This window comes from Peromyscus californicus, unplaced genomic scaffold (genome assembly GCF_007827085.1).
Source record: "Peromyscus californicus insignis strain IS unplaced genomic scaffold, ASM782708v3 Scaffold_7__1_contigs__length_154581171, whole genome shotgun sequence".
Taxonomy (NCBI): Eukaryota; Metazoa; Chordata; class Mammalia; order Rodentia; family Cricetidae; genus Peromyscus; species Peromyscus californicus.
Window position 1 is genome coordinate 61,709,267 of NW_026294595.1, and position 140,533 is coordinate 61,849,799.

Consider the following 140,533-nt stretch of genomic DNA (forward strand, 5'->3'; position numbering starts at 1 on the left):
ATCTGTGGTGATGGGAGGGAAGAGCAGAGGGAGGACATTTCAGTTCTGTTGGAACCTGGGAAGCCACCACCCTAGGCTGGGAGGGAAAACCATCCTGGGGGCCTTAGCTCAAGTTTGTTTCTGCCTAACGACGTGTGCTCTTCCAATCGCTTGCTTGCAACAGGAAAACTTCAAATGCAAGAGAAAACAACAGACTTTCTCATTATCTAAAACCTTAAGCCAAAGTCGATGAGAATTATCAATCTTCATATTCATTTTTGTGTGTGTGTGTCATGTTTGTTTCTCCAGCAGTCAATGTGGAAAATCCAAATGCACAGAAATGTCAATGCTTACGGGGAGGGCTCTTGATTTTCCCCGAGGTGGAGAGGAGTGAGCCTGTTCTCACGTCCTCGGGCCAGGTATCCTTGAGAGCTAGACAGCCTCTTGGTACATCCGTTTCTTTGCTTGAGAATGGGGGTTATCATTTCTACTCAGAGAAGAGTGAGGATCAGTGGGGCTCCCTATGAATATGCTGGTCCCGTCACACAGTAGGTCTACAATTAATGACACCTATCCCTTTTTTTTTTTAATTAAAGATGCAAAATCACTTCCCAAGTTGTCTTTGTTAGGGTTTCTATTGCTGTGAAGAGACACCATGACCATGGCAACTCTTACAAAGAAAACATTCAATTGGGGTGGCTTATTTACAGTTCAGAGTTTCAGTCCATTATCATCTTTGTGGGGAGCATGGCAATGTGCAGGCAGATATGGTACTGGTGAAGCAGTTGAGTCCTATATCTTGCAGGCAACAGGAAATGGTCTGAAAGTCACACTAAGGGAAGCTTGAGCAAAAGAGATTTCAAAGTCCACCCCCACAGTGACATACTTCCTCCAACAAGGCTACCCCTGCTTCAACAAGGCCACATCTCCTAATAGTGCCATTCTCTATGAGCTTACGGGGGCCGGTTACATTCAAACTACCACACAAGTCTATGCACCATTTACGTGTGACATGGTTTGTTTTGATTAAGTTCTACCCTGTCCATAGTTATCTCCTGCAGTTCTTTCACCTCTTGGCTCCAATTCCTTCATCTTTTCCAATCTGTTACCTACTCTGAGTTTTCACAGTAGGAGGAACAATCATAACTCTGAGCTTGCAGCTAGGAAGAGCAGAATTCCGATTCTAAGTGTGTATCAGTCAGTCTCAGTGGAAGAAACTGACTTGATCCACAAAGCAATCAACATGCATGTAAAAGATACCCAGGCTGGGTGGGAATGGTGGCACAGGACTGTAACCCTAGCCCTCAAGAGGTGAAGGTAGAAGGGTCACAAGTCTGAGGTTGTCTTGAGCTACGTAGTGTAGCAAACACCTCCAACACACACAAGCAAAACACCTGAAACTCTCCTTGTGAATGACAGCTGAGTTAGAGTTCTTTTCTAGGCTCTGCCATTTGCAAACAGTTGGAACGAGAATCACAACTTCAACCTTTCTAACCTTCACTTTCTAGCCTCCCTGTTCCTGAAATGGGCGTGCTATTTCCCATTGTTAGTGGAGGGCCTGGAGACCTTCCCAGCCTTACCCGGGCTATTGCAACACTCCCTTCTCAGTTACACCTACTCAGCCTACTTAGGTGAGGATCAGTGGAGATCCCCATGAGAATGCCTGGCCCTGGCCCACAGTAGGTCCGTAATTAATGGCACCATGTTTGTTTCTGCAGCAGTCCCAGGAGGTAGTCACCTGTAACTCACCGATGGGCGGAAGGTGGCTAGGAGACAAGGGCGCCGCTAGTGTGGTCTAGTTTGTGAGCGTCAGAGCCAGGAATCTGAAGATCATGTTTAGTGCGTCTCATACCTGCTGCCACCACCTCACACTAGAGAATCGACCAGAGAGCTTTTGCTCTTCGATGCCATGAAGATGAGTCCGAGCTCTGGACGCAAAGCCAGCTCTAAGACTTAGATGCCGAGCCTTGTTCATTTGTCTGTGACGTAGAGATAACAATGTTCCTTGCCTCTTAGAGTTGTTTAGAATACGGAATGCTAAGGATCACTTAAAATAGCACACTGAATGTACTTCCTCAGTGATAGTTGCTATCGTCATCCTTAAAATTCCTGCCTCAGATTTCAGAGAGGTCTGCCTAACTCTAGTTGTGTCAAACTTAGACAACAAGTGTTTCTCAGAACTTATTTACTTATTCAGTGTGATGGTTAAGCTTCATGTCATCTTGACTAGGGTTTGGATCTCCATGGGAATACACCTCTGTGCTGGACTATCGTGGTGTTTCCAAACCCATATGAATGTGTATGGTGAGGGTCCATGAGAAATCCCACAAAAGACCACCAAACAGGCGTGCAATCAACAAGAATGTTTAATTTCTTGAGAATAAAAATTTCAGCATGTCGGGGTCAAACAATCTGACAAAGTGGCAAAATGGCGACCCCGAGAGAAGCCCACAGGCTCCTTTTCAGCAGGACTAGGGGGATTCCAGCTGTGGTTAAATTGTACTTTGAAGTTATTGGGTATAGACTCTTACTTACAATCATTTTATGATTGGCTCATGACATCTGGTCAGCAACTGTGGTTGCTGTGTCAGGGGTCTGTCTGTCTGCAGTGTCAAGGGTCTGTCTGCTGTGTCAGGGGTCTGTCTGTCTGCAGTGTCAGGGGTCTGTCTGCTATGTCAGGGGTCTGTCTGTCTGCAGTGTCAGGGGTCTGTCTGTCTGCAGTGTCAGGGGTCTGTCTGTCTGCTGTGTCAGGGGTCTGTCTGCAGTGTCAGGGGTCTGTCTGTCTGCAGTGTCAGGGGACTGTCTGCTGTGTCAGAGGTCTGTCTGTCTGCAGTGTCAGAGGTCTGTCTGTCTGCAGTGTCAGGGGTCTGTCTGCTGTGTCAGGAGTCTGTCTGCAGTGTCAGGGGACTGTCTGTCTGCTGTGTCAGGGGACTGTTTGACTGAAAATAGCAAGAACAGCTTCTGCTTGTGGCCGGGTAGGACCCTGATTGGCTACCAGACTGGATACACTTCCTGAGGGTCTGAATGAAGCCAGACATGAGTCAACATAGGATGGTGAGGTAATATGGGGCAGAGGTCTTAGCAAACTAGCCCCTGGAAAACAACAACAACAACAAAAAAAACCAACTGGCCCTGTTAGGGTCAGCCCTGTTATGAAAGGGGACGACCACTTCAGATGGCACTGTGGGCTCAGGTCCTGTATTGAATTAAAAGGAGAAAGTGGATGGAACATTAGCAGTCACCTCTTTCTACTCCTTGACTGTGGAGGCAATGTCATCAGCCACCTCAAGCTCCTGCCATCATGCCTTTCCACCATGATGGATGTATCCCTACAAACTGTAAGCCTAAATAAATCTTCTCTCCTTAAGTTGCTTCTTGTGCATTTGGCCACAGAAATAAGAAAATAAAGAAAATTGGTGCTGAGAATTCAGGCTGTTGATGTGATAAGCCTGACCACTTGGTTTTTGAGCCTTTGGAACTCTTATAGGAGGAATGTGGGAAAATGTTGAGTTCTGGGCTAGAGACTCATAGAATGCCAAGTAAATAAAGCTTAATGGGCCATTGTGAAGGGAGTACAGAGGGCCAGAATGCTGAGAGAGATGTGTGCAGTGGGGTCCTGGCTTATGAGGTTTCAGAGGGGAGTAAGACTCTGTTAGGGAGCCATGCTAGAGACCATTTAATGTACTCTGGCAAAGAATCTGAATTTTTGCCATGTCCTGAAAATGTGAGTGAGGCTGAATTAAAAAATGAGCTAAACACTGGGGACATAACTCAATTAGTAGAGTACTTGCTTACCATGCACAAAGCTTTGGGTTTGATCCCTAGCACTGCATAAACTATGCATGGTTGTACACGCCTTTAATCCCAGCACTTGGGAGGCAGAGCCAGGAGGATCTCTGTGAGTTCGAGGCCAGCCTGGTCTACAGAGCAAGATCCAGGACAGGCACCAAAGCTACACAGAGAAACCTTGTCTTGAAAACAAAACAAAACAAACCAAACAAACAAATAAATAAAATAAAAAAAAGTAAAGGCATCACAATATAAAACATACTACAAACTCTAGTGATGAAGGATGGAAGGTTATGATTTAAAGTGATGTATTTGGTGCCAAGTTGACAAACAATAGATTTGTAAGTAATTTCATTGTCAACTTGATTGGATTCACAATTACCTTGGTAATCCACCTGTGATTGTGTCTGTGAGGATACTTCTAGAAAGGCTTAACTGAGAAGGAAAAGCCCATTCTGAATGTGGGTAACACCATCCCCTGGCCTGGAGTCCCAGACTGAATAAAAAGGAGAAAGTGGTAAGCATGAGAATTCCCCTCACTGTGCTTCTTGACTGTGAGAAATGTGACCAGCCACCTCATACTCATGCCAGCATACCTTCCCACCAGGACAGACTGTATTGCCTCAAACTGTAAGCCCAAACAAATCCTTCCTTCCTTACGTTTTGTTGTCAGGCATTTGGTTACAACAATGGGAAAGGAAACTAACATACCCAGCAAGCATGAATGAACCCCCTACTGTGTTTTTCAGAGGTATGTTAGCAGGGATGCAGAGGTGAGTAATGTAAGGCTCAGAGAAGCATCAGGAAAACAGCTGTGTGGGACATGGGATGGAACAGAGAAAGGCTTTGAAGGTGTAGATTATCGCCTATGAGGGAAAGAGCAGGGTGTTCACCATGATTGGAATGCTTTCTCCCCTCCCCTGTGTTCTGTGATGGTATCGAGATTGCAGAACGTGACAACCAGGCATGATGTTGGCCCCCAAAGAACATTTGGGGATGTCTGAACACATTTCTGATTGCCATAACTTGGGAGGAGAAGTTACCCCCAGCATTCTTTTTAATAGAGGATAAAGATGATGTTAAACACCCAGCCATGCCCAGAATGCCTCACAGTAAAGAAGTACTTAGTCCAAATGTCACCTGTCCAAAAGCTGTCATGAGTAGGGACTCAAATGAACATTAAGGAGGCTATTTGCTTAAGAACAAGAAGACTAACTGAGAAGAGCTGAAGTGATTGGCTCTGGGTTTTAGAAGATTAAGGAGGTAAAATCTGAGAGTGCTTCAAAAATAGGGGTCGATGGTAAGACTGGAGCCTACAAAATAGTTAGGGAGCCTTTGAACCTATGTGAGTGAAAAACAGCCAGTAGTCAGGATTGTGGCAGAGGGAGAGGGGATGGGTGGGTGATAGGATGCTAAAGAAAGTGCTGTGACTTATGGATGTGTGAACAGTGGAACAGCAGGGGTGAAGGATGATCTTTTCAATCTTAGCTTGGGGATCTGAGTGGAAGATCATGAGTTCTTTCACAGAAGAGGAACAGGTGCATGCGTGTGTGTGTGTGTGTGTGTGTGTGTGTGTGTGTGTGTGTGTGTGTGTGTGCTGAGTTCAGTCTGAGACGCATTGAATTTACAAGGAGAATTTACAAGGAGAAACACACACAGAGGCACTCATTGGTGATTTTCTAGATGAGTCTGCTGATCCCAGCAGACAACCACTGGGGAAGGACCAACATATATATATATATATATATATATATATATATATATATATATATATATATGTCATTAGCTTGAGTCTTGAGCATAGATGACTTAACCCACATACAGTGTGTGGAGTTGGAGAGGGGGTACCAAGGAACCACATGGTTCCCAACATTTAACTTTGCAGAAGAGAAGCCTGTCATTAGGAACTTGGAGGGAATGGCTACAAGGTTTCTAATGATGGAGGCAGTTTTTTAAGAAGGTAGAAGTGAAGAGGGGCCATGTACCACAGAAACCAAGGAGAGTAGGAGCTGAAGATGGTCTGTTGGGTTTGGCAATTGGGCTGACAGTGAGGGCTTTGACAGAGGAAGGGATCTTTTGGTGGAGCAAACGGAGAGGACAGGAACAAGGGGACTGTTTGGCTCATATTTTAGCAGAACCAGGTCCCACTCAGTTCTCTCCTTCTACCATGTGGGGTCCAGGAATCTCTAACCATGTTTGGTGGCAGGTACCCACTGAGACATGTGGCTGGCTTCATGTCCTTTAAGTTCTTCTCAGCCTGTCTGACCCTGTCTGTCAGTCATCCAGAGCCCAGGCTAATTGCCACTTCCTAAAGGAGGCTCTCCACTACCTTTGGCTGCTGTTTGATCTTTGAGGTATTGAAAATTTGGGTTATCAGTTCAGATATGTTCTGTGCTTCTAAGTACCCATCAGTGCAGTGCAGCAGTTTACTGGCAGGCTTATTCTATTTGCCACACTTATTTGCTACATTAAACCTCCTAGAAAGTAGAGGTCACTTCTGAGTAGTTTTTTGGAGCATAGTTACCCTTTATTTTACAGCTAATATCCACTTATGAGTGAGTACATACCATATTTGTCTTTCCCAGTCTGGATTACCTCACTCAGGATGATTTTTTTCTAGTTCCATCCATTTGCCTTCAAATTTCCTGTGTCCTTGTTTTTAACAGCTGAGTAATATTCCACTGGGTAAATGTACCACATTTTCTTTATCCATTCCCTCAGTTGACAGGACACCAATAGCACAGCACTAAGATCAACACTTAGTAAATGGGACCTCATGAAACTGAAAAGTTTCTGTAAGGCAAAGGACATTTCAGTTCTTAACATCTGTGCCCCAAATGCAGGGGCACCCACATTTGTAAAAGAAACATTAATAAAGCTTGACTCACACATCCACCTTCCCACAATGATAGTGGGAGACTTCAACACCCCACTCTCACCAACGGACAAGTCATCCAGATAAGAACTAAACAGAGAAATAATGGAGCTAATAGATGTTATGAACCGAAATGGATCCAACAGTTATCTACAGAACATTTCACCCAAACACAAAATAATATACCTTCTTCTTAGCACCTCACAGAACAAAATTGACCACATACTCTGTCACAAAGCAAGTCTCAACAGATATAAGAAAACTGAAATAATCCCCTGTATCCTATCAGACCACCACGGATTAAAGCTGTATTTCAATAACAACAGAAACAACAGAATGCCTACAAACTCATGGAAACTGAACAACTCTCTACTGAATGACTACTGGCAGAAACAAAGAAAGAAATTAAAGACTTCCTAGAATTCAATTTAAATGAATGCACAACATACCCAAACTTGTGGGGCACAATGAAAGTGGTGCTAAGAGGAAAGTTCATAGCACTAAGTGCCTTCATAAAGAATTTGGAGAGACCTCATACTAGCAACTTAATGGCACACCTGCAAGCTCTAGAAAAATAGGAAGTAAGTACATTCAAGAGGAGTGAATGGCAGGAAATAACCAAACCGAAGTCTGACATCAATAAAACAGAACAAAAGAGAACAATACAAAGAATAAATGAAACAAAGAATTGGTTCTTAGAGAAAATCAACAAGATAGACAAGCCCTTATCCAAAGTAATTAAAAGATGGAGAGAGACCATCTGAATGTACAAAATCAGAAATGAAAAGGGGGACATAACCAAGGAAATCCAAAGAATCATTAGGTCATACTTTAAAAATCTGTACCTCACAAAACTGTAAAAATCTAAAAGAAATGGGTAATTTTCTCAGTAGATACCACTTACAAAAGTTAAATCAAGATCAGATAAACAATTTAAATAGACATATAACTCCTAAGGAAATGAAAACAGTCGTTAAAAGTCTCTCAACCAAAAAAAGCCCAGGGCCAGACAGTTTTAGTGCAGAGTTTTACCAGACTTTTGAAAAAGAGCTAGTACTAATACTCCCCAAATTATGCCACAAAATAGAAACAGAAGGAGCATTGCCAAATTCATTTTATGAGGCCACAGTCACTCTAATACCCAAACCACACAAAGATTCAACAAAGAAAAAAAGTCAGACCAATTTGCCTCATGAACATAAATGCAAAAATAATAAAATACTCACAAACTGAGTCCAAGAACATCAAAAAGATTATCCATCATGATCAAGTAGGGTTCATCCCAGAGATTCAGGGATGGTTCAATACATGAAAATCAGTCAATGTAATCCACAATATAAATAAATTGAAAAACACATGATCATATCATTAGATGTTGAAAAGCCTTTGACAAAATCCCACGCCCTTTCATGATAAAAATCTTGGAGAGAGTAGGGATATAAGGGACATACCTAAACATAATAAAGGCAATTTGCAGCAAGCCTATAGCTAACATCAAATTAAATGGAAAGAAACTCAAAGCAATTCCACTAAAATCAGGAATAAGACAAGGCTGTCCCCTCTCTCCATATCTATTCAATATAGATAGTACTTGAAGTTCTAGCGAGAGCAACAAGACAACTGAAGGAGATAAAGTGGATACAAGTTGGAAAGGAAGAAGGCAAAGTATTGCTATTTTTAGATGATGTGATAAATGACCCCAAAAATTCTACCAGGGAACTTCTACAGCTGTTAAACACCTTCAGAGAAGTGGCTAAATACAAGATTAAAAAAAAAAAATCAGTAGCTCTCCTGTATACAAATGACAAACAGGCTAAGAAAGAAATTAGGGAAACAACACCTTTCACAGTAGCTACAAATAATATAAAACATCTCAGGGTAACTCTAATCAAGCAAGTGAAAGACTTGTTTGACAAAAACTTCAAGTCTTTGAAGAAAGAAATTGAATACAATATCGTAAGATAGAAAAATCTTCCATGCTTGTGGATCGGTAGGATTAACATAGTAAAAATGGCCACCTTACCCAAAGCAATCTACAGATTCAATGCAATCCTCATTAAAATCCCAACACAATTCTTTACAGACCTTGAAAGAACAATACTCAGCATCATATGGAAAAACAAAAATCTCAGGATAGCTAAAACAATCCTGTACAATAAAAGAACTTGTGGAGGTATCACCATCCCTGATTTCAAGCTGTACTACAGAGTTATAGTAATAAAAACCACATAGTATTGGCATAAAAACAGACAGGTTGATCAATGGAATCAAATCAAAGACCCAGACATAAATCCACACACTTACGGATACCTGATTTTTGAAAAAGAAGCCAGAAATACACAATGGAAAAAAGAAAGCATCTTCAATAAATGATGCTAGTCTAATTGGGCGTCTACATGTAGAAGAATGCAAACAGATCTGTATCTGCCACCCTGCACAAAACTCAAGTCCAAGTGGATCAAAGACCTCAAAATAAATCCAGATACACTGAACCTGAATGAAGAGAAAGTGGGGAATAGCCTTGAATGAATTGGCACAGGAGACAACTTCCTGAACAGAGAACACCAATAACTTAGGTACTAAGATCAATAGTTAATAAATAGGACCTTATGAAACCGAAAAGTTTCCATAAGGCAAAGTCAATAGGATAAAACAGCAGCCTAAGAATTAGAAAAGATTTTCACCAACCCCCCATCTGACAAAGGGTGTCTTAGGGTTTTTATTGCTGTGAAGAGACACCATTGCCACGTCAACTCTTTTTTTGTTTTTTTTGAGAGAGGGTTTCTCTGTGTGGTTTTGGTTCCTGTCCTGGATCTTGTTCTGTAGACCAGGTTGGCCTGAACTCACAGAGATCCTCCTGGCTCTGCCTCCCAAGTGCTAGGATTAAAGGCATGCGCCACTGCCACCTGGCTGCCACGTCAACTCTTATAAAGGAAAATATTTAATTGAGGGTGGCTTGCTTACAGTTTCAGAGGTTCAGTCCATTATTACCATGGTGGGGAGCATGGAGGCATGCAGACAGACATGGTGCTGGAGCTGAGAGTCCTACATCACGTAGGCAACAGGAAGTCGAACTGAGACATTACATGGTATTCTGAGCATAGGAAACCTCAAAGCCCACCCCTACAGTGACACACTTCCTCCAACAAGACCATGTTTCCTAATATTTTCACTCCCTATGAGATTATGGGGGCCAATTACATTACAACTACCACAGAGTGCTAAAATCCAAAATATATAAAGAACTCAAGAAACCATACATCAACAAACCAAATAATCCAATTAAAAATGGGTTACAGATATAAACAGAGAATGAAAATTTGAGAAATCTCAGATGGTTGAGAAACAGTTAAAGAATTGTTCAACATCTTTGACCATCAGGGAAACAAAAATCAAAACTACTTTGAGATTCCCATCTTACCTGTCAGAATGGCTGAGACAAAAACACATGCTGGTAAGGATATGGAACAAGGGGAACACTCCTCCATTGCTGGTGGAAGTGCAAACTTGAACAGCCACTATGGAAATCAATATGGCAGATTCTCAGGAAATTGGGAATAGTTCTAATTCAGGATCCTGCTTTACTACTCTTGGGCATATATCCAAAGAATGCTCCATTTTACCACAAGGACACTTGCTCAACTATGTTCATAGCAGCTTTATTCATAATAGCCAGAACCTGGAAACAACCTAGATGCCCTTCAACCAAAGAATGGATAAAGAAAATGTGGTGCATTTACACAATGGAGCATTACTCAACTGTTAAAAAAAATGACATCATGAGCTGGACAGTGTTGGTGCACATCTTTAACCCCAGTACTCAGGAGGCAGAGGCAGGTGGATCTCTAAGTTCAATGCCAGCTTGGTCTACAAAGTGAGTTTCAGGACAGCCAAAGTACACAGAGAAATCCTGTCTTGAAAAAACCCAAAACCAAAAAGACGTCATGAAATTTGCAGGTAAATTGATGGAACTAGGAAAAAAGTCATCCCAAATGAGATAACCCAGACCCAGAAAGACAAACATAGCACACACTCACTTATAAGTGGATATTAGCTGTTAATTAAAGGATAACTATGCTACAATCCACAGACCCAGAGAGGCTAAGTAACAAGGAGGGCCTAAGGGGGGAATGTATGGATCTCCTTGGGAAGGGGAAATAGAATAGAATAGATGGAGGGAGAGAGTAGTGGGAGAAATGATGGAAACTGGGGGGTATTTGGAGGATGGTATGGAAACCCAGTGCTGTGGAACTCCCTGTAATCTATGAGGCTGACCCTAGAGAAGAAGATTTCTAGTGCTGGGGAATATGGAACCTGAACTTGCCATCTTCTGTAACCAGGCAAGGCTTCCAGTGGTGGGACTGGGATATCAACCCAGTCACAAAACCTACCATCTACAATTTGTCCTACCTGCAATATGTGCTGGGATAATGTTGTCACAGAACTTATGGGAGTGGTCAACTAGTGATTGGTCCAACTTGAGGCCCTCACCATGAGAGGGAGCCCACATCTGACATTGCCTAGATGACCAGGAACCAGAGGCTGGATAGCCCAGAGACCTAGGATATAACCAAACACAACTGGCCAAAAAAGAAAAAGAAAAGTCAATGAAATGATTCTTAATGATATTCTGCTATACTCAATCATCTTCATGCAGCAACTGAGGGGAGCAGATGCAAAGACCACAGCCAAACATTAGGTGGAGCTCAGGGAATCCCTCAGAAGAGGGGGAGGAAGGATTGTAGGAGCCAGAGGATTTGAGGACACCAGGAGAACACAGCCCACAGAATCAACTAAGCAGGGCTCATAGGAGCTCACAGAGGCTGAAGCAATAATCACGGAGGCTATATGGGTCTGAGCTAGGTCCTCTGCAAATATGTTATGGTTGTTTAGCTTGGTGTTGTTGTGGAATTCCTAACAGTGGGAGTGGGGGTGTCTCTGACTCTTTTGCCTGCTCCTGGGACACTTTCCCCCCACTGGGCTGCCTCCTCCAGCTTTGATATGAGGGTTTGTGCTTAGTCTTATTGTAACTTGTTATGCCATTGTCTTACTATTGCTGTGAGGAGACACCATGACCACGGCAACTTTTATAAAGAAAACATTTAATGGAGGGGGCTCACTTACAGTTTAGAGGTTCAGTGCATCATGGCAGGGAACATGGCAGCATGCAGGCAGGCATGTTGCTGGAGAAATAGCCTAGTGTCCTACATCTTGCAGGCAACAGGAAGTTGACTGACATGCTGGGCAGTATCCTGAGTATATGAAACCTCAAAGCCCACCCCCACAGTGATACACTTCCTCCAAGAAGGCCATACCCACTCCAACAAAGCCACACCTTCTAATAGTCTCTATGAGATTATGAGATTATGGGATTATGGGATTATGGGGTCCAGTTACATTTGAACTACCACAGCCATGTTTGGTTGCTATCCCTGGGAGGCCTGCTCTTTTCTGAAGGGAAATGGAGAAGGAGTGAATCTGGGGAAGAGGGGATGTGGGGGGAACTGAGAGGGGTGGAGGGAGAGGAAACTCTAGTGGGGTTTAATGTAAGAGAAGAATAAATAAATAAATAAGAATTCAAGGAGTTTAAAGAAGACACAAAGAAGGGCTAGAGAGATAGCTCAATGGTTAAGAGCACTGGCTGCTCTTCCAGAGGATCCGGGTTCAATTCCCAGCACCCACATGGCAGCTCACAACTGTCTGTAACTCTAGTTCGCTGGGATCTGACACCTTTACACCAATGCACATAAAATAAAGCTAAAATAAATAAGTAAGTAAATAAATAAATAAATAAATAAATAAATAAGATACAAAGAAACAGCTTGATGAATTCAAGGAGAAAGAGTTTAAGGAGAGTAAATGCTGGAGCGATGTAAAAGAAAGCACAGACATAAAGCTGAGGGAAATGATGGAGCCAATTCAAGACTCGAGAGTGGACTTCAGTCAGGAGATAGAAACATTGAAGAGGCCTCAAGTTGAAATGAAGATGGAATGGAAAACTCTAGTAACTCAGTAACTAGAAAATGCAAAGGAAAGCCTTGCAGGTAGAATGGATCAAGCAGAAGACAGAATCTCAGGTCTCAAAGATAAGGCAGAGGACCTAGAGCAAATAACCAAGCAAAATGAATTAAACATAAAAGCATAGGAAAAGAACACATAGGAAAAGTAGGAACTGTGAAAAAATTAAACATTTGAATTATAGGCATAGATGAGAGAGAAGAATCCCAAATCAATGGCATAGACCAGCTCTTCAACATGATCATAGAAGAAAACATTCCCAAACTAGAAAAGACACACCCATACAAATACAAGAGGCACACAAAACACCGAGACCAGAGTAGAAATAGACAAGACCAGGAAAGAAATTCCCCATGGCATAGCATAGTTAAAACACTAAGTATACATAACAAAGAAAGTATACCGAAAGTTACAAGAGAAAAAACACAAGTCACATATAAAGGAAAATGCATCAGGATAATAGCTGACTTCTCAATAGAAACTTTGGAAGCCAGAAGAGCCTAGAACAATGCATTCCAAGTCGTAAAGGAAATGACCAGCCTAGAATAATATATCTAGTAATGTTTGTTATTTTCCATGAGTGACAGAGAAAAAAAAACTTCCATAATATCAACAGCCTAAAAAAGTTTATATACTGTAAACTAAACCTAAACAAAGCACAGGAAGCTTTATTTTGGGCTGAAGAGAGGAATGAGCTATCAGGGCAACTGTGGCAAGAAATATGAAGCCATAATTATTATTATTTTTTTTTTTTGGTTTTTTTCGAGACAGGGTTTCTCTGTGTAGCTTTGCGCCTTTCCTGGAACTCACTCTGTAGCCCAGGCTGGCCTCGAACTCACAGAGATCTGCCTGGCTCTGCCTCCCGAGTGCTGGGATTAAAGGTGTGCGCCACCACCACCTAGCTCGAAGCCATAATTATTAAAACAAAAATACCACTGAGAACACAAACACCACCAAGAAATCAACAGCACATGACAATAATTAACACACACATGACAATAATAACTTTAAATGTCGCCAGGTGTGGTGGTGCACGCCTTTAATCCCAACACTTGGGAGAGACAGGCAGTTTAAGGCCAGCTTGGTCTACACAGAGAAACCCTGTTTTGAAAAACAAAACAAGCAAGCAAACAAACAAAACTTTAAATATCAATGGCCCCAATTCTCCAATCAAAAGACAAAGACTGACTCAATGGATCAATAAACAAAATCCCTCTTAGTTGCTTTCGTTAAACACATTTCAGTTTTAAAGACAGGCAGCACCTTAGAGTGTGGACAAAGGTAGTTCAATCAGACGTGACCAGGAGGCAAGCAGGTGTCTGTATCCTAATATCTGACAAAGTGACTTAAAACTAAAAGTAAACAGAAGAGAGAGACACTTCATTCTAATCAAAGGAACAGTTAACCAAAAAGACACCACTATCCTAAATATGTATACACCAAACTCTGGGTCACCCAATTTCCTTAAAAATAATTACTGGATTTAAACACAGATTCACACTAATCCATTAAAAATAGGTAATTTCAATACCTCACTCTTTCTAGTAGACAGGTCATCTGGACAAAGAAATAAATAAACATGGAAGTATCAGGATGAATTGCCATCATATCAAATAAACTTAACAGATATGAACAGAATATTCTACACAAACTCCAAAGAATACACATTCCACTCAGCAGCACATTGAAGCTTTTCTAAAATAAACCACATCCTGGGACACAAAACAAACAGTTTCAAATTAAAAGAGATTGAAATCATTCCTTGTGTCCTATCTGACCACAATGCACTACAACTTAAAATTAACAGCAAATAAACCTCCAACAAGCAAGCAAACTCATGGAGATTAAACAACTACTTATTGCATGATGAATGGGTCAGAGAAGAAATAAAGAAAGAAATAAAAAACTTTCTGGAGCTAAATGAAATGAAAACACAACAAAACTTCTGGGATACATTGAAAGCGTTCCTACGAGGGGAATTTATAGCTCTAAGTGCCGACATTAAAATCAGAAAGAACAAACCAAATGGCTTAGTGATGCAACCGGAATAGTTGGAAAAGCAAGAACAAACTAATATAAACCCAGTAGATGGCAAGAAATAATAAGAATCAGAACAGAAACCAACGAAACAGAAAAAGAAAACAATACAAAGAGTCAACAAATTTAATAACCTTGTTTATCTTTGAGAGAATAAACAAGATTAAGAGACTGTTGGCCCAACTAACTCGAAAAAAGAAAGAGGGGACACAAATGAACAGAATCAGAAATGAAGGGGGAAATATTATGACAGACACCAAAGAAATACAGAATATTATAAGGGAATATTTTAAAAACCTGAACTCCATTAAGATGGAAAACCTAAAAGAAATGGATGAATTTCTAGATTCAACCAAACCACTAAAACTAAACTTAGAAGCCAACAACCTAAACAGACCCATAACAAATGACAAAATTGAAATAGTAAAAAAAAAAGCCTTCCAGCTAAAAAAGTTCAAGACCTGATGGGTTCACAGCAGAATTCTACCAGATATCCAGAGAATCTCTTTAATTTATTAAAAAGGAAGGAAGGAAGGAAGGAAGGAAGGAAGGAAGGAAGGAAGGAAGGAAGGAAGGAAGGAGCACCCCAGACTCTTTCTACAAAGTCACTATCACTCTAATACCCAAATCTGGTAAAGACACAACACAAGAAAAGAAAACTACAGATCAGTATCCCAGATGATTGTAGACTCAAAAATACTCAATAAAATACTTTCAAACAGAATATAGACATACATAAAAAAGATTATACACAGTAACCAAGTTGGCTTTATCCCTGAAGTGCAGGGGTGGTTCAACATACACAATCAAGAAAAGTATTAACTGGGTCTTGAGGTAAATTGATTCCCAATTTTCTGATTAACCGCCATACTGATTTCCAAAGTGGCTGAACAAGTTTGCATTCCCACCAATGGTGGAGGAGTGTTCCTCTTGCTCCACATCCTCTCCAACATAAGCTGTCTTCAGTGTTTTTGATCTTAGCCATTCAGACAGGTGTAAGATGGTATCTCAGTGTTGGTTTGATTTTCATCTCCTTGATAATTAAGGATGCTGAGCAATTCCTTAAATGTCTTTTGGCCATTTGAAATTCTTCCTTTGAGAATTTTCTGTTTAGCTCTATAACCCATTTTTTAATTGGATTGTTATTTGATGTCTAGTTTCTTGAGTTCTTTATATATTTTGGAGACCAGCCCTCTGTCAGATGTGGGGTTGGCGAAAATCTTTTCACATTCTGTAGGCTGTCATTTTGTCTTATTTACTGTGTCTTTTGCCTTATAGAAGCTTCTCAGTTTCAGGAGGTCCCATTTATTAATTGTTGCTCCCAATGTCTGTGCTACTAGTGTTATATTTAGGAAGTGGTCTCCTGTGCCAATGCATTCAAGACTATTTCCTACTTTCTCTTCAGTCAGGTTCAGTATAACTGGTTTTATATTGAGGTCAAGACCCAGCTATACCACTCTTGGGCATATATCCAAGGAATACTCAATCATGCCACAAGGACACATGCTCAACTATGTTCATAGCAGCATTATTCATAATAGCTAGAACCTGGAAACAACCTAGATGGCCCTCAACTGAAGAATGGATTAAGAAAATGTGGTACATATACACAATAGAGTACTACTCAGCAGAGAAAAACAATGACATCATGAAATTTGCAGGCAAATGGATGGAACTAGAAAATATCATCCTGAGTGAGGTAACCCAGACTCAGAAGGACAAACATGGTATGTACCCACTCATAAATGGATACTAGATATAAAGCAAAGGGTAATCAGGCAACAACTCACAACTCCAGAGAAGCTAACTAACAGGGAGACCCAATGAGGGACACACGGACCACCCTGGGAAGGGGAAATAGATGAGATCTCCATGAGTAAATTGGGGATGAGGGGTGGACAATGGAGGGTAGGGGATAGGGGATGAGAACATAAGGGAATGGGATGGTTGAGCTGGAACAGGGAGGGAAGGGGAATGCAATGAAAGAGATACCATGATAGAGAAAGACATCATGGGGATAGAGAAAAACCTGGTACTAGGGAAGTTGCCAGGAATCCCCAAGGATGACCCCAGCCTGGGCTACTAGCAATAGGGGAAAGGGTACCTGAACTGAACTGGCTTGCCCCAGAGATCAGACTGGTGAATACCTCTGGCATCAGGATCATGATGGGGAAACATGCAGGGACGACCAAACCAAACTAGAGGGAACTCTTGAAAGTTGGATCAATGGCTGTGGAGCCTGCATGGGACTGGACTAGGCCCTTTGCATGGTGAGACAGTAGTGTAGCTTGATCTGCTTGGGAGGCCCCTGGTGGTAGGATCAGAATCCATCTCTGGTGCATGGACAGGCTTTGTGGAGTCCACTACTTATGATGGGACACTTGTGCAGCCTTGAGGCAGGGGGAAGGGCTTGGACTTGCCTCTACTGAATGTACCTCCCCATGGGAAGCCTTGCCTTCTTGTGGGTGGGAGTGGGGGTGGGTTGGGAGGGGGAGGTTGGGGGGGTTGGGAGGAGGGAAGAGGGGAATCTTTGATTGGTGTGGAAAATGAATGAAAAAATTTTCTTAATTAAAAAAAGGAATGTAATAAACCACACAAATGTACTTAAAGACAAAAATCACAGGATCATCTCAACAGATGCAGAAAAAGCCTTTGACAAAATCCAACATGCCTTCCTGATAAAAGTCCTAGAGAATGTAGGGCTAGAGGGAACATACCTCCACATAATAAAAGGTATATACAAGAAACCCACGGCCAACATCATTTTAAATGGAGAAAAGCTTGAAGCATCCCACTGAAGTCAGGAACAAGACTGGATGTCCACTATGCCCACACCTTTTCAATATTGTGCTAGAAACATCAGTTGAAGCAGTAAGGCAAGACATGGAATTTGAAGGGTACAAATAGGGAAAGAATAATTCCTAATGTTTTCTTCTCACTGTTTCAGTGTTTCATGGTTCATGTGTAGGTCTTTGATCGATTTAGAGTTATTTTTTGTGTAAGGCGGTAGATACAGGGCTGATTTCATCCTTCTGCATGTGGCCATCAGGTTTCCCAGCACCGTTTGTCAAAGAGCTTTCCTTTCTCCTTTGTTCAACATTAAGTGGCTGAGGTTACATGTATTCATTTTGGGTCTTCAGTTTTGTTCCATTGGCCTACATGTCTGTTTCTGTGCAAGTGCCATATTGGTTTTACTACTATGGCTCTGTAATATGTAACAATAATGCTATGGCTTAAGAACTGGAATTGTAAGCCCCCGGCACTGTTCTTTTTGCTCAGGATTGTGCTGCCCTTTAAGGTCGTTCGTTATTCCACGTGAATTTTAGGATAGTTTTTTGTTTTGGTTCTGTTTGTATTTTTCTATTTCTGTGAAGAATGAGGTGGGGATTTTGATTGAGATTTCAATGAATCTTTAAATGGTGTTTGGTAGAATGGTTATTTTTCACAATATTAATTCTACCAATCCACAAGTATGGGATGCCATTTCCATTTTTCTAGTGTCTTTCTCTATCTCTTTCTTCAGAGATTTAAAGTTCCATCATAGAGGTCCTTCCCATCCTTGGTTCAGTTTATTTCGAGATGTTTTATTTTCTTTGAGGCTATTATGAACTAGAGTGCTTCCAAGATCTTCTTCTTTGCATGTTTGTTGGTGGTACATAGAGAAGCTATTGACTTGTATGACTTGATTCTGTCTCCTGTCACATTGATGAATTTGTTTACCATTTCTAGAAGTTTTCTGGTAGAATTTTTGGGATCTCTAATGTATAGTAACATATCATCTTAAGGGACAGTTTGAATTATTCTTTCCCTATTTGTACCCTTTAAATTCCATCTCTTGCCTTATTGCCTCAACTGATGTTTCTAGCACAGTATTGAAAAGGTGTGGGGATAGTGGGCATCCCTGTCTTGTTCTTGACTTCAGTGGGATGCTTCAAGCTTTTCTCAACATCCTACCTCACAGACACTTGCTCAGCCATGTTCACTGATGCTCTATTCACAATAGCTAGGAAATGGAAACAACCTAAATGTCCTACAACTGATAAATGGACAATGGAAAGGTGGTACATAGTAGGGAATTCTTATTTTCTGTTCTAAAGAAAAATGAGATCATGAACTTTTCAAGTAAGTGGGTGGAACCAGAAATGATCTTATTAAGTGAAGTAAGCCAGACCCAGAAGGACAAATGTTACATGTTCTCTCTCATTGGAGGCTCCTAGCCTCACATCTTCAGAATTGAGTTCATAGTCTGTACTAAGTATAAAAACCAGGACAGTAAAACAGGATCATTGCCAGGATGGTGGGGGTGAGAGCGATAGAAAGGGGAATAGCAGGGTACAAATGATCTGATCAGGGAAACGGGAAAGGGGAGGACCTTTAGGGAGGAGGGAGAGGTAAACACAGAAGAAGGAGGAAGGATGGTAAAACAGCAATAAGAATGTCTGGGAAAGCCGCAAGGAATTATACTACTAACTATTGACCTAAAAAACCATAATACACATAATACACATAATTTCTCTCTCTCTCTCTCTCTCTCTCTCTCTCTCTCTCTCTCTCTCTCTCTCTCTCTCTCACACACACACACACACACACACACACACACACACACACAGAGTTTTAATTAACTTTTCTCATCTGGGCTGATGGTGCTTCCTCCAAGAGCCGAAGACCACCTAACAAAAACCTAATACTAGGCATGAGAAGCCTTTTTTTTTTTTTTTTTTTTTTGAGTTGTTGGCTAGGACTATCCCAAAATATATAACCTATTGCTACTGCCCTTTGTTACTCCCCATCACAGAAATAGAAGGTAAGACACCATGAACTTAAAAATGGGTACCAGGGCCCCCTTATCTGGAACTGGACTGAATGTCCCCTCCCTGTGGGGACAGCTTTCATAGTACCAGAAGACACTGTACAAAGGATGGAGGCAACCAACAGTCCTACCCAGCAATGATACCCATGAATCCCGTCAACAACCAGCCTGGCACAATAACCCGAAGGGTGCAGCAGTGGCACACAGACCTTGGCAGCAACCAACAGCTCTCTCGTTGGACTTAAGGCCCAATCAACAAACAGGAAGCCATGTCTGGCACTGGAGACCTAGTTAACCACTCAGTGCTAGTGAAGTCATGGCTACTGGAGGAGAATCTAGAACCACTCCTTTACTAACCAGTCTAACCCCTAACAACAACAGTCTATAAACATTTGTCCTTATACCCACAGGTAAGTGTAGTCTTCACCCCTCACCAAGGGCACTTCTACATGCAGCAGACAGAGACCGCTAAAGAAAACCACAACTAACCAGAATGTAGCTTGTGGAGCCCAGTCCCAATGGATACATCTACAAAAACACTCTCACCCCTAAGGTTCAGGGAACATTGAGGAAACCCAGGCAGAAAGATTTTAAGAGCCAGAGGATCAGGGAGTTTGCTGTGAGATTTTTGTCTCCTAATAATGTCAGAAACTATACCCATAAAGTCTCATCAACGTGAGTGCCCGTATGTGAGCTGAACAAACATGATACCGATGGCCGTGCCAAAACAGACAGGGAAAACCCACAGAGCCTCAGCCCTATGCAAAGAACTATAGGCAACTGATAAAGGAGGGGAGCAGGAGAGATGGCCTTCCCCAGGGAAGAGCACATAAATGAGCTGTCCAGGGCTAAGCGGCAGCCCTGAAAACATACATAGGAGTCACATTATACAGACTGAACAGGTTATATTTAGGATCACACACACATACACACACACACACACACACACACACACACACACACACACACCACACCATGCACGCACACATGCATGCACGTGCACACATGCATGCACGCGCACACATGCAATAATTTTTTTAAAGGCTATGAATTTGAAGGAGATCAGTGAGAGGATTTGGAGAGAGGAAATGGCAAGGGAAAATGTAATTATATTATAATCTCAAAAGTGAAACTAAAATACAAAAAGAAATAGAATGATGTGGATCAAAGTAACTGGCTGTGATGGGGGTATGTGTGCTTGTCTAGATGGTTCTTAGAGAAGGCTTGTGTGAGCAGACGACCATTAGCTGGGGGCTACCAGACGAGCTAGAGTAGGTCAGAGAAGCTGGGATCACTATGATGAGGACCTATCACTCTAATGAAGTTGGATCAGTGGACAGGACTCTGTTGGTGGACAGGACCCTGCTCCTGGACAGCCTTGCACATGGCAGCAATGAGATCGGGTTATTTGCTTGTGAGCAGAGAGACTTTTAATAGGAAGTGTGGGGATGATGGGTTTTGTAAAACATCACCCATGGTGGCTTGGGCCTGTGAGGCTGCAGCTGAGAGGGAGAGGGAGCAGGAAGGAATCAGGCTGCCTGGTCTTTCCACAGCAGACACTGGGAGGCTGGACTGGCTCGTCCCTCTGGGCTCTTCCAGCTCTGGAATCTATAATAAGTGTTGGGACATCTGAATGAGGAAGTGCCAGGGAAGCTGTTGTCAGGACTGGCTTCACAGAGCAACAGCTTCATCTCTATCTCTTGGGCCACTTGGCCCTGGGATTGTGTTGTTGCCCCTTTCACCACCTTTTATCTGCCCCACAAGAGTGTTGGCCAAGCCCAGGCAGCGGGCCGTTGATCAGATCCGGACTCCCATCTTTTTATGAGGCTGGGGAGTCCAACTGAGCAGAACTTGATTCTATAAGAGGCTCCTTATGGTTTTTTTATGCTCTGAAGGGACTCTCCCTCTGCCTATTGCCTGCTCTTCTGTCTCTGCCTTCTATTCTAGCAGGTCCTCAGGCTCATTTCCTGGGACATGTGTCTCTGCCACTCCCTCTGCCGAGCGCACCAACTGACAGGGAGATGGGCCCGAGGTTGTTGGTCATCCATGCCACAGGACATATTGCTACCCATTTAGCAATGTCAGGCCACATGCATTTATCAGCACAGTTCAGTAGATCAGAGATATGAGCATGGCATGGCTGGGTTTCTGTTTGGGGACTCGTAAGGCTGAAATCCAAACGTTGCTCGACCACATTTCTGAGCTAATGAGGTTGTGGTGGAATTCTGTTTCTTGTGGGTATGGCACTGAGGTTCCTGATTCCTTACTGGCTGCAAGAAGGGGCAAGAAGTTAGGTCCTCAAGACTGCCCACATTCCTTGCCATGGTGTCTTCCACTTTAAAAGCCAGTAATAGGTCCTCTGGGTTGAATATTCTAACACGGGATCTGTAACTTCAGGAAGAGCCCAGGTGCTTTTAAGGGTTCATCTGATTAGGCAGATTCACCCCATATAGGCATTCTTTGTCTTCTGTCCTCCTTACCATGTCTCCCTTCCTCTTTCCTCTTGTTTTCTCTCTCTTCCTATCTGGTTTTTCTCCTCTCCTCTCCTCTCCTCTCCTCTCCTCTCCTCTCCTCTCCTCTCCTTCTTCTGTCCTCTCTTGTCCTGTCCTGTCCTCTCCTCTCCTGTCCTCTCCTGTCCTGTCCTGTCCTCTCCTCTCCTCTCCTGTCCTCTCCTCTCCTGTCCTGTCCTCTCCTGTCCTGTCCTGTCCTGTCCTCTCCTCTCCTCTCCTTTCCTCTCTTCTCCTCTCCTCTCCTCTCTTCTCCTCTCCTCTCCTCTCCTCTCCTCTCCTTTCCTCTCTTCTCCTCTCCTCTCCTCTCTTCTCCTCTCCTCTCCTCTCCTCTCCTCTCCTCTCCTGTCCTGTCCTCTCCTCTCCTCTCCTGTCCTGTCCTCTCCTCTCCTCTCCTCTCCTGTCCTGTCCTCTCCTCTCCTGTCCAAATCAAAACAGCACACATATGTAACCCCAATGCTGTGCAGGAGAGAGCAAGGTGGAATCAGTTCCTGAGAGCTTACTGGCCTGCTGGTCTAGCCTACCAGTGAGTGCCAGCTTCAGTGAGAGACCTTGATTCAAAAAATAAGGTGGAGCACATATGTGCATAGGTACATGCATATACTGCACACAAAGATTAAATGAGACAATATTTCCACACACAGTACTGAAATCTGTACAGCAAATTTTATGATTATGAAGATGGTAGATTGGCCAACCAAGGGGTCCAATTCTGAGGGTGAGTAGTTGGGTGCATGAGAATACTTCCTGTTCAACGAGCTCCTCAGCTCAGTGATTCCAGGTCCATTTTCATCCCCATAACCTGGACACGATAAACGCAGCTGTTTGCTTTCTACTCTAGAACAACTAACCAATCAGAATTTCCCAGAGACGGTCTTATGTGTTTTAAAAACATCTTTAATAAAGTCTCACTTCAGCGTATAGATTTTGCACACATAGATTGCAATCCCTGGAGACGTGTAGAATAATAAAAGAAGGAACAGTTACCTTCCTTCTCACTCATGGAGGCCACCAAGGTCGTCAGGCTGGTGTGAATTCTTTCCACATCTAAATATGGTCTGGATGAAAACTCACAGGAAGGAGCTGCCCAAGGTTTCTTCTTGTAAAGCAGTGTTCTCACACTGAATATTTTCTCCTTGCTGGGTGTGATGGTAGCACATGCCTGCAGTTTCAGCACGAGAGAAACTGAGACAGGAGGATTGCCACAAGTTGGAAGACAGCCTGAGCTATATAGTATCAGGCCAGTCAGGACCACATGGCAAGACAAAAAGCAAAAAACAAAGGGGGAAACAGAGGCAGTGAACAGACAGACAGACACAAACAAAACCCCTCACATGTTTTCCTGTCTGTCTTGCTTTGTTCCCTTCCTGATGGGGCACACAGCTCCTCAGGCTCAGAGGCACAAGTGTAGCTGTAGAGAATTCTCTAGAACAGATGCCATTTCAGGCACCATCCTATGGGTGGATAGCCCAGTCGTTTCAATGGTACAATCAACCAATAAACAACTTTGTGAAAGTATTCCTACATACAGGTGCTTTTCTACCTAAAACAACAGTCTACAAAGAGGGAAAGTGGTCAAAAGTCAATCTTTAACAGATAATGAGTGTTTCCCCCAATGCCTTAGGTAAAGTGGGAAAATAATGAATTGGGGAAAGCTCCCATGGAGAGTCAGAAATGGAGCCCAGAAATGGAACTCTTAGCTCAGACCAAGAACTCAAGGCTCCCCTCCCCCACGCGCGTGTGGTGGCTAAGGAGTAGACTCATCAAAGAAGTGAAGAAAGGGCTCTTATCAGCCCACCCTCTCCCTCTGGATGAGGCAAACCCTCCTGTGCCCAGCGGACTTCCTCCAAGGTGTCTATAAAGGTCACTGTGAGATGGGGTGAGGGGGGATCCAGCTTTGCAAATTTGACACGACCCAGGAAGGCCTGTAAGTGTTCTCTCGACTGGGGATGTCCAGCCTCTGGGGAGGCCCCAGACTTCCAGGCTGAGGGCTCTAGCCGGCTGGCAGGGCTTCGTGTGGCTTTCAGCTTCTGCTGGAGCTGGTGCGATGAGCAGCACTTCTGAGCCACAGGCACACTCTCCTTGTCCGGTGAGGAGAGTCCTGTGTGGCTTGGGGCAAGGAACACACGGTTTAAGGGCTGTGCATTCCTAGCAAGGTTGACAATCATTGCTTCTCCATTCACTCCCATTGCAGACTCCGACAAGCTCGTTAATGTACATGAATGGAGAAATAAATAAATAAATAATAAATAATTCATCTTACAGGAAAGCTAGGCTGAGCGGCTCCTTGTGGACTGCTTTATTTTGTTCAGAAAGGACTTCCTGGAGCTGGGGCTGGGCCTCAGTTGGTAGAGTGCCTGCCCAGCATGCACCAAGCCCTGGGTTCAATCCCCAACAAAATATAAACCAGGGGTGATGGTACATGCCTATAATCTCAGTGCTTGGGAAACAGAGGCAGGATAATCAGGAATTCTACGCCATTCTCGGCTACATATTGAGTTCCAGGCTACCTAGGCTGTATGAAACCTTGTCATGAACAAAGCAAAACAGATGAGTTCCTTAGAACCGCATGGACTGGGCTCAGCCTTAGCTCTTCTGGCTCATCCTAAATTCTTGCCTTCTTTTTCTACACCCTCCTCCCATGGGTCCAAAATGGTCTGGCTGTGGAGTGTGTGTGTGTGTGTGTGTGTGTGTGTGTGTGTGTGTGTGTGTGTGTGTGTATAAAACATCTGTGTTCTCTGTTTCAGGACAAAGCCAAGATGAAATTCCCTCTGCTTCTGGCTCTTCTAGTTGGGGGAGCGTCTGCTCTTCATCTGAGTGAGTCATCAGTTCTCTCAGTCTCGCTGTCTCTCTTTTGTTCCTGTGTGGAATAGATGAGGTCTGACTCACATATCCAGTGCCATCACTAATCATTCCCAATTTCAGAATCCCTGTACACTAGAGGTACAGGGATTCTGCAGGACTCCTGAGAACATCTGTTATGCCTGTAGCCTTGATTCTGTTCTGGCATTTCCAATTTTGTCCTTTCTACATAATTCTAATGATGTTTCCAGTAATAATGGCTTCTTTTGACTTTGAATTTACTGAGCATTTTCTCTGCATGTTATGTCCTTTAGTCCCCAGAGCACCCCCATAAAGTACCTGGGGTTGTATACCAACTTCACAAACAAAGAAATAAAAGTGGTAGTTGCTGAGTCCAGGACCCAGACCCACAAAGAATGGACTCTAAGCTACTGTGGTTAGCTTTCTTGACCTCATGTGTGACATGGGGTGTCTCCTCATGGAGATGTGGCTGTAGGTTTCTTTCTTTTCAGGCAGGGTTTTGCACACTGGTGTTCAGGGAGTGGAATAGGAGATGCCCACAGGTCTAGGGAGACTAGGGGAAGGTGTGAAGGAAGGACACTTGAATTTTCTACTTGCCAGGGTCTGACACTTCCGACTTCAAAAGCCCATTGAAAGATGAGAACTTGCCTAGGGATGTGGGGATATCAAGACCGGAAGTAGAAGAGTGTCCTCCTGGGGAGGGGCTAATACCGCTGGAGGAAGAGGAAGGTTCTGAAAGTGAAGATACTCCTGGGGATGAGGGAGCTGTCTCAGGCCAGGATGTGCCCGATGAGGACCTTCAGTGCCCTAAGGAAGAGGACACAGTGAGACTGATGGGCGACTCTGGATGTAAGACCTGTCGGTACCTCCTGGTGAGGAGTCCTCAACGGTTTGACAAAGCTCAAGTAAGTGGCCTGTGGCTGAGGCTGAGAGAAGGGACAGACAGGAGACATGTCTCCATTTCCCACAGCATTAATGCTTGCTCTTTTTGTGGGCTGGTGGTGGGGGTATCAGCAGAGGATGAAGTTTCAGAGATGCTGGGTGGGGAGAGGGTCTTGTGGAAATGTGCTGTACTTTGCTCTACCGTTTTCTAATGGCTATGGCTATGGAGGGAGGGGAGAGAGGGCAGGAAGTAAGGCCAGAGCGTGGGGGCGGGGAGGATGGGAATGGAGACTCAGAGACCATGACTATGACCATGGGCACTCCTGGCCAGGGGTGAGGGACTTCCCTTCTTTCTCTTCTGTTTTGTTCTGCAGTCGGTTTGCCAGCGCTGCTACCGGGGCAGCCTTGCCTCCATCCACAGCTTCAGAGTTAACTATTCTATCCAGTGCTCTGTCAGGGTACTCAACCAGGGTCAAGTCTGGATTGGAGGCAGGATCACGGGCTGGGTAAGAGGGATACCAGAACTAAGTGGGAGCACCTCTTGACCCCATCCAGTATCAACCTTGCTACAGCTTTGTCTGTATTTCCCTTTACTGTTCCCTGAAGAACTGGGGACAGAAGGCCACTCAGACAAGACACTGAGGTGCCACCAAAGATTTAGAATCAGGTTTGAGTCCAAGTTCCTCCCAGCTTCTCTACTGTTGTGGTTCGGGGTTGTCCCCTTACCTGCAGGTTGCACATGGTTTTCCCCTGCCCCATTTCTGGTTCATGATCTAAGGATGACCACGCCATAGAGATGAGAATGGGGTGGTGATGATCGCTGTGAGCCAAGAGTTCAGCTTGCCAGCTTATCCACTATGGCCCTGTGGTCAAGGACCTTGGGGGTTAATAGGGATAGTGCTGGCTCTGTCCCTCTCCCTCCCTCCCACTGTATCCCTTTGCCTCCTACCTTCTCTAGGGTCGCTGCAAGCGCTTTGGATGGGTTGATGGAAGCTCTTGGAACTTTGCATTTTGGGCTGCTGGCCAGCCTGGCTGTGGTGGTGGCAGATGCGTGACCCTGTGTACTCAAGGTGAGGCTGGCTGCAGAAGAATGAAGGGAAGGCCAGGGAGACTCAAGGAAGAATGCCAGGAAGCGAGGCTGGCCACTGAGGGAGCAGCTTTCTGAGTGAAGTGTAGAGTCCATGGGAACACAAAATTCCTAGTGTCATGTGAGTGTAGACAAAGAGCTGAAATTCTCCTATTCTCCCTTCACAGGAGGCCACTGGCGTCGATCTGCCTGTGCCAAGAGACGTCCCTTCATCTGTTCATATTGAGCTGGTCCCAGCCAGGAGTTCTAATTCATCCTCTCCTGGGTACTGCCTCTCCTTTCCTGCCAGATGTCCCCTTCTTTCGTCCCCTACAATAAAACTGCTTCACTGAAATAGACTCCTTTTCTCCTGTGATCATTCGTGGCTCAGTCTCCTTTTGAGCTTTCTGCTTTCTCATCTCACTCCGCTTCATATCTTTCATGAAGAAGCCATAAAGTCAGCACTCTTCAAGAAATGATGGTGCAGTGGGGTTTATGAAGGGTTTATTCTGACAATAGAGAAATGTATGCAGGTGGCACTAAAGTGTCCATGGAATACCCAATTACATAGCTTCTGTGTATCGGGTATTGTCAGGGCCCCGCCAACAGCTTCCAGGCATGTGAAGGTTTGGGTGGACTCTCACCTACTCGGGCTCTTCTTTCCCATTGTATTAGCTGCTGTGACAAAATGTCTGACTCAGGAAGACAGAGCTTATTTGGGGCCACAGGTCAAGGGTCTACTATGGTAGGGAAGTCCTGGTAGAGAGACTCAAGGCAGGTGGTTACATTGTATCCATAGTTAGGAAGCAGCGAGATGAATGTCTGTGTGCTGCTAGCTTCTTCCAGACCTCTCAGGAAGATTGCTTGGGTTGTTTTATACCACATCTCTCCACTTCTGTCTTCTAATTTTCTACTTAACTACCAACAAAAGGGACACCGCACTATTGTGACATGTTACTGTTATTGTTGTTGTTTTACAAAAAAATATTAGCTTGTTCAAGTCTCTTGATATTTTGGTAATAATCCCACATGGTTGAGTTTTTGATCAAGTTATACAAACAACCTAGGAGCCAAACCCAGGGAATGGTGGGACTTCACACCTCAATGAACCTGATCAAGATAACCCCTCCCAGGCACCATTTCTCTGTTTTCTATTAAGGTGGCTGGCATTACAGCATGTATTTTTTTGGCTGCTTGTCTCTCCCCAGATGAATCCTCTCTTCCTCTAGCAATGTTTCTGCACTTCCCTGAATTAACTATAGGATGTGTACTCAAATCCTTGTCTCAGGCTCTGCTTTGGAGAGAGCCCAATATTGAACTCTTTATTATGAGTCAGACTCTCAATGAGGTCTGGGAATCTAAGACATAGTGTGTGTGTGTGGTTTGCATTTGTGTGTGTGTGTGTGTGTGTGTGTGTGTGTGTGTGAGAGAGAGAGAGAGAGAGAGAGAGAGAGAGAGAGAATGAACATGTGCTAGTTGCTACCAATGATTGAGTACTCACCTGCTGTGGCAAATGTTTTGCATAGATCACACTTTGCCATCCATCATCATTATCTCTGCCATGCAAAAGCAGTCTCAGAGAAGTCATACATGGATGAAAGACTTGCTCAAGACAGCGCATCTGGATGTTCCCAAAGCTGAGACTTGACTTTCTTAGCTCCAAAGGCTGCTCCTTTAGCCATTGTTTCCATGCTTGGAAGTTTTGACTGATTTCCTTCACTCTTAACTCCCGCTTGGGGCATAAAACTCAACCTATCTGGAGGCAAAGAAGCCCAGTTAAAGATGGGGAAGAACGGCTTTAATGTTACCAGGGAGATAAGCAGGACAAAAGGGCTCAATGGCCTGAGCCCTTTTCTTCCAAGAATTTTCCAACTCTATGTGGGTCCAGGGTCCTGGGGAAGCAAAAGAAGACCTGAGAGTTTTTGAGTGACTCAGAGAAGAGGGTCTATTTGTTCAAGGTTAGTTACTCTGTAAGCTGAAAAAGAGACAGAGCCACATTTTGGTCCATGCGACCACTGTACCACGTCAGCTGTTGATTTTATATATGGTGATCTTCGGAAAGTCTGTGGGTTTGGCTCCATGGTGGGTGCTATGAGGATATAGCTGAGAAAGAACTGTCACCACTCATGGAGGCCATCTTCTGCTGTGGGACAGCACTGCTGTTCTTGTTTTAATATTAATAATAAAGATGATGAGGGGCTGGGACCATAACTCCGTGGTAGAGTAGCTGCCTGGCGCATGTGAAGTCCTGAGTCGGGATTCCAGCACTGCCATAAAAGAACGAGTGAATGAACACATGAATAAGACAAGATACTCCCCACCACCATTTGCTAGCATCTACTACATTCAGAACTCCAGGCTGAGAGTTAGGTAGATTTTTTTTTTGTCTTGTTTCTCTTAGCGGGTTTTGTGGTACCTGCTCCATGGGAGTCTCTTTAAAGGATGCCAAGGAGGAAGCTCCAGGGTACTTTACCATGCTAAGTAGTGGACTGTACTTGCTCAGGAGGCTTAACTCCTCCACACTGCTTTGACCTTGTGATTTCCTTCCTTATCACGATGATGGTGAGAATCACCCTTTTGGTAAAACGGTAAACTGGAGTTTTAGGACAAGATGAATATCTAGAAATCCACATGAAAGGTGACTATATTATTCATACATAAAACCATATTTTTTAAGTAAAGTGGGTCTAGGGATGTAGCATGGTTGGTAGAGTGCTTGCCCAGCATGCATGAAGCCCTGGGTTCTATCCCTAACACCACATAAAACAGGAGTGGAGGCATGTATTTGTAATCCTAGTACTTGGGAGGTGGAGGCAGAAGGATCAGAAGTTCAAGATCATCATCATCTACATGGTGAGGTCAGCCTGGGCTACATGAGACCCTGTTTCAAAAAAAAAGTCCATTAAATAAATAAAATAAGTAGATTGGCCTTGTATCCCAAGAGATAGCTTGTGTGAGCATTCTTCCTTTTTGGCAAGATGCTGACCGAGCTCTCTGCAGCAGAGATCAACCCTTTCGATGGAATGCCCAGAGTGCTGCAGCATGCAAAGCACAGGGTAGACACTCAGCCTCCTAAGCAAGCACAGAGCATCACCCATTCACTGACAAGGACCATGGGAAGCTCGAAGGGCCTTATCTCACAACGACACCCCAGCTCCACACACCAGACAGTTCTCTGACAGCTCTGCCCTGGCTGGTTTCTTTAGAGGAAGATCTTGTCACTGTCTTCAGTTTGGGATTTTATTACATATCAGGCTGCTAGCTTCTCATCATGATTAAATTCATTGTTTGGATGAAACAGGGTACAACTGAACCTTGGAACAAAACGCCAATTTGAACATAAATGAAAACAGTGATACCGAGACTTGGAAGCATTGGTACCATTGGCTAGATTGTCAGGGTAACACATTTGGAAGGAAACAAGGACTTGTGAACTGTGAGAACTGGAACAATCATTCACCTCTATTAGTTTTTTTTCAGTAAATTTGTGAAGTTAAGGTGGTTAATACCCAATTTGTAGGATAAATTTTTAGGATTACATATGGAAGTAATAGCTGTTAAAAACCTTGTGGAAACATAGTGCCTGGTCTGGAGCAAACCTTCAAAAACATTACTTCTGTTTTTCAACTGCAGAGGAGTCACTATGGCCATCGACAAAGTTACTGAAGCTTTTGGAATGGCTTTTTTTTTTCAGGATTTGTGTGCAAGGAAAACAGGATCCATGTGAATCAATGAATGGGGTTGGAGAAGACAGAAGTCAAAGAGAGGAAGACCAAGGTGGGGTGCATAAAACCCTGGGTTTAGGCTGGTCTCTGACTTGCCATGGAATCTTGGACAACTCCTTTAAGCACTTGGAGATTTGTAAAAAGAAATAATGTGTGCCAGGCTTATGGTGGTGCTGGCTCATGAGAAGAGCAACCAATGGGACTCATCCCAGACATCCAGTGAAATGTCACCTCTGTCGTGGGCCCCAGGGTGAAGGAGAGCAATAGGGAAGGGTATCTATGTTTCTCCTTTTCTCACTGGAGCAATCTCAAACTTGAAACTTATAGACCAAGTTTTGGGGGTACTGGAATTGACCAACCTTCCCACTGTCAGGTAGATAAGCAAACAGTCTGGTCTGTTGGGTGGAGAGATAAGGGCCAAGACCGTTACTTTGAAATCAGGCCAGGAAATGGCCTCTCAGTTTCTTCTCCAATTACAGGTCCTTTGGGAGAGCAGAGGAAGTCAAGGCATTCCGGCCATCTTGCCCTCTAAGCGACCCGTATCTGCTTCTTTGGAGGTGTGGGCCAGTATATAGATAACAAGTGTGCACTGTCCAACAGAACGCCTCCCAATTGCATCAACCTCACTCCCAACAATCCACAAGCTCTTGGCAGGAAGATGTGGCAAAGCTAGGGCTATAAACTCACTGTGTTCTCTTTAGGCAACAGTGAATGAACTGGAGATTGGCTGTTTAAATAAAATTAGTCATTGTGAATATATTTGTATGCAATTTGATTTTAAGAATGTTTGCATTAAATATTACTTATATTTAATATTGAATTTGTTTAGTATCTTTTTAAATTTGTGGTCTGAGATGAGTGTTTCATTGCTTGATCCTAGTCCTAAGCCTGTTAGTGTCAGAGGGCTGGTGGGAGGTAGACAGTGAGGGTGGGGAGGGCTAGGTGGTTTACAGATTGACCGGAAGACTTAACATGAGGATTTTCATCCCAGTTCTTTGCCAGCCCTGGAGGTACATCTAGAGGTTGGATGAAATGATATAGTCCAGGCTGGTGGTCTCTAAATGATCCAGAGGACATCAGGAGATCAAATGTTTCGATTGTTGCCTTCTGGGTGTATGTGTGATGTCAGACATCTCATGGATACAGATAAATGGTGCTATTAAACTTTAGATAATGCGTAGAGCAGCCCCCACAACTAATACATGGTCTATGTATTAAGAACATAAATGTTGAGAAACTTGATGCAGGTCCATAGTACAGAAGAAACAGTATACATATTGAAGATGAGAACTAGAAAGGGCCTAGTTTGTGAACAGGGAAGGATGGAGGGAGGGAGAAAGGAGGGAGGGACAGAGGAAGGGAGGGAGGAAGGGAGAGAGAGAGAGAGAGAGAGAGAGAGAGAGAGAGAGAGAGAGAATGTGAGAATGTTTAGGACTTAGAAATCCCTGCTCCTTGACTTCTTATGAGTCTTAGTTAGGGTTTTTATTGCTATGATGGAACACCATAACCAAAAGCAACATGGGAGAAGAAAGTGCACATTTCCATATAAGTGTAGCTTTGCGCCTTTTCCTGGAACTCACTTGGTAGCCCAGGCTGGCCTCGAACTCACAGAGATCCGCCTGCCTCTGCCTCCCGAGTGCTGGGATTAAAGGCGTGCGCCACCACCGCCCAGCTATTTTTGTTTGTTAGTTTTGTTTTGTTTTTTTTGAGACAGGGTTTCTCTGTGTAGTTCTGGTGCCCTTCCTGGATCTCGCTCTGTAGATCAGTCTGTCAGCCTGCTTTCTTTTTTTTTTTTTTTTTTTTTTTTTTTTTTTTTTTTTTGGTTTTTCGAGACAGGGTTTCTCTGTGTAGCTTTGCGCCTCTCCTGGAACTCACTTGGTAGCCCAGGTTGGCCTCGAACTCACAGAGATCCGCCTGGCTCTGCCTCCCGAGTGCTGGGATTAAAGGCGTGCGCCACCACCGCCCGGCCTGCTTTCTTATAGAACCTAGGACCATCAGCCCAGAGATGGCAGCACCCACAATAGGCTGGGCCCTTCCCCATCAATCATTAATCAAGAAAATGCTCTAAGGCTTGACTGCAGCCTGATCTTATGGGAACATTTGTCAGTTGAAATTCCCTTATCTCAGATGACTCTAGCTTTTGTCAGGTTGACATAAAAACTAGCCAGGGAATCATGAAAGCTCAGTGAGCTTTACTTCTGTGAATCCTATTGTTTGTATCTGTGAAGCGGGGAAATCCTATAGTCTCAGTGGACGTGGATGACGGTGGGATCAGGGGTGTGCTGTTTATGAAGCACCTCTTGTGGATGCTCAGGCTCACCTCCTCTCATCCTCCTTCCCTTCGAAGTCCCTAGCTGCTCCCTAGGATTTGCACATCACTTCGTAGAACCTTGGAAGGTTGCTTCTGAATTACAGGATATCATTCAGGCTGGACACTTTCGGGTCATTAATACTAATTACATCTGGTTGATAGGCATGGCATTACACATACCTCTTAAATAAACTGGTGCACATGGGCTTTGACTTAGGGCAGCAGGCCCCAGAGGGCAGGGCTCTGCTGTGTTAACAGAGAGCAGGGTCTGGGGTGTCAAAACTGAACAAATTATTATCAGCTCCATTATCTCCAAGCCTGGCCTGGAGCAATCACCCTGGCCCCTTCCACTTCCCTAAAAACCCAGTATAAGGCCTGATAGTGCAGCAATTGCTGCAGCCACTGAGAGGGGGTGACCACAGACTCTCATAAGGTGAGTGCTGTGCTGGGCCAGGGTCAGGGAGGAAACAGGAGGACACTAGCACCCAAACATCTGGGGAGTCTGTTTCTAGGATCACCACAACTACTGTCTTTGCCTCTTCTTTTCCCACATAAGTGAAGTCAGCTCTGGCTGGGGGCTGACCTGTCCCTGCAGGTCTGGAATCTAGGTAGAATGCGGTCCTAGGAAACAGCCATGAAGATCTTAAGAGGGCACTTTTGCAGCTCAGTTGCCCATCCCTAACTCCTGTTTCAGACTTTCCTGTCTATCAGAGGAGGAGGAGGAAAAGGAGGAAGAGGAGGCTCTCTGGCCTTCCCTTTAATCAGGTAATTAAACGAGTATCATGTCATGTGTCAGAAGCTGTGTTGGACACAAAAAGGACAGTTCTGAGGACGAAGGCAGAATTGCCTCTACTACATGATCAAGGAGATATGAAGCAGGCCCTGGTCCTGTCTCTTCTCCTGCTGGGGACAGCTTCTGCTTTTCATCTGGGTAAGTCCTTCCCTTTCGTTCTCATCCATCTTCCTCCTTTTCCCTCTCTCCCACCCTTTTGGTCATTGTTGCTGTTATCACAGGGCTAGGGTCACAGTGTGTTCTTTTTGGGTTGCTCACACATCTCTGGTTAGATATCTCCAAGACCCAGGACTGGCTCCTTCAGGAAGAAACAAACAAAAACAAAAACAAAGCATCTATATAATAGGATGAAGGGCCAGTGATCATTCCAGGCTTTTCTCACAAGGTCTTCCTACCCATATACATACCTATGGTGTCAGCCAGCATTCAGGCTGTTGTCCCTCTATGAGTCTGGTGTAAGACATCTCTTTTTACCCAACCTAGAGGAGTTCCTTACTAGTGTGTGGCTCCAGATTAGGACCCAGGAAATCTCTAGTGGATAGTTGGAGCTGTCCGAGGTGCTGGAGGAAGAGAGCTTCTCACGTGATGGCAGGTTACCTCTTCTTCCTAGAGGCTACTCACCCCCATCTGGAGGACCCAAAGAGAGAGCCAGACCTGTGGAAGGATGCAGATGGTTCAAGGGAGCAGGGAGGAGATTTGGCTCTGACCCAAGAGACAATGCAGACAGAGGGAGAGGAGGCTGAGGGTTCTGAACATCAAGACATCTTTGAAGATGAGGAGTCCAACCCAGATGCCTTAGACAAGGGCTCAACATGCCCCAGGGAAGAGGACACAGCTCATTTGCAGGGAGCTCCTGGGTGCAAGAGCTGCCGCTACGTGCTGGTTACGATTCCCAAGACTTTTGATAAGGCTCAGGTAAGTAATAGGAAGACATCATGAAAAGGTCAAGGGGAGGAAAAAGGACTGGGTTAAAAATTCTGTTCTCTATTCATTTAGACTAGTGTTTCTCAAAGCTGCAGAATTGCCTGGAGGTCTTGTTAAAATATAGGATTTGTAGTTCCATCTTCACAGTCTTTGAATCAAGAGGCTTAAGGGGGGCATTGCTCTAAGGACTGTAACAAAGTCATAGGGAATGGAGATCATCTTGGTCTGAGGACTGCACTTTTAGAACCACTGACTTGTGTACAAACACTTTGGTGATAAGGATACTTGTGTTTCATGGAAGAGGATGAGGAATAGGTGTAAGAGCCAGAGGTTGAGGGTAAGATTGGGGTGAAGTGGTGTCTTCTGGAAATGACAGAACTGTTGCATTCATGAGCTCACAACAGCTGTGGTTGCCTGCACAAGACCTGCAGAAGATCAAGCCAGTCACCATTCTATCATGGATGTGCAGGGGTCCACAAGCACCATCCTTAGATGAGGAGTTATTGTCAATTGATGGCTACTAAGAGAAAGTCAATTTCCTTTAGGGGTGTGGCCACTGTTAGGTTGAGTATGGTCATGCATGTATGGACAGCATTAATTAGTCTCTTTGGGTCATATGTTTACTAAAAGAGGATATGAGGTTGGAAAGAGGATATATATGTGATTCAGGAGGAGCTAGAGTAGGGAGCGGGGAGAGGAACACGGTCAAAACACATTGTATGCGTGTATGAGAATCTCAGAATAAATAAAATATTATGTTAAAACCATATAGAGCATTAAAAACAACTCCTATAAGTGGGGAGATTCAAAGTGACAGACTAACCCTTCTGTACCTCACTCAATACTTCTGTGTGGCCCACTCTGGGAAGTGTGTTTGTTTGTTTGTGTGTGTGTGTGTGTGTGTGTGTGTGTGTGTGTGTGTGCATGTACATGCTAACTAGGAAATGTCAAGATTTGACAACTGCACTGAAATGAATTTTAAAGGAGCAATCTTACCTCTAACAAGAAAAAAAAAGAACCCCCTGTGTTAAATACTGCCTTCTTTCATTGACCATTAATTGTTTTCTGGGGGACTCTCTTCACCTTTCAGAGACCAGGCTCTTCCAAATGAAGATATATGGTTGCCCCTTAGTTTCCATGAGACGTTGGTCCCAGGACCCTCCCAGTAGACACTAATATCTATGTTCAAGGTGCTTATGTATAAATGGCATAGTGTTTGCATATAATCCTTGTACATTCTCCTGTATTTTAAATGTTTACGCTTATTATTTATTGTATGTTCATGCAAGGGTGCACACACTATGACATATGTATGTAGGTCAGGAGACAACTTTCAGGAGTTGATTTTCTCTTTCCTCCATGTGTGACCTGGGATCAAACTCATTTATCTACTCACTGAGCTATCTCATTACCCCCTCTTGTATTCTTTAAACCATTCTCTAGATTATTTGTAATACTGAAATGTAAATTCAAGAGAATAGTTTTTATACTTTATTATTTGGGGACTAATGTCAAAGGAAAGAGCATTGTTCAGTGTAAATATAACTAAAAATACACATTTTTAGGGGCTGAGGAGATGGCTTCATGGGTAAAGTGAGCTTGTTTTGAAAGCATGAAGACTTGAGTTCAAATCTCCAGCACCCATGGAGAAATCTGGATATTGCAGTGCATGCCTGTAACCTTAGCACTAGGGGGCAGAGACAGGTAGATCCTGAGAGCTCAATGGCCAGGCAGCCTATCTCAAGCAACAAGCTTCTGGTTCAATGAGAGACCCTGTCTCGAGGCAGTAAGGCAGACAGTGAGTGATAGAGGACACCCAACCCGATGCTCTACACTGGCTTCTGCAGGTGTGCATCCACACCCTCACAGGCGTACATTACTCCCAGAGCCCCACATACAAACACACAAGAGATATTTTCAATGTATGGTTGGTTGAATATGTGGGCAAGAAACCCACAGCTATGGAGGGCTGACTGTATGGTACTGCTGTTTTTTAACTGTAGTGCAGATCAGAAGAGATTATGCATTTGAATTGCCATGTGAAACAGTCTCTAAATGGTGGCTATAATTATTATCAGGATTATTATTTCCTGCAAGGATGTCCTGACCACTGATAAAGAAGCAAAATAGAGGCTTAATGGAAGCAAGTGGAATCCTTATAATGAATCTGAATAGTTGTAGGGATCTTTCTTGGTGATTCAGGATCTTGAGGCAAAAGAGAGTGAATTCTCTATCCCATCTCTCCCCTCTGCAGCGTGTCTGCAGGAGATGCTACCGAGGCAATCTTGCGTCCATCCATAGCTACAGTTTCAACTACCAAATCCAATGCTTGGCCAGGAAGATCAACCAGTCCCGCATCTGGATTGGAGGCATCCTTAAGGGCTGGGTAAGTTCAGACCCAACTCAGTATAGAAAGTTTTGATTGTCTTGAGGGATCATTTGCTGGCTCACAGTTAAGGTGTCCTTTAAATGATGGGCAATGGGATGCTGGAGTTGCCCTGTACTGTCTTGGGAGAATTGATTGTCCATACCTCTCACTAATTTCATATTCAATGACTTCAGGCTTGTAGCTCAAAATTAGCCATGGTAAATTTACACCAAGAAAATTGACAATTGTTATCAGCTAGTCAGCTGTCACTGTGACAAAATGCTTGAGAGAATCAATTTATAAGGAAGAAAGGCTTATTTTGACATATATGTTCAGAGGCTTCAGTTTACACTCACTTGAAGGTGTTGGTTTGGATTTGACACACAGGATGTCATGGTGGGAGTGTGTGGCAGAAGACGACTGTTTACTTCTGGTGACAGAGAAGCAAAGAATGAAAGGGTTCAGGGTCCTAGCAATCTCTTCAAGAGCATGCCCAAGATGACCTAACTGTCTCTAAGTAAACTCTACCTCTTAAATGTTCTACCACCCCCAATTCTTTTTTTTTTAAAGAGATTTATTTATTTATTATGTGTACAACATTCTGCCTCCATGTACGCCTGCATGCCAGGAGAGGGCACCAGATCTCGTTACAAATGGTTGTGAGCCACCATGTGGTTGCTGGGAATTGAACTCAGGACCTCTGGAAGAACAGCCAGTGTTCTTAACCTCTGAGCCATCTCTCCAGCCCCCACCCCCCAATTCTATCACGAGTTGGGGACACAGTCTTTAACACATGGTCTTTGGGGCGGGGACACTTCAGATCAAAATTAGTACATGTTATATAAGGGTTCCTTATTACTTCTCTCTCACCCTTTCCTAGGTTTGGTGTGTGTGTGTGTTTTCTGTGTATACCTGAATGTGGAGACCATAGGCCAACCTCGGGTGTCATTCCTTAGGAGCCACCTAGCTTATTTTTTAAGACAGAGTCTCTCATTGGGACCTAGGCTCTCTGATCAGCTACACTTGCTGACTATGAACCCCAAAGGAATCCATTTATCTTTGGTACCTAACACTGATATTCCAAGTGTGAACCAGCAGCCTGGATATTTAATGTAAGTGCTAGAGACTGAACTCAGGCAAGCCCTTTACCAGCTGAGCCATCTCTCCAGTCCTCAGAGCTGGGTTTTTGAGACAAGTGATTACACAAAACTGAAGTGACAGACAGATTCCAGGAGACTGACTCCGGGCTCATCCCAGTTGTTTACTATCTGAGGAGCACCCTCAGATCCTTGGTTTTTCTTCAGCTGTAAAACAGGCATCTCCATCCCTAGTGGTAATCCCAAGATAGTGGATGAAAGAATTATACTTAGTACTAGAGGAGTGGTCCATGGGCAATCATCATCAGTATCACCTGGTAGCTTGTTAGAAATGCAGAATAATGGGCCCCATGCCTGAACTCCTGAATCCGAGCCTGCATGTTAATAAGATCAGCACGGTTGGGGAAATCTCCCCTGTATGGTGTCTGGGAGCAATGGTTATTCTCCATCACATCCCCTGCAAACCCTGAGAGATGGGTGGTGAGAGCATTCGGCCTCTTTCCAGGCAGTGAGAGGAGTCAGCAATGGCTTGGATCTTCCTGCCTTCTTTGGTTCTCTGATCCACTTTCTTTCTTCTCTAGTTCTTCTGGAAGAAGTTTCGCTGGACTGATGGGAGCTGCTGGGATTTTGGATACTGGGCCCCAGGGCAGCCTGGGAATGGGGGAGGACACTGTGTGACTCTAGGCACCACAGGTGAGAGGGATAGGCTCCAGACAAAGGAGATGCATTGATAAAGTAGAATTTTAGTTGCTATTTCTTTGAGCTGCCTGGACACACCTCTTCAAATCTACTCACTCCATATGGAGAACTCAAACTTGGTCTGTGGGGAGGGCTGAGGTGTAAAGACTTCTCAGGGCAAGTCCAGATGATGGGATACCTTGTAGAGGGAGTAGGTGGGAGCCCTTTACCTCCTCTGATACCAGGTTAACAAACTTGAATGACTTAAGTCGTCAGCAAGACCAGCAGATGTGAATGGAAGATGTGGATGTAGGAATTGGTGATGGCTGAGACAAGAGCCTAGCTTCCAGCTGCAGATGTGGGGAACAGCATACATGGCAGATGTGCAGCACTTTAGTATAGTGGCTGAATGCATGCTAGAGCAAGAGGGCTGTGATTTGCATGCCACCCTTGCTACCTACCAGCTATGATATAGCAAATTGTTGCCACAAATCTCTTCCTCCAAAGATGATGATCGCTATGGAAGGGGGTAGAAAGGTACCTGACGAGGGAGGGGTGGAGCTCAGTGCTGACCCCAGGCAGTTTATATCACTGTGTTCTCTGCTGCAGGGGGCCATTGGCGAAGAGCCTCCTGCAATCGCCGCCTGCCCTTCATCTGCTCCTTCTAAGTTGGAGGAAGGACTCTACCTTCGAACCTCCTGCCTTCACAGCCCTGGCTGCTGGTGTCCCATCATTTGGCATTCAGTTCTGTCCCCTGCCTCTCCTGGTCAAAAAGTCAGGCTTTCCACTGCATCACCTAAGTCTTGTTTCTTTCCTTTGTGGAACTCGCTCTGTAGACCAGGCTGGCCTCGAACTCATAGAGATCCGCCTGTCTCTGCCTCCTGAGTGCTGGGATTAAAGGCGTGCACCACCAAGCCCAAAAAGTCTTGTTTCTTCATTGCCCTTTCTCAGAGACCCCTGTTTGTTGGGAAAATCCTAGAAGTGAAAGACGGTGGGACTAGGCAGCCTGATGCGGGTGGGGAGCAGTGACAGAGCTTGGGGCATTGTGTGGTGGCAGTACCAAGTCACCCGGAAGCTGAGCAACGCTCTCTGCAGTCTCTTCTTCACTGGCTCTCATTCCACCTTTCTAGCCAGTGAGAGGAGAGCAGAGAAGAGCCATCTGCTGGGGAGCTGGTCCTGCTTTTGCTTGGTCTTATTATGAGGTGGGGGGTTGAGTGGCTTTCCAAATAGAGGAGAAGGGGCTTACTCAAGAGCTGGTGTGCAATACCGAGATTGAAAGTGGGGGACACACTGAGGGGTGAAAACCCTCTTTTACAGAAGTCTGTTCCTCTAGTGCTATGCTTTTTGGCATCCAGCAATGATTCCCATTTCCCATTCTCTCAGCCTCCTCCTGGGTGTTTCAAGAGAGAGGCGGCCCTCTCCTCCATTATCACCCACTCTTTCTGTAGAGAGGTTACAGTTTTGAAGGGATCTATCCTACACTCAAGCCCAAGGCAAGAGACTGGCAAGAGCTTAGATCTCACCCTTAGTTCTATTATCTTGGGCCTCGGCATTCCTTCACGTCACTTTTTCAGACCTGGGGAGATGGAGGGAATATCATTTTTACCTTTAACTTTAAGCCAGCTAGGACACTGGGCTAGAAGGATTTCACAAAAAGAATTTAGAGTAGACAGAACGGGAGGTTCACAGTTGAGACTGGGTATTAAAGAGTATAGAGAAAACCTCAAATTGTGTGTGTCCGTATGCTCATGGTGAGAGAATTTCTGTACATGCACTTGTAAATGTGGGGTACCCAAAATACAAATGTATACTAGTATCCCCCCCACACCCTCTCTAAGGCTACTGGATTTGAGGGAACAGAACAGGGATGGGGCACAGTCCTAGACAGTGGATTGGGGAGAAACAGTATAGCTAAGTCCTTTGAACATGGAGGTCTTTGAACATGGATGAGTAGGTCCTGACACCCATGGCACCTCACTGATGGAGGATGCCCAGGGTCTGTCTTGGTAGAGGGATTGTTGACTCAGCTCCTAATCATGGCAAAGAATCCTGTCAAGAGGTGGAGCTGCCTAAGAGTGGGGGGCCATGGAGGTCCCTGCATCGAACACTGCAGTAAGTGGACTCTTGACTCAATGCTTCTAGAGAAAGTGGGATTGTTGCAGGGGGTGGGATGATGAGCAGTAACGAGGACATTTCGGGGTACACCAAGTTCCGGATGCAGTCACTCGCTGCCTTTCTCGCCACCTCCTCTCCTTCCCTGACAGAGAATGGTGTCTAACCAAGGAGCCCAACACCCTGATGGCCAGAGCCATGGGCAGAGGTGTGTATGTGTGTGGGGACAAGCTCCTTCTCGACTAAAGCCTCCTTAGAGCACGCCTAGCTAGTAAAATGCTCCTCAAGTCTCTGGCACTGTTTCTGAGTATCGCACTGTGCCCTGATGTAGCAATTGTGCTGGCTGTTTACGGCCTCTCACTCTTGCTTAGCTCTTGACTAAAAGGCAAGTAATCTTGAGAGAAGACAGTCCCCAGAACTGTACGAATTACTATCCCCAGGAGACTGGTAACTTGCTGAGAACAAGGTGTTGTGAGAAGGAACACAGAAAGGAAGGGTATGGAATGTCAGGGTATTGCAGGGACCTGGTGGGAGGGAAGGGAAACAGACTGCTGTGTCCACTGCGTTTGCTTTCTAGAGACTCAGGAGGACAGCCTTGGCATCTCTTCAGACAGTTGGCTCTGTAACTTGTTCCTGCTTCTGGCTAGTGCAGGTCTGGGCACCAGATGATTCTCAGAATTCCCCAGCTCTATTTCCCTGCCCCTGGGAGACTGTGTGCCTCATCCTGCCTAGCTACTTCGCTTAGATTTTACCAGTTACTGCAGCAGGATCTTGCTTAGCCCAGGTAACATATATAAACAAAAGGTGAGTCAACAAATTTCCTGACTTTCCCCCCAATAGATACACACAGAAGTCAACATCTCACACTCCAGCATCACAAATCTCTGGGTTCACGTCACTTCTGCTTCCATTCCCTCATTTCACTCAGCCTCAGTTTCTTTTGTAAAATGGAGATTGAGTTAGGCAATACTTCCAGCTCTAGTTCCAAGAACTGTCTATTTGTTTTTCTACCAAATTAATAACAAACCACAGAAAGCTCCCCAGGTGTGGTCAGGGCCCGTGTGACCATGTTGGTGACGGCGCTGAGTAAATCACAGTGTATCAGATACAAGCTGGCTGTTGTAATTTCTATTAGCCTACATCTAATAGCACACAAAAGTGGACTTGATTCAGACAAAGGGGAGTAGAGAATGGGGCTTACACACTTACTGGAAGGTCCAGAAGAGGCTCAGGTACCTGGGGGAGGATTATCCTAGTCTGGGGTACAGTTCCCTTCCAGGACACAGTGTCTCCATCTCCTCCTAGGAAGCATCTTTGTGAACTCCGCCTTAGCTCAAAGGGGGCCTGGGGGCCTCCTTATTGGAGGATGTGCTGTTTCCTTTACTGATGTCTGTGCTGGAGAGATGAAGCCTGGCCAGGTCTACTGGATACTACCCAGGAGCTGATGCTGGTGCTAGGGAGACAGTATCCCATCGCCCATCATGATGGGGGCTGTGAGTAGCAGATGGAGGGCAGGATTGATGGACCTGGTGAGAGGACTCTTACCCCTTCTCCCCCTGGGTGGAGATCATTGGGGTTGGGTCTGTTCAAGTACTCTTGTAGAAGCCTTCCCAAAGTACTGCTACACTACCCCTTCCCCCACATCTCTCTGTACCTTCTGGTGAGGGGCCAGCCCTCTGTCTACATGTATGCTCATCTCTGCTAAGACCTCATCACCATGCCCATGTTCCCAGAGGAGACTGGCCCTGACACTAATGAAACTTATACCTCAGGCCCACTCATTTGCATGAACCTCTCTGATACCTAATTCTGTATTCTTTTTAAAGAGGTGCCCCCAGCTGGATGATGACACTTGCCTGTAAATCCCAATCCTGGGGAAAGGGTGAGGGAGGAGGACTGTAAAGTTGAGGTCAGCCAGGGATACATAGCAACGTCTTTTCATCAAAAGCAACCAAACCAAAAAACCAAACCAAACCAAAAAAGCCTTTCAAGTTGCTTCCTCCCCAAACCTTGATTCTGTCCTTGAGCTTCTGAGATTTAGGGCTTCCTCTCCCTCTCCTCTTTTCTTTGAAAGACAGAGACAAGATGGACTTGACTTCTGTTCAATAGTGTCCTTCTCTGAGCACAGGACACTTCACTATGGCACAAGGGAAGCCGTTTTCCATTTCTGGCCTTAGTGTTGATCTGTAAGCAAGAGGGTTGGACATGATGGTTCCTGAGGCCCTTTACCCTATTAGGATCACATGGAACAGGCCTGGCTGACCCGGCTGAATGCTCACAGGGCATTGGATTTCACTGTGCCTCCTAACTTCTTTTTTGAGACAGCTTCATGGGACTCAGGCTGGCCTCAGACTTAACTATGTTGCCACAATGAACTTGAACTTTTGACACTCCTCCCCCCTCCCCACACTGCTGTCTCTACCTCCTGAGTGCTGGGATTACAGGTGTGCACCACCATACCTGGTTTATACAGTGCTGGAGGTTGGCCCTAGGCTTTCTTTACACATGCTAGACAAACACTGTATCTACTCAGCTACATCGCTAGCCACTAAGTAAGGCTTTTCCAACAATGCTTAAACAAGGACAGCTGATGTCCTGGGGCATGATGCTAGGTTTAGAAATCACTTCTCACCTGTCGTGTGTGTGTGTGTGTGTGTGTGTGTGTGTGTGTGTGTGTGTGTGTGTGTGTGTGTGTTCTATCTGGATTCTGGAGTGAGGGTCCAGATGTGTGAGGGCCTATCTGGAGAACAAAGGTCTACTCCTCAGCTTGGGTTTGAGATACGGGGTGAGGTGAGGAAAAATTCACCAACAGACATACCTCCTATTTCCTTCTGAAGCTGGACTTGGCCAAGTCAGAAATGAGAGTTTATACTCCATCTCACTGGGCTCCCCTAAAGTAGGGCCTGCATTGCCGAGAAAGCTCACTGGTGATCTAGTCACCGGAAAGGCAACGGACACAAAGGAACCCCATGCAGGGAGTTCATTCTTCCCTCACGGATGTGGGCAAAGGGGTCAGACCTGGGTATAAACCTCACTTTCTGGTCACGTGGACTGGGGCAAATGACTCAGTCTCCCTGAGCCTTTGCTTCTCTTCAAAAACAAACAAACAAACAAGCAAACAAACACCCAGAAATATACCCTATAGGGTTATTTTAAGGCCCCAATGAGATAATGTGTATGGAAGTGCCTGGTACTTGGTTGGCCCTATGGGTGTAACCATAGCAACCATTTTCTCTCTCCTTTGGAAAGGGATGGATACTGCTGTCCTAGGACCCTGGGAAGCAGATGGGAGGCATGCAAGGGGTAAAGGCAAGATTCAGGTCTTAGCAGGAAGCATTACCTGACTGCTGAACAGTAAGGACCTAGATACCTGGCTGTGGTCTTTGGGATGAGCAGCAGAAATGAGAGCCCCTCTCTCCCCCATCCCACCCCCATCTGCCCAGACAGGGTGGCCTGTTGGAGAGTCTGCAGCCTAAGGGTGAGCATGGGACCCTGGGGAGGGGCCCTAGTGGCCGATGGAGTAGGCCCCCGAGTCTGTGGACTGCTTTTCCACGGTGGCCTGGTCACCGGGGAACACCGGGTTGGTGGAGGCAGTACCCTTCAGTGTTGTCTCATTCACCTGCAAGCAGAAGAGTTGGCATCGTCATGTTTGACACTGGGCAGCATCTTCCAGTGTGACCCGTTTGACAAATTCAGCAGCTGGGGTGGGGTGGGGTTGCCGGGTCATTGAGGGAGGTAGAGTAAGTCTCTGAGAACCCAGGACTTTGCATGCGCTCCAAGGGAAAACTGTAACCCAGGCCATCTCCAGGCAGGATCCGTTCTGCCCCGGAAGTGGACAAGTGACAGTGAGTGGTGGGCATGTTGACAATGACTCACAGAACTCCTCCCCCCCGATTGTTTTCTCGTAAGGGAAGGGCTGGTGTCTTTGTGCATGCTAGGTAAGCAACAGACCCCTGAGCTACACCCAGCCCTAAATCCCCGAAGAGTCCATTCTTGGCCCAGCGCTCTCTTGGACCCCACACACGAATGGAGGCCCACTGAACTTCCATTCAGAACACCCTGGACAGTAAGCCATCGAGGGTCCAGCAGCCCTCCTTGCTCTGCTTCCCCAACTCACCTCCTCAAACTTCCTGGCTTTGTAGTGATCGGCCCCTTTGAGGAAATTGAGCAGGATGATGTCACAGAGAACAGTCCCCTGGAGGGAGAGCAGCGGTGCAGGTTCAAACAGCGGCTCTGAGATGGGCAGCGCTCCAGTGGCCCCTGTGCTGCCCAGCTCGTGCCCAGGACTACCTTCAGCAGACAGGTGGCCGAAGCATTGTGAGGGGAGGGGCATGAAGGGGTTGAGTCTTCCAGAGAGACGACTGTACAGCTCTTCTCAAAAAAATTCCCAGAGGCTCTTCGGGATCCTCTATGGCCCACCTCTCTAGCTACTGAGAAATGCCCTTGGCTCACAAGCACAGAGAGTGTGAAGGAAGAAGCAGAGGGAGGTAGAGGAGGAGTCCCTGGGAGTGAGCCTTTGTCCCCACCTTGCCTGGTGGCTCTGTTTTCCTCACTAAGGTATCCTAGGACTGTGGAAACATGGAGTCTCTCCCTCCCTTCATGGTGAGAGGCAGGAATTTCTTATAAGACAGAACCACCCGAAAACAGGGATGCAGTCTCTGGAAGCCACGAGCCTTGGGAGGTAATGACGGGAGATGCCCAAACCAGAGCTACTTAGCAGCAGGTGTTGGAGCCCAGAGGAGGGCTTACCCTGAGCTGTCTGATAGTACCATGCCTGGCTTGGCCCCACCCTGACTGCCCTGTAAGAGGCTGGAAAGACTGAACTTACCACTCCCACAGAAGTGAAGGCGGCCACGGAGCTGATGATGGTAGGGATGATGTTGAACTTGCCAGCCTGTATGTATATAGAGCAAAGCATGAAGACAGAGGGTTGAACAGAGACGGGGTGAGGGCTGAGGTTAAACTTGGGCTCCTGTTACAGGAGAGGCTGTGGAGCCTGAAGAGTTTTTAGTGGGTCAAACGGTTCCACCCTACATAGCATAGGGAGCTGATGGGAGATGCGGCCAGTTGGCCAGTTGAAGACTCCCCTCCCCTGAGAGCCTCTTCAAGGCCCAAGTGCAGGAATTGGAGCCCCCCCCCCATCTGCTGGATCCCAGGACTCACGTTCCCATACACCAGCACATCAAAGCGGATGCCAAAAGCCTTCAGGAGTGTGCGGTACTCGCTGCCGTTCTCCATCTTGTAGTATTTGGCAAACCTGGAGGCCAGAGGGGAAACAGGGTCTGCCTATGAATTCTCCTGCCTGAACTCTTAGGGCTCTTTAGAGCTCAATAGTCATTATCGAGCAGTTGATGGTGGGTTAAGATGCCTGCTATCATTCTTCCTGCACTGATAAGGAGACTTCAACAACAGAATCTGGGGCCATACCTAGAACCTACAGAATCAACATCGTTGTTGGTGAGAACTAAGCCTCTCCTCTTAAAATAATCTCGACACAAGGTTTGTGTGTGTGTGTGTGTGTGTGTGTGTGTGTGTGTGTGCCCATGAGTGTGAATATAATGGCCTATGCATGTGTGTATCTTGAGGTCAAGATCAGATGTCTTCTTTGACTGCCTTGCACCTCATCTTTGAGACAGTGTTTCTCACTAAACCTGGAGCTCACCAGTTGGCTGGACGGGCTGGTTAATGAGACCCTGGAAAGCGTTCATCTCCACCCTCTCAGCACTGGGATTACAGACATGTGGCTTTTAAAAGTGTGAGTGCTGGGGATGGAACTCAGGCCCTTATGCTTGAGCACCAAGTACTCTACCCAATGAGCCATCTCTGAAAACCTCTCTCCCCGTTTTGAGCTTTGTTTATGACAGCTTGAACTACAGCTTGACCACAACTGGCCCCAGGCTTCTTTAGTTCTACTTGCTTGGGTATCTCAGCACCCAACTTTAACCTACCTGGGCTCAAAGCCTGACTCCTATAACTGTGTACATGTCATTTAACCTGAGACTCAGTGGCGGCATCTTGAGTGGCAACAATAAAACCGTCCTGCTCTATGGGGTTGCCATGAGAACTGAGAATACGTGGCAGTGTTGTAGAACAGCCCTGGGCACAGGAAACATACACTGGCGTTGGCCATTGTTATTTGCTGAAGAAATATGTTTTATACCGTAACTGAGAAAAAGCGTTTCCTGCTCCCTCACCTCATTCTACCCTTGCCTCCATCCTATGGCAGAGGAAATGATTTTCATATTTTCTGAGGCTCTGCAAGGTTAAATGATGCACCCAGGATTTCCCATTGGAAACTCAGCACTAGATCTGCCCAGGTCCTTTGCTTTGTCTTTTGCTCCTCAGCTCTGGCTGCTAGATGCCTTGTGGTGAGCTGGGGGCTCATAGGAGTGATCACATTTCATTCTTCCCACAGACTCAGTGGTGCCCACGCAGAAGGGTGACGTTCACACCCTAATTTGCAGACGCCTTATGGCAGGGAGGGGAACTGCCTGTGGCTTCGAAGCTCATAAGTGCTAGGCTTGGGATTGGAAATGCCGTTGGGGAACTCCAGTGTCAAGTAGAAATGAGTCTGGATCCCACAGTCATCACCTGTAAACAGTGTGGCCTTTAATGTTTCTTAGCTCTCAGGGTGTCAGCTTCCATGTCTATAAGATAGGGGTGCCCGAGGGCCGGGCGGTGGTGGCGCACGCCTTTAATCCCAGCACTCGGGAGGCAGAGCCAGGCGGATCTCTGTGAGTTCGAGGCCAGCCTGGTCTCCAAAGCGAGTTCCAGGAAAGGCGCAAAGCTACACCGAGAAACCCTGTCTCGAAAAACCAAAAAGAAAAAAAAGGAAAAAAAAAAAGATAGGGGTGCCCGTCCTGTCAAAGCTCTGTTAGCAGCAGCTGAATACTCACTGAGACCGACTCATTGAACACTACTGAAATCCCACAACAGATATTCTGTCCACTAGACACCGTCTTTCTCTGGCCAGCTCTGGCCCAGGGAGCCTGTCTCTTGCTGCTTCTACCAAGCAGTCTGCTTGGCTTTTAGGTGGGTTCATCCAAAGGAAGTACCAACAGGAGAGCAGAAAGGACGGGGTATTCAGTCGGCTTAGCCTCCAGCAGTGGCTTAGCTCCCACACAGGCTTACAGGGTGGCTTCAGCTTTCTCTAGATTCCGAGCTTTTCTCCCTTTGCTTGCCCATGCCAGCACTGGGATAACAGCTTCCACAGGCTGCCAGCCTCGGGGTCCTTCACCACCTAGGTTGGCTCCTCTTGTCCCATGTGTACCCTTGTGCATTGCTTCTACACGTAATCACACCTTTTGGGGCCACCCCTGTCCCCTCGGGATACCTACTCTAACTGGCCCCACTTTGCAGACAGGGAAGCTCAGGCCCAGATGCTTCGGTCATCAGGAAGCAGTACAGGAAGTTCGGGTAGCAGGTTTCTGCCCCTACCCATGCCTGGGCAAGGCCATAGTGCTGAACCTGCCACCAAGTAATGGGCTGAGAACCATTCAGTGGAAGCATTCTCAAGGGTGCCTGATGCCAGGTGTTTCCTGTGGGCCCTGCAGCTGAAGGGACAGAGTGAGGGAAGGCAGGAGAGTCTTCTCCAGAGAGTGAGACCCGGGGTAAAAATGACAGTGACCTAAGAGGGATACTGGATGAAGTACAGCCACTGAGCAGGAAGAAAGGAAGGGCTTGGAGGTCAGGGGAATGGGTGAGGAATGAGACCATCTTTAACTCTGGGTAACAGCGGGAGAGCTCCATACAGGTCAAAGCAAAGCAGAGTGAGTTCAAATGCAGCAGCAGAAGGGGGATGGAATGGACGGCAGGAAGGGTAACAGTTCTATCTCCATGAGACCCAAGAGCCCAGACCTTCAAGGAGACCTCCAGGGATAGCTCAAAGAAATATTTGAAATAGACAGAAGATTTCAGAAACCTATGGCTTTCAGGCAGGCTTGAGGGTATGTAGACCAGACGGACCATGACCATCTCAGCACCCACTATTTATAAAGCTCCAGAAATATATGTAGAATACCTCAGTTAACCTCATGAATAATGCACTGTTGTTGACCCATTTTATAGATGAGAGAGATGAGCAGGTAACTTGCTTGAGTCAGGATTCTGATGACTTCTGATTCTAGGACTCCACAGCCCAAACTTGGAATCTCTGAACCATCTGTCTTTAGCTAGTTTTAATGATGTAAGCACCCTGGTGCAAGGTCTTAGAGCCCTTCTAAATTCTACATTCTCACACAACTGGAGAATTCAAGATCCTTGTCACAGAGATGTACTCGTGGCAACTGGGCATGGGGAGCGGGGATGAATCACAGATGTTTGAGGCGGGGCTGGGGTTGAGCCTGTGGTTCTGCAGCCTTCATGTACAGCCTAAGGCTGCATCCATGACAAATGCTCTGACATGGACTCAGAGAACAAGAAGTTGGCATCCTAGGCTCCACTGGTTAAATTTATCCTGGGAAGGAATGTGAAGGGAACAGGGAGAGAAATCAGAGCGGACTTGGTTTTCTTCCAGCACCTGCCTTCCAAGAGGCAATAAGCATGGTAAGATCATTATCTCACCAGCCACCCACCCTCAAGGAGGCTTGGCAGGGAAGGCTTCTCTTCCTGCTGGGCGGGAGGAATTGCAGAGCTCAGGGAGGAGGGTCTAGGCTACAGATAGGGCTGGACGCTGCAGGGTCCAGACTCTACTCCAGTGGAGCCAAAGATCACAGAAGCTGTCTCATCCCTGAGGCAGGGGATGGCTCAGATCACAAGGGCTTGGGGTATCTTCTTGTTGAGTCACACTTGGACCTGATTTCCCTGTCCCTCATACCTGGCTGGTGCTCCATCACTGGCTCTTGTAATGTGGATGGAAGTGAGGCTTGTTACCTGGGGCTGAGATGGTTCAGTGCAGTGTACCTTCTGTGTCCTCCCTCTCCCGCCTCCTGCCATCTAATGGCTAACTATTTAGGAACCAGGGGAGATTGATGAGGCAATCTTGATGGAGACTGAGTCAAGATGGCAGGCAGCAGACTAGAGCCCAGAATGACTCCACAAAGCCCTCCAACATCCCTGACCCACAATGTTAATCCACCGGTGAGAGGACTGTTTGTTACAGCAGTTATCAATACCTATCCTGACTGTTACAACTGTCCTCACTAGTTTTATCACTGAGAAGATTGAGGCACAGTGAGAAGTGCTTTTCTAAAGGACAAAGAATGAGTTAGAGTCGGGGAGGGGAGGATGAGACCAAATGGGTCATTCCTAGGAATAAGCTCTCTATGAAGGTCCGAGATCCGAGGATGCCACTTGGCTCTTCTTAAACTAGCATTTTGTCCCTGAGCAAGTCACCCAACCTCTCCGAGACTTTTACTCTTACTAAAAAGGAGGGAGTGGGCTATGGAGAGAATGAATTAGGAGAGCTAAGCTTCTTACCCTAAGGCCAAGATAAAGAATATTATCTTTATTTGCCTTAACTGTCCTTGCTCCTAGAGATAATAATAATATTAGTAACAACTGTTGCTAACATACACTAAATTCTTATGATGTAGCGCATAGCACATAGCACTCACAGAGTCCTCTGTGATACTGTAGCTGCCAGCACATCCCGAGGACGAGGTACCAGCACTGTACCAAGTGTTTTACACTTACCAATTCACTTTATTCACAACCACCCCCGTGGCATTAAGTCCTGTTGCTCTTCTTACTTTACAGATGAGTAGGTAGGATCAGAGGGGTTAAAAAGTCTAAGCCATAAAAGGCAATAGTCAGGAGAGTGAATCTGGAATCCAAGCCCAGTCTGTCCAGCTGCGGAGTCCATGCTCTTAGCCAGCACTGTGGTTTAACATGGTTTGTCTCCTCTGAAATGCATGTTGAAACTGAATCTCCATGGTAAGACACTAAGTGCGATGGACAGGACCTTTAAGAGGTGATCAGGCCCTCTCCTCACGAATCTCTGTTCTTGTGATTAACAGATAAATGGGTTAAAGAGTTATAGCAAGAGTGGATGTGTTGGGGCTGGGGAGGTGGCTCAGCAGTTAAGAGTACTTGCTGCTCCTGCAGAGAACCTAGGTTCAGTTCCCAGCACCCACATGGTGGCTCACAGCTCTCTGTAACTCCAGTTCTGTGGGATCTGATGTCTTCTTCTGACCTCCACAGACACCAGGCACACATATGGTGTACATACATACATGCGGGCAAAACGCCCACACACATGAAATAGAAATAAATACAACTTTAAAAAAAAAGTGTGACTGGGTGTGGTGGCGCATGCCTTTGATCCCAGCATTTAGGAGGCAGAGGCAGATGGATCTCTGTGAGTTCCAGGCTAGCCTGGTCTACAGAGTGAGTTCTAGTACAGCTAGAGCTATGTAGAGAGACCCTGCCTTCAAAACAAAACCAAAGCCCAAAACAAAGAGTGGGCATGCTGCAACAGCAGGTCCAGCGGTCTCCTGAATGCTACCTGCCTGTTATTATGGGATGTTTTGTGCCGCCTCATAACTCTGACAGCAAGACCGGCTCCAGATGTCCCCTCTATCTTGACTCAAAATCATCAGTCAAAATAAACCCTTTTCTTTGTCCTTCCCCAGCTACGGTAACCGAAAATGGAACAGGACAGTCAGGATTCTACATTGTTCTCGGCCCTCCCTTCCTGATGAGGCCCTGACTTAGGAAGGGACTTCGGTCAGTGCTTAGGAGGGTCTATTGAATTTGCTGGTGCCGCTGACTAGGGCGAGCCCAGGAAGCACAGGAGAGCCGCTCACGGTGGGAAGAAGGGGCCTCTTCACCTGCAGAAAGGCCGGCCTCTGCTGGAGCCCCTCTCTGGCGATAAGAACACTGCCGCTCAGCACCGTGGCCTGGAGCACAGGTCCTGCTAACATGAGCGGCTCCGTTTCCCACCACACGGTCCTCCCTCCCACAGCACGCGCCTGCCTTCCTGCAAGTCCTGAACATGCGCCACAGACACGTGGAGCTTCGGCTCACGCGGTTCCCCTCTCCTCCCTCTCCACCCTGCGAATTCACCTATTCATTCATTAAGGCGCAAGCTCAGACAAGCTCTCATTTTTCAGTAGTTAATCAGTGCTTAGAGTGCCTTCTGGGTACTGGGCACTGGGTACCACTGACACACTGATGAGCTCTCGTGCTGTGAGAGGGAGAGAAATATCAATCAATCACACAGTCCAAAATGGGACATAGAGAGGGGCTGGGAAGCTGGAGAACACCAGTCTAAGAGCACAGCGGTAGGTGAAGACTTTCGTGTTTTCCTTTTATTTCTTTCTCTTATTTTATTTTTTGAGACAGGGTTTCTCTGTGCAGTTTTGGAGCCTGTCCTGGAAATCACTCTGTAGACCAGGCTGGCCTTGAACTTACAGAGATCTGCCTGCCTCTGCCTCCCGAGTGTTGGGATTAAAAGCGTGCGCCACCACTGCCCGGCAAAGCTCTGGGTTACAGCACACTGAGACCGGAGCGATAGGTGAGAGGTGGAGGCAGCATTCCTGGCTAAGAGAACAGCAGACTCTTTTGTGGGAAAGGACATGTGCTTTTGGAGTGTAGAGGTGGACTGAAGCGACTGTGGCTCAGTCCACCTGCTCTGGCTAGGACAACTAACTGTATACATCTCATCCCAATCCCACGTTCAGTGACTTTACCCTTGTTGCTTGACCACAGTGGAATATTGACTCTAGGGACAATGGCATCCTATTCCCCAGAGAACAGGTTTGCCATTGTAGGGAGCTACAGTGGTGAAACGCCCCTGCCCTACTGTCCCGTCTCCATCGGGACCCAGGCTCTGGTACTACTCTGGTGCGTGGTCTGTGGGCTGCTAGGCCTACATTACCGCCTGTGTTTGGTCTGGTGATCCCAGCAAGGGGCGGAGGAAACACTTACTGGAACAGCAAATGAATTTCTCAGATTCTTAACCCCGCAAAGACTGAGTTTCTCAGTGCCAGCCTCTGGGCACCCTTCTGCTGGCTGGGCGTCTCCAGATTCTCCCAATTTGGCAGATGGAACTAGGATGGTGGTAACAACATGCTGTTTTCTTTCTCAAACAGAAAACATTTAGATCCGGCAGCTGGCTAGGTGGGAAGGTAGGTGCCACTGGTGGGGGACGTGTTGGGAGGAGAGAGGACAGAAGGTATGTGGAGCACTTACACAAGCTTAGCCCAGCCTAGAGGCTCCTCACTGGTGGCCACCTTTAGGCCTCACAACAGCTCAGCAGGGTGCTAATAGCCCTAGGTGGCACAGGGACTTAGACATGGGACAGTCCTAGGGTCTGAATCCTTGCTTTGCTACTTGAAGTAGTTTATACAACCTTGGGAGATCTCTCTCTCTCTCTCTCTCCTCTCCCTCTCTCCTCTCTCTATGCATCAGTTTCTCTATCTGTAAGGTGGAGACATCAGCATCTGGTGGTTAAGGGGATTAACTAGGGATGGAAGAGAGAGGGGAATACTTAGGGAGAGCCAGGAGAGGGAGAAAGGAGAGATAAATAACACTAAGGATGTTTTTTTAAAAAGCTATTGGGAAAACACACTGTTTTATAAGCTTACTTAAAAAATATATATATAACATATTAATACATATGTTAAATGGAGTGATAATGCTTCCCACAAGAGCCATAGACTATCTAATAAAAACCCCAGTGCTAGGCATGAGAAACCTCCCTCTGAGTTGCTGGTCAGGGGAGCCCAAGAGGTTACCGTCATTGTCCTTGGTGTCTTCTAGCATACAAAAGTAAGACCTTAGTGTACTCTGAACACAGAACTTGGAAGCATTAAGCTAGAAATGACCTGCAGCCTCTTTCCTGAGGACTGGCTCTCGTAGTATCTGAAGATGCTATACAAGCTGCTAAAGGAGAAAGGCAATCAGTGGGTCCATCCAGCTGTAAAGTCTATGAATCGCAACAATGACCAGCAGGGCAAGATATCCCTAACGGTGTAATAGTGGTACTTATATCTTGGTGGTAACCAAAAACTGTCTAATTGGACTTAAGGCTTTCTGGAAGGAAATCATGTCTCATATTGTAAACCTAGCCAACCACCCAGAGCTAGGGTCATAGGTTTCAGAGGAGAACCGACTACTGCCACTTTCCTAAGCCAGTATATCTCCTGACTGTATTCTAAATACTAATCCTTATACTCACAGGTAAGGGTAGCTCTCAGCTCTCATCAAAGGAGTTTCGTTTTGCAGCTGATAGAGACCATCACAGAAAGCCACAACTAGTCAAAACATAGAGAACAACTAACTGTGGGGTGCCTATCCCTAACTGATACAACACAACCTTTACATACACCTAAGGCTCAGAGGACAGGAGAAAGGGGGCTGGAAAGACTAAGAGCTAGAGGACCAGGACTCCTGTTGTTAGATACTATTTTCTAGACAGGGAAGCTGTATGCACAAAATCACAACAATATAGTTGTCTAAACAAGACCTGCCGACATGCCAATGTCAGTGGGGAACATTTTCCAAGGCCTCACCCCCACATGAAGTATTACAGGTAGTCAATGGCTGCCGGCAGAGGACGAATCAGTTTTCTCCAGGAATCAGTTCCCTGATGTGTTGTTCAATCCTAAGTGGTAATCCCTAAACACACGTATGTATGAGCGACACAAAATTGAATCAGTAGGATGTGTGTGTGTGTGTGTGTGTGTGTGTGTGTGTGTGTGTGTGTGTACTGTTTATTTTCACTTCCTTTACTTTTTTTGTTTTTGTTTGTTTGTTCGGTTTTTTGTTGTTACTGCTGCTTTTGAGATGGAGTCTCACTACGTACGTAGCTTGGCTGGCCTGGAACTCTATGTAGTCTAGGATGGTTGTGGCATTCTTCCTGCCTCTGTCTCTTGAGTGTTGAGATTTCAGGGTGTATACCACCCCACCCAAACTCTCTATCTTTGATTTTACAAGCCACAGAAAAGCACAAAACCTGTCAGGTAAGGGACACGGTTGGGATCTGAACTCGGGCTGCTCAAATCCAGAGTCTACTACTTCCCTAAGGCGGAAACCGAAAAGGAGTTGCTGGCGGCTTCAGAGGAGGCAGGGAGCTTGTTAACTAGGTGCTTCCAACAGCACCTCAGTTGCCGAGGAAAGCACCCGCTGCCTGTGACTTGTGATCTCAAGTATTAGAGAGACAGCTGGAGCAGCTGCCAGTGCTGAGCTGAGAAGGGGAAGAAGAAGAGAAGAACCAGGGCTGGAGTTGTTAGGGATGAGAGGCATCACTACCAGGCCAACACAGAAAGGCTACTGCTGCCAGACACAAGCAGGAAGCTGCTGTGTGGTGCTCCTCTCTTGTCTCTAGAGCAGTGGTTCTCAACCCGAGGGTCGCAACTCCTTTGGGGTGGGGATGGGGGTGGGGTGAGGTATGGGGGAGTGGGGGCGAATGATCCTTTCACAGAAGTCACATATCAGAAATTACATTATGACTCATAACAACAGCGAAATTAGTTATGAAGTAGCAATAAAATAATTTTATGGCTGGGGGGGTCACTACAACGTGGGGGGAACTGTATTAAAGGATCGCAGCATTAGGAAGGTTGAGAACCGCTGACTAGAGTGAGTCACTGCTCTTTGGGGTCTGCCGCCTTGCCCTCTGGTTTCTGGAGGTGTGGTTGATGAGTGGTACTGGCTGGCGACTAGAAGAGAGCAGGAGGAAGAGGTGGGTATTTCTTCTGCCTACTGCTTCCCAGCCCTGTCTTGGTTTTGCTAGTGGCTCTTTCTGTTTGTGATCGCTGCTTCTGGTTTAAATCTGGGCACCTAGTCATCCCATGATGACTACAATCTAGGGTGGCAATGGCCCTCTGTGTTCACCTAGTCCTCCCATGATGACTACAATCTAGGGTGGCAATGGCCCTCTGTGTTCACCTAGTCCTCCCATGATGACTACAATCTAGGGTGGCAATGGCCCTCTGTGTTCACCTAGTCCTCCCATGATGACTACAATCTAGGGTGGCAATGGCCCTCTGTGTTCACCTAGTCCTCCCATGATGACTACAATCTAGGGTGGCAATGGCCCTCTCTGTTCCTCCCCACCTGCTTTGGCTCCAGTGTTGGTTCCTTGGGTGTACAGTTCTTCCCAAGCCCTGGCTCAATGCACTTTCTTACTGAGACCTTCACAGAGACACCTGTTCTGTGACCAGACAGACCATCCCCGACACTGGACCAAACTGAGCCGTTTTGAGGCCTGACAGGACTGTGAGGCTTCACACGTGTTCCCCTGTGCCATTAGCAGGAACAGATAAAGGATGAGTAAGTACAAACGTCAATTGCTGTAATAAATCATTTGTCAGATGTGCTTCTGTGGGGCAGGGTTGAAGCTCCATCCCAGTGTGACAGGGCTATAAATAACAGTGCACACTTCAGCAGCCCCAGCTTCCAAAGCCCTTCCCCGGCCCCCAATCCTAGACACCTATGTGTGTTAATTTAGGCTGCCAGAGTTTAAAAAGGCTTTATAGTCTGTTTTATAGAAACGGAAACAGGCCCACAGAGGGGATGAGACTTGCTCTCAATCACACCAAGTGTCTTTGATTTGAATCTATATCCTGGCCTCTCACTACTTCACCCTTGTTTGATGATGATGATGATGAAGAAAAGAAGAAGAAGAAGAAGAAGAAGAAGAAGAAGAAGAAGAAGAAGAAGAAGAAGAAGAAGGTGATGACTGTTATTGAGACAGGGTCTTACTATGTAGTCTAACCTGCCCTGGTTGGCCTGGAGCTCATTATGTAGACCAAGATGACTTCTAGCCCTTAGGGCTCTGCATGCCCCTGTATCCCAAGTGCTAGGTTTAAAGGCAGACAGATTATTCTTTTTGTTTGTCTTCTGTAGGCCAGCCTGGCCTCAAACTCAATACATAGCTGAGAATGACCTTGAATTTAGGATCCTCCTGCCTCCACCTCCCAAATGATTGCAGGTGTGCACCACCATGTCTGGTTTTATTCTGTGTTGGGCATCAGGGCTTTGTGTACACTAAGCAAACAGTCTACAGCTGAGTTCCATTCCCAGCTTCATCTTAATTATTATTCTTAGTCACCCTTCAGTAGTCCCAGGAGGTTGATTCTAGGAGCCTTGTAGACCTTATATAAAACGGCACAGTGTTTATCTATAAACTATGTACATTGCCCTTCATGTGTTAGATCCTCCCTAGGTAACTTATAATGCCTGACGAAGTATATATTCTGTGCAAATGGTGGCCATGCTGTATTGTTTAGGGTATAAGAAGGAAACAAAACCTGCTCTTCTTTGGGGCAGGTACAATCGCTTCCTCAAATATCTTTCATCTATGTTTGGTAGCGTCCACAGATGCGGGACCCACAGTTAAGGAGGGCTGCCTGCATTTTTATGTATAAACAGCTTTGCTATTTGGGTTTAGGTTCATCATTCTCTTGATCACAGGAACTGGCCTCATTCCACTCTCTGTCAGCCATGAAGCTCAGCATGTGATAGAACCAGAAGCTGAAAGAGACCTTCAAAGCCATCCCCTCATTATCCACAAGAGTTTCCCCTCTTGGGGCTTGCCTGAATGCTCCTGTGCAAGGAAACATGCAGCCAAATTTAGCTTTAAGTAGTGCCAGCCATTGCAAGCAAGGGCTTCCCCATGCTGAGCTGACATTCAGTTATGTTTGCTGAATGGAGAAGGGTTTTTTATCACGGTGTACAAATCCCTTGGAAGCACTCATATCTGTTTAGAAATGATTTGTCCTCCCATAGAGTAGTGGAAACTCCTTCCTAAACCAGGACCCAAACTGTTAAACCAGCAGGAAAAACAGCAACAAACAGGCAGGATCTGGGCTGACTTGGGAGGGAAAATTCGGGCCTGGGATTTGGGTTTCTCTGTGAAGGAGGTGCCGTTCTCAGCAAAGCTTTGCCTGCTGGGAAGTAATTTTGCCAGCTGAAACACACTTTTACAGTTGATTCTGTACCGATAGGAAAATATCGCCTGGCAGTCTCTTTGCATCTGGGATGGGGGCCACATCCTCAGAGCCTGCTGGGACTCCTCCCCTGAGAGACAGGCCCAAAGCCAGGTTTATTTATTTAGAGTCTACGGACCCGATCAACTGCAAAAGCAGCCATTTAAAAAGTTGTTTGGTTTTTAAAAACATATCACTAGCTGGCTGTGGTGGTATACACACCTGTCATCCCAGCATCAGGAGAGTGGGAGGGTTAGTGTGAGTTAGAAGCTAGCCTGGCTTGCATAATGAGCTGCAGCCCAGCCTGGGCCATACGGGGAAGCAGGGGGTGGGGGACAATCTTACTGGTCCTACTAGCTTACTTGTAGCTGCAAGTGTAGGCTGTGGGGCCAGGCTGACAGCCTTTGAATGCCTTCTTTGGCTCTAGATAAGGTATGTGGCCTTGTCCAGGTAAATGAGACCCCTGAGGCCCAGAGTTTCTCAGAGGTTAAGAGATAACGCCTTTGGCTCCTTGGTCAGCACTCAACAAGTTTGAGATCCTATTTTTCTATTAATAACATTGGTTTCTGTGCTGCCGGATGGACATGGGTGTTAAAAAGGGCTACACGCACCTGGACCAATGGTCCCCTCTCCCATGGACATCACAGAAAGGTGAAGAAGGAAAAGGACCATGGGGACATGCAAGCACACCTCATGGAAGAGGCCTTCCCAATTACGGTTTTCTGTGAAAGTAGCTGCCTCTAAGACACATACTCTGTGGCTTTTGAGAAGAGGAGGGGAAATCCAGATTGCAGAGAGAATGATGAAAGCCAGGGCCCACTTCAGCTCTGTCTGTCAGTTGGCCTAGGAGCTTGGTGATCTGCATGCTGTGATATGGAAGGGGAACCAGGCCAAATCCTGAGCTTCACGAAAGCTGCTGTCGGTGCATTTCCAACATGGAACGCCTGCTGGAAACACCTAGCACACTAGCACACGAGGAATAGCTAGCAGATGAACAAGTGGTTTGGTTTTTTTGGTCCCAGACACCGAGAGAGGAAATCCAAAACCGTGTTGCCTTTTAGTAGCAATGTTGTCTTAGGAACTCTCAGAGGGGAACTGAGAAATCAGATGTCATTAAAAGTGCTTCTGTTCCCCACCCCCACCCCCAGCAGTCAGCACAGGGTATATCTCTTATGCAAGTCACATAATGGTTGGAAGCATGCTAGAAGAAACGAATACAAACCAGGTCTCAGGCTCTGAGCCTTGATGAAGTCGGGTCATTTCTGGCAAGTTTCAAAACGTTTCTCAGTGGAAAGGTGTGGTGGTTTGTGAATGAGGTCAAAGCACAGGTATAGGTGTGAAAGGACTTCACAGATTCAACACTAAGGGCTTTTTTTTTTAATAAAAGATTTCATATATATATATAAACACACACACACACACACACACACACACACACACACACACACACACTGGGGTTTTGCCTGCATGTATGTCTGTGTGAGGGCACCAGATCCCCTGGAACTGGAGTTACATGTGAACTGCCACATGGATGATGGGAATTGAACTCAGGTCCTTTGGAAGAATAGCAAGTTCTCTTAACCACTAAGCCATCTCTCCAGATGAGGACCAGAGGTGAGTTTTTGAGGTCTTCAAAGACATGGAATTTTAGGTTGTGTATGTATAAATGTATAACTGACTGAACAACCACACACACACACACACACACACACACATCGCAGCCGCCTGGCCATCTAGGATGCTAACTCCTGTGAGGGAGCAGGACTGTATGAAGAAAAGGAGCCTATATCACTAATCTATGTAGGTCTTATATTTGTAGACAAATATCTTTTGGAGGCATGCTAGGGACTGAACCCAGGGCCTTGCACATGCTAGGAAAGTACCCTACCACTGAGCTACATCCCTAGCCTAAAAAAGCATCTTTTAAGAAAACGTCTATTTGTAGATAAAATAGCCTCTAAGAACAAAACACAAACCTCCTGAAAAATTGCTGTGTCTGCGAGTACACGCCTTTTTACTGGGCAATGGTTCATACTCCCATTGGGGGCATAAAGGGTTTGGAGACCTCCACAAGGCAGCAGAGGGACTTGGACTGGATCTCACATGTGTCCCCTGGTCCAAGCTTCTCCCTGCCTTGGTGGGCTGCTTTGCCTTTGTTCTGGCTGCTGGTGGGGCTTCCCTCTCCTGACATGCCCATGCCTCTGTAGCTCTAGCCCTGTGATTTCCCTGCACCCTGCCCACACTTTCAAAGCAGCCCCTTTATTAAGCTCTCCTCCAATTACTCAATTAAAGTCTGTCATTTGGTTCCTGCTGAGCCCCCGATAGATATGATGTTATAAATCTGTCGTTAAATCATCAATGCCCACACATGCACACATACACATACACACACACACACACACACACACACACACACACACACACACACACACAGACTTGCTCTCACTTGGCCTAAAACATTTAATCACTAACAAACACATGTATGCTCTCACAAACTCACCATGCTCACATACAACAATTAGCCCAATTTAAAATCCTGTACTGAACTGAGTGAACTGAGGTGAACGGAGGGCATACCTGGGCTGCAAGATCCCACCCGAGTCCTGTGTCTAAGCTACAGGATGCCACCTCCTGCCTCTGGGGGAGTGGAGGGGGGTTGTCTTTTATCTGTATACTGTTGAGCTGCTAGTTCTTATTTTTAGATATGGCTAAACTTTGTCCACCACAAATCCAGACAACCTTAGCAACTGTACTCTCAATATGCTTGGAAAAAAGCTTAAAACAAAACAAAACAGTAAGTTAAGAGAGCTTTAGAATATCTAACTATACAGAATAGACAGACCTACATGTGAAACCAAAATAGTCTCTCAACCAAGCTGCAGGTGGAGAAAGAACAAAAGCCTTTAGGGATCACACAAAAATTAACTTAAATGGAGAGAACCAAGTCCATTAGGTAAGAATTGAAGAGAGATGCATCCTGAGGCCACCTTTCCAGTAACTGGACCTGACTCATTACAAAGAGGCCACCTTATGAAGTAACCTTTTGTTTGGGGTTGTGTCTTAGGAAAACAGATGCCAGGAGCTTGGGCAGAGTGACCTCGAAGGCTACACTAAGATGCTCTCATGATCTTAGACAAATTACTTCCCCTTCAGAGCTTCTGTTTCCTCTCTGGAAAGGGACAGCTTTGTCTAGATGTGCCCACGGGATCTTTAACACCTAGACAATATCAAAATCAATGATTCTGCAGGCAAAGAGCTGCAGAAAGCAGGGAGGTGGAGGCATAGAAATGAGCCGCAGAAGTAATTAGTGATGGAAGTGCAGGTCTCCAGCTGCCCCTGGGTATCAGATGTGCAGCTTAAAGCAAGGCCAATCTTGTCTGAATAATTCCACTCTCTCCAGAGCCAATGGCAACAATGGAGTGGTGAGAAATCTGGCTTCTGTTGGAGGGAGAGACACATGAACTTCTTTGGAAGGCAAGAGGCCAGGCTGTGGGTTGTGCCGCTGGCATCTGCTAGTATTTTCATACCCCGGGAACTTGGGTTCTTTGTTTTTCAGCAGGGTGGAAAGTATCAACCACCCATGCATGCGATACTGAAAATTAACAAGCGTGAATGTCCCTAGCTTTCCTGGTTGTGGTAGATATCATTCAAGAAAATGTATTCACATCCAGGACCCGCGTGTACTAGATGTGTGACAGTGGCAGAGTGAACTCAATGAGCCTGCCTTTTCTCGTCAAGACAGTGGAAGGATTGTAGCACCGACCTTCTAGAATGGGTACGGAATAGACAAAACACAGAATGTTATGCACATGGGGTAATGAGGGTCAGTCCTACTGCTAAGTAGCTTTGTGAGATTGAAACAACAGCATGAAATCACCATGTCATAGAAACCACGGTGTGTGCCCTCTTCTCTTATCCGAGCATTCAGAAAGATGATTTTGTGGCCTCCCCGCCACACTATCAGTTTGGCCTGGAGTGTCAGGATATCTACTGCTGTATGAGAGGGTAGTGGGGACCAGGTGGAGAGATGTGACAGAACTTAGGCAGTACCCTGCTTGGCACGGATGTCATCTGTCTCCCGATGGCAGTTTTCTTTGGGCTCTCTGAGAACTTTACCCAGGGTCCAACAGGGCAGTTTTGCCTGCCTTGTACTTCTGGCTCTATTACAAGAGTAAGTTATTCAGGCTCCTTAGAGGAGCCGATACCTCTCAGGTGGCTCCCCTAGATCCTGAATATGACACTGGAAGAGTCCTTGGAGGTTCTCTTTCCAGTTTTGGCCAAATCAACAATCTAAGCTAATTTATTTATTTTGAGACAGGGGCTCAGATAGCCCAGACTGACCTTGAATTCCCCATGTAGCCAGGGATGACCATGAACTGACCCTCCTGCTTCTACCTCCTGAGTGCTGAAGTTACAAGCAAGTGCCACCATTCCTGGTTTTAGGTTTTGCGTGGTTTCTTGAGCTGGGGCTGGGACTCAGGCTTCTTGCATGTTAGGCATACACTCTACCAACTGAGCTACATTCATACCCTCAACCAAAGCTTATTTTGAACTAAGTGTATCTCCAGTCCTATTGTGCCTAGATAGGGCACAGTCACTGCATAATCAACAGGAGATACAGAACTCCAAAGAAGTTCTTCCTCAAATGAAAGGTACTATTCTAAACTGTATGATACCCGTAGTTGGGGTCTTCATAGCAGACATGGTCTTCACAAGCATTTCTGTCAAATGAGTCATTTGGAGGACTGAAGACTTTCTAATGGCCCAAGGGGAGTTCTAGTATGAAAACTTGTACTTTAGATTGAGAATTTTATTAAAATATATTACTATTTTTAAGCTACCATACAAATATCCTTTGTATTGATCTCAGTGTGATGAACTGACTGAATAAATATGCCAATTTCTTCCAGTGAGCCAAACAGTATTTTTAACCTACTTTAAAATATGTGTTGTTTCCTATGGTTTTTTAAACTCTGGAGTTGATTATGAAAGCAATTTCAATTTTTAAAAATTCTTCTTTCCAGAGAACATACATATATATATTTTAAACTATCAAATGTAAAGCTTAATGGGATGGGCCATTATTTTTTAAAGTTGCAAAGTAAGGTGAAAAAGAAAGTGGATTATTATGGTTAATCTTGAATGTCAATTTGATTTGATTTAGAACACCCAGGACACCGACTTATGGGCATGCCTTTGAGGACTCTTCCAAAGAGATTTCACTGACGGGTGAAGACCAACCCTGGAGGTAGACAGTACCATTCCATAGGCTGGAGTACCCACCAAGTACAAAGGAGAAAGGAAGTGGAACCAGCATTCACCTCTCTCTGCTTGCTGACTGAGGATGCAACAGTGGCCTGTCCCCTCACACTCCTGCTGCCACGCCTTCTTGCCACTAAGGATTATGCCCTCAAAACCATGAGCCAAAGCAAATCTTTCCTTCCTCAATTGCTTTTGTTGGGTATTGCATTACAGAAGTTAGAAAAGTAATTAATGCAAACAATTGGTACCGGGAGCAGGGTTACTGCTGTGATAAACACAATCACGTGGGTTTGCAGGCCTTTGGAACTAGTTGGCTGGAGTTTGGGCTCCAGACTAGAGAAGCCCTAGAATGACACAAGAAGAGAGTGACGGGCCCCTTTGCGGCAGGTCTACAGCGGGAAAAGGGCAGCACGGACAGCAGAACACATGAAGCGCACAGCACGGGGAGAAAGGAGTACAAGCAAGTTTCAAGTGGATGTAGAGAAAGCAGCTGCAGTTGATGAAGAAATCAATGTCATTCAAGGGAACCGGAACTCGAGGACAACAGGAAAGGTACCCTCAGGGCAAGGCCCCACTCACAGAAAGCTCCCACTTGTGAAAATGCAAATTCACTTGAAAAAGAGAAAGCCTACATTAAGGATGCTAGCACCAGAACCAGAGGACAGGTATTCTTTGCCCCCAGTGGCCACATAGGAAAGTGTTTTCCCAGGGTCGGCCTCAAAGGCACACAAAGGTTGCGGTAACTGTTGTCTGAGGGGGTTATGCTACATCTTGATCTGGCAGCACAACTTGGCAGCATTTTCCATGTGGCACTGCTTTGCAGGCATGGAGGATACAAGAATGAAGGAGTCCCAGAAGCGGGCAGCGAAGCCAGGCAGTATGTAGTTGGGTGAGGTCAGACTCCCTGTGAGGAGGCATTAAGAGGCCATGGCATGAAGCTGAGAAGGTGAAGCCTGACTTGCAATGGAGACCCCAGGATACTGGAGATGCTAGTAATGGAATGTTTTCCAAGAAGAACTGCAGGCGTGAAGTAGAGCTGGCCCAAGAGAGAGTCTATGCGTACAGTAGGCAGGAGAACCAGAGGACTACAGCTACCCAAGGGAGATGCGGCCTACCCAATGCCGTCAAGAGCCCCAGAAGCCGGACATGGAAGTACAGGATTTGGTGTTCGCCCTGCTGTGATCCAGTCGATCAGATCTTGGCTGAGTCTTGCTTTCTTTCTTCTCAATCATCCTTTTTTGGAATGAGAATGTTTTCTTCATGATATTGTATACAAGAAGTATATGACTTGTAGGCTTGACTTTTATAGGTGCTCACAGATAAGAGATTTCCCAAATCTCACAAGAAAATGCATTTACACTTCTGAATTTTTGGAACTGTTGAGATACTGGAGACTTTTAGAGATAAACTAGATGTATTTTGCATTACAAAATGAACATGAAATTTTAGGGATCAGGGATGGAATGCTTTGATTTAAAAATGATATGCTTGGTTGTCAAGCTGATGAAACGAAGCCTTCTGATAGTTAATCTTGATTATCAACTTGGCAGAACTTAGATTTACCTAGGAGGCAAACCTCTAGCCCTGTGTGAGGGAGGGTTTAATTTAGGTGGGAAGACCCACCCCGGATGTGGTGGCACAATCCCACAAATGAGCAGAAAGTGGGTGGAGCATCTCTCCCTGTTTTTTGACCGAGGATGCCATGTGACCAGCCACCTAATGCTCATGTTGCCATGACTCCCCGTCACAATGGACTGTATCCTCAAACTGTCCCAAAACAAACCTTCCTGCTTCAAATTGCTTTCTTCTGGAATGTTTCCACAGGAGCAAAGAGAATAACCAATACACACATCATGCAGCATCACACCAGAGACTACTACAACAAGGGAGGCTTGAGTGACGACTCTTCAGATGTGGAACAAACACACTCTTCTATGTACTCTGCTCCCTCCCATCACTGCCGATTTAGTTTTCTTCGCTCTTTTAGCATGTAACATTGTGGACTTAATCAGCGTCCTTCTGGGAGTTTGGGAATTTTCAGAAATTAAGGGAAGGACTGAGGAGATAGCTCATTTGGCAAAAGTGCTCAGTGTGTAGGCCCGAGACCTGAGTTCAGATCCCCAGAACACACGTAAAAGCCAGAGGCAGTGACACAGGGATCGGTAGTACCGGAAGCCGAGTCAGGAAAATCACCACAAGTGCACAGGCCAGCTATCCTGACGTGCAGGATCCTGCCGCAGACAAAGCAAAGAATAAACGAAGCTTGTTCTTCGACCTTTGTAAGTGCACATGCGCGCGCGCGCGCACGCGCACACACACACACACACACACACACACACACACACACACACACGAGAGAGAGAGAGAGAGAGAGAGAGAGACAGAGAGACAGAGACAGAGAGAGAGAGACAGAGACAGAGAGAGACAGAGACAGAGACAGAGAGAGAAAGCCAAAGCACTCCACTCACTGGCCAGTGGGCCCCTCGGTGAATAAGCACCCTGCCAATGCTACCAGCTTTTCACAGACAGGGCCATGTCAAGGAAGGGGTTAAGGACTTGTTCCAGACCCCAGCTCATCACCCTCTGCCTCTCCTCTTTCCCCTTTGCCAAATGGAAAAACTCCCCAAAGTAGAAATCCTTTAAGCCTCAAAGCTATTTGGAATATCAATGAGATGATATTTAAAAAAACATTTTTTTCCCCCAGAAAAGCATGAAAGAACTAGTGATCATTATAGTTGCTGACTGTGAATCATGGGATTTCCTGGTTTTAGAAAGAAATGTCAATTTACCATTTTGGAAAAAGAAACAATGCCAGATATTGTGCTTACTTTGTGGGAATAAGAATCTTAGAAAATTCAGGCACAGGGCCGGGAAGAGGGCTAGTTGGACATGAACGAGGCACATTATAGCTTCAGGAACAGAGCCAAAAACAGGCAAGGAATTACAGAATCGAGTACTTCAGGAGACTTTGGCCATCTGGTGTAACTACTGTCCTTAGCAGATCCAAGGGGGTCAGACCCCCCCACCTCTTTTTTTTTTCCGGAGTTGAGGACTGAACCCAGGGCCTTGAGCTTGCTAGGCAAGCGCTCTACCACTGAGTTAAATTCCCAAACCCCGGACCCCTTTTAATGACAGGAATCCATACCTCATAGCACAATTCACCAGTCAGGGATGGCTAACTGTCAGGAAGTCCTCCCCAAGCTTGACTGAAACCCTTCCAAATGTGTGTTTTCGCTTGAGATGAATGTCTCTGGAGCTGCCTGTGGCCTCTGCCCCTGCTCAGACAGCGAGGTTTACCTGAAGTTGTAGCCAGGGGAGACGCTGCTTTTCTCAGAAACTCCATCCAGCCGAGTGAAGGAATATTTGGGTATACACTGGTCCCAGGCCTTGTCCAGATCGCACACCCAGCCGATCTTAATGCCCAGAACTCCACCCTGAAGAAAGGGCCAGATATGAGCTCTCCTCTGTGCTCAGTCAGGGCTGAGGATTTGTGATGAGTGGTTTCATTCCCTTCCCTACACGGGAGGTGGCAGGGAGGAAAGAAGGTCACTGGTAGGGAGGGGGTGTCCTTGGGGAAGAGCCTGGAGCCTCCAAGTCCCTGAGATACAACTCAGGAGAGAGACCTGCTGCAGACCACTTTCCTGTGTTGTGGCACTTTTAAGAGACCTAAGGCCTCTTCTGAGGTGAAATGGGATGGTAGGAAGGGGAAACTGAGGCTTGAGGAAGTAGAGGCGAGATTTCTGGGGGGAGAGATGGATGGGATTCAGGATAGGAATGGATTCAGGGATCTGCATGTTTGGGATGTTTCCACCAGGTGGCACTGTCTTGCTGTGGCTCCTGTCCAGCATGCCAGTGGCTGTCCCTGAAATCTATGGGAGGGCTGAGCTTTCCAGGTAGGTAGGGGGTCATGGAGAAGAGACAGGCTCTTACCGTGCGGGCCAGCTTGGCAAAATCTTGCCCAGCGAACTTAACCACATCCCCTACCCTCAAGATAGGGCAAAATGGGGCCCTTTCAGGGTGGAAGCGGCAGGTCTTTATGTCCTTGGCTGTCAAGTTGGGCAGGAGGTTTCCCCTGGGAAGGAAAGAGGAGAGAGACGAGGCCCAGAATTAAAGTAAAGACAGCTATGCCTAAGTTTTCTCCAGTCTTCTGGATGCTTCCAGCCCTCCACACCCAGGTGGGGACATCTACTTGCACCATTTCTCCGTCACTCCCCATCTACACATCCTCTTTCCCTGCACGGTTTTGTAACCCTCATCATGTTCCATCGAATGATAGGGCCATGAATGTCCGGCCAGTGTCTCCAAACTACCAGACCGGGCTCCTGGTGAGCAGAGTCTCTCCCAATTGCTCTGTGTATCTCCACAGGGCCTGGCAGGGTGCTTTGCACATGGCTGGTTACCGCTAGGCAGTTGTTGACCGTCTGAGTCAATGTAGTGAGGGCAAACCAAACCACGCCCAAAACAACAACCTCCACTTGAGGGCTGTAGGTGGGAAGAAATAAAGTGACAGACACTTCAGACTCCGACCGCAGGAGGCCTCGGTGTCCACAGCCAGGTTATGTTGTCTTTTCCCAGCTCCAAGCAGAACTCCTGTGTGGGTTCAGAGTTCTAAGGCCGGGAAACTGGCGGAGACGTTGGCTACGTGACATTTGGGATAGGAGCTCCAGGGAGATGAGGAGATGGGGAGACAGTGGGGGACCTCTACGGCAGACTGAGGGAGGGAGGGAGGAATTGAGGACTCACTTCTCGAAGTTGAAGAGAGGGAAACGGATGCTGTTCTTGATGAAAATGGTGAAGTTCTCAGCTTCCATCATGATAGGCCTGTGCGTGAGAATGGAGACTCAGCTCTCCAGGAGAGGGCAGACGGGGGGGGGGGGCTTTTCTCAGCAATATTTTTTTTTTGGGTGTGGGTTGCTCTTGAAAGGAGACATCTTATGAACCAAGGGCCTATGGGAGCGAGGGTGAGAGGCAGAGGCAGGGCAAGGGAGATGACACCCTGAGATAACATTTCTACTCCCAGAATGAACATTAGTCGGGGACACACAAAACCCTTCCTATGCTTGGGGATGCTCAGAGCCTTACATCTCCACGGTGTCCACTTCGGTGGGGCACCAGCCCTGGATCTCACAGGTCCGGCGAACAGAGCTGTAGTTCACACAGCGGCCCGTGAGGATCCCTGGAGGGTGGAGCCGCATGACCAGGTGGCATCCTGCCCCTTGTCACTCCCATCCCCCTCCTCACCAGGGCCCTTGGCGGGTGAGCAAGGCAAGCCAATCTGCTGTGTGTGTCCTTAACAACCCGGAACTCTTCTTCCTTGTCTCTTCATCTGAGCTATCCCTTCTGCCTAGAACGCCCTTCAGGAAGCTCCCTCCATCTGACCAGATCTTCCTCATCTTCAGGTTACCTCCAGGAGGCCTTTGGAACCACCTCTTAGAACCATCCTTGTGTCGTCCCCCCCCCCTCCCGTCCCCCCCCTCCTTTGTGTTTCCTTAGTACCACTTACTATTCCACCCTACCACTGCAATACCTAGACTGAACGCTTGGGGCAGGAGCCATGCACCTCCACAGCCCTGTCTGCTTCTGGCACCCAGCAAACCTCTTCTAACACTGGCAGAATTCCGTAGAACAGGCTGGACCCCTTTCCTGAAACGGGCTATCCCCATGAAGAATTCACTGCCTTTTAGAGTCCCATGAAGGCTTGGAGTTGGGGGGGGGGAGGAAAGGGCTACACTCACCCCCACCCGGGAAGCGCTCAGGACCACACTGGCTGTCGGACACACAGCGGTACTTCTCCTCGTTCTGTCGGGGGACAGGGTCACAGGTGTATGAGGGACCCTCCCTCGGCCCTGGTCAACCCAATAGCTCCCATTGCCTCCCACGAGTTCCCGGAGCGGTGGCTTCTGGTGGGTGGCAGGTCCAGTCACAGCTCCAAGGCTAGCCGGTGGGCCTCTGTTCACACCACCTGCCCATGTGCTGCCTTGACCTGTTCCACTCACCTCGGGACAGAATCCTTGCATTTGATTTTCAGTAACGATCATCTTGGTGATGATGACAAAGACAGAGGTACCCTTGGGAGGAAAGGGGAGACGAAAAGAGCCCCATCCCAATCTGCAGGGCAGGAAGTGATTTCTGCTCTACAGAGCAGGAAGCCCCAGTCTGCCTGTGCTTTGGCCAAGGTGGCGGGGCTAACAAGGGAGCACAGCTGGCATTCAAACCAACTTCTTCTAACCACCTGATGGCCCCTCTTGCTCTCTTTCTGTATTGTTCTCCACGGAAGCACGAGCACAACAGGGTCTGGTGGTGGGGAAGCCCAGCTTCTTCATGTCCAGTTCTGCACTTTGGAGGGCAGGTTCTTGTTCCCCCAACAGTACTGGAGCCGCTGGTTCAGGATGCCTGCCCCTCTGTCCCCACTCTCCCCAGATGTGGGCATGCACATGTCCCTAGGGTAGGGCACCATACCTGGGGTGGGGTCACATAATCGGACACGTCCATGACTCTGTTGGCATAACGTCCGAAGCCTTTCACCTTTGTTACTACTGAAGACTCAATGGCGGTGTCTCGCACTTGGTAGGCCTTCTCGTGCAGGAAAACCCACCTGCAGCAGGAGAGCAGGGATAGAGAAAGAGTCCGCAGGCTTACGAGAAGGGGGCTGGGAAAGTTCTCCTTCCCGCCAACATTAGAGTCATTTGGGGGTGCTTGGTAGGCACAGGTGTCGGGGGTAGGAACCAGGATGAGTCCTTGGTTAGTGCAGTGAGTCTTCATAACCACCTCCAGGGGGCACCTCTTTTTCTAACTTCCTTCCTATGGAAGAAAGTCTTACTATTCCAGCACTGCCATGGGGTGTATAGATGTGTGTATGTGTTTGGAGGCCAGAAGTTGATAGTAGTTTTTTCCTTTTGAAGCAGAGTCTTTCTGTGTAGCCCTGGCTGGACTACAACTCATTTTGTAGACCAAGCTGGCCTTGAATTCACAGAGATGCCCCTGTCTCTGCCTCCCCAGTGCTAGAAATTAAAGGCCTGCACCACCATGCCTGGTATCAGAAGTTGATACTGAAATAGACATTCCAACGTCACCTCTATCACTGTCTACCTTACCTGTTTTGAAACAAGGTCTCACTGAATCTGGTACTCAGTGACTGGCTAGACTAGCTGGCCAGTGAGCCTTCTATCCACCTGTCTGCACCTACCAGCACTGGGTTACCAGTATACACTGCCATGCCTGGCATTGTTTTTAAGATTGCACCGGGAACTCTGCAACGCTAGGAAAGTGCTCTATCAATATTGAGCTACAGTCCCAGCCTACTTGTGATTTACACATAAAAAACCTCGAGTTATTTTTAACTCCTAAGAGGGAATTTCCACCCCCTTGTGGGCCATATGCATGGCCAAAACTATTGCTGATCACAAGGTGCCCCCCTCTGGAGAGAGAAGAGACAGAAGGTCCCAGGCTGCAGACCCTGTGCATCCCAAGCTTTATGCATAGTTGTGCCCTGTGTGCCAGAACACGGCAGACATTTAAGAAACTGAGGAAAAGTCCCTGGAGCAGGCTACTTGGTAGTCTTCATCCGGCCAAGGATCAGCTGGGAAATTAGGAGGAAGCGGGGTATGGACAGTGGTTGTGCCTCTGCCTGGGAGGCGAATACTGCTGGGGAAATGGGGGTGCTAATCTCATTCCTTGCATTGTGCTTCCACCTAGTGGTCATTACCTGTCTCCCCATAGGTTGAAGTGGATGAGGCAGGAACCCTTTCTTCCATTCCCATACCTGCTTTGCAGCCCCTCCCAGGCCTCCCTGGCAGCAGGGAGGGCCTCAGACTGCCAGCTCTGCTCATCTGTGAAGGCCTGCCTCCCCGTGTGAAAAAGTTACCACAGACCTCGGAGTTTAAGACAATCAGTCTCTATACCCGTCCCGGCCTGACATTTGGGCCTGGTGGCACCCTGGAAGGTCAATACAATTACTGTCTTTATTCTGTAGGTGAGAAAAACCTATCAGATAGGTTTGGGAAAATATGCACACTCTATACAACCAACTAGTAATCTGTTAAATTTTGTTAACCTTATCGTTATCATTACCACTACTGTGGCTATGGTATTGCAGTACTAAGGACGGAACCTAGGGCCTCACAAGGACTAGGCAGGCACTCTACCACTGAGATATACTCCTCAGCTTGCTCATCCTACTTGACCACAGAAGCCAGTTTGGGAGAGAGAACTTGTGACAGGTGGCAAACTCAAACAGCATACTTTGGAAAGGCTGGATTAACATCCTTTTCTGCCTCTCTTGAAGGTTGGGAGATGGTACCGGAAGATGACAGAAGGAGTTTGGGACAGTTTAGCTCAGACAATACCTTGCTGTGGGCACCCCTGGCAGGGCAGCTGCAGAGGCAGTACTTGGGTCGGGCAGGCATGAGGCATTTGAAAGGAGGCAGCGGGTATCCAGCCCAGGAACTCCTGTCATTGAGTTGGCCGTGAACTGCTGCTTCAGAAGGTGATGGACACCATATGGCTGTGAAGACTGGGGAGCTTGCTTTTCCATGTTTTGTGTATGCTGAGGAGATGTTTTTAGGGGTGGAGGTTGGACTGTATGACCTTTGAGGTCCTTATACTGTTAGAAGATCAGAAGGAAGTTGCTTTCAGACCACTAAGGGAAGTAGAGTCACTTGTAGGACAGACTCAGTCTTTCTTACAGCAAGCACAGGCTGATCTTTGTGAGGCCTTTGTTCAGTGAGTGGTTCAGTACCATCCCCATAACTTTTAAACCTCTCTCTCTCTCTCTCTCTCTCTCTCTCTCTCTCTCTCTCTCTCTCTCTCTCTCTCTCTCTCTCTGTATGTATGTAATTCCTCAGAAGCTATCTACTTTTTAATTACTTTGGTGGGAGTGGGTATGTGTACGCCGTGGTATACATGAGGAGGTCAGAGGGCAACTTGTGGAAGCCAGTTCTCTTCTTTATTCTGTGGGACTTGGAGACTGAACTCAGGTTTTCAGGTTTGGTGGAAGGTAGCTTTACATAAAGGCTCTCTTACTGGTCTATCATCTCTCTATCTCTCTACCTATCTATCCATCTATCTATCTGTGACTGGGTCTCCTATCTATCTATCTATCTATCTATCTATCTATCTATCTATCTATCTATCTACATATCTATCTATCTATCTATCTATCTATCTATCTATCTATCATTTATCTATCTGTGATAGGGTATCTCATGTGTCTCTCTGTTCATCTATCTATCCATCCATCCATCTATCTTATCTATCCATCCATCAATCTGTGACAGGGTCTCTCATCTATCTGTCTGTCTATCTATTTTCCATCTATCATCTATCTATCTATCTATCTATCTATCTATCTATCTATCTATCTATCTATCATCTATCTATCTATCTATCTATCTATCTATCTATCTATCTATTTTCCATCTATCATCTATCTATCTATCTATCTATCTATCTATTATCTATCTATCTATTATCTATCTATCTATCTATCTATCTATCTATCTATCTATGACAGGGTCTCTCATCTATCTGTCTGTCTATCTATCTATCCATCTATCATCTATCTGTCTATTATCTATCTATCTATCTATCTATCTATCTATCTATCTATCTATCTATCTACCTGTGACAGGGTCTCTCATCCATCCATCCATCCATCCATCCATCCATCCATCCATCCATCTGTCATCTATCTACCTGACACAAGGTCTCTCACTTTTACCTGGCACTCACCAACTAGGCTAGCTTGACTGGCCAACAAACCCCAGAGATCCGCCTGTCTCTGTTTCTCCAGCACTGGTATTAGATGCATGTCCAACAGTGTTAGGTCTTTTTCACACAAGTTCTGGGGCTGAATCTAGGTCCTTGTGCTTGCAAGGCAAGCACTTTACCCATCCAGCCATCTTCCCAGGCACTCTGTTTTAACTTTAAATGCAAGGCAAGCCATCATTGTATCTATGGGGCATAATGTGAATGTTTTGGTGCATGTACACCTTACAGAATGAGTCTATTAAACTAATTAGCATAACTATCTCTTATATTTGTCTGCTTCTTTTGGTAGCATCATCCACTTGGATTCTGAATGCTTTCTCGCAGGAGAGAAAGAGGGTGGAGTCGCAGCTCTGCCAAATGGCTCTGAACCTGTTACCTGCTTTATTGTGGCTGCCTTGTAGCAGCAGGCAAGTTGATTAATGCACCATTAAGCATTATCCACATGTTTGTAAAATGCTCTTCTGAGCACCACGCCTTTATAGAAATCTGCAGTGCTGTTTGCTTTACCACGCTCGCAAGAGTTTTCCCTTTTGAAGGGGAGGAATTTCATTAAGGTCTCATTCACCATGTTATGTTCTAACAGAGATGAAGGCAGCAGCATCTTGTTACAGAATCCAAGGAAGTTATCTGAAAGAGCACCATTAGCTCATGGCCTTATGCCCTCTGGAATGATGGGGAATGAGGTCTGGGGGCCTGACTCTCATTCAGCTAAGATGGTGGCTGCTGCTGAACACTCATCACAGAGTAAGGCACAGTCCAAACAGACTTCTGGAACTCCAGGGTGCCTTGTCACAGGACTGACGTGCTTCTTGATGTTGAGCTAAGGAAATGGTTCTTTGAGGCCAGTACCCTGTCCTTAAAGTCAGGGCACATTTGTAGATGCAAAGAGCATTCAGAGTGTCATATCACCTACCAAGACCCAGACACTATGGACACTGACCCAGTCCATAAAGCCTTTGTAAGACAGCTGTATCATGAACATTGTGCCACAGTTGGAGAAACAATACAAAAGCTGACTTGCCCAAAGTCACATGGCTGGGAAGTGGGTTCCAAATGGCAGTCTGCTCTGGACCACTCCCAGCCACACCACTGTAGGGTCTGTAGCTATATCTCAAGGTCAGACCCCTGCTTCACTGACAGAAAAGCATCCCTTAGCTCAGGAAGGTCTTAGGAGGAAGGGGCTTGGGATGGAGAAAAAATTAACCAGTCTTTTCCTCCTCCTCTTCCTTTAAGACTCTTTGTATGCCCAGTAGGGAGAGGAGACCACATTAGAATTCTCTCTGAGTTAACAAATGGAAGAATTTCAGTGGCCCCATGGGGCTGAGAACGTCATCAGGGTAGCTAGCAATGGGAGGTGAAGGGTTGCTTCATTTCCAGAACAGAGGGGCTGAGGCTGTCTCTAGAGGCCAGGGCTTAGGAGATGCAGCAGGCCTGAGCCTCTGATTCTTGGCATTTACTCTGCTGCTCCGACTTCTTTTTTTTTCCCCCTTGCATTTTCTGGTTTATTATTTATAGAGCGGAAGGCGGTGGCAGCTCCTTGGCAGGTGGGATGTGCAGGAAAGAGGCCCAAGCAGCATCCCAGCACCCTCCCGGCTACCCCAGGGAGTCAGGGAGGAGGAGGCCAGGGAGGAGGTGTGATGTGTGCGCAGCTGTGTGTGTCAGAGGAGAGGGGTCTTTTTAGGAAGGTGTGAGCTGGGCAGAGGGAAAGAGGGAGGCACAGCAGGCAGTCCAGGAATGATAACAGTTACCACATTTAACTTAATACTACTGAGTCACCGTCTCGGGACAGGCACTCGGCATGTGTCATCTCTCGACCCAGAACTCCCGGACAGGAGGCACTCTTACACCCATTTCCTAGATCTTGGGGACTGAGACTCACAGGCCTGTGTCAAAGCAGGGATGTCACACCATGCAGTCCCTTCATCCTGAGGCTGTGGTGTAGGGAGAAAGCGGGCAAACAATGGGTGTCACTCCCCTTGGTACCTAGAGGATGAGGGATGCCAACTGGTCCTCCCAGCATGTCACCTAGTGTGCTGGCAAGGAGCCTTGGGTGCCACCTGGGAGTCAAAAGCATGGTATCACCCACCTAGGGTGGGTGAAGGACTCTGGGTGAAGTGGTGTCAACCACAACAGGTGGCTGAGGCTAGAGACCAGGTGATTAGGGAGTGTGTTGCTGTGAGTGTATAAGGTGAATGCTTAGTTCATGTTCCACACTTCCTAGGTAAAGCTGTGTGTCCTGTCTCCCTGGTTAAGTGCCACAGTAGTCACTCTACATCCTTTAAAGGGATGGGGGCGAGCTGGCTCAGGGCGTGAAGGCACCTGTTGTCACGTCTAAGGACCTGAATTTTATCTTTGGAGCTTACGCGGTGGAAGGAGAGAACGGATACCCCCCCTCCCCCCAGCTCCGTTGTTCTCTGACCCCTACACATGCCCATGCTCCACTACCGCACAGAACGAATACAATAAAATATATAAAAAATGAAAACCCTTCCCAATTCTATGGCGTCTTCGAAGTGCTCTCTCTCTCCTTTAGGCTCTCCCACACCCACTTCTACTCCTTTCAGTCCCTGCACACCCCGGCAGCTCAGATCTCACCACAGCACTCTTCCTCAGTCTCAGCCACACGTGTGGGCTGGAGAGTGTCAGTATCGTCCCTGTCATTCTTTCCTCTCCTGTGAAAACGAAGGGGCTCGGGGCATGCCAGCTCTGGCCTCTGTGCTCCCAGGAGTCTGTCTACACTCTAGCCTCAACTCCCATAAACTTTTCTTCCTCCCATAGACCAAGATCTTTTCACAGAGGTAGGTTCTCTGCCTTGGGACTTCTTCCATCCTTCTGTTCATCTGGTTGCTTCTACCCATCCTTCAGAACCTAGGTTGAACATGCCATCTCTAGAAAACTCCCCCTCAGTTTCCAGACGAAGCCAAGTGCCTCTACAGGGGCAGCACTTTTGGTGTTGCGCGTATTGTAGACACTGTTAAAACTTTGCATTTGTTTGTGGGGATCATTGGATTAATATCCACTTCTTGCCACATTCACGGGTGTGATGCTTACAGGATGAAGACCCCCTCTGCTCCTGTCCACTGCTCTGCCCTCAGTGTACAATGCCTGGCATGAAGAGATGCTTGATGCACTTTTGCTAAATTAATCACAGTGGATTCATGAAGTCACGTGGTGTTTAGGCTCCTATAAACAGCTTGGGCCAGGGGGCTGGGCTGCCGAGTGTGCTGATGTAACTGCAAGGCACTGTTCCACGGGGAGCTGTCAGGCTGGCAGATGGATGGGGTTGCGTATCAAGACGCCAAAGAGCCTCTCTCATGGTCCCCTGAGCAAGCTGGACTCAAGCCCCCAGCACTGAAGGATTCAATCTGATTCTGATGAGGGGCAGCCAAGGGCAGTGCAGGGCTAAGGGGGCTAGTCCAGGAGACGGCTGTCTCTGTCTTCCATCAATGTCCTGCCTGGAGCCAGGAGAGCCAGGCCAGGTTAGGAATGTGCTGAAAAAGCTTCTGTACTCATTTGGACCAATATGCCATCCCGTGACTATCAACAATTAAGGCACTGAATATATATGTGAACACAGAAGGCTGAAGAACTAACTGAGGCTGAGGATGTAGCTCAGTTGGTAGAGTAATGACGTACTATGCACAAAGCCTTGTGTTCAACCTGCCCATATAAACTGAATGTGCAGGCCCACACTTATAATTCCAGCACTAGGAGAATTAAGAATTCAAGGTCATCTTCACCTATATAGTAAGTTAAGGCCAGTCTGGGATACATAAGACTCTGTCTTAAAAAACCAAAACCAAACAAACTAGCCAAGCAAAAAGGAACCAGTTTTGAGCCTTACTTTGGAGACAGGAATATGGAACATTTCTAAACATCTTTCACAAAACAACATTGGAAAGTAGTTTCAAGGCCATTTACTCCTACTCCATAGCCTGTATTCCTTCTGATGTCCTCACAAGGCTATATGGCCTTGTTATACACTGGAACACCAAAGTTTACTGGCTTTCATCAAACCCATGAAACAAAAATCACTTTAAAAAACCACATCTGCCCATCTCTCCACACACCCAACCTCTCCACATTACTCCAACCTTTCAGCTCTAGCCCACATGCACACAGGATATATTCTTCGATTTGCCTGAATTAACTCATGACCTAGTCAGTGGCTTGCTGTCTTTCATAAACAGACTCATTGTCTCAAGGAACAGAAAGCGACCACAGACCTGAAAGCCAGGAAAGAAAACCCTTGAGGTTTCTGCCTGCGTTTCCTGGTGCCGACCAGTGTGTAGAAATGACCACAAGAAGGACAGACCTGTGTTTTCCTCCCAGCCATTATCTGCTCAAGTCCGTGTGTGTGTGTGTGTGTGTGTGTGTGTGTGTGTGTGTGTGTGTGTGGTAGAGGAATGAATTTATGCTTTTTAACAATGAGTATCATTTTTGCATTCTTGGTTGGAGAGCCCCACACTAAGGCAGAAAAGGTACTTTTCTCTTTGGCAACTCTGTGAATGTATCTGTGCCCGTGCCTCTCTCTACCTGGAGGGGCAGTTCCTTCCTTTGTTCTACTCTCCAAGAACAAGGGTCTCTTCTTGCCTTTCTAACCTCTCCCCATCTAGCCCATGGCAGGAAGGAATTCCTAACTCTATATTAAACCCAGCACTCACTCCTCTTTTCTCCCCAGCTGGTTCTTCTTCCACACAACATCAGTCCATCTCCCTAGTTTCAGTACCTCCTTCCTGTGCTCCTGTATCTGAGACTCCAAAGACTCCATTGAGGGGAATGGAAAAGTGTGGGGAGGGGTCTCCCCCCCCTTTTTTTTTTTAGTTTGGGAAGGACCATATGGGTCCTTTCCTGCCCAGGGAATGCACCTATCCTTGGAGCATGTGTCTAGAATCATTGTCCAGCCCTGGAAGAGTTACTGGGTAAAATCATCCACCTGAAGACAGGACTGGATGGGAGTGGCTGAGACGAATCCCCAGGACATGGCTCTCACAGATCAAAGTGCTTCCCACAGGGGAAGCCCTGGAAGCTGCAGAGCAGTCTTGGGAGAGGGAGGGAAGGACATCAGGTAGCCCTCCTGTCCCGGGACCTGAAGGACTCACCCCACAAAGTAGGAGATAATCAGCAGCTGGACGGCTCGGTTGATGATCCCAATGGTCCAGCTCTTCACAACCACCGACTTGGTAGTCTCGTAGGTGAAGAAGTCTGATATACAGTTCATACTGAGAAAGTGCTCACTGCCACTCAGAAGGGCAGCCCAGGGAGACGACCTCGGGGAGAAAGAGATCAAGGCCCGGAGTGGGCCGCTTAGTGGGACTTGAGGAATAGAGCTAGTTCCTGTAAGCCAGGCAACTGTAGTCAGTGCCTAGTCTCTCTCTCTCCTCTTGACACTCTGGCTGCCAACGGTCTAGGGCCAGGGCGGCGGACCACCTTTTTATTTGTCTTCACTCCACACCCCTGTGATGTCACGGCAGGGGTGGGGTCTCCAATCCCGGGCTCCAGATTGCCTGGGATGCAGCTGGCTCGGGCCCTCTGGGACTCATGTTTTATCTGCTCTCTGTCTACTGTTTCTATTCTGTTCTCTTATGCGGTGTCTCTCCCACAGCTCACCAGCCGCTCCGTAGTCAGTCTCCAAAGCCCCTTGTAAGGGTCCATTCCTGAGTTAGCTGATCTGCCTGAGCCAAGAACTCCAATTCTGTGTGTCTGCCGACTTCTACCTAATAGCACAAATGGGGGAGAAAGGGTTCTTGGGTCTCCTGGGAGGAAGAGTCACTCACATATTTCCTACCATTCCCCCTCCCCCTGCCCTCCAGAATCTCATTATGTTCCCTAACTGGTCTCACTTGCTGTGTTGTTATGTTTCAAACTCACAGTCCTCCTGCCTCAGTCGCCAGTGTTGTGATTACAGATTTGTACCACTACAATGGGGAAAGTCACTTATTTCTAACTCCAGTTGGCAGCAGTGGTTGAAACTCTTCTGGTTGCACAGACATTGTCGAATTTTCCTTTTTATCCCCAGGTTACTCGAATCTTTTGTTAGGGTATGTGCTCCTAAAAGGTTGGGGCTGTTTTAACCATCTTCAACAGTTTCCTCCAATCTTAGTAAAGTGCTGCATTAACAATAGGTTCTCATTATGTCTTAAGCCATTTGACTTAGCTAAATAGTGCTAGCAATAGCAGTATTTAACAGTTAAAGTCACAAATTCTAGATGGCAAGAATGCATTTCGACTATCTCATATCCCAGGACCAAGTTAGCAAGTCAGCGCGACAACTGTCAGGAAAACCGGGAGTTTAAACATCCTGCCTTTATGCACATGCTAGCAATGACTTTAAAAGTTGGATTCTCATGATTATGATAAAAGGCTGATGTTAAGGAATCTGAGTTCTAGGCTCCAGCTTTGATGACAATGCACTGACACCCTGGGCAAATCTTTCGTGGGTCTCACTTTTCTCATCTGTAAAACCCCCATTTTACAGGGCGAGATAAATCAAGCATCTCTTTCAGACCTGGGCTTCAGATTTTGCAAGATGCACCCCCGTGCTATGTGAGGCCATCCGGGTTCTGCCAACTCAGGCTGATGTGGTTTCAAGTAAGTCCTAGCTCAAAGGTAAATCTGACACCAGCACTTGAACTTAATGCGGCCATCTGCCAGGCTCTTCCCGAGAACCCACAAATTAGGGATATGGATGGGATGGTGTTGGGGGTGGACGGTGAACTCATTGCAGAAAGGATCCGAAACACTTTGCCAGGGTACAGTGGGTAAGCAGGCAGTCACCGACACCCGCATTCCCTTTACAGCTAGTGGGGGCATCAATTCTGGCCCCAGCTCTGTATTTTTCTTGCTCGACAGACTCCTTCCCAGACTATTTTACAGGAGGGAGGGACATGAACGATTCCAACACACAAACAAACCTGAAAGCCTGACAAAACTGCATAATTTCTCTTCGGAATCTACGCTTTGAAGAGCGGCTTGTAACTTTCTAAGGAGAGCTCCCATTTCCTAGTTAGGAATCCAGCCGCGTGGGATTCCACAGCAAGACCCTCGCTTTACTAGCTTAGGGTGCCTGGGGGTACCGACGCTCTAGGCGACGGTCCCGTTGGTCCTCCCGGCTGGTGTCTTTCTAGCCAGGTCTTCCTCTCTATGGTCTGTGAGCGACTTCCGGTGGCGGGACGCGGGACCGCGCACGCGGGAAAACCTTCCCCAGCGTCCCCTCCCCCGCACCCCTACCTCCTCCCCCGCGTCCCCCTGCGCCCACCGCCCGCCCTGTGCCGTCGCGAGGCTGCAGCTCGAAGAGGTGGGTGGTCGCGATCCCCGGGTCCCGGGTGTGCATGGGCCCCGCTCCCCCCGCGGGTCGCTCGAGATGGATCGTTCCGCGTTCAAATTCGCGGGAAGTGGGCGAATCCATATTAAAAGGAGGGGGAGAAACGTGGGTCCAGGGGGCCTCGGGGTGGTGGGTTCGCTGGGATCCGGACACTACTCTCTGAGCGGAGTTGAGGTGCGCTCTCTCAGCAGGTCCTGGGGTTCCGCCGATAGTTGCCTTGCTTGTCGGTGGAACGTCCCGAGAGGGTGTCGGGTTGGGGTGTAAACGCCACTATAGGCCTCGTTCTGCACCTAGGGTCCTGGGCCTTGTAATTGGCCTCAGGAACGCTTCAGAGCCCGTCTGTAAGTTCCCAGGCGTGGAGAACTTGAGACAATCCAATCCAGGCACAACTACCCATGGGTGAGCCAAGTAAGGTGGCGTCTTTACTTGCTTATCAATCTCCTTCCCGAATTCAGATTCCCACCCCGCTGAACATCTGCACACCTAACCAGGAATTGGGGCACAGCTCCCAGAAAAGGGCTCGTTTCTCTGGTGCAGCCTAGGGCTCTGTGCTCAGGCCACCACGGGCAAGTGAATATGGCAGAGACACTGGAGTTCAACGACATCTTCCAGGAGGTGAAAGGGTCCATGGTGAGAATGGCTTGGGCTTTTAACAAAGGCAGAGATTGGGAAGAGTTCGTGTCCATTAACAAAGCTCAGCTGACTGCTACTTTGGAAATAGTGTATCTGGTGTTTCCCCAAGCAAAAGTAGCAGCAGAGTCTCGAGTTGTGATCTTGAGTTTGAAGAGATTGCATGTGCAGTTCTGTCCTAAACTCCTGGGTTAAAAACCAGGAAACTGGGGCCCTTACAGGGCTCTGGGTGCCAGAGTCAAGCTTGCAGTCTAGAGTTGGTGCCTCTTGTGTCTTTTGCCTTGATCTTACCGCTTGACCTGTTGCTTTTCCGTTGATAATCTGGCCAGCATGCAGCACCACACGGGTGAGGGGTAAAGTGAACCTGTTAACACACTGTATCCTGCTCTGAATCTGGGTCTGTATTTTGGGCAGAATGATGGGAGGCTACGATTGAGCCGCCAGGGAATCATCTTTAAGAACAGCAAGACCGGCAAAGTGGACAATATCCAGGCCGGGGAGTTGACAGAAGGCATCTGGCGCCGGGTAGCATTGGGCCACGGACTTAAACTGCTCACAAAGAATGGCCATGTCTACAAGTATGATGGCTTCCGAGAATCGGTGAGAGATCCTGCTGCTGTGACCCTCTCCTTTTGTAACTGCCCTGTCTTGGTTATTTGTAATCTTCTAGAGACAGTTGGTGTTCTGATAATCATGTCGTTGCTCATTTGGGCTGCTCAGAGCAGAGCTGCTGGAGACGATTGAACGAGAAACTAGTGTTCCGTTTTTCAGTGCCCATGTCTTGTGAATTTCTTTGTACCTGGACTCCAGGTTTTCTAACATCTTAATTTAGGTAATGGTTTCCACTTGCTCCTTCTCTCGTGCTTCAGAATCTTAGCTTGGTGCTCTAGGATTTTTTTTTTTTCCTTCCATTTTTGAACTGCTTGAGTTATTTGGTTTTAATATCCACTTTCATCAAAAGAATATCTACACAAAGCTTAAAAACTCAGTAAGGTGTGATACATACATCTGGGAATGGAAGCTCCTTTATTCCTCTCCTAGCCTGGGTTTTTATTTTTTCATTTTTATTTTTTTTATTTTTCAAGACAGGGTTTCTCTGTGTTGTTTTGGTACCTGTCCTGGATCTTGCTCTGTAGACCAGACTGGCCTTGAACTCACAGAGATCCGCCTGGCTCTGCCTCCCGAGTGCTGGGATTAAAGGTGTGCGCCACTGCCACCCGGCTAGCCTGGGTTTTTTTTAGGGGGGAGGGCTATGTGTATATATAATTATTTATTTTGCTGGGTGGTGTTGGTACATGCCTTTAACCCCAGCACTCTGGAGGCAAAGGCAGGGGGATTGAGGCCAGCCTAGTCTAAGAGCGAATTCCAGGACAGCCAGGGCTAAACAGATAAACCCTGTCTTGAAAAAAACCAAAAAACAAATAACAAAACAAAAAAACCCCACAAAAACTAATTTTATGTATATGAGGCTTTGCTAAGCATGTACGCCTATGCACCATGTGTATGCCTGGTGCCCTCAAAGCTCAGAGAAGAAGGCATTGGATCACCTGGAATTGGAGTTACAGACAGTTGTGAGCCACCACCATATGGGTGCTGGGAATCGAACCCAAGTCCTTTGCAAGGACAGGTACTCTTCACCACTGAGCCATCATGTCTCCAGCACTGTTTTAAGCAGCCTGGGTGGTGGTGGCTCACACTTTTAATCCCAGCACTTGGGAGGCAGAGGCAGGCAGATCTCTGTGAGTTCTAGGCCAGCCTGGTCTACAGAGTGAGTTCTAGGACAGCCAGATCTGTTACACAGAGAAACCCTGTCTGGAAAAACCAAATAAATCAAAAAGGTTTTAAGCATAAACGTTAAGAGAAGGAAGCTGGGCGATGGCGGCACACGCCTTTAATTCCAGCACTCCAGGAGGATCTCTGAGTTCGAGGCCAGCCTGGTCTACAGAGTGAGTTCCAGGACAGTCAGGGCTGTTGCACAGAGATACCCTGTCTCGGAAAAACAAAAACAAACAAAAATGGTTAAGAGAAGGAAAGAGGCTTGGAAGAAGGACATCTGTGAGAGCGTGACTGAGGGCATCTGGGTCCCAGAAACAGCTTCTAGTAACAGTAAAATTGTTTTTAAAAATTGTTTTTAAACAGTTTCCCAGTTGATGTCCTAAGTTAGCTGTGGCGTCTGATAAAGGATGTATTGCTGAACTTTTTCTGAGCTAGAGAGTCTCGGGACTTTGAAATTGTGTTCAGATCCAGAGAGTTTACTAGGATTGCACTTTCTTCTCCTTACAACTTACAGGAGTTTGAGAAACTCTCGGATTTCTTCAAAACTCACTATCGTCTTGAGCTAATGGAGAAGGATCTGTGTGTGAAGGGCTGGAACTGGGGAACAGTGAAGTTCGGTGGTGAGTGAGGAAGACTGAGGTTTGGGGAGAAGGTGGGCTGAAGGGCTTCAGATGTTACCTTGCTTAACTCTGATCTAATTTCTAATTCCCAGTGTTTAGCATGTATTTGTCGAGCATGTATAGTGTTTTAGGCACCGTGCGTGCTCGTGGTGCGGTGTGAACAAAGTTCCCCTGGTCCTCTATCCTCACGGAACTCAGAGCTGGTGGGAATGCGTGGCTTGAATAGTTCTTTCCTCACAGGACAGCTGCTTTCTTTTGACATTGGTGATCAGCCAGTCTTTGAAATACCCCTAAGCAATGTGTCCCAGTGTACAACAGGCAAGAATGAGGTGACCCTGGAATTCCACCAGAATGATGATGCCGAAGTGTCTCTCATGGAGGTGCGCTTTTATGTCCCTCCCACCCAGGAAGATGGTGTGGACCCTGTAGAGGTGAGGTTTCTGCTTGTTGGGCTGCTGGATATGGCTGAGTAGACTTTGGCTGGCTGGCCTGGGAGCAAAGGCTGGCTATTTGATTACCCATGTGTGTTTGCAGGCCTTTGCCCAGAACGTTCTTTCAAAGGCAGATGTGATCCAGGCCACTGGAGATGCCATCTGCATCTTCCGGGAGCTGCAGTGTTTGACTCCTCGTGGTCGCTATGATATCCGGATCTACCCTACCTTTCTACACCTACATGGCAAGACCTTTGACTACAAGATCCCCTATACTACAGTTCTCCGTCTCTTCCTGCTGCCCCACAAAGATCAAAGACAGATGTTCTTTGTGGTGAGCAAAATCCTGGGGTGCCTGGTTTTTGCCTAAGTCTTTAGGAGATAGAGGTTACTGATGCCTAGAGTTCTGTATTGTTTAGTTATCTGGGTCTCAACAGTCTTGTCCACTGTCCTTACCAGATCAGCCTGGATCCCCCCATCAAGCAGGGCCAAACCCGTTACCACTTCCTGATCCTCCTCTTCTCCAAGGATGAGGACATCTCCTTGACTCTCAACATGAATGAGTAAGTATCTCAGTGAACTTGTTTCTTGCCACTGTCCAGGAAGAGAGCAGGCCTGCCATTGGACCTTTCCACTGTCCAGGAAGAGAGCAGGCCTGCCATTGGACCTTGTCTTGCTTTGTTTATAGGGAAGAAGTGGAGAAGCGCTTTGAGGGGCGGCTTACCAAGAACATGTCAGGATCTCTCTATGAGATGGTCAGCCGGGTCATGAAAGCTCTTGTAAACCGTAAAATCACAGTCCCGGGCAATTTCCAAGGGTAAGAGTATGGGTTGAAGTCCTGACCTGCTGAGGATGGAGGTGGGCTGGGATGGGAAATGTTCTGTCGCCTTAGTAATGAAACCTTTCCTGTGATGGGTCCCCTCGAGTTGAAGCCTGGGTGTACTTCTTGTTGTAATTGTCAGCACCCCTGTCAAAGCAGCTTAGTGGGAGTGACTTCTGAGGGCCCGGGCATTCGTGTTGCTACTGCCACATGTGCCCTTTGGCTCGGCTGTGGTCGGTGCCGAGCAGGCTCCCTGCATCCTCCATCAGGCACTCAGGGGCCCAGTGTATCAGCTGCTCCTACAAGGCCAGCTCAGGACTCCTGTACCCGCTGGAGCGGGGCTTCATCTATGTGCACAAGCCTCCTGTGCACATCCGCTTTGATGAGATCTCTTTCGTCAACTTTGCCCGCGGTACCACAACCACTCGTTCCTTCGACTTTGAGATCGAGACCAAGCAGGGCACTCAGTATACCTTCAGCAGCATTGAGAGGTAAGAGCCGCCCCTTCCTGGTGCCTCCTGGTTGTCCTGATCCCGATCCCACCTCTGCAGGGAAGCTCAGCCTGGCCTCGGGTCCTTTCTGGGCCCATGATTGGACTTTTCTAGCTGAGTTGAATTTTCTTTGAGTTTCTCTGAGATCTGGTCTTTCAAGTACTCAGACTCTGGAAATGTATGGATCATTTTTTTTTTTTTTCTGTCCTTAGAAAAGTTATTTTTTATATTATGAAAGCTGTGTGTGTTGGTTCTAGCTCATTCTCCTCTACTCCCCCAGTGGTGGAAATATTATCTCTTTCTTTCCTGGAATGAGCTTTGTGCCCAGGAACACAGTAGCTAATGTTATTGAGTACACTCAGCTGTGAGCTAAACATTTTACAAACATCTTTGTGTTTAATCCTCATAACAGCCTTGCAAAGGGTGAAATGCAGACCAGTAAAAAGATAAAAACCTCCCTTCCCACAATGCCCTGCTCTGGGCCTGCTTGGTGAGTGGCTATACTGCTGCCTGCCTTTTCTGTTCCATAACTCTCCAGGGCTGTGTCCACCCTAACTGAAGTCCTAGGTGGTGTAGTCATGAGTTCGAGCCCCATCTAGCCTGTTGGTATCAGTTCATGGTTTAGTCTACCTGAGTTGGTTCTAACCAGCTGGTGACGGTGTTTATCTCCCCTCACAGGGAGGAGTATGGAAAACTGTTCGATTTTGTCAATGCAAAAAAGCTCAACATCAAAAACAGAGGACTGAAAGAGGTATTTGTGGGAAGGATGTGCCCCTCTCCTGTTCTTTCTGTAGAGGAGAAAGGAGCAGAGACTTGGTGGCTTCTTTCTCACTCTTTCTTCTCTTCTTACCCTTATAGAAAAAAGAGGTGCGTGTGGCTCCTTCCCCTTCCTGAGCAGGTTCTCTCTGCATGGCCTTAGATCAGTCTGTGCAGCCTCTTAGGAGCCTTTGTGGGGCCAGGAAGGGGAGGGGCTTGGGTTAACTCACTTTAGTAGGCCCTGCATGTTGGCTGTGTGGACATTCCTGCTCAGGGGCTCCTGGGAGCTGCTGCTCTGATTTCACAGGTGTGGGGAAATGCCTTTGAGTGCTCAGGAGTTCTGGCTTGAACATGATGGCTGACACTCATCTCTTCCTTGGCTAGGGCATGAACCCAAGCTATGATGATTATGCTGATTCTGATGAAGACCAGCATGATGCCTATTTGGAGAGGATGAAGGAGGAGGGCAAGATCCGGGAGGAGAATGCCAATGACAGCAGTGATGACTCAGGAGAAGAAACTGGTGGGCTAGCCTCTGTGCTGGGGCCTGGGGCAGTCAGGCTCTACCCTGTGGCCTAGTCTGGGTGTCTGGGGAAGGGATGGGCCTCCGTCTGGAGTGGAAGTTGATGCCGTCTGTGTTCTTTCTTAGATGAGTCCTTCAACCCTGGTGAAGAGGAAGACGATGTGGCAGAGGAGTGAGTTTTGATTGGACCTCACAGGAATAAGATTGTGGCCTATACATTTAAGGGTTTCTGAGTATTTATCATGCCCCAGTCTTAGCCAGTGGTCCAAGATGGAAAAGTGACCGCCAGTGAAGTGAGACATGAAAGTATTTGTCAAGGTGTCAAGGAATTTCTTAGTGCATAGCATGCTTTAAAACCAGAGAAATGGAAAGAGAATGGAAAGGAGAGCTAGTGCTTATGCATGCTGGGAGTCCTCCCTTGCAAGTGACAGTGTAACAGTATCATTTGTATCAGTCAAGACTTCTGACTGTCTTCAGAAAGTGACTCAAACTGCCTCCACAGGGTTGTGCTGTTTTGTTTTGTTTTTTAGTTCATGTAACTGGAGCTTAGAAGTTGTGAGGAATCTATTTCTTGCTTCTGATTTTATTATTAGAAAGTTTGCTCCATGTCCCTCAGAAGTCTAGGCAGTCTTAATATGCATAGCTTAACACCCAGATGCACATCTTGGTGAACAGCAAAGAGGACAGTTTTGTCTCTGGTCAACTGTCTTCCTGAGCTTGAGATAATATATATGTTGAGGGCTCTAATGGACCAGAACCACCCTCAGACTCTGCAGTTGGAATGATCCCTGCAGAAAACTGAGACTGTTGATCCAGAAAGGTTGGGCAGCAAACCCAAAACCAAATTGTGAACGTCCTTTAGAAGCCCACTAGTTTTGCTCACAAAGGAGAGTCGGGCACAGTCAGGCACAGGGACTGACTTCACTTAAAGCGTGGTTTGCTCCATTTCTGTCTCTATCAGAACAGACTGTAGTGTCAACTACGGTGATTTAACCAAAGCGGGTGATGAGGCAGACTTGGTGTGCTGCAGGCCAGCAGGAAACAGTTGTGTACTGAAGGGCGGAGGTGGAGTGGAACCTACCTGACTTAGAGCAGAGGAGCCCACGGAAACATTCGTTTTTTTTCACTGTTTGAATCAACAGATAACCCTTTGTGGTAGCTGGGTCTGGAGAAGGGATGTGAAGTTATCTTAGGAAAAGGCAGGAAGCTGGGTGGCAGTTAGTGGTGGAGGCTGTCCTTGGGACTTACTCCCTTGGCTTTTCTGGGCAGATGTCTAGATTCCTTTTACTTCTTTCTCAAGACTTCTGGCTGGGTGGTGGTGGTTCACGCCTTTAATCCCAGCACTTGGAGGCAGAGGCAGGCAGATCTCTGCGTTCAAGGCCAGCCTGGGCTACAGAGCGAGTTCCAGGACAGCCAAGGCTACACAGAGAAACCCTGTCTGGAAACAAAACAGAAGAAAAGGTCTGTACCCTGCCTTCCTTTCCTGAGGCTAAGCCTTACTCTGGCAGGTTTGACAGCAATGCCTCTGCCAGCTCCTCCAGTAATGAGGGTGACAGTGACCGGGAAGAGAAGAAGCGCAAACAGCTCAAAAGGGCCAAGATGGCCAAGGATCGCAAGAGCCGCAGGAAGTCCTCAGAGGTACAGGCTCGCCTCTAGATTGGGAGAGTGTCAGTGTGTGTCTCATTTCCTGTTTCCTCTCTCCTGTTCACTGCCAGCCCTGTTGGCTGTGCTGCCTCTGTAGGCGAGTGTGGCTTTGGTAGATATCTTCTAGGTTTGCTTTTTGGTCCTGAGATACTCTGTTTCTAGAAGATCTGGATTTTTTGTTCGTTTGTCTAATTTTAATATTTTTTGACAATTTTATAATACATTCAGTGTGCTGTGATTTTATTCATACCCCTTTCCCCTCTGTTGCCTCCTTCAACTCCTTAACTAGTCCGTCTTTTACGTTCACATCTCATCTCTTTGCTTTGTATCTGGTGAGTTTAGCTAGGATTGCTTGTATAGCATGAGTAAGATCTTACCAGTGGCTGCCCCGCTAAAGAAAATGATTCATCTTCTCCTAGCAACTGCACACTAACTGCATATAGCTCCTTAGGAAGGGTGAGCCCTCGTGGGTGCCTCTCTCATCTAAGAGAATATCAGGGCCCACTCTTGTATTGGGCTATTGACAGTCACAACAGCCATGTTGTATCTGGGTGGCAGTGTTTCATAGCACTCCGCCCTTTTCTCTGGCTCTTGTATTCTTCCTGCTCACCTCTTTAGCTATATCCTTAGGGCCTTGGTGATAGAGATGTTCTGTTCAGGACTGAGCACTCAGTTGTCACTTACTCTCAGCACCATGACAGATGTGAGTCTCTGCATCTGAATTAGGAGACATCCTGCCTCTGCTGAGGAGATCTCTTGGAGAAGGAAGAAGTTGCCATTCCTGCCCTTAAAGCTGTTCCTGTGTACCCAGTACTATTGAGTTCTTTGTGCATCTCCTCCCCCCATTGGTTTCCTTGGGAAAACTTGGGATAGTTGTGAGATGTGGATGGCTCATGGCATTTGGGTTCTTTCTCATATAGGTGAAGAAGGGCAAAGATCCAAATGCCCCTAAGAGGCCTATGTCTGCATACATGTTGTGGCTTAATGCCAGCCGAGAGAAGATCAAGTCAGACCACCCTGGCATCAGCATCACAGATCTTTCTAAGAAGGCAGGCGAGATCTGGAAGGGGATGTCCAAAGAGAAGAAGGAGGCGAGTAGCAGTGGAATGGAGGGGTGGAGAGAAGGGCTTTGTGTGGGGTACAGGGTGTGCACTTAGAACAGCTGTAGATACGGTTTGCTTTCGTTGGTCTAAGCGACTGTCTGTGACAGGAATGGGACCGCAAGGCTGAGGACGCCAGGAGGGACTATGAAAAGGCCATGAAAGAATATGAAGGAGGAAGAGGGGAGTCTTCTAAGAGGTGAGTGTCCGAACAAAATGGCCTCAGTGACTGCTTTTGTAGCAGATTTTTTTTTCCGGGTCAGAATTGAGAGTTGTGGTATATGTATTTGACAGCAGTGAAGGAGTGAGTGCTGCTTATGCCATTGCTAGTGGTGTGGGCGAGGTACAGGGTTAGCAGATAAGTACGTCCCATTTTCCTAGCTCAGTTTTGTTTGAAGTAATTCGAAAGTTTAGAAAAAAGTATCTTTGTGAAGCTTAATTCAAAATCTATATGAGCTTTGAAATAAAAGTGTCAGGTAAGTTTTGCATGAGTTGCTTCAGGCTGTGACCCTGGTTCTTCTGGGGTACTTGTGTATGATCCTCTCCTTTGGTGCACTTTGGGATGACAGAGCTGACATTACATTTCCCATGGCGAGAATAGTGTGGCCAGTACTTGGAAAAGTCCTCATTAAAGCCAGGAGAAGTGTGGCTTATCTGATACTGTGGGGAGTCTAATGGCCTGGCATCTTTTGCATTTTCCTAATCTAGGGACAAGTCTAAGAAGAAAAAGAAAGTAAAAGCAAAGATGGAAAAAAAATCCACCCCCTCCAGGGGCTCATCATCCAAGTCTTCATCAAGGCAGCTAAGTGAGAGCTTCAAGAGCAAAGAATTTGTGTCCAGTGATGAGAGCTCTTCAGGAGAGAACAAGAGCAAAAAGAAAAGGAGGCGGAGCGAGGTGCGGCGGGAATGTGGGGTTGAGGGGCATGGGAGTCTGGGGGTGGGTAAGATGGGGTTGTGGTTGGTCTATAAGAGTAATGAGTTAGAGTGGACAGGTGGGTTTCTGAGGTTTTGAGGAATGCAGGAGTCAGGAGGAGGAACCAGGCATTAGGTACTTCTCACCACAAAGTGGCCTAAGAGACCTTTGGTTTTTCAGGACTCTGAAGAAGAGGAACTAGCCAGTACTCCTCCAAGCTCAGAGGACTCTGCCTCGGGATCTGACGAGTAGAGGAAGGCAATTCTTGTCCTTGCCCTGTCCCATCTCCAGGCTTCCTACTCAGTTTGGTACCAGTTTCTCACATAGTCCTTGGATTCTGTGCCATCTGAGTAACTGCTCCTGGTGGCTTCCACTTCTCTGAGGCACCGAGGGAAACATCTAACCTCTACTGCTTTGCAAGGATGACTCCTTATAATCTGGGGGAAGACTGGGTAGGAGTGTGTTCTGTCTGCTCACAGTGCATTGAAGGACCCAAATCCTCGTCTCAGTTTCCCGACTGTAGGGATAAAGCCGCCTCCTATCTTGTTCCAGTGGCTGCCGAAGGGGCCGTGTGAAGTCAGGCTGATAGCTCCTGATAGGGGCCTATTTCTACTTTTATTTTGTATTTCTGGTCTGTGAAGTCAATTTAATAAATGGAACTGACTTTGGAAACGATGTCCTTATGTCTCCTTTCCCACTTTACAAGTGTTTACCCTCCTGTCCTTACTGGGCAGGTCCCTCCTGCCCAGCTGGGAAGCAAGTCTCTAGGTACATCCTGTTCTTCCCGGCTGTACAAGCATTGGTTTTCACCCTCGTCTGTGGAACTGTGCCACCTGAGAGTCAAGAAATGAGTGCTGATGTGATTAGAAAGCCTCTCATCGTTCCACTCCATTAGCCAGCACGGGGGTGGGAGTGGGGGTTAGTTCTGAGCTCCATCCTTAATCACCTTAGGAGTCAAGGGTCTTACAAGGCTTGAGACAATAGAATGAGGATCGGCTTTCCTTCCTAGTGTAGGGAGTGCAAACCTGAGTCAGAAGGACGAGGTGTGTGTATCTGAAGAACGGGAGGGCTACAAAATTTTGTGTTTGGGAAGTGTATCTAAGAGATCTTAAACAGATAACACGAGGGAAAATGCTACCCCACTTCCCACTGTGGCTCTCAATCTGAATTTATCCACCTGGGGTGGCCACGTCGCTTGCGCTCCCAGGAAGACTCAGGTGTAACAGGAAGCCTCTTCAGTCCGCCAACGGTTCCTTTCGAGCGGCCCGCGCTCTATGGTGCTGTAATCAGTGTAGGCTTAGGGAAAGCAGTCCAGGGCGGTTTCCTCTCTAGGCAGTCATCTCGGTGGCGCTGGGGTAAAATTGCGTCAGTTTCGCCTAGGTCTGAATCAGGACCGGCCCCTCATTTACAAGGTCATGAATAATTATGTACGAGCTGTGCTTGTTTGCATACGGTGCGCCGGACTCTGCTTCAGCTTCGACTTCCCACTCCCGGATTCCTACATGAATATTCATGAGCGACATGGAGGCGTGGCCCTGGGCGGGACTAGGGGAGGGGCCCCGGGGCTTGCACTGGCTCGGTCCCGCGGTGACGGTGGCGGTGGCGGCGGCAGCAGCGGTCACTGGCGTCGGGGTGCCTAGCTGAGCAGAGCCCATCCTGGGGGAGCGCGTGAGTGCGCGGCGGCGGCCGGAGGGGGCGGGGTCCGGGGATGGGGGCGGGGAAGGGCATGGAAAGAACCCCGCGCCTAGCAGCCAGGACCTCAGGTTGGGGCGGCGGCGGCGATGAGGGCGGGGGGGTCACCAGGAAAGTTTGCGAGGGCCTGGGGCGCTGGGGACGCAGGGGCGCTGCAGAGCTGGCGCGTGTGTGCGGGGGTGGAGGGCACTCGTGCCGGGAGCCAGAAGAAAGCGGGGAGAGGCGAGGGTGGGGCGGGGCCGGAGGCGGGCGGAGCTGCTCCAGGGACCCCCCCCTCCTACCCCTGCCTTCCCCGGCCCCCTTCCCCGGCTCCCATGGCACGCCCCCAGCCACCCCTGGCCTCCCCCACAATCCGCGTCGCCAGTCCTCGGTCTGTTCCTTCGCGGGCTGCTTGGCATCTCGCACTGTCCTCGGCTGCTGCTGCCCCCGCCTCCTCCACCCTCGTCTGCTCCTCCTCTTCGGCTGGCCGCTCGATGTCCGTAAGCCCCTTACTGAGGCCCTCCAAACAACCCCTTGCCCTGGGCTGTTCCGTCTTCCTGTTGGTCCTCCCTCTCCCAACACTTAACCCTCCTGGTTGCACTAGCCGCACATCCAGCGAGAGACCTTTAGAGACGACCCTGCCTGCCCTTAGGGTGCCTGCCCAGGGTTGAGGCTACCTAGCTCCTTCCCATCCTTTGGGGGCAGCCTTTACTCCCAGGGCTGTCTGGCTCCCCGAGACCATTAAGGGTGCGGAGTTCTTGAGGCACTGCGATTCTGCAGCTTGAGGCCATGGCCTTGGTTTCCTGGGGCTCCTGGCTGGGGCCTCTCTACTGTAGCCACCTCCCCTCTTGGGGACTCTTGGGAGCCTGTTTTCATCTCTGCCGCCCCTTATAACCGCAGAGGTGTCTGTCCATCAAGCCCGCAGGTGAGAGGGTTTTTCTGTTCTGGACTAGTTTTTCTCCATTTCTAACCACCCACACCATATCCCTTGTAATAATGTTCAAGGACAAGGAAACAGTCTTGTATATTTTTAATTTTATTTTTTCTTGTCATCTCCCCCCCCCTCCGCGCGTTATTCTCCCACGCACCAGGGATACATACAGCCCGTGGTAATTGGCTGATCAGAGCCTGATATTGTCAGAGTTTCTCTCCATACCCTCTTTGAAATAAGCTGCGACAGGGTCAAGGGGATAGGGATGTCTTTTTGCAAAGACTGGGCACCACCACAGGTCGTTTTTTTAGAATTGAGAGCTGTCTTCTCAGACCGGCTGGAGTGGGAGGGGGACTTGGAGGTTGCAACACCTGAGGGTTGGGTTGCCCTCCAGGGCTGTGTGCATTCCATGTGTTAGGCAGCTTCTCCCTTGCTCTTGAACGTGAGGGGCCAGTGCTCGCTATTCACCAGGCTGCAGCGCCTGAGGGGGTCTTGTGGGTGGGAGGGTGCTTCAGCAGCCAGGGTGGGAACTGAGGAGGTGGAGTGCCTGAAGAACTGGTGACTTGGGGGCATGAAGGAATGGTCTAGGAATGCAGCCGAGGCTAGGGGGGAAGGTATAGGTGGTTACCATGGATGTTAGTTAGCTCATTGGTGACACTGAATGTAGTCACATTAATAAGTGGCCAACCTATCACTTCCCTGCTTGATATTTTGCATGTGTTGTGTGGCTTGAAACTCAGGTCTTACTACCCCATTTTTCAGATAGGGAAAAGTCACACAGCTCCAACGTGGTAGGCCCACTTAGCGGTTAAATCTTTTAATATCAGATCGAGAAGCTCCTGTGACAAGCTGCTACTCTGTGGCTATCATCTGGTTTAATTTCTTCTGGTCCCTCAAAACTCCTTCAGGCCATCTCCAGGCTAGTGATCCATACATATTCCCATTTCACAGGCTAAGCAGGCCCCTCCCTGACTGCCCTGGAAGGCAGAACCCTGGGGAGTTTTCCTCCAAGTCACCACCCCCTCCCACCCCCCCATGTAATCAAGCCCAGTCCGTTCTCCCTTCCCATCCTGGGCCGGCTCCTCCTTCCCTTTGGCTAGGCCCTGGAAATCCAGTGGGAGGCCATTGCTATGGTAACAGGACTAGGCCCTGGCTTTACCTCATCAAATTCCAAGCTGAAGCCAAAACGATTGAGAAATTAAAGGAAAAAAATGTATTCCAGATGTTTACTTTTTATTTCTTATTTCCCTGTGTTTGGATGAGACAGCTCTGAGAGAAGGAGGAGGGGGGCAGGGATGTGGAGGAAGAATGGGGAGCGGGGGTAGGGAGCCACTCCCAGCCATAGAGGGAGGGAGGAGACTGGGAAGAGGGGGGCCGGCAGTGGGGCGGAGCCCCAGGTTGGGGAGGAGCGGGTTTTTCCCGTCTCCCATGAGGTGATTCCCGAGACTTGAGACTTTCCGGCCCTCTTGCCCCGCCTGGAGTGTAGATACCTCTAGTGGGGCTGCCTAACCAAGAGGGGTGTCTGGAGAACTGTAAGTAGGGTGTCATAGGAGGGAGTTTGGGGGTCGTGTGAGTAGAGGTGGCGCTCTGATGCTCCAGATCTTTGAGGTTCAGAGCCAAGAGTTGGAGAGTTGTAGCAAGAGTTGAGGATGTGGCTGTGGGGACCTTCCCCACCCGTCCTGATGGGACCTCCCCGACCTCCTCCTGGAGTTCTCTCTTCCTGTCCCACACAGCCTAGGTTAGAAATAGACTTCCTTGGCCAAGCCTGTTGCCTCGCCCAGCTCCTTTCCTTCTTCACCCCCTCCCCCACTCTCTGGGTCTTCAGCCACCCCAACTTACACTGCTTCGCCTTTCTCAAACAGGGTCTGCCGCATGTGATGAAAGTCGGGGAAGGCACTGCCATGGCTTCCCCACTGCCCCAGGAGATGGGGGAGGAGCTGGCGCCTGTTGGCTCGGAGCCAGGTACCAATGGGTGATGGGTGCAGGGTGGGGCCGGTGACTGGGAGGGTGGGGAGGGCAGAGGCTGCACCCCTATTCTGTCCCGCCAGGTAGCCGAGTGACAGTTGTGTCAAAATGAGAGGCAGCAAGTGTCAAGTGAGCGCCCAAGGGCCTGGGGACCTGGTGAGCGTGAGGTAGAGCTCGGCAGGGGTGGAAGCAGAATCTTTAAGATGGGTCGAGTAACACTTTGAGAAGGAGACACTGAAGCTCAGGAGAAATGGAGTACATTTCTTTCTCCCTGTCTAGACTTTTTTTTTTTTTATGCTTAGCTGAATGAGTGGGTGATACAGGATTCTATTATAGAAGGGTTGTGGCCGTGAGTAATTCCCAAGGTCTTTTATTTGGCATTAGAAAGCCTTATATAGAAGGTAGATTTCTGGCTCTTTTTTTTTTTCTTCCTTTCTTCCTGTGGCAGATTTACTTCTGTTTGACATAGGTCAATAGTAAGTTTGCATTCCTGATCACACACCAGATGACATTGAGGAGGTGGCCTGGGAGTGTGCAGGGAGACAGGGGGAGCTCAGCCAGGATAAAAAGTTCACTATGGGCCGGGCGGTGGTGGCGCACGCCTTTAATCCCAGCACTCGGGAGGCAGAGGCAGGCGGATCTCTGTGAGTTCGAGGCCAGCCTGGGCTACCAAGTGAGTTCCAGGAAAAGGCGCAAAGCTACACAGAGAAACCCTGTCTCGAAAAACCAAAAAAAAAAAAAAAAAAAAAAAAAAAAGTTCACTATGGAAATGTGGTACCTAGGGCCCTATAAAGAAGTAGGGCTAAATTGGGTACCCAGGCTGAGTGCTGAGTGGGGTCAGGCAGATGAATATACTCATTTGTCCATTCATTTATTTAATAGGAATCTGTGCTAGGTGCAAAATAGGATGCCAGAGAAATCAGGTGCCATAGCACCCATAACATAAATAGCTTTAGCTTTTAAGGAGGGGATCGGGTAAACATTGAATGAGTTTGGAGAAAGTAGGCTACATCTGGGGTGTGAAAAAAATCCAGGAAGGCTTCATGGAACAAGCAATGTATAATTGAGCCTCGAAGGATGGGAACTTCCTGAAGTTGGAGGGTGGGAGATTTGGGGTGCAGCAGGAGTCGCAGAAAATTATGTTTCATGATTCTTCTGACAGTTCCGATGAATCCTTCCTTTGGATAGGTGACCCTCGGGCTAAGCCCCCTGTCAAGCCCAAGCCCCGGGCCTTGTCCAGTAAGCCAGCTCTGCCTGCCAAGCCCAGCCTCCTGGTTCCTGTTGGGCCTCGGCCTCCTCGGGGTCCCCTGGCTGAGCTGCCTTCTGCCCGGAAGATGAATATGCTGGCAGGACCCCAGCCCTATGGTGTTAGCAAGCGGCCCCTCACGTTTGCCCCAAGGCCTACAGCTGAGGCACCTGCTGGAGGAGAAGTTACCCAAGAGTCTGGGAAAGAGGATCCTGGGAAAGAAGACTTACCCCCTCTAACGCCCCCAGCTCGGTGTGCTGCCCTGGGAGGTGTGCGGAAGGCCCCTGCCCCCTTCCGTCCCTCCTCTGAGCGGTTTGCGGCCAGTACGGTAGAAGAGATCTTGGCCAAGATGGAGCAGCCTCGGAAGGAGATCCCTGCCAGCCCCGACCGCCTCTGGGGCTCCCGCCTCACTTTTAACCATGATGGAAGCTCTCGATATGGCCCCCGGACCTATGGTACCCCTGGACCCAGAGAGGATGATAAGACCCCTGCCAAAGGACAGGCCCAGGAGGGGACAGCAAAGTCTCCGGCAGAGCACCTGGAAGAACATAGCAAGACTCCCGAGGAGAGGTAAGGGCTAAGGAGAGGTAAGAAGTCTTGAAGGGGCTAGGGAGCAAGTGGGCTCCAGTTTGGGCTGTCACCTTCACTGTTGGGTTAATTATGTGAACGCAGGCCAACCCTGTCGACATCTCAGAGAATCTCTGTAGCAAATGGTGATGTTATTGCGCTCTCTCTCTCTCTCTCTCTCTCTCTTTCTCTCTCTCTCTCTCTCTCTCTGTGTGTGTGTGTGTGTGTGTGTGTGTGTGTGTACAGTGCTGGGGACTGAACCCAGAGCCTTGTGCAAGTGCTTTATCACTGAACCACATCCCCAGCCCACCATAATTCCCTTTATAGAGTTGGTGCGTGTTGTGCCAGAGAGTCTTAAGGTTCAGTAGACCAGTTTGTAGTCCACTGAATACATGCATACACATGCTCTTTGGAAGACGGGACTGTTAGGTCTATTTTAGAGACTGGAAAACCCAGGCTCCAGAGTGACTTCTTACAGTCTCTCAGTTTGAATTCAAATGTGTATATGATTCTAAGGCCTGTGATCTTAACTGCTAGCTCTCAGGATCTGCGGGGCACGGCCTTAGCATGAGGCGTGTGATGGGAGAGATGAGACATTTTCCCATGATGTGTTTCTTACCCATAGCTGGCCTGCATGTAAAGGAAGGCTGGCTGGGAGGTGCTCCTTGGGTTAGTAGACACGGCATGGGAGGGAGGCGAGGGATGTGACCACCCAAGGCTCCAGGGCAAGAGAGCACCAGCCTGAAGATGCATAGTTAGGCCTCTCTCCCTCTGTGGAGGCCAGACCTGTTGTGGTCTGGGCTGAGCCAGTAGCTGATGGTCCTGCCCTGCCCTGCCCTACCCTGCCCTGCCCTGCCCTCCAGCTTTCCCTTCTCTCACCTGAAAACACCTGGTGTTTGGGCTGGGAGATTAACCTTTGCATATCCAGGACCGTGGCTGCTGGGAGACCATGCTGCTTCCCAGCTTGGATTCCTCCTTCCATCCATGAAGGGTTCAGTCTTGGAAAATCACCCCTACGCCCCGTCCCCCGAAACTGTTCAAGAAATAACAGTAGGGCTGCCAGGACTAGCTACGTTCTGGCCAGAAAAGAACTTTAACCCCTTAGGGACTAGGAGAGGGAGACATTGTCTTCTTAGGAACCCCTGAGCGATCTGGACACACATGATTCTCTTCCTAAAAGGGAGGGGGCATTTAAACCTGTGTGTGCAGGAAGGGAGTGAGAGTTATGTCCTGGGCATTCATTATCTGGACACCACCTAGCCTCTTTATCCAAGTGATCCCAGGCCAACCTCAGGAGTAAATCCTGGGCATGTTTAACCTTGGGGTGCTGTTAAAATTGGTTGGGGATACCTTCCCTCCTTTTCTTCAATATGCCTCATCCCCCCTCTGTCTCTGTTCCTCTCAGGAGCCTCACTTCTAGCCTGGCAATGAACGGGGACCTGGCTAAGCTGACGAGCTCTGAGCCACCTACCGATGTGAGTTGTCTTCGTGTTGTGAGCACAGCTGTGGTAGAGCTGGGGAGTCATCTGAGATCTCCTCTTATGCTCTAGAGTTTAGATGGGGAAACTGAGGCCCATGGACTTGCCCAGGGATTGGCTTCCAAGACTCAGATTTTTTTTTTTTTTCCTAAAACTCCCAGCCAGTGTTCCTGGTTATCAAGGTGGCTAAGTGTGGATGATCAAAAGGAGCAGTACTTATGATACCCATACCACTGACCAAGCCCCTCCTGTGTGCAGGGCATGTCCTAGGAATATTAGCCAATTTAGTCCTTTTGGTGACTCTAGCTAGAGGATCTCGTAAGCCCCTTTTCAGAATGCCAGGACTCGGGCTAAGTAACTCACGTGGCCTGAGGCAGGACCTGAAGTGTCTGACTCTAGAATCCTCCCTGGCTGTGCTGGTACTTCTGGGTTCAGAGAGAGAAAAGTCTGGGCTTCCTGCTCATTCCTTGTCTCTGATGAAGCCGAATTTCCTGAGCAAACCATGTCAGAAATGGCCCTTGCATGGAGAGCCAATGTCAGCTAGAGGCTGTCCCACGTGCCCCGGAATAGAGATCTGACTGCATGTAATTGTACGCTGTGTGTTGGGACATCAGAGAACAAAATATGCATTGTGCCTGCTGTAAGGACCTCACCTTCCAAAGGGAGCCAGTCAGACACGAAATTAACTGGCAGATGTATACGGTGTTGCACACGTGCTAGGAGAATTGGGAAGGTCACGTGCTGGGTGAGGGTAGTGGGAAGTCCTCACTACGTAGGTCGGGTAGTGAGTGGTGTGATGCCGAAGGAAGAGCATTCTGGACAGAGGACTCAGCATATGCAGAAGCAAAGAAGCCAAGAGGTCTGGGGTGCAGTGAGATGATGACTGGGTAGCAGTGAGGATCAAGAGGCAATAGTATTAGATGGCAGAGGCTTGGAGGCCTCTAAGGGCTTTGGCTTAAGCAAGGAGAAGATACCACTGAGCAGTCTGAAGTCGGAGAAAGTTGCGTCTGATGACTTAGGTGTAAGGAGACATCTTGCCTTCTAGGTTGAGAAGGGGCTATAGCGAAGTCCAACTAGCAGCAGGGACCGGTGAGATGATGGTTAGCTGGATCCAGGGACAGATGGTAATAGCTTGGACCCCAGGGGCAGCTGTTGGAGCTGGTGAGAAGTGGTCGAATCTGGACTGGAATCTGTAGGCGATAGAGAGGGGCCATGCATAGTTTCTTTGAGGAGGAAGGGAGAGAGAGTCTAGGAATGCAGAATCTAGGAACACCCCAAGGCATGTGGCCTTAGCAACTGGCAGGATGAGATTCCCACTTACTAAGATGGGGGCTTTTAAAGGCAGAGCGTAGCTGGGGGACGTATGAGGAGTTTGCTTTTGAGTTTGTTGAGTTCATGTTGCTCTTTAGACATCCACATGGAAATGTCAGTTGGGTGATTAGCTAGAGGGTGATGACATTTAGGAGAAGTGAGTGTGTTTGAAGGGAAGTCCTGGAGTTTATGGGTGTAGGGATGGTGTTGGAGACTGGCTCAGGTGGTGTACTGGAGGAAGAGGCCCCGAGCACAGCAGTGGAGACAGAACAGCTCCAGAGTGTGGCCAAGCAGAGAAGCCTCTAGGACCGCAGGGGTGTGCTAGCAGCTGCCGATATCTCTGTTGGGTTGCCTCTGGTAAGTATCAATTCGATTTAGCTACAGGGCGGTCGTCAGTGACCCTGGCAAGTAGTTAGGTGCAAGGTGTGACTTAGAAGGCCTGTTTGACATGAGGCAGGAGGAGCTGTGTATAGGGAAGGTAAGCAATACCTTCCAGAAAGCAAATGGTAGCTAGAGAGAGAGCTGTGGGGCCAAGAGTGAGCTCTCTCTCTTTCTGTCTTTCTCTCTTGTTAGCCGTTAAGACAGAAGAAAGTAGAACAGTTGGTGTGCCCTGAGAATGATCAAGTGGGGAGGGAAAAATCAGTGATGCAGGAGAGAGAAGAGGGGTTGGCCTTAGCCTGGAGCAAGGACACTGCCTGGTCTTGGAAGGGGAATCGGGCCCTTCGGCTTCCTGTCCTGCTCCTGGTGGAGGGTAGGAAAGGGTGCAGAATCTGTTTGTTCTCTTCTGTTCTGAGGGAACAGGAAGCAAGGCCATCAGCTGAGAGAGATAGGAAGGTGTTGGAGGTCTGAGGAGAGACTTGTAAATACGTTGTGTATGGGGCGAAAGGAAAGGAAGTACATAGGGTTGGCGGGCACTCCGGAAGCAGTTGGAGGTCAGTGATGAGTCTGACGGGAGACCAGGGGCCCTTGCTCTGTGTTCTTCTCCAGCCACAGCTAGCTGCCCAGGTGCTGGGGTTGGCAGAGAGCTGTGTGTAAACAGCTTGAAACAGTATGCTGAGGAGCGTGAGGGTGTTGAGGGCTGTGCCGTGTAAAAGGCAAGTACAAAATTGAGAACAAGGAGGAGGGATGGAGCTGTGAGAAGGAAGTGGGGTCATTGACCCTTGCTTCCCAGAGGGGTTGAAGAATGAGAGAGTTGGGAACATGAAAAGAATGAACGGGACAAGTAGGAAATGGGCTGGTGGCAGACTCAGAGTTGAGACTGGAGGCAGTGGTGATAGAGTTGTTATTGGGGAAGGACTGGGGCTAAACGGATGGCCTCAGAAGAACGCAGGGCACCGCATCAAAGCCTAGGGAATCGGGATGCCAGAAGAGTTGACTCTGCTCTTGAAACCACTGTGAACTGTACAAGTGATGCTGGGAGGCTTCCAATAATCCAGGGGCTCCTGTTTTCAAGGAATAAGTGGCTTTCAGAAGACTGACAGAGGGGTGGGCCATCAGTGATGCAGTTTACAGGCACCAGTCTGGGAGCTGGGTTATTGCAGAGGAGAATGGGGGTGGGCGGGGCTGGAGAAGTAGAATTCTTTCTGTCACCCAGATCCAGCAGGCGGTGACATTGGAGGGGTCACGACCTCAAGTGGTGGGGCACAGACGTCGGGGCAAGTATCTGGATTCACTTAGTTTGTGTGGGGACAAGCAGAGTGGCACAGTGCGGGAGAACCAAGGGCTTGGTGTCATCTCTTCTCTCTGTTCCCAGTAACCACAGCTGGCTTTTTTTTTTTTTTTCAATACCCAGGGTCCACATACACCAATCTTTTTTAATCCTTATCTAACTCTGAGGTGGATCTTAGCATCAGCCCAAGAGTACATGTGGGAACCCGAGGCCTTGAGAGACCCTGTAGGAAGGAGACATTCAGCTCAAAGGAGGCAGCACTGGGATTACTAGAAGCCATGTGCCTTGGATGACTTCCGTCATTCTTTGCTCGAATCCGTGGTCTCCGTGTTTGCTTGGGTAGCGCTGAGACCTGTGGGCGCACAGAGCAGAGGATGGAACTGCATTCCTCTGCTTGATGGTGCTCCTGGGAGATGCTCTGGGCTTGGAACGGACTTGTAGTCCTTTGAGGCCAGACCTTCCCCTTCAGTTCACGAATACCTAGATGGTCAGATTCCCCCCTTTCTTAAGCATGTGTTGTTTGCCCAAAAACCTTCAGCCTCTTGGAGGAGATCCTTAGGTGAGCCTTTGAACCACTGAAGTAGTCAGAATGATGGATGCCAAGTGAATAGAGCTGGGTACCTTTTCTGGGGAGATGACCTGGGGGAGGAGCCCTACTTGAATTCATCTCCTGGATCTTTCCCAGCTGACCCAAGGTCTGTGTGAGCTTGGACCCAACTAAGCAGTGAGTGACAACACTTGACCTTTCTCTTGCAGGTTTCCAAGACCCAGATCACCCCAAGTCCAGACCCCGTTTCAGAGCATGGAGGCTGTACCAGCACAGTCCTCCCAGCTAACGAATCCATCCCAGCCTCCGAATCTCCCCAGCTTTCAAGCCACCAGACTTTTCCCCACCATTCTCAATTTCCAGAAACCCAGAGTCCTGCAATTCCTGCGGCTTCAGTTTGCCCCCCTGTGACTCCAGCATCCCCCAGTGCAACCTTGCCTGATAAGCGTCCCTGCCCTTCCCCCAGCCCAGAGCTACCTGCTGAGGCAGCCCCAGAAACCCTTAGACCCAGTAGCTCTCCTGTGGAGACAGTCTCAAGGCACCATAGCCCAGAGCAGCCCCCAGCTGTCTTGCCTCAGCCCCTGATGGAGGGGCCTGAGCTGCCGGACCTTACACGAACGTTCCCATGTGGGGAGGAGGCAGCAGCCCGGAGTTGCACAGAACCCTGTCCCAGCAGCCTGGCTCAGCGCCGATTCTCAGAAGGGGTGCTGCTTCGGCCACCTAGCCAGGACCAAGAGAAGCTGGGAGGCTCCCTGGCTGCTCTGCCCCAAGACCAGGGGAGCCAGCCAGACTTAGATCGTCCCTTTGGAAGTGGGGCAGAGTCTAACTGGAGCTTGTCACAGTCATTTGAGTGGACCTTCCCCACAAGGCCCTCAGGTCTGGGTGTGTGGCGGCTGGATTCCCCACCCCCATCTCCCATTACAGAAGCCAGTGAGGCCGCTGAGGCTGCTGAGGCTGGCAATTGGGCTGCATCCAGCAGGGAAGAAGGAGTGTCCCAGCTGGGACTAGGAACCCCATCAGCTCCAGAGAGCCCAGGAGGGTCTATTTCTGGGGTTCAGGGAAATGATCCAGGTGTCTCCCTACCCCAGAGAGATGATGTAGAGAGTCAGCCTCAGTCCCCGGCTGTTCTCCCCTCTACAGTTGAGGGCCCATCTGGAACCCCCTTACTTCAGGCAGAGGAGAGCTGTGAGGACCAGGAACCGCTGGCGGGGCAGGAGTCTCCTATCACTTTGGCCACCAGGGAAGCAGCCCTGCCTGTTTTAGAGCCAGTACTGGGACAGCAACATCCGACGCCCCCTGACCAACCCTGCATCCTCTTTGTTGATGTGCCTGATCCGGGGCAGGCATTGCCTTCTGAGGAGGAGGTGGTGACCCTAGGCTGGGCAGAGACCACCCAACCCAGGACAGAGGCTCAGGACCCTTGTAGGGTGTCCCCAGAGCCTACAGGCCCTGAAAGCAGCTCTCGCTGGCTGGATGACCTCTTGGCATCACCACCTCCCAACTCAGGCAGTGCCAGGCGGGCAGCTGGATCCGAGCTGAAGGACGCACAGTCACCGGGCACCTGCTCCGAGGTAAGGTGGGCATAGGGAGGAATGGGGCGTGGGGGGCCGGTAGCGTTTGGGTGGGCTTCATTTTTTAGCATGGAGACCACGGAGTATAAGGCAGCTGTGGACCCACACCTCCTATTTCTGCATTTGCTATCAGAGCCATATAGGGTAGTGCTTACGGTTTAGCTGTTTTGAGTTCTAGTCCCAGCACCAGCATGCACTAGCTGAGCAGTCTTAGGAGTGAACCTTAATTGTATGCTTTGTCCTTTCATAGAGGTGTGGGGGAGGGGGAGAGGGCGGGGGGGGGGGCGTAGGTCAACCTCAGGCATCTTTGTCCACCTTACTTTTTTAAGACAGTCTCACTGTGCCCTGCAGTTCACCCATTGACCTAGGCCGGCTAGCCGGCCAGTGAGCTCCAGGGATCCTCCTGTCTCTGCCTCCCCATCGCAGGGATTATGGACACATGCCCCTGTGCCCAACTCTCTTGGGTACTGGGGATCTAAACCTGAGTGCTAGGCTTGTGCTGTCAGCACTTTCCTGAGGTAGCCCCTGCTTGCCTGGAATGAAATGGAGAAAGTGCTTCAGGCAGGGTATAGCACATGCCAAGTAGTCAACCTGGTATTCCTGGGAAGATTATGCAAGGGAAAGGTGTGCAGACCGTGAGGGCCTGGGTTCATCTGACAGCATAGGTATGTTACCTGTGCTCAGCTGGCTCTACTAATGCTTTGCCCAGGTGTAACCTTGAATCAGATCCTTTTCTCCCCTCTGCCTCAGTTTCCGTGTATGTAAAGTGGTGGTGGCTGTGATAGGCTGTACCTCAGAGAGTGAGAGGAGTAAATGAGTTAAGACATGTCAGAGGATAAGACATGTATGAGGATAGTGTTGGGCTCATTATAAATAGTTTATTAAGTGTTGGCTTTTACAACTGGGATTACCGTTGAGTTCAAGATCTGTTTTGTAGACCAGCAGCCAAAGCCCAGAGGAAGTGGTGTCTTATGCAGAGTTACCCAGCAAGTTGGTAGCTGGGCCTAAGCCAGGACCAGCCCAGTTTTCGGCTCTGTGCCTTTTCTCATACCAGGCTGCCTCTGCATTTAAGGGCTAGAATCCAGGTGGCTTTTGAGACCTATTTTTCAATCCTGGACTGGACTGGTTGGGGTGGAGCTGGAGGCAAGGAGGAGCCCCCAGAGGCCCGCTGGAGTTGGGAGGAGGTGGGAGGAGGAGGAGGAGGAAGGGGTTAACACCACACTGACTCCTGCAGTAGGTGTGTCTGTCCCAGGACGTGAGTGACTCAATTGGCTTCTGGGCGGGGCTGCCAGAACTGCAGCTGCTCCCGGAGCCCGGGGAGCTGGGCCAGGACAGGCGGGAGCCAGAGCAGAGCCGTCGGACAGGTCCTGGCTAGGGGAGCAGCCCAGCCCTGGCCTGGTACCTGGCTCACCCAGCAGCCCCAGGGTGGTCAGTGGGGAGGTGTGGGGGGGCATGGCCTGGCCCGGGGAGAGGGAAGCCAGTATGTCTGTCCTGGAACGGCTACTGGCCAACGCGGCACTGCGGGACGAGGCTGGCAGGCTCCGAAGCCCTGAGCCCCGAGCCCGCCCGCCCTCTGGGGTGAGTCAGGGAAAGTTGGGTGGGGGTGTAGGGAGCCTCGTGCCCTGAGTTTTCTGGGCTGGCTGGGGGCGGAGTCTTCCTGGGGAAGGCTGTGCTGAGGGTTGGAAGGGCCTGGGTGCTGCTCATGGGGGCTAGAGGAGCTCTGGGTGGTGTCAGTACCTTGCTTCACAAGGTAAGCTGCAAATCGGTTGCCCTTCATTGACAGTTCCCCCCCCCTCCCCCCAGGCGCATATTTAGGTCTCTCCTTCAGGCAGGATTTCTCCTGGCAGCTAGCCAGGTCTTGCCCAAGGGCTGTAAACATGATCACAGGACTGTCCAACTGAGAGTCCATGTGTGCCAGGCTGTTTAAATGCTCTTGATTGATCCCGACTCACAGGTCACACATAGTAGGAAGTATCTCTTTAAAGTGGAGGATCTTTAGGCCCAGAGTAGTTAAGTGATTTGCTCAAGGTCACACAGCTGAAATCTAGGCAGCATTCTCCTGCCCGAGTGGGGCTCTGAGGCACTAGGTAGCCGTCATTCTCAATTTGAGTTGATTCCCACCTCAATTAACTCGAAGCATTGTTTGTCTCCCCTTCCTGCCCCATCTCCCAGGGACTCCTTGGCTGGGCCCAGAAAGACCTGCAGAGTGAATTTGGGGTTGCAGCAGACTCGCATCCCAGCAGTTTTGGTCCTTCTAGCTGGTCTCAAGATGCTTCTCAGAGCTACAGCCTAGGAGGCAGGAGTCCTGCTGGAGACCCAGGCCCTGGGAGTAGAGACTGGAGCAGCAAGTGTGGGCAAGGATCTGGGGAGGGGAGCAGCAGGGAGTGGGCCAGTAGATGCAGCCTTGGCCAAGAGGTGATAGGAGCCCCTGGCAGCCAGGATGCGGGCGAAGTGTCTGTCCATGAGTGGGCAGCAGGGAAGCCAGCTCAGCTTGGCACTCAGGGCCTGGAGGCTGATACACAGGAATGGGAATTCGGGAAGAGGGATTCCCAGGGCACTTACTCCAGCCGTGACAAAGAGCTCCAGGACCAGGAGTTCGGGAAGAGGGATTCCTTGGGTTCCTTCAGCGCCCGAGAGGCAAGCCTTCAAGACTGGGAGTTCGAGAAGAGAGATTCGGATGAGAAGGGTCAAGAATTGGGGATGAAGGACCTCTCCGGCAGCTATAGCAGCCAGGATGCTGAGGAGCAGGACCGGGAGTTTGAGAAGCGAGATTCTGTGCTTGACATCCGTGGCAGCCGGGCCCCAGCCCAGCAGGACCAGGAGTTCGGGAAGAGTGTTTGGTTACGGGATTACAGAGGTGGTGCCTCAGGGGCCCTCAGCTCACAGGACAGAGGATTCGGGGCACGAACCCTGAGCTCTGGGTTCAGCCCCGAGGAAGCTCAGCAGCAGGATGAAGAGTTTGAGAAGAAGACCCCAAGTGGCGAAGACAAGTTTCGTGAGGCCAGCAGGGACACGGGCCAGCGGGAGGAAGGAGAGTCTGGGGGCCTGCTGAGCCCCGGCACACCTAAGTCGCAGGATGGAGCCGTCAGGCAGAAAGACCAGGGCAACTGGCAAGATGGCGAGCCCAACCAGGAGGTCGCAGGGCTGCAGGGAAGAATGCAGGCAGGAAGTCAGAGCCCTAGCAGTGCCGACTTGGAAGACAGAGAAACAGGGCAGCGAGGCTGGACTGGGGAGTTCAGCCTTGGTGTTACAGCCCAGTCGGAGGCGGCATTTAGTCCCGGGCATCAAGGTTGGAGCAGGGACTTACGCATGGAGGCTACTAAGAGTAGCTCTCAGTTTGGCATCATTGGTAATGACAGAGCGAGTGGCGCTGGCCTCAGCCCCTCCGAGAAGATGGGAGGTGGTCCCTTTGTGCCACCTGGAGAGACCAAGGCTGGAGCTGTGGACTGGACGGATCAGCTAGGTCTCAGGAACTTGGAAGTGTCTAGCTGTGTGAGTTCCAGGCGCTCAAGTGAGGCTAGAGAGAATGTTGTGGGACAAATGGGCTGGTCAGACAGCCTGGGCTTGAACAATGGGGATCTGGCCGGTCATTTGGGAACTGGAGGCTCTGAAGAGCCCAGGGGCATGGGAGTTGGGGAGAAGGACTGGCCTTCTGACGTGGAGGTGAGGAGCAGAGATTTGCCAAGGCGGGGAGAGGTAGGAGGGCACAGCCAGGCCAGAGAGAGTGGTGTGGGGCAGCCCGACTGGTCGGGTGTGGAAGCTGGAGAGTTCCTTAAGTCGAGAGAGCGAGGAGTTGGACAGGCAGATTGGACACCTGATCTTGGGTTGAGAAACATGGCCCCAGGGGCAGGCTGCAGCCCCGGAGAGCCCAGGGAACTTGGTGTGGGTCAGGTAGACTGGGGTGACAATCTAGGTCTGAGGAATTTAGAGGTGTCCTGTGACCTAGAGTCAGGAAGTTCTCGGGGCTGTGGAGTTGGGCAGATGGACTGGACCCAGGACTTGGGACTCCGGAACCTCAATCTCTGTGGGGCCCCAAGTGAAGTTAGGGAGTGTGGGGTGGGGAGAGTGGGCCCTGGCCTAGAGCTAGATCTTAAGAATAGTGGCAGTTTGTCCCCTGGTTTGGAGAATGAAGACCCCTTGGAGGCCAGGGAGCTGGGGGTTGGTGAGACAAGTGGGCCAGAGACGCAGGGTGAAGGCAGCTCATCACCTTCCTTTGAGACCCATCCTGAAGCCACTGGAATGGATACAGAAGAAGCCCCGGGCGTGGGAGCCAGGTAAGGTACTCTATCTGGGCACTGGGAGGGGCTGTGCAATTGCTTTTTAAATGAGGGACCCCTCTGAGGAGGTAAAACCAGCTTTCTCTCTGGACTGTAGTATTTGGAAAATGGAGTCCTTTAGGGCTGTGAATGCTCAGTTTCACATTCTACATTTTATGTTAAACTTTGAAACAAAACTTAGATGCATTCTTTTTGGGGGGGATGAATATAAAATTTGGGGTACCATTTTGCAACTAATGTTTTGGGCTTTCTCGACGACTGAGTTATGGCTGTCCAGGGGAAATGGAATCTGCCACATCTTTGGCGGTTTCTGGTGAGTTGTGTGTGTGTGTGTGTGTGTGTGTGTGTGTGTGTGTGTGTGTGTGTGTGTGTTTGCGCGCACGCGCATATACAAGTGCACTTGTGTGTGTGAGCACATATATACAAGCTCTGTGCCTATGGGATGACTACCTCTGCTCTCATTCCCGTCACTGTTTTTTGGGACGGGTTCTCTCACTGCTCTGAAACTTGCCAAGTAGGTTATGCTGGCAGGCCAGTGAGCCCCAAGGGATCACCCCGACTCTGCCTCCTCATTGCTGGGATGACAAGCCCACACCACTATGTCTGCTCCTTCCCCCCTTTTTTTCTTTTAAACATGGGATCTGGGAATTGTACTGAAGTGTTCATGCTTGGAAGGGAAACACTTGACCAAGTGAGCTACCTTCCTAGCTCGGCTTCTGGTGAGTTCTGTAGGCCTCAAGCCAAATGAGCTCCTAGGATGCTTGTGTAGGTAGTGGAAAGTGACCCGTGGGTGGTGACTGGTTGTCTGGCCAAGGGGTTGGGAACTAGGTGATCCAACCTGCTCTGTTATAGATTCCAGAAGAGCAGTGGTTGAGGAATCTGAAGTTGTCGAGAACCAAGTCCCAGCCCTGTGACCTTGACCCCAACCCCAAGTTAATGAAAGCAAACCAACCTACCTTCCTTCCTCCTTCCTTCCTTCCTTCCTTCCTTCCTTCCTTCCTTCCTTCCTTCCTTCCTTCCTTCCTTCCTTCCGTCTTTCTTTATTTTTGTTTTTTGAGACAGGGTCTCTCTCTGTAGCCTGGCTGACCTCGAACTCGCTATGTAGGCCAGACTGGCCTCTAATTCAGAGATCAACTTGCTTCTGCTTCCTGAGTGCGGGGGATTAAAGGGGTGCTGCCTGGGAAAGAGAACTTTTTGTGGGGGCGGGGGCAGGCTGGTAAGAACCAACCAATCTGTCACATGGATGTTTTAAAACCAACAGAGGTGATTTCACACCTGTGGGAAGGGTATGAAAAAGGCATGGTATGTCTTTCATTAACATTTTCATCCATTGAGATTTGGTTTTCTTCTCTTTAGTGTGTAGAACTCTTTACCTTTTTCAGTCCCAGAGTGGGAGCTTCCTACCAGGCATGTGGGAAGGGCAGGAGAGAGAGGTGTTGGGTGGGGGCTGTTCTGAATGGAAGGGCAGATGGCCGTGGGGGGAGAGCAGGAGGAACCAGGAAGGGGCTAGGGAGGCTCTGGGTGGGGGTTGAGAGAGACATTTGGCATGGAGGTGGAAGAGGGAGGCAGAAAGCATAGGGTTGGGAAGGGAAGCTGAGGAAGGGTGTTTTCAGGTGACTTGGCTGAGGAGAGGAGGACCAGGGGACAGGGAGTGACAGAGGTTACAGTGGACTCTGTATGGGCTGTGAATGTGCAGAATTAAATGTTGGGGGCGGGGACGTTCCTGTGAGTCTGGACTAGGTGTTGGGCTCTGAGCTTCTGTTTCTACCCGTTAACCTGGGAGGTCCAGGGTTCTAGCAGGAGTCCCGGCACTAGGGAGCATGGGCTCCGTGTGCCTGTTCTCATTTTTCTTCCTGAGATTCAGCCCTCTCTGCTTGAGAGTGCAGCAATTCATTGATCTTCACAATTGCCCTATGCAGCAGGAGAGGGATTTTGATCCTGTTCGTTTGTTAGGTTGAGAGATGGTGTGACCTGCTTGAGGTCACAGAGGCTACAGTATGCCATTCTGACTCCCTTCCATCAGCTGCTTTCAGGCATGGCCATTATATTCAAAACAGATTACTAAGGAGTGGGGCTCTGCCCTCTGCCCCTCTGGGGCTGGTTCTTGAGGAGGATGAGTAGCATTCTGTTCTGTTGTTTAGGCTGGAGGGAGGATGCTCCCCACACACTGACAGGACAGTGGCAGCATGTGGATGGCTTCGATGGGGCGGCTGCTTGAATCCCCACACCTCAAAGCACCCACACTTTTTTGGACATGGTACCATGATCCATCTGGTGTTGTCACCCGAGCTTCGAGTTTAGCTGGAACGCAGGCAGCTGAACCTCGTTGTATATAAGAAAAAACGTTTCTTCCACAGCTGGAAGGAAGTCATTGTTTGGGAGGGCCCGTGTGGATGCCATGTTTTCCGATACATGTCCTGAAGAAAGCCAGTCCTGTTTTTGGAAAGAGCTGTGTGCTCTGTGACCATGCATGGGACTGAGTGTGTCTGATAGCATATCTAGGACTTGAACCAAATTTTCCAGACTTCCCTGACTAATGCCCCACAAGCTGGTGCTGTGAGCATCTGACATGGGGAAATTAATGCACTAGAATGCTTATCTTCCAAGAAAAATTTGGAGATTTCCTTTGTACCAGGAAGTCCTTAAGAATGGGTCAGAGTAATCTGGCTTGGGGCCCATCCGCTGGTCCTCATTCTCTACACACCTCTGTGACATCAGGCAAGTGACCTGAAGCAGTGGCCTTTTCTCCTCAGGTGACCTTATCTGAAGACCCATATCCTCATATGTAAATCGAGAATTTACTCCAGGCTCTCTTGGAGTTTTCATGAAGAAGGTTAACTCATGTGAAGTGATTGATACAAATCCCCCCTCTCCTGTGGTAATTGCTTTAAAAAAATATACTAGTCACCTGAATTTGCATCTGTTCTGCAAGTTTGGATGTGAAGTGTCCATAAAGGGAGGCCCTTGGGGACATTTCCGTTGCGGTCCTCATGGTGAACAAACACACCCTTGATGGCAATCATTGGTTGGACTGCTAGCAGGAATAACTATGCCAAACTAGCATGGAGGTGGGTGGTGTGAGAGGAGCAAGTTCTGGATAGAGGGCCATCTCACCCTGGTGCGAGTGATGCTTCTGAGTCTGATAGAGCTGGTACAGGATCCTCTATTTTCTGGCCTCTTGGTCATCCCTTGTTCCTGTCCTTGGGACTCCCACAATGTGAAACCTTCCCAGCCAGTTTGAAGTCTTTGTAGGCTCCAGGAAGACTCAAAGATCATTGATTCCAGCCACCCCATTTCAGGGATGGAGAAACTGAGGCCCACAGGGGGAGTGTGGTTGTGAGTTCCTTTCTGTTCCTGTGGGCCCTGACTTCATTGTCCTCTCTGAGTTCCTTTCCTGTTTCTCTCTGGTATCAAAGGCAACTTGGTCCCTTCAAATGCATCAGCCCAGCTCTGGCCCTGGTCCTCCCTCAATTTAGGTCTCAGAGCCTTAAACACCAGGACATGTTGCAGATCTGTCTCCAGTATTTGCATGTCAAGTAGTGTCGGAGGGTAACGTTGGGCAGATTGGGTGATACTCAGATTGGGTAGTCTATGTGGAAGGTTTAGGTGAGGCATCCTCTCAGGCCAGGAGCCTCTGATCAGAATGACGACCATCTTAGCAATTTATGTTTATTACGTATCAACCATATTGTAGTCATAAAACATGACTACAGACACCTGCCAGTATGCCCAGTGAACTTCTGGGACTTTTTCAATTTCCATTTAACAGATAAAGAAACTGAGGCTTGGACTGGGCAAGCAACTTGGGGCCAAGGCTGGCATGGGTGCAGGATAGAACCTAAGTCGCTTAGCACCCAGGTTCCTGTCCCTTCTGTCCTGCTAGAAAGCCCTTAGGTTGTGAATGCCCCGGGCTCTCAATGAGGGAAGCTTCTCCGATGCAGAAGGCAGAGGCCCTTGGGTGGGTGTACACTGCATTCCCTGGGGCTCTGCCATGTTCTCTGCCACCCCTAGAGCCCACTCAGCAGAGTCTCTCACTACTTTCTGTCTTCAGTGGGCTGAGAGTAGATCTTTCTGTCCCTTCTCAGTTGGCTCACATCGTCTCCGCTGCCTTGTTGTCCGGGCCGGGTGGGGTTCCACTGCTGCTCTCTTGTTGCCAGCTCCCGACTCTAAGCTGGCTTCAGGGTGAGCTGGTTTGGCTGCCATCCAGGCTCCTGAGTCCTCTGTCTTGCTGGACTGTGGCCTCTACCACCTCTTCCCTCCCTTTCTCTCTAATTTCCATCTGTCAGCAGCTTATGGAAGGACAGACTGACACATTTCTCCCTGTCCCTGTCTCATCTTCCTGCTCAGGGTTGACTCACCTGCCTGATTCTTTACCTTCTACGGTATCACCGATTACCTAGCAGTCTCGCTTCCAGGCATTGCCCGCTAGCCTTCACTACCCGTGCGTGTATCGGGGTGTGCCTTTGTGCTGTGGGTAGGTGTGGTGGGTACCAGCACACACCCGCCTGCCCTAGGTGTCTGATGAGTGAGCATGTTTTAGGGAGTGGCGGCTGGACATGGTGTGGGTGGTGCCATCCTGGTATCTGTGCTTTGTTCTGAGAGAGCATTGGGCAGAAGACACATTGCTGTGCTGTAGTCTAAGGTGACCCTGCCTGTTTGTGTGGTCTCGTCTCTCGGCTAGAGATGCTGGGGGCACAGAGACAAAAAGGAGCCTGGCTTTGCCCTTGAGGAGCTCCCAGACAGGCAGTGGAGGCAGACACACAGGATTGAAGGTGGCTGGTGCTGTAGGTTCAGGCTGGTGTAGGTTGGAGCCCAGAGCTGAGGAGCTGAGTAGCTGTGTGAGCTTGGGAAGGGAACAAGACAGCTTTGGAGGGTGATGTGGGCTCCGCAGAGGCTATCAAAGTGTGGGTGTTGAGAAACTTCCCACTTGAGGGGAGGAAGCTACTTGTTCCAAGATGGTCGTGTGTTCTGCCCAGGTGTGTTCTAGAGAGCCCAGGTTCTGTGAGGCCTGGGGGATAAAGAGTTAAGGTGTGAAGGGGCTGGAGATGAGATGAGGGTGAAGGCAGATGGGCTGACTCTTGACTTATTCCAGGAAGTGTGCCCATCCAGGCCCGTGCTCCTGAATGGAGCTTGAACCACTCTAACTTAGGGCAGCACTAATAAGTGTGATTTCTGGGAATGTCCTGAGTGCTGGATGCTATGCTGAAAGGCTTCAATCTTTATTTTTTCCCTCCCTAGTGACTCCGTAGGGGAATACAGGGTATTTACAGGCAAAGGGACTTATGTAAGGGCTTAGGTACAGGTACCTATCCTAATCCAAAGATCTAAAACCCAAAATCTAAAACTTTAAAACATTTTTTTTAGATTTATTTGTTTGTTTGTTTTTCTTTTGTTTTGTTTTGTTTGTTTTGTTTTGTTTTTTTTTCAAGACGGGGTTGCTCTGTGTAGCCCTGACTGTCCTGGAACCCACAGAGATCTGCCTGCCTCTGCCTCCTAAGTGATGGGATTAAAGGCATTCGCTACCACAGCCTGACAGATTTACTTATGTTTTAATTTTATGAGTATGAGTGGTTTGTTTGTATGTATAGCTGGGTACTATGTGCACGCAATGTCTGTGGAAGCCAGAAGAGGGCATTGGATCCCCTGGAACTAGAATTAGCTGTCTTTTGGGTTCTGGGAATTGAACCCCAGTTCTCTGGAAGAACGTTCAGTGCTCTTAGCCACTGTCTCTCCAACTCCGTAAAATTTGAAACTTCTTGAGCACAGCATGATATCACACAGGAATCCATACCTGGTCCCAGTGGCAGGTCACAAAGTACAGGCAAACCAAAATTACCATAAAATTACCTTAAGTCTACACAAGTGAGGTAAATGTGAGACACAAAGGACTTTTTTGTTTAGGTTTTGTTAACCACAAAGCTCCTTACGGGGCTCGGCAGACAGCTCGGTCAGTAAAGTGTTTACAGACCTGAGTTTGGCCCCTGGAGCCCGGGAGGAAAGCTCGATGTGGTAGTGTGCACACTTGTAATCACAGTGCTGGGAAGGCAAAGACAGGACGGTTTCTGGGACTTCTGTCCGGCCATCTTGGCCTACTTGATGAAAGTTCCCAGCCAATGAAAGATCATGTCAAAAGAAAAAGGGAGCAGGGCCAGTAAGTGTCTACTGTCAAGGCTTGACTATACAGATTTGATCTCTGGAACCTGCATTGTAGAAGAGATCTTACTCCCAAAAGTTGTCCTTGGAGACACGCATGCACGCGTGCATGCACGAATGCATGCACGCCAGGCACAGTGTCTGAGATTGTTGTTTGGCCTCACCACGCGTGCTCACATGCATTGACACACAAAGAAATTGCATTTTATGTATGCGTTAAATATTTCAAAACTTGGAACTTGAAAACTGAACCCAAGCATTTTGATAAAGGATGCCCCCAGACTGTAGTATGTGATAAAGCCTCGTCTGGGACCTTCTAGGCAGCCAAGCAGGGTCATTCCTTTCTTTGTGTGCTGTGTGCTTCAGGGGAGAGAAACGAGGTCTCACTGCTTGGCGAATGACTTTGGTTTCTGGCCTATCCCCTTTGCAGCCCCAGGTGCCTGGCTCGCTCCCCACCTTCCGGCTCCCAGAGCCTTCTGGAGGGGATAATGGCAGCCAGCAGCCCAAAGGCAGCTACTCGAAGGGAATCAGCAGCTTCAGGCCTCAGGGTTCTGTTGGAGGAGGAAGGAGCCACTGCAGGTGCTGGCCAAGGGGAACCCAAGGAGTCTAGCAGGGACCCTTTGCCTTCCTCGAGGCCCCAGCCTGATGGGGAAGCCAGCCAGGTAGAAGAGGTGGATGGCACCTGGAGTCTTACAGGGGGGGCTAGGCAAGATGAGCAGGGGTCGGCCCTGCCCCCCCGACGGCCTCCCAGAGGACCTCTGCCCAGCTGCCCCAGTGAGGACTTCTCCTTCATAGAGGTCAGTGGAGAGTGGGTGAACTTGTGGTGGTGGATGGGCTGTTGGAGGGGTCAGGATATGTGGGTGATGGAGTCAAAGCCCCTTTCTCAGAGCTTTTCTGAGCAGTCCTGGGAGACAGATAAAGGTTGTGGGTATCTCATGGCAATGAGAAACGGCAGTGGTCATCAGCTCCTGGACTAATGTTGGGGAGCCCCTGTGGTGAAGCGGATATGGGTCAATAATAGCAATGATGTTGGTATTGTTTTGAGCAGGACACTGAGATCCTTGATAGTGCCATGTATCGGAGTCGTGCCAACCTAGGGCGTAAGCGGGGACACCGGGCCCCAGCCATACGGCCTGGGGGTACCCTGGGCCTGTCAGAGACAGCAGACTCAGAGACTCGGCTGTTCCAAGATTCAACGGGTATGATCAGTGTATCATTTAAATGGAGTCTGTGTCAGTGCTGGGTTGTGGGTAAGGGTGGTATCTGGCATGTTGCTCAGGTAATGATACCCTTCCCCTGACATTTTCAGAGCCAAGGACTTCCCGAGTACCATCTTCAGATGAGGAGGTAGTGGAGGAGCCTCAGAGCCGCCGGACACGGATGTCCTTGGGCACCAAAGGGCTGAAAGTCAACCTCTTTCCTGGCCTGAGTCCATCAGCCTTGAAGGTACCATCTGATCATTCAGCACACACTGCTCTGCCAGCCTTGCACCCAGCGTTTCCTTCCATCCGTTTGTTTGTCCATCCATCAGTCAATCCATCTATCCATCTACCAACCCATCCATCCACCCACCAATCCAACCATCCATCCATCCATCTACCAACGCATCCACCCACCCATCCATCTATCCATCCATCCATCCATCCATCCACCCACCCACCCACCCACCCATCCATCCATCCATCCATCTATTCATCCATCCGTTCCTTCTCCCATCTCTTCTCTTATTGTGCTAAAGCGGATTCTGGAAGGTTCTCTTTGTTCCCTGCTCAACTTTTTTCAGTGTGCTAAGTTTGATGGAACAAAGAACAGGATATTCTTTCATCTCAGAGCCTCCAGGGCATTGGGTGTGGGCTGGGGCTGGGCATGGCCCTTGCCCATGAGTATCTCTGGTGAAGGGGGGACAGATGTAAAGGTGTAAATGGGGAGTTCAGCCATGGGCTGGGCTGTTCAGTAGAAGGAGTTATTTCCTGACCTTAGCTGGGAATGGGAGGTGGCTTGGGCAGGGTTTCTTGAAAGCAGTTTCTCTTAGCCTTGAGGTTGGCACAGGAGTTGGCTCTGGGTTGGGAAGGACATTGCCTGCAGAAAGGATAGACAAGCAAAAACAGGTGCAGGAAGTACCACTCTTTTTCAGCCTAGTTGACTGAATTTTGTTTCTCCAATATCTTTCTGATGTTCGAGGTGTGCAGATCAGTTCTGAGGAAGGCAGATCTTTGATTCTCTGTCTATATCTATAGAGGGGTTTGGGCCTGGTTTTGGGGGCTGCACCCTCTTGGTAAAGGCCTGGCCTTCTGAATCTTGCTGCCTGTCCGTCTTTCATCTGTGTCTTCCAGGCTAAGCTGCGCTCCCGGAACCGCTCAGCTGAGGAGGGGGAGGTGACAGAGAGCAAGTCAAGCCAGAAGGAGTCCTCCGTCCAGCGTTCTAAGTCCTGCAAGGTCCCGGGGCTGGGGAAACCCCTCACGTTACCCCCCAAGCCAGAAAAATCCTCAGGGTAAGTAACTGAGTTCTAGGTATCTCCTGAGCTTCAGGTATTATCCTGAGAAGAGGAAACCCACTTTGTAGAAGTGGAAAACCGAGGCTGAGAGGAGGTTGAGCTGCCTCACATTAAGTAGGGAGTCCAGGCCTGCAACTGAACCCCAGTCTGCCTCTTCTGATTGGAGGGTAGATGTTCTCACCTTGTTCAGTGTCTTTAAACTTTGCTTTTGTGACCTTTGCACTCTGCTTTCCAGGTCAGAAGGATCATCGCCCAACTGGCTACAAGCCCTGAAGCTGAAGAAGAAAAAGATCTGATCAGGGGCCAAGGTAAGGCTAGGTTCCTGGGCTTGGGTGAGAGTAGGGCCTGGTGTGGAGGTCCTGTCCTGTGCCCTCTTCTGGTCCTTAAGGCTCTCTTTCTATGAGAGGCTGGAAGGAAGCAGGTGAAGCTGAACTGAGACCTGGTTAGGTCCCTTGGCTCCTCTAAGTTTGTTCCTGGGGCTGGAGTATATCCTGGGATTGAAGAGGGCGTGGGACTTCCATCTTAGCCTGTGCCCCTGTGTGCTGGGACAGTCCTTCAGCTGCTGCAATTGGCCTAGTATGGTCAGCTAGCCTACACAGTTTAGAGCTCCTAACTTGAGGTCCTAGTAGGGACTGCCTCATCCCTGGGCTCCCATGAGGGAATCAGAATGGCCCTAGGGCAGAGGAAGCTGGACCCCGTCTCTTCTCTGACCTCTGTCCTCTCTCCCAATTTCAGGTCCTTCCATCTGGCAGTCTCAGGCAGTGCCATTCCTGTGGGGTCCCCAAGTGAGGAGACAGCTGGAGCCCCGCTAAGGCTCAGACTGCAGCCTCCTTCCCCCTCCACTTCTGAGGAGTGTCTGGGAGGCACATTTATGCACTTTGTACCACCGTCCCAACTTCTTCCACACCTTCCTTCCCGGCCCGGGTTCCCTTACCTAGTGGTGGGAGGTTTTGGCCCTTCCTTCCCTCACTCTTCCCTTCACCCTCTCGCTTCCTTCTTCCGCTTCCCTTGGGTTTTCTTTTGATACCAATTTATAGCATTTTTTATAAAAGCCTTTGATTTTTGTAATGGGTGGGCCCCACCCCAAACCCCGCCCCAGGTCTCCCTCCTTCCCGCTAGGTGCCCCACAGAGACCAATGACATTTTACCACTTGAAACAATGAATAAAGTTTTTTGGGAATTGGTGTTGCCCAGGACTGTGGTGCGTGGCGGGACTCGTATCCCTCCCACTCTAGGGGAGCATTTGGGAAACGCTACTTCTTCCCTGTGTTAGTTTAGCTCTGCATTTCTGTGACAAGATCCTTGAGCAAGTACCTCAAGAGAGGAAAGATTTGCTGTCTTGTGGTTTCAGTCCATCACGGTGGGGTGGACAGATAGACCAGAGCAGAGACATGGTGTCTAGGAAGCAGAGAGAACCCCTTGGCTTTTGTGCTACCTGGTTCCCAGCTGTTGGGTACCACCATGGTCATTCAGGGTGAGTCTCCTTCCTCTGTCCCCAGACACACATAAATGTGTGCTGCTAATCTAGGCTGTTCTCTATGCAGTGGGATTAACTTGTTGCCAGGGGCTCACTCAGACATTAGATATGTCACCACCACCCCCACTCACCCCGCCACCCTTCCACTCTTTGGGCTTAGTGTCTTTGCAGGAGAGTATACAGGTTGTAGTGGGTTGATTGCTGATTCAAACACCACCACCCCATCTCAGTAGATTGACACAAAAAAATTTTATTTCTTACGGTACAGTCCACTGTGGGTTGGTAGTGTGGTGACTTGTGTTTCAGTCATTGGAGTTCAAAGTCCTTCCTCGTGTAGGCTGGCCATTCTTAGGGCCTTGGAATCCTGCCACACTTCCATAGGAGGGAGCAGGGAGTCAGTCTTAGTCACGTTGGGCTGCTATAACAAAATACAATAGGTTGAGTGGCCTATAAACGAATTTATTTCTGATGGATTTGTAGGCTGGGAAGTCAAATCAGGGTGCTGTCAGATTCCATGGCTGGAGAGGAATTAATTCATGGTGTATAAATGGTAGCTTTCCACTGTGTGCAGACACAGTGGAAGTGACCAGGCAGCTCCAGGGCTCTTATAATCTACTAATCTCACTTATGATGCCTGTAGTCTCAGTCACTTCCCAGAAGGCCCCTTATTCCTCACACCATCAACTTGGAGGTTAGGATTGCAACATTTCGGTGACAGACATTCCAGGCTTACATTCCAGCCACCCAAGGTCTTTTCTCAATATCACTTAATCAGATATGGATGACAGTTCAAGGTGCGGCTTATCCTGAGGCACATTGCTCTCCAGCTGTGAGCCCACGAAGTCAAACATTTTATATGCTTCCCGAATACACTACAGGACAGTCATGGGCTAGACATTCCCAGTCTAAAGGGAGAAATAGACAAGAAGACAGGAATAAAACATTCCCTGCATGTCTAAAACCTTAAAGCTGGAAAATAATCTTTGAGGCTCTGCCTTACAGGCTCACTGGAGTAGAGGCCATGCCTTCTAGAACTTCTTGGGTGGTGGTCTTGCATTTAGGGTTGGTTTTTGTGGCTCTCTTGGGGTTGTATGCCTACAGCTCTCACACTGGTGTAGACAAATTCTAAGAGGTCTTATTAAATAAAAAACACGGAGCCTAATATAGGGGTGAAAGCCTTAGAGATCAGGGAAATAGGAATAGCCACCAGCTAACCTTGCCTCACCACACAATAGCTTCCAAAGTGCCACAACTTCCTGTCTACCCAAGCTTTCATTGCCTTGCTGTTCTGCCCTCTCATTGGCTCTTAGCCTAGCTAACCTCACTTCCTTGTCACTGCTTGTCCTTACAGACCTCCAGGTCTCTATGGTTGGTACTAGAATTAAAGGCGTGTGTCACCATGCTTGGCTCCGTTCCCAAGTATGGCCTTGAACACACAGAGACCCTGCCTGCTAAGTGATAGGATTAAGGGCGTGTTCTACCACTGCCTGACTTTTGTGTTTACTGAAAATGGCTTGCTATTTGCTCTGATCTCCAGGCAAACTTGATTTATTAACATACAAATAAAATATCACCACATTTCAGCACAAAATATCACCACACACTGGGTCTATATACTAGTGACTCTTCTATTGTGAGGTCTCTTGGAGCCCATGGCTCCACTGGGCATAGTCCTAATGGGCCATAGGACTCTAATTAAGCCTGTGCCTTGACTGTTCCCTTTCTGGGTCCTGAGACACCTTTGGCCATCCTTTGGTATTCAGGCAACAAAGGTAGCCATGTCCTCAAGGCTTGTTCACTTTGTGCACCAGCTGAGATAGCACTGTACAGATGCCACCGAAGGGGACCACCCAAGCTTCCTGCGGTGGAAGAAGCCTTTATTGTAACAGGGCCCACTGGAGCTGAACCTGAAGAGGCAAGAAGTGCTGAAGTGAAGAGTAGAGCCTTGACGTGGTGCTGTGCAGTGAGTGCTGACACCCCATGGCTCTCCTGGTTCTCTTTCCAGGCCCTGAAATTCTTGGCTTGCAGGGGAAGGCTTGGTCCCTTTCTGAAATGCCACAGGATGATGTATTCCCTATTGTTTAGATGAGTAGCCCTTGGCTGGTCTGTGTCAGGTGATCACCTGAACACACTCCTGCGGTTCTTCCCTGAACATACCATGCTTTCGTGTCCTGTGACGGAATCAAGGGCGGGAAGGCTGGATTGGGCTCCTGGTTTCAGATGGCCACATCCCTCATGCTGGAGAAGGCAAAGCAGAGCAGCAGGGCCCATGGTCAGCAATGTTTGGTGGCAGATTTGTCATAGACTAGACTGGGAAGCAAGGATGCTAAACCAGAACCAGGTGCAGGCTCCATATCCCAGAAGCTCCAAGCCTTCAAAACCCAACAAGCTGGGAACAGAGTGCTCAAAATTGTGTGTGTGTGTGTGTGTGTGTGTGTGTGTGTGTGTGTGTTGGGGGGGTACATTTCAGATTAAAAAACTATAACATCTGCCTTAACATTTTATCCGTAAATCCTTTCTATATTTGACTATATGTATTAAACAAAAGCCAAGTTGTATCTTCAACACGTTCTTAGGATTTCTTCAGCTAAACATCCTGTCTTCTCACTTGTGCTCCTGACCAACCAGCTGTCAGATGGGCTTCCTACAACTCTCTCCTCAGGTTTGATTAATCTGCTGGAATGGCTCACAGAAGTCAGGGAAGCATTTCTGGTTCATGATGAAAGATATTATAACAACCATCAATAAAGAGGTGCATGCTATGAGGTATGGGGAAGGGGCGTGACCCTTTGCCCTCTCTGGCTGCGTCACTGTGTCGGCCAGCTTTCCATTGCTATGCCAAATAACTGAGATTGAAACAACAACAAAAAGGATTTATTTTGATTTATGGTTCCAGAGATTTCAGCCTATGGTCACTTGACTTATTGTTTTAGTGTCTGAAGCTAGGTATTAAATAGATCATGGTGTGGGTGGATGGCAGATGTCACAGTGGACAGGGAGGAGGGAAGAGGGGAGAGAGATACAGACAGACAGACACACACACACATACACAGAAGTGTGTGTGGGGGGATTAGGTGGGGTGGAGAATGCACCTGGGACAATATATACACTTCAACAGCTTGCCCCTAATTGATCTACTTCCTCCAACTAGGCCTCACCTCTTAAAGTTGCCATTGTCCTCCAATAGCCCATTGAGCCATGGACTCAGGAATGACATTGGTGAGCGTATAGCCTTGATGATCTAACTACCTCCAAAAGTCCCACCTATGAATACTGTAGCACTAGGGACCAATCCTTCAATGTATGAGCTTTTGGAGGCATATCAGAACCAAAGCACAACAGTTACCGTCTAGAAACCTCCCTGAGTTCTGCTGTTCAGAATCTCCAATCCCTATTTTGTTCTTTATGGAGACTTCCTTGTCTGGGCAGTTTTGCTGATGGACTGGTTGGGGAAAGCTAGGAATATCTTCCAAGGTTCTTCAGCATCCCTTCCTTGAAGGGTAAAGCACAGGACCTCTGGAGTGACGTGGGTCTTAGGACCTACAATCAGACAAGGCAGGTCAGATAATACTTTTATGGCTGGGGAAGGTCAGAATTTCTGTCTTAGGGTGGAAGCAACAAACCAGAAACCATGGTTGAAAGCCAAACTGTGTCTTATATCACAACCTGCTGTAAAAATACTGTGAACTAGATAGCTTGTACACAACAGCTCTTAGATTTTGGGAGGCTAAAATGCATAAGATGGAGGCACTGAGAGATTCGGTATCTGGTGAGGACCCATTTCCTGGTTCACTTCTTATTTGGCTCACATGGAGGGAACAAGGCAGCTTCCTTGGGCTCCTCATAAGAGCACAGATATGCTTCAGGAGGGCTCTACCCTTGTGACCTAATCACCTTTCATAAGGCTCCACCCCCTACTAGTGTCACACTGGCGATTCTTGGGTGTAGGGGGTGAAAACATTTGGAACTTAGTAGAGACCTCCATTAGACTGCATTGGGCGAGATTCAACTCATGACTCTTAGGAACTGCAAGGCCAACTGAGAAATGTAGTTTCATTATGTGGCCAGAGCATGGACTGGATATTGGTTGAAAAATCATCCTTCTTGCCAGAGGATTGGTTCCTTTGGCCCTTCCAGATTAGGCATTCTGGAACGACAGGTGCTGTCTGTTCTCACCTAAGCCCCTACCTCTGACACCGTCACTTGTCAGTTCTCTGTCGTCTAGAGCTCCACACTCGTCTTTTTAGAGCCACCTTTACTCCATTTTGGTCCTTTGAGTCCTGTACCTTGAGTTTCTGCCTTGACGTCTCTTGATGATGGACTGGGCCCTGTAAACCCAATGAACCCTTTTCCTTCCAAGTTCATCTTGGTCAGTGTTTTATTTGCAGCACTAGAAAACAAACTAAGACAAATGCATGTATGAAATGTCTCAAACTTTCCCAGAATCCCTACTTTCAACTTCCTAAAGTAGTGGCTTTTCTTAAACAAAAAATTTGGCAGTGAGTTTCATCATGGCGTCTTCATGCATATGTGCCGTTGTGCTTTGATCTTGGTGCTCCCCTTCCCTGCCGCCTATCCTCTTGCCTTGCTCCAGCTGGTTTCCTGTCTTCCTCAAGGTAGTGCTCCCCTCTGTGTTCCTATTACTTGTAATCCATGACTCTGTTTCCCATCTCTTCTTCCTCTCCTATCATCCCTAGTTTCATGACCTACGCGCACATATAAAATGTCGATATGTGTTTATGGGTGTGCAAATACACATATGTCTATGCACATGGAAGCCAGAGATTAACATCAGTGACTCTGTCAATTACTCTCCACCTTAAAAAAAAAGATTTATTAACTTTATGTGTACAAATATTTTGCCGGTACGTATATCTGTACACCATGTGTGTGCCTGGTGCTGGAGGAGGTCTGAAGAGGATGTCAGATCTCCTGGAACTATAAGTTACGGATAGTTATGAACCACTATGTGGGTGCTGGGAATTAAACCCAAATCCTCTGCAAGAATGACAAGTGCTCTGTGATGCTGCGCTGTCTGTAGCCCCTCCTTGTGTTTGGAGACTGGCTTTCTAGCTAGACTTGGAGCGAACTGATTCAGGGAGAGCAGCAGGCCAACAACTCCCGGGATCCCACCCTAGTCTCCCAGCACTAAGATTACAGACATATGCTGCTGGAGATCAGGGCTCAGGTCCTCATGCTTCTGTGGCAAGCACTGTTACCGACTGAGCCATCTCCCCAGCTTATAGCCACACACAATTTTAAATTTAGGTTCTGCATGTGAGAGAAAAGATGTGGTATTTGTATTTCTGAATCTGGCTTATTTCACATAGTACAATGATTTTCAGTTACAATCCATTTCTTTGCAAAACACGTGATTCCATTTTTCTTTGTGACTGCATGAAATTATCTTGTTATGTACCACATTTTTCTAGAGCATCATTCTTTTTTTTTCCTTCTTCTTCTATGTGTTTGCATGTTGGCATGTGTGAGGGCGCATGTTCATATGCACGTATGGAGGGCTTAGGTGGAAGTCAGGAATCTTCCGTATTGCTCTTCTGCCTTTTTCTTTCAATCAATTCCTGGGCTCACACACTAGTCAAAGTAGCCAGTTTGCCCAGGGGATTCCCTGTCTCCCCTTTCTGAGGCTGGAATTGCAAACATGTCCACCCAACATCGACCTGGTTCTGGGGCTCCAAACACCTGTCCTCTTGGTGGCAAGCGCTTTAACCCCTGAACTATCTCCCTGATCCTTAAAAGAATTAATTCTTAATCTTCACTGGATACCACTGTCTTCTGGGTTGCTGATTAAAAATGCACATTCCAGAACTGGGGAGATGGCTTCATGGTTAAAATGCTTGCCAAGCAAGATCAAGGACTTGAGTTCAGATTCTCAGAACCTGCTTAAATATCTGTTTGGTATCCCACCTGGAATTCTAGTCTGGGAAGGTGGAGACAGAATCCATGAGCAAGCTGGCTACAAACACATGCATATGCATACACGCCATCCAGACGTACACATGACAGGAGAACCAGAAAAATGCACCTTCCTGGGCCCAACCCCGGGATTCCAACCAGGGAAGTATGCTTAAGGAGTGTGCATTTGGGGAAGTCTCTGAAGTGGAGAGAGAGGAAAGCAGCGGGCCTGAAAGGGGTTGCCTGGCTGCATTCCCGATTGGTTTGTGTCAGGCAGTCCCTGTGCCAGTCTTCCCGGGGCCCAGCATGGCTGAGCCCGCATCAGCTCTGTCCCATTCTCTTCCACCCCCTCCTCCCTGTAGGAGCAGGACTGGCAGGCACCCAAGCCAAACACTTAAGACTCATTAGGGGAACAAATGGAGCCTGGGTCGATCCCAGCGCCAGAGTGGGTGCTGGGAGAAAGGCGAGGCAGGAGCCCCTGGAGCTGAGTCTCAAACTTTCTTTCCGTAGCAGGGAGTAACTTAGGGCCTTTGTTAGGAATCAGGGAGAGGAGATAAATACCCACAGTGCTGTGGCATAAAGGCAGGTGTCTGCAAGGCTCCCAAGAAAATGGTGTTATTGTTTTCCTGCAGCGCTTTCTCAAACAGTGCCTGGGGTTCTAGGGAGTGGCCTCGTAGGGCCTTATATACTCATATTGGGGGAGACTTTAGACCATCAAGCTAGCTGACCAATCAGAGTCAAGGTGGCTCTGAAGACAATTTCTAGAGAGCTGAATGAGCTCGGGAAGTCACTGGATCACTCTGAAGGCAGCAGCTCAGCACAGTTGTTTGCAAAAACAACCCACCCATCTCTTACCAGTTAGAAAGCTGGGCTGTTCTTCCCCGGGGCTTCTGCTGCTAATGCAGAGAGGGAATCTGGTCCTGTTCTCATCACAATTAGAAATGCCTCAAACCTCCCACCCTCTGCTTCTGAAGCCCTCGACTATGCGTGTGTCAGCTGGACTCCAGGATGGTACGAGATGCTCTGCGCACTGACAGGAGTCCCTGCTGCTCTCCCACGTTCCCAGGATCTAGACGTGGCTGTCTGAAGAAGCTGGCCGTGGGGGTCCTTTGTGGTGGCGGTGGCCGGGTATTGTGGCAGTCTGAAGGACTGCTGTCTCTTGTGTGCCCCTTCCTTCCTCCAGCATTCCTGCCTCCGAGATGTGGTCCAGCTATCGACTGCGGTCACACCTTGTTCCTTGAGGGTTAGTTTAGAAAAACGCGTCCCTACCCCAGACAGTTCTGAAGGAGTCATGAACAGATCCAAGTTCACAGCCTTGGGAACCCTCTTGGAGCTCAGCTTTGAAATAGGTATGTGCCGGGTGTGGTGGGGCAAGCCTGCATAAGAAGCATTTTGGAGGAAGAGGCCCGATGATCAAATGTTCAAGGCCAGTCATGGTCGACTGAGAGTTTGAGACCAGTCTGGGCTATATGATACTCTGTCTCAGAAGACAAAAAAAGGTAGAAGCACTGAAGAGGTGACTCAGTGGTTAAGAGTGTTTGCTGCTCACTCCTGAGGACGATTGTTCAGACCCACGTGGCAGCTTATAGCCACACATAACATCCATGTAACAAATGGGGCTTCCTGACACCCTCTTTTAGCCTTTGCTTCTGCATGGGCACAGGTGTGCACATTCACCCACCTATTTACACATCAATAAATAAAGTAAAACTTTTGGTAAAAACTTATTTTTATTTTATGTATATGACAGTTTTGCCGGCACGAATGTATGTGTACCACGTGCATGCCCAGTGCCTGTGGAAGCTAGAGGAGGGTGCTGGAACCTCTGGAACTAGAGTTACAGATGGTTGTAAGCTGCCACATGGGTGCTGGGAACCAGATCTGAGTCCTTTTTGAGAGTAACAAGTGCTCTTAAATGCTGAGACATCTCTCCAGCCAATAAAGTAAATTTTGTTTGTTTGTTTGCTTTTTTCCTTTCTTTTCTTTTCTTTTCTTTTTTCTTTTTCTTTTCTTTTTTTCTTTTTTTCTTTTTTTTTTTTGAGACGAGGTCTCACTATGTAGCTCTGGCTGTCCTGGAACTCACTCAGTAGACCAGGCTGGCTTTGAATTCATAGAGATCCTTCTGCCTCTGCTTCCTGAGTGCAGGGATCAAAAGTGTACACCTCCATACCTGACCCAACAAAGTAATTCTTTAAAGAAACAAAAAGAGAGAGCTGGAGAGATGGCTTAGTGGTTAAGAGCACTGGCTGCTCTTCCAGAGGACCAGAGTTCAATTCCCAGACCCCATGTGGTAGCTCTCAACTGTCTGTAATTTCAGTCCCAGTGGATCAATGACCTCTTCTAGCCTCCATGGACACTACACACATGGTACACATATATGCATGCAGGCAAAACACTCATAAGAGAGTCGGCGGGTGGGGGGGTTGTGAGTGTATTCACAAGACTTGAACAAGACCAAGCCCGACAAAAACTCCACCTTTGATGGGGCAGGGCTAGCTGAGGTGCTATTGGCGACTGATGGCTCTTGTAGGAGTAAGAGTCAGTTTACCTCAGGGATGCAGGCCCAAATAGTCTACCCGTGCTCCAGTAGGTGGCCCTAATGCCACGTACCTAGTGGCAGCATTAGGCAAACTCAGTGGGTTTTTTAAAAGAGCACATAAAGCTGGGGGTGGATTTGACCAAAACACATTTATGCATGCATGAGATTCTCAATATAAAAAAAAAATGGATAAATAAAAAAGGTGTGAAGAGTGTTAGTTTGATCGGACTGTTGGGGTTCTGAAAGAGGGTGAACCCAGTCCCCAAGACAAAGCATTGGATGTTCTTGTCTTTTCTTTTGATCACATAGTGAGGGTTGGGAAACATGTGTAGCATTCCTGCCTCCTAGTTCTAGGATGCTAAGCCTGCTGATGCTTTCCCTGGAGACTGGGGGATATGGTTTTGCTGGGAGCTGGTTTAGTGTCTGGTCCCTCTGAGCCAGAAAGGTTGGTTCACCTGTAAAACCCATTGGCCCTTACAGCAGCTGCTCTGATTCCTGTCCCTCCCCTGTCATCCAGTGCCCATCACAGAGAGGAAAAATGCCAGCAAGTTTCATAGGCACTCCATCCTACCCATTGTGGGTGCCAAGCCCTGGTGGCCAGAGCTGCCTGGATGCAGAGTGAGTTTGAATCGTAGCCTAAGGAATGACTCTAATAATACTTTTATTTATACAGCACTCTGTCTCCGATGTCCTAGCCCCCATTCATTAATTTTTTAAAGCAATATTTATTGAATATTTTTCTGGTGACTAGCACAAAGTACATTCATTGTAGACAACCGAGGAAACACTCAGAGGGAGAACTAAGAAAAGACACTGCGTGAGCTGGAGACGTGGCTCGGCTGTGGAGTGCTTACTCAACATCCACGAAACCCTGGCTGCCATCCCCAGCACCACATAAACAGGGTGAAGTTGTGTACACCTGTAATCCCAGAACGGCGAAGGTGGAGGCAGAAAAATCTGGGTTTCAAGCTCCTTCTTGGCTCCATAGCAAGTCTGAGGAGAGCCTAGGCTTCACGAGATGGCAGCTCAAGGAAATGAAGTAAATAATTAGATGCATAAATAAATTGACTGTAATCTCACCACCAGTTATATTGTCAGTATTTTTTTTAAGAAAGATAATTTTATTATAGAATAGGTGTAGATTTACAGAAAAGTTGAAATGACTGTAGAGAGTTCCATGCCCGGTTTTCTCTAGAACTAATACCTTATACTATCATAGCATATTTGCTACAACAAATAAAACGATATCAACACATCATTGCTAACTGAAGTGTGCGATTTATTTACATTTTCTTACTTTTTTACACACTGTCCTTTTAAAAAGAAAGCCTTATTTAGTTTTGTTTTATGTGCATGGGTATTTGGCTCGCACGCATGCATGTGCAGCATATGCGTGCAGTGACCCTGGAAGTCGGAAGAAGGCATCAGATTTCCCTGGGGACTGGAATTACTGAGCCACCATGTGGGCACTGGAAGCTGAACTCCGGTCCACTAGAAGAGCAGCCAGTGTTCTTAACTGCTGAGACCTCTCTCCAGCCCTACCTAATGTCCTTAAGAAACTGTTCCAGGATCCTATCTAAGCCAGCACATTAAATTTAGATGTCATGTCTCCTTAGGGTTGACTCTGCAGGTTCCCAGACTTCCCTTGTTTTTGATGACCTGGGCACATTAGTAGGATGTTCTTCTATTTGAGTTTGTCAGAGATTTTTCTTCTGATTAGACAGGGGTTATGAGTGCTTGGAGTCAGAGGCAAAGTACCATTCTTCTTATATCTTTCACATCAAAGGCACCTGCTATCACAGTGATTTATCAGTTGACTTTGCCTTGACTAGCTGGGCTGTGGACCTGTTGAGTGCTTGCTAATATTTTCCACTGTGAAGATATTCTTCCTGTCCCATTCATTCATATATGCGTGTGTGTGTGTGTGTGTGTGTGTGTGTGTGTGTGTGTGTGTGTGTATAATAGGGTCTCATGTATTCTAGGTTGGTCTCAAACTTGTTATATAACAGATGATGAACTTGAACTTCTGCTACTCCAGCCTCCATCTCCCAAGTGCTGGGATTGCAGATGTCTGCTAGCCTATTTGGGTGGTTCTGGGAATTAAACCCAGCTTTCCATGCATACTAGTCAAGCGCTGTATCAACTGAGCTTGGCAGCAGGCACCTTTACCCACTGAGCCATCTTGCTGGCCCCACACTGTACTCTTTAGGAAGAAATTATGAAGGGCTAATATTTTCATGCATTTACTTTCAGTCTGAACTGACTCCCCACCCACACCATTCTCCAAAGGAACAAAATTCCACCAGACATCTGTTCGCCCCCAGCATCCATCTATTTTGCCCATTGCTTGGACCTGGGTTCCACTCTTAATCTTTTAATCTTCTTATTTCTGGTGGTTATTTCATGTAGACGCCTACAGCCATTCTAAATGGGTCTATGCTTAGTTTCCTCATTAAAAACAAAATTGTCCAGCACTTTCCAGGTGCCAGGCTTATGTGCTAAGCGTTTCCTTCTTTCCCATGCCTTATTCAGTTGTGTCTGACCGCTGGAGGGATGTAATATTTCTGCCTTCAGGTTGGGGCTGAACTGTGATGTGTATGTATGGTGAAGTCAGTTGTACAGTCTGTATTGGTTAGGCTGGACTTCAACCCTTGGTCTGTAAGCCCAGGGGTTAGCACCAAAACATGCTTGAGCAGACAGGTTCAGAGAAACCTAAAGAAGAACAGTTCCAAGTGTGGACACAGCTTGGGGTAACCTAGGTCAAGTCTTTGTGCCTCGGTTTTCTGACCTGTTTAATGGGGACATTGGCTCTCTCTCCTCCTAGGGTTGTTATGAGGGTTATCAGCTCAGTGTAAGCAATGAGGAGGATTGCTATTATTATACTATTTTTTCCTTTTGCGCTCCTATGCAGCAATCTATCCGCCATCTGTGTATACTCCACCCATCCAGCAGCAGTACCGCCTATTCTCAGGCTGTGTATACTCCACCCATCCAGCAGCAGTACCGCCTATTCTCAGGCTGTGTATACTCCACCCATCCAGCAGCAGTACCGCCTATTCTCAGGCTGCAGAAGAAGTTTTTAGCCATTTTTTTTTTTTTTTGCATGTGTGTATGTGTGTGTCATAGGCTCTTCTGACAAGCTGGTAAAATAAGATATCATAAGAAGGAGGGCTATCTAGAAGAGGAAGGAGATCAGTGGGCGTGAGAGCAGGACAAGAAAGAGTAATGGGGGTGTGAGTATGATCAAGACACATTATATAACCTGTATGAAAATGTCATAGTGAAGCCCGTTGTTGTATATTATAAATATATGCTAATAAAACCTTAACAAAATAATTATACTGAAAGCTTCCAAAATATTAAAAAGTGCATTTGGGATGTAGTAGTGCATGTAATGACACATATACTTATTTACGAATGCATCAAACAGTAAGATCTAGGGCCAGTGAGAAGGCTCAGAAGTGCAAGCCTTCGGGACCTGAGTCTCACTCCCTGAGTCCACATAAAGGTGAAGAGAGAGAACTCCACACGTTGTCGTCTCACCGCCTCACACGTGCAGTGGCACGTGCACCCCTCGTGATGCACATGCAAGCACACACGTGCACACAATAATACGACTGAGCAAAACAAGACAAAGATCTAGAATTATAACCTTGAGGTAATAATAATGGTTCGAGAATTGTGCAATGACAGTAATGAACTATCAAATACTTGCCCTTATCCTTTTGTTTGTTTGTTTGAGGTTTTTTATATGTCTGAGTGTTTTGCCTCCGTGTATGCCTGTGCAGCACACGCCTGCCTGGTACCCACAGAGGTCCGAAGAGGATGTGGGATCTGTGGAACTGGAATTTTGGACAGTTGTGAACTGCTATGTGGGTGCTAAGAACCGAACCTGGGCTCCTTGCAAGAGCAGCAAGCGTTCTTAACTGCTGAGCCATTTCTCCAGCCTCTTTTATTTTAATTTTTAAAAAGTTATAATGTTTTTGCTCTTTCGTATATACACATGATTTATTTGGGTAATTTTTACCCCCAGTGCCCTCTCTCATCCCCTCCCACTCCTGACAAGCTCCATCCTTTTGGTTTTGGTTTTTGTTTGTTTGTTTTGAGACAGGGTCTATCTGTGCAACCCTGGTTGTATGTAGACCAGGCTGGCTCCAAACTCACAGAGATCTGCTTGCCTCTGAGGTACGTGCCACCATATCCGCAGGAGTGGGAGACTTATGTTTTGAAACAGGGTTCTACTAAACAGCCTAGGTTGGCTTGAAAACTCCCCATCTTCCCATCTCAGCAGGCCGAGGGCTGGGGGTACAGGCCTGTCCGGGCCATGTGCCAGCTTGTTACTCCTCAGGAGAAAGGGGTGGTCATGCCATCGTTTCATATGTCTTGCTGGCTATGTTTATGCTGAAAAGAAATGCTACATTTCAGAAAGAGATGAGTGAATCCTTTAAGCCCCCTTCTTAGCTCACACACAGCTGAATTCTTAACGTGGACTCCAGATAAAGAACTGAACTGGGGGAATTCTTGGGGTCTTTTCCAGCGCTGTGATTCTGAGTCTGACCCTGAGGAGTCCCAGGGGTGAGGAGAGAGACTCTGCTCTTAGGATGGCAGCCCCAGGGCATGCTTACAAAAGGCCTTTCCAGCCATTGCCTACCTTTCCTGCAGGGCGGCTGGGTTCCTGAGGTCTAATAGAAACCCTGGAGCCCTCCCCCCATCCCCCCTCGCCCCCAGCCTTTGCCCTTCTAATCAATAGCTGCCCTGGGAGATCTATTGACCCAGACCTTTGTTTTCTGGAAACAGCCGCCTTTCTCTTGTTAACCCCAGCCATCCTGGCCTCTGACAAAATGACTTCTGGGATTTTGGCTCAGCATTAGGGTGGGCTGAGGAAGAGAGGAGTAGCAGCACCCCATGGAGGAGGAGGAGGAGCACTCACCAAAGACCAGGAGCCCTCAGTGCCAGACTCTTCCATCTGAACGCCAGGCTGATTTCATCAGCTAAAGCACTAAGCTGTTAACTAGGTCTTTCTGGACTCCACTATTGCTGCTCCTCTTTCTTTCTAGGGTCCCAGAGGATTCTAGCCTTTCCTGGACACACAGGTAAGTGTAGGATTCCCCCCCCCCCCCATCTCAAGATTCAACATTCCCTCTTCCCAACTCTCCTCTAGGGCTCCAGTGCCTGAGGGCACATAGACATCTGTCAACTGGAGCTAACACACACACACACACACACACACACACACACACACACACACACACACACACAAACCCCTTCCCATTCTCCTCTTCCTCTTCTTTTCTGCTATTCCTTCCTTTCTCCCTCCCTCTCTCCTTTCCTTCCTCAACTACTTCCTTCCTTTTCTGAGGCATCTCACTGTAGAGCCCAGGCTGGTCTCAAGCTAGTGATTCTTCTGCCCCGGCTTCATGCTGATGTTACAGACATGCCGCATCACTAAACAAGCACAACTCTACAGATTGGTAGTGTTTAGGGAGAGTGTTACCCAGAGTGAGAGGGAGCTCTTGACTCAGACTTTAGGGGATGGTGGACGATTGGTAAGGGCCACCCCTAAGTCTGCTGTGTTCAATGTCTAGCACCCTGCACTGCCGTCATAAACAACCCACATCTCTGTTTAAGTCCTGCTCTTCACTGGGCTTCTGTTTTATAATATACAATCTTTAGAGCAGTGCTAATTTTTCTGACCCTAGAATGGTCTTAGAATTTGTGTAGGAACAAGATGAATACACCAAAAAGTATGCTATGGGGTCTAATGTGGGAAACCCCGCCAGGAGAAGCTGAGATATTCATCAGACTCCCAAGTTCAATCCAACCCAACATTTGTTTTATTAGTTCATCAATTATTCATCCTTAGGAGATGGCAAGAAGCCAAATACAGCCCTGTCTCAAAAGTCAGTTTCTAGTAAGGGAGTGCCTACAGGAGATAAGCTAAAATATGATGTCATAGAGCTTAGAATGGCAACATATGTATTGTAGTCTCTTTGCCAAGGATTTCACTTTCCATATATTCATTTGTTTGCAGCTGATTGTGATCTGAAAACAGCAAATGGGAGATTCTAGAATTAAGTAGTTCATAAGCTTTACATTGCACACCATTCTGAGTAGCAGTGTGAAATCTTGTGTAGTCCTGTTCCATCTTGTCTAGGACGGAAATCATCTCCTTGTTCAATATATCCACACTGTATGTACCACATATCGGTTCATTGTGTTCAAGTAGTCTTTAATTTTACTTAGTAGCTCAAAGTACAAGACCAGGGATGCTGGCAGTTTAGACATACCAGAGAGATATGCTACGAAATGCCCCCTTTAACTTTTGACATCATAGGAAAGTGGGCGAGTAAAGTGCCATGAAGTATTTTGAGGGAGGAAAAATATAACTTTTATCACCAGATGCTATCATCATTCCATTATTACTTCTTGCTATTAATCTCTTACTACAATTGACCTGTGAATCTTATTGTACATATATGAAAAATACAGAGTTCAGTAGTACTTGTAGTTTCAGGCATCCATTAGGGGCCTTGGAATATGTCCCCATGGATAAGGAGTTAAGGGGATGGCCGCACCGGGTAAGGCTAATCACAGCAACTGTCTGACTTATGGGAGCCTAAAGGGTTTGCCACTGAGCAGTTAGTGAGGAAGGCCTGGAGTGTAGAGTTAGTCATTTGGTCAGAGGAGGAGGGAGGGAGTAGCTTCCTGAGGGAATTCAGCTGATACAAAGGTTGGGTGTAAAGATGTGTAATTCTCAGAAGGTAGGGATTGCATTAGGTTGTTAGGGATACTATAACAAAATGCTCCAGACCTAATAGAAACTGCTTTCCTAGTGACTCTGGAGGTTTGGAGTCCAAGAACAAGGTGTCAGTTGCTAGGTTGAACTTCTGAGGCCTCTCCCCTGGGCTTTCCAAAAGGCTGATTTCTCACTATGCCTCGTGAGGTCTCTTCCGTGTGTGTGTGTGTGTGTGTGTGTGTGTGTGTGTGTGTGTGTGTGTGTGTCTTTGTGTGTCCAGATTTCCTTGTTGAAACTGACACCAGTTAGACCAGAGGAGGGCCCATTCTAGTAGCCTCATTTCATGGAGTCATGGCCTTAAAGTGTTGTTTCCAAATCTAGTCACATGTTCAAGGACTAGGGGCTGCAACCTGTGCATTTTGGAGAACCTAACTGAGCCTCTAGCAGGGTTCTGTGGAAGAGGGGGAAGTGGGCCTAGGCAGTAGTGACCGGGCAGAGTCAGATGAGGGGCTGCATTGGCTCTCTGGTTTGGCTTTGACACTTCAGGACTTAGAGGTGCCTGCTTCTGGTTTTGGCCTGGAAAAACCTCATTGGAAAGCAAACAACCTCAGCTTCCTGTCCCCCATGCTCTGGTCATTCTGGAAGGCCTATGATCTTTCAAGCCTGGTCACTGGAGCCACGCCCCAAGGAAGGGTCAGTTTTGGCCCTCTGCCCGGGCTGTATGGGATCCTTGCCCAGCTGGGTGGGCCCTGGAAGCTTATCAGGAACTTTCCAGAAACTCCCACTTAACAGACGTGACTATACAACACCCATGCTGAGCAGAGTTTTGTGGGGGTAGAAAGGAAGAGAAAAACCAGGGACCAGCCTTCTGCCTCTTGTGAACTCCCCATGTCTCAGAAGGTCCAAGGCCCCACACCGCTGCCCTTGGCTTCATTCACCCCCCTCTGCCTCACGGCTTCCTGTTTTCTTTCTCCATCAAATGAGGGTCAGGCTAACACAACTGAAGGCCTGGGTCTTCAGGCGCATTTAGATTCTGAAACCCAGAGGAAGTGGTGGTAAGGGAAGACATTTCCACTATGGGTAGAGGCATCCCAAATTCTCTATCCCAGCCGGAGTGGGGAGGCTTGGGAATCTGCTTTCCTAAGATATGTGAGGCTGGCTGGGGCCTAGGATGGACAGAGACATGTGTTGGTATTTTTTTTAAGTAGAAAAAATACATTTTTTTTTTTAGTTCTTTGAGAATTTTGTACAATGTGCTTTAATCATATTTAGCCTCCGTTTTACTTGGTTGCTTAGTTATTCTTTCACAGTTTTATACATAATGATATAGTATACTTTGATCACACCCTTCCTCCCAGTATCGTCTCTTATCCCTGCACCCCACTTTCATTTTTCTATCGAAGTGTGAACCCAGGGCCTTGAACATTAGGCAAGTGCTCTGTCATCGAGCTATGTCCCCAACCCTTTCTAAAGCACTCGTATTTGAAGTAGAAAGTGCAGTGGACGCCGCATATATTTTAGTTCAGAGCTTGACTGATTCTTCCCATACAGATACAGTAGTGTAGCCGCCACTGCGTGATGGCTTAAAACAGTGTTAAGAGCTTCATCGCAAACGCATATGCTGATGCTGTTTGGATGTGGGGGCCTTTGAGAGGTGAGTAGAACTAGATGATGCCATGAAGGGGCACCTGAAGATATTAACGCATTTGAAGGGGGAGGGAGACCCAAGCTATCATGCTTCCTTTGTCTCTCCACACAATGCTCTGCATCGTGTAAAGATGCATGAATAAGGCCCTCATCAGAAGCTAGAGTCCCACTCTTGCATTTCCCAGGCCCCTGAACTAGGAGCTAAGTTATAGGGAGCAGAAGAAGCCCTGAGTAACTGAAGTCCTGAGTGAGTATGTATTGTTGACATGGGCACAGCTATGAAAGACCGAAGCCTTGAATCCATGGGAGATTGGCAAAGCCCTTCCCCATATGGGCCAGGCTAAGAGGGATGGCGAAAGCTTTCCTAGGGGTCTGAGTGCAAGCAAGGGACCAGTGTGTACAAAAATGACCAGCTTCAGCTTCCTCTTCCTCCAGGATGTTCACAGCCTGAGACTGCTCACCTATAGAGACCCCTACCATTCCATCAGAATGCACACAGCCTTCCTGACCCCAGCTTTTTGTTTGTGTATCTATTTGTTCTTCGTTTCCTCAACACCCCTAGTCAGGGTTCCAGGACCCAAGCTATATGGGTGGCAGTACTAAATAAGCCTCTTCTTTTAATATAAGTTACCTACTATATTCAGTCATGCTGACAACAGAGTAAGACAGCTGCCATCTCAGAAGTCTCAGTATCTTACCACCATACTGTGAAATCAACTGTATGGACATGTCGGTCAGACATAGAAGCTTTGTAGGTGTCAGTATTTGGGACTCCTAGAATATTCATGGATGAGCTCCAAATGACCCCAACCCCAGAGTCAAGCCATTCTCTTGGTCTCTGACATGATGGAGCAGAGACATGTCATCCCTCTGGCCATGCCATTTGTGCTTTGCCCAAACCTCTGACCCACAGCATACAGGTACATAATACGATGGCTGTCTTCAGTGGCTAAAAGTTTGGGTAGCATATGATGTGTGTATAATAAGATAGAAAAAGGACGGCTTCTAGAAGGGCCATAGTCTTCTTACCGGGTGGAAAATGGAAACCCCCCCAAACCAAACCAACAAAGTTGCTTTCCCGAATCTTCTTTCTGTTTGTCTCACCTTCTGACCGTTCCTAAGAGTTTCTTATCACTTTTAAGCCTGGTGTCAACCTTCTTGTGTTGGTTTTCGTCAACTTGACACAAACCAGAGTTTCTTGGGAAGAGGGAACTTCAGTTGAGGAATTGCCTCCATCAGATTGGCCCATGGGCATGTCTATGGGGGTATTTTCTTGACTAATGATTGACGTGGAAGGGCCCAGCCCTCTGTGCATGGTGCCACCCCTGGGCAGGTGGTCCTGAGTTGTATGCAGAATAGGCAGAGCAAACCATGGGGAAGAATACAGGAAGCAGTATTCCTCCATAGTCTCTGCTAAAGTTTCTACCTTGAGTTATGACTGGGACGTGTAAACCAAACACTCTTTCCTCTCCAAGCTGGCTTTGGTTAGCGTTTTGTCATAGCAAGAGAGAATAACTAGACTACCTCTGATCTCAAGGCCCTGGAAGCAGCAGGCATCACAAGTCTTTGCCTTCATAACAGAGCTCCTGAAGGGAGGGTACATGGGATGCTGGGGGAGCAGACCTGGGTACACAGTGCTGGGAAGGCTGGCTGACAGAGACAACCTTCTCTCTGCCCACCAGATGTCCTTTCTGTAGCATCTACACAGGAATATCACTCAGGGAGAAGGCCCTTGGTGCCTTGGCTTTCAGAATTCTTTTCTGAGTGCCCAATTTTGTGTCCACCTCTTTTCCTGCGTTCTGAGATGCTATCTTCACTATTTAGATATGGTATAATATGACACTTACATGATGATTGGTCTAGTGGCTTTTTGATTGCTCTGTGACAATGGATGTTGTCTGGCTTCCCTGAGCTTCAGCTGTCTTAGTCTTAAAAACAATAAATAGTCTTGGGTGTGTCTAGGGCTGTAGTGAAGATGCTCAGACCAAGTCACTGATTTGCTTAGAAGCTGTGCAGCCTTTAATAACATGTTGACCAAGCAGAACGAAACCAGAGTGGTTGGCATTTATTACTGAGTTTTGAAATGCTGTGTGTTTGTGTATTGTGTGTGTGGAGGCCAGAGATCAGTCTCTGGTGTTGTCCCTCAATATGTTGACCTTGTTTTTTAAGACAAGGTCTCTGATTTTCACCTGAAACTTGCTGTTCAGCTACATTGGCTGGAAACCGAGCCCCGGGGATCCACCATCTTCTCCCCAGTGCTGGAATCACAAGTGTGTGCCACCACACACACCTGCTCTTTTTACGCGGGTTCTGAGAAACTGAACTCAGGCCCTCACTCTTTCATGGCAAGCACTTTACCTGGAGAACCACTTCCCCAGCCCATTTTTTCCCCCTACAGATGAAGACAAGCCCGAGGTCAGACAACTGGTAGAAAAAAGACATGTGGTACCAGTTTGTGTCTGGCTATTACCAAAGTGCACGCTGTTTTCCCTGTCTGTCTTTTGAGCAGGGGCCCATGGTTCTGACCGCGTGACCTTGCAGCCTGCCTGGACTCACAGCCATGCCTTGGGCTTATGCAGCTGTGTCTCTCACCTTGAGACACTCCTCCAGCCAGGGAGTCTGGGGTGTGCTGGTGACGGCCAGGGAGCAGCTGCTGCCCTGGAGAGCCTCTGGGCACTGGAAGTTGCAGAACAGTGTGGCGGGCCTCCTTCCGCAGGGTACTGCTTTGAGGCTCTCCTTCCCACGATGCCCATGGGTGGGGAGGGAATGACTCGCAAGCTGCTCTTCCTTCAAACAGGTGTGGGAAGAAGGATTTGATTTATTTTTGCTTTTTAAAAAATAGCATTGTTAAGACAGAAATAATGTAGCACCTAAAAGCACCCATTGAAAGTGTGTAATTCGGTGACATTTGGTCTATGCACAAAGTGGTTCAGCTGCCACCGTAAGGCAATTTTAGCACATCTTCATCATCTCATAAAGGGAGTTTATACCTCTTAGTCGTAATCTTCTCCCTGCTGCCATCTTGCCATCAGCCCTAACCCTACAGACCTGTCGATCCCAGACGTTTCATATGCACAGAATCTCGTGATATTAGTTCTCAGTGACTCGCTTGTTTTGCTTGGTGCAACGGTCATAAGTTTTTCAATTTTTAACTACATAAAAATTAAAAGTCACATTTATTTACTTAGTGTGTATGTGTTTGCGTGTGTTTACAGGGCACAGGGCACGTGTGGAGGTCAGAGGATAACTTCCAGGAGTTTGTTCTTTCCTTCCACCATGAGGGTGAACTCAGGGAGCCAGGCTTGGCAGCAGGTGCCTTTACCCACCCAGCCGCCTCCCAGCCCTGAGTCTACGCTTTACCCACAGCACCGTATGTGTTCGTGTTTCACTACTTTCTCCAGGGTGGAGGTAAAAGGATACTGAAGGGCTTGCGCGTGATTGGCATCGAGGACTCTAAGCTACACCGCCAACCATTAAAATATGTTATTTTGAGGTGATCTTGCTCAGTGTCCCAGGCAGGCCTTAAGCTTTCAAATACTCTTGCTTCCAACTCCTGGACAGGTGTGCTGCCACACCTGGTGGCTTCACTCCTTTATATTGCCAAGAGCAGTCCATGGTGTGACTGCACTGGAATCTGTTTAGTGGGAGTTTGGCCTGCTTACACTTTTGGGCTGTTAAGAAGAATGCGTTTCTGTTGGTGTATACTTCTAATCCCAGCAGTATGGTGTTCAGGTTCCCCACATCTGGCATGTCTATGGTTTCAGGTGTCCCACCAGAGGCTGAGGATGCAGACGACCGCCTTCTAATTTTCCTGTGGGCCTTTTGGATGCCTTCTTTAAAAATTTATGAAAAGATGTGTTTATTTTTATTTTACATCTATGGGTGTTTTGCCTGCACGTAGGTCTGTGTATCATGTTCATGCAGTACCCCCACAGGCTAAAAAAGGGCAGTGGATTCCCCCTGGAATTAGAAATGTTTGTGAGCTGCCTTGTGGGTGCTGGGACTTGAACTCAGGTCCTCTGCAAGAACAGCAAGTACTGTGTGTGTGTGTGTGTGTGTGTGTTTGAGATAGATAGGTTCTCTCTATGTTTTAGTTACCTTTCTAATGCTATAACAAAACACCACAATGAAGATGACTTATAAAACGAAGTTTTTAATTTGGAGGCTTAAGGTTGCGGAGGGTTAGAATCCATGACCATTATGGCGGGAAGCATGGCAGCAGGCAGGTAGGTATAGGTAAGGGAGCAGTAGCTTGAAGTTTACATCTAGATCCATAAGCATGAAGTAGAGAGTTAACCTGGGCTTTTGAAACCTCAAAGCCTCCTCCCCCCATCTCCTCCAACAAGGCCATGCCTCCTAATCCTTCCCAAAAGGTTCCACCAACTGGGGACCAAGTATTAAAATATATAAACCTACGGGGCCACTTTCATTTAAACCTCACAGTCTACTACGTAGTCTTGGCAGTCCTAGTACTCACTATGTAGAGCAGGCAGGCCTTGAATTTACAGAGATTCCCTGGTCTCTCCTGATGGAGTGCTGAGATTAGGAGTGTGTGAGATCACACCTGGTGAGAGCAGCAAGTGCCATCTCTCCAGCCCCCTGATACATCACTGGAGATTTGTATTCTTTGCTGATTTTTCCTTTCATTGTGAGTTGTAAATTCTTGATATCCTCCCCCAACACATCCCTCATGTTGGATCACTTTTAAAGCTATTTAGAAAAGGCCATTTCCTAACTTCCTGGTTCCTGTGTTTACTGGCTGGAGAACTGACAGAAAATAAACATTGGCTCGTCCACTGGCACAGCCTCTTTGGAGGCTACGACTTACCGGCAGGCCAGGCCTGGGGCTAGTGGAACAGACAGGGCCTGCCCGTTCCCTTCTCCCACCTCTCTTCTTTCCAGTTTTCCCTCTGTCAGAAGGGTGATCTCAGGGTGCAGAGTGCAGGGGGCTGTTAGCTTCACCCGTGGGAGTCTTTCCACCCTCCCGTGCCTCACCTACTCCCAAGAGTTGGATATCTCTTCTATCTCCTCTCTCCCGTCCTCCTATTCCCCTGGAAAACTACCCTAAAAGAAACACTTCTTCCGAGTAGCTCAGATGTGGCATGATAGGCCACCCCGTGGCCAGGGAACTGAGAGGGAGGCCTGGGAGATGGGCAGTGTGGCCAGTGCTGATTCTCAGATAAAGGAAGGGACGTTCCCTTCTCACAGACGACATGAAGCCGGTGAAATGGTTAGGCTGTTCTCTGACTAAGGCCAGAGTGTAACCCTGTGAGGCAGATCACACCCTGGGGAGGAAGGAAGGGACAGTGGCCTCTTTCTGTCTCCAAGAAGGATCTTGGCAATGTCACTCAATGTTTATTAAGCTCGAATGTTGAGCCAGGCACGGTGGTAAGTGTTTTGTATTCCTTATCCATTTAAAGGCGAACTGTAACTTTAAGGGCTAGGCAGTGTGTCTCTATGTCTCCAAAAAGGAAAGGGAGTCCAGTGAATCAACTTGCCAGCTGCCACCCGGCAAGCAGGTGGCAGAGCTGTCTGATTGGAATATCTGCACTCTTAAACTCCTCTTTGATGCTCAGAGCACCCAAGCTCCGGAAGCCAAGGCCTGCACATGCTCATTCCGCGCTGTCAATTTTCATCAAAATTTGCATGGAAGGTAGGCTACCTACAGAAGAAAGAGCCCTGAGCGTGGATGAGAAATCTGGCGCTGAGGGCTTCCTGCAGGAGAACCCGCATAAAAGCCAGGCACAGTAGAGCCCGTCTGTAATCCTGGTGCTCATGATAGGTGGTGGAGACAGGAAAATCTCTGAAGCCCGTGGGCCGGCTAGAGTCTAAGGAAGGCAGTGGTGAACGGCAAGAGACCCTTCCTCAAACATCGTGGAAGGGTTAAGGACTAACATCTGCCGTTGTCTTCTGACTTCCACACATGTGCTTTGGCATGGTGAACCCCTATAATTCACATACAGGAATGCAAATGCTTACACACACGTAATAGAAATTAAACAGATAAACAACCACCACGGAGAAGTGACCAGCTTGCACAGGTTTTGTGTGACGTTAGTCAATTACATCATCCTTCTCGAGGTTTCTGTCCCATCCAGAGACAACACGCCTAAGTCAACAGGGTTATTGTGAGGTCAGATGAGATTGTGGCTGGGACTATGATTTGTCAACTCCGGCGTTTTGAGAAGTCAGAGGTTGTTATTCTTATTGCATTGTTCACTTAATTCAGGTCACATCCTGTCATTAACAGTCCCAAATCTAGATGATAGGAGGTGTGAGTCTCAGCCAGGGAGCTCCGTGCTGGCCGCTTCTTCCAAGCAATACTCATAACAACAAAAACATGGTGCCGCCCAAGCACTGGGTTTAGAGTCTGCTTTAAAAATAGTGTGTTTCTCGTGCTCGCTTCGGCAGCACATATACTAAAAATAATGTGTTTCTAGCCGGGCGGTGGTGGCGCACGCCTTTAATCCCAGCACTCGGGAGGCAGAGCCAGGCGGATCTCTGTGAGTTCAAGGCCAGCCTGGTCTACAGTGGGAGATCCAGGAAAGGTGCAAAGCTACATAGAGAAACCCTGTCTCGAAAAACAAAAACAAATAATAATAATAATAATAATGT

The 140,533-nt window shown here is 47.9% G+C and overlaps 5 protein-coding genes across 11 annotated transcripts; 4 read left to right on the forward strand and 1 right to left on the reverse strand.

Moving 5' to 3' along the window:
• The first annotated feature begins 23,910 nt into the window (after positions 1–23,910).
• Prg2 (proteoglycan 2, pro eosinophil major basic protein) lies at positions 23,911–27,135 on the forward strand. The gene is made up of 6 exons (XM_052725852.1): positions 23,911–23,942; positions 24,763–24,832; positions 25,439–25,743; positions 26,095–26,226; positions 26,679–26,790; positions 26,975–27,135. Exons 2-6 carry the CDS (start codon positions 24,775–24,777, stop codon positions 27,031–27,033), a joined length of 666 nt encoding a protein of 221 aa, XP_052581812.1. The 5' UTR covers positions 23,911–23,942; positions 24,763–24,774; the 3' UTR covers positions 27,034–27,135.
• Positions 27,136–33,620: 6,485 nt separating this feature from the next.
• On the forward strand, positions 33,621–39,530 carry Prg3 (proteoglycan 3, pro eosinophil major basic protein 2). The gene is made up of 5 exons (XM_052725684.1): positions 33,621–33,753; positions 34,226–34,530; positions 36,794–36,925; positions 38,586–38,697; positions 39,292–39,530. The coding sequence occupies exons 1-5, from the start codon at positions 33,693–33,695 to the stop codon at positions 39,348–39,350; spliced, it is 669 nt and encodes a 222-aa protein (XP_052581644.1). The 5' UTR covers positions 33,621–33,692; the 3' UTR covers positions 39,351–39,530.
• A 2,370-nt stretch (positions 39,531–41,900) lies between these two features.
• Positions 41,901–79,793, reverse strand: P2rx3 (purinergic receptor P2X 3). 2 transcript variants are annotated; one of them, XM_052724796.1, is made up of 13 exons: positions 79,613–79,793; positions 77,801–78,415; positions 69,390–69,525; positions 68,927–68,998; positions 68,666–68,729; positions 68,013–68,106; positions 67,674–67,751; positions 66,861–67,002; positions 66,228–66,364; positions 45,958–46,051; positions 45,623–45,688; positions 44,912–44,989; positions 41,901–44,413 (listed from the first exon to the last, which is right to left on the reverse strand). In XM_052724796.1, exons 2-13 carry the CDS (start codon positions 77,917–77,919, stop codon positions 44,300–44,302), a joined length of 1,194 nt encoding a protein of 397 aa, XP_052580756.1. In that variant the 5' UTR covers positions 77,920–78,415; positions 79,613–79,793; the 3' UTR covers positions 41,901–44,299. The 2 variants fall into 2 exon arrangements, with proteins under 2 accessions (XP_052580756.1, XP_052580757.1); XM_052724797.1 differs by lacking the exon at positions 77,801–78,415.
• Positions 79,794–79,885: 92 nt separating this feature from the next.
• Positions 79,886–90,401, forward strand: Ssrp1 (structure specific recognition protein 1). Of its 2 annotated transcripts, none has more exons than XM_052724793.1 (17): positions 79,886–79,995; positions 80,478–80,652; positions 81,067–81,252; positions 82,943–83,048; positions 83,289–83,479; positions 83,583–83,813; positions 83,939–84,042; positions 84,168–84,296; positions 84,569–84,790; positions 85,469–85,541; positions 85,931–86,069; positions 86,196–86,241; positions 87,578–87,707; positions 88,634–88,804; positions 88,924–89,012; positions 89,522–89,708; positions 89,907–90,401. In XM_052724793.1, the coding sequence occupies exons 2-17, from the start codon at positions 80,599–80,601 to the stop codon at positions 89,976–89,978; spliced, it is 2,130 nt and encodes a 709-aa protein (XP_052580753.1). In that variant the 5' UTR covers positions 79,886–79,995; positions 80,478–80,598; the 3' UTR covers positions 89,979–90,401. The 2 variants fall into 2 exon arrangements, with proteins under 2 accessions (XP_052580753.1, XP_052580754.1); XM_052724794.1 differs by lacking the exon at positions 79,886–79,995 and adding an exon at positions 80,087–80,196.
• An 860-nt stretch (positions 90,402–91,261) lies between these two features.
• Tnks1bp1 (tankyrase 1 binding protein 1) lies at positions 91,262–116,790 on the forward strand. Of its 5 annotated transcripts, none has more exons than XM_052722953.1 (12): positions 91,262–91,394; positions 94,191–94,290; positions 95,482–96,109; positions 97,512–97,581; positions 101,321–102,682; positions 104,855–106,956; positions 113,543–113,909; positions 114,161–114,311; positions 114,422–114,558; positions 115,446–115,603; positions 115,842–115,914; positions 116,342–116,790. In XM_052722953.1, the coding sequence occupies exons 2-11, from the start codon at positions 94,206–94,208 to the stop codon at positions 115,900–115,902; spliced, it is 5,121 nt and encodes a 1,706-aa protein (XP_052578913.1). In that variant the 5' UTR covers positions 91,262–91,394; positions 94,191–94,205; the 3' UTR covers positions 115,903–115,914; positions 116,342–116,790. The 5 variants fall into 5 exon arrangements, with proteins under 5 accessions (XP_052578913.1, XP_052578912.1, XP_052578915.1 ...); XM_052722952.1 differs by lacking the exon at positions 91,262–91,394 and adding an exon at positions 91,733–91,897; XM_052722955.1 differs by lacking the exon at positions 91,262–91,394 and adding an exon at positions 91,784–91,893.
• Positions 116,791–140,533: the final 23,743 nt, after the last annotated feature.

Excerpts from the sequence above, each read along its gene's own strand:
- Prg2 (XM_052725852.1), top strand. The coding sequence starts at position 24,775 with ATGAAATTCCCTCTGCTTCTGGCTCTTCTAGTTGGGGGAGCGTCTGCT. Across the intron at positions 24,833-25,438 it reads AGCGTCTGCTCTTCATCTGA|GGTCTGACACTTCCGACTTC; the intron begins GTGAGTCATCAG and ends TCTACTTGCCAG. Across the intron at positions 25,744-26,094 it reads AACGGTTTGACAAAGCTCAA|TCGGTTTGCCAGCGCTGCTA; the intron begins GTAAGTGGCCTG and ends TTTGTTCTGCAG.
- Prg3 (XM_052725684.1), top strand. The coding sequence starts at position 33,693 with ATGAAGCAGGCCCTGGTCCTGTCTCTTCTCCTGCTGGGGACAGCTTCT. Across the intron at positions 36,926-38,585 it reads GAGGCATCCTTAAGGGCTGG|TTCTTCTGGAAGAAGTTTCG; the intron begins GTAAGTTCAGAC and ends TTTCTTCTCTAG. Across the intron at positions 38,698-39,291 it reads TGTGACTCTAGGCACCACAG|GGGGCCATTGGCGAAGAGCC; the intron begins GTGAGAGGGATA and ends TCTCTGCTGCAG.
- P2rx3 (XM_052724796.1), bottom strand. The coding sequence starts at position 77,919 with ATGAACTGTATATCAGACTTCTTCACCTACGAGACTACCAAGTCGGTG. Across the intron at positions 68,107-68,665 it reads TGAGCGCTTCCCGGGTGGGG|GGATCCTCACGGGCCGCTGT; the intron begins GTGAGTGTAGCC and ends TCCACCCTCCAG. Across the intron at positions 67,003-67,673 it reads CCTCTCTTCAACTTCGAGAA|GGGAAACCTCCTGCCCAACT; the intron begins GTGAGTCCTCAA and ends TTTCCTTCCCAG.
- Ssrp1 (XM_052724793.1), top strand. The coding sequence starts at position 80,599 with ATGGCAGAGACACTGGAGTTCAACGACATCTTCCAGGAGGTGAAAGGG. Across the intron at positions 85,542-85,930 it reads AAAACAGAGGACTGAAAGAG|GGCATGAACCCAAGCTATGA; the intron begins GTATTTGTGGGA and ends TTCCTTGGCTAG. Across the intron at positions 89,709-89,906 it reads AGAAAAGGAGGCGGAGCGAG|GACTCTGAAGAAGAGGAACT; the intron begins GTGCGGCGGGAA and ends TTGGTTTTTCAG.
- Tnks1bp1 (XM_052722952.1), top strand. The coding sequence starts at position 91,733 with ATGGCACGCCCCCAGCCACCCCTGGCCTCCCCCACAATCCGCGTCGCC. Across the intron at positions 96,110-97,511 it reads AGCAAGACTCCCGAGGAGAG|GAGCCTCACTTCTAGCCTGG; the intron begins GTAAGGGCTAAG and ends TGTTCCTCTCAG. Across the intron at positions 97,582-101,320 it reads GCTCTGAGCCACCTACCGAT|GTTTCCAAGACCCAGATCAC; the intron begins GTGAGTTGTCTT and ends TTTCTCTTGCAG.